The following is a 121896-nucleotide window of genomic DNA, read 5'->3' on the forward strand; positions in this document are numbered from 1 at the left end:
GCCACCTGCCCTGATTTCTTCTGAAAAGAGAGGGGCCTTCAGAAGAAAATGAGGAAACTTCTTGTTCAGTCCCACCAAATAAGAGGCCTGTGAGGGAATCTCTGTGGGCACCCAGGACAGGAGGCAGGTTGAGGGCCTTCCACCTAGGAACCACTGGCCCCATCCAGCTCTGCCTCCTCCATTCCCACTCATCCTCTGTGGGCTAACCTAGGGCCTAGCTTGACCAGGCTTCCCTGAGGACTCTTATCCACTGACTGTACCTCTCACTCAGCTGGCATGCCCTTGTGCCTTTGCAATTGATTCTCTCTTCATGGTTATGAATCCTTTGAGCTCCTACAAGTCACAGGTAGATCTCTTCTTCATCTTCCATGTCCCCCACTCCCGCCCATCAGCTGACTTCTTCCTGAATGAATGAATGAATGAGCTGAGGGATGTCTGTGAATTTGGCTTGAGTCTCTGCTGTTGAGGGTGACTGTGTGTGAGAACAGAGACTGCCACCAGAGTAAATGCCACTGTTTCCTTTGTGAAAGCCCTAACAACAAGTACACTCCTCCCAGCTGCCCTATATTTACACTCCCTGCTAAAGAAAGGGTAAGAGAGGTTGCATTACTTTCCCAAGGTCACAAACCTTGATGACTGTCAGACTCTAAGGCTGAGGATGCTAAATTCTTTGCCTACCTGCCAGGATGGTGCTGTGGTAGGGAAAAGTTACTTCCTGATAACCATACTACCCCACCCCACCTCTCCAGAGGGAATGGGCCTCTGATATCCTGTTCTGCCATCTATGTTATATCATCTCTGCCCAAGATCACTGTTTTCTTAATGTTCCTTTGGCCTCAAACACCTTTCCAGGAAGTGGAGACTACAGTCTTGGTTCTACCACTGACTAACAGTAGCTGGTGGCCTGGAGCAAATCACTAATTATTATACAAGTCCACTCTGGCCTCTATTTCCCCAAGTGTGCATGATTGGATGAAGCTGAAGTAGGTGATGTATGAATTTCTCTCTAGCATCAGGAATCTGGGCTCTCATCCCTGATGAGAGGAGGGCAGGAACAAGCCAGCACCTCACCCTACCCAGTCTACCCCCCAGGCTCCTCAGAGGGGTTCAGGTTCAAAGAGGGCTAAGAAATGCTGGGAATTAATTACCATCAGATCTCCGGTCATGTTCATCTCTGTAAACAAACATTTTAATATGCAGTAATTAATTACATCTGGCACAGCGACCCTCCTCTTGCTCATCCTTCTTCTGCTTTTCTTCTGCTCCCACTAGACCAACCCCCTCCTCCCAGTTGGGGCCTGAATACCAGGCAGGGGCTCCCTCTGTCCATCTTCCCAGTCTTCTCTCCCCATCATCAGATGCAGGTGGTCACATCTGCCATGCTACTCTGTAGCTTTTTGTTCCTTTTTCTGATTCTCTAATGCCTGTCTTTCTGACAGTCCTTTGTCTCTAGTTCTCTGCCTGAATTTCCCTCCCCTGATGCCAGGGATACATTCTAAGAGGGAGGGGGAAATAATGAAGCCAAAGGATCTATCCCAGGTGCCTGAGCACACTTTTCAACTCCTCAGTGGGCCAGGACCAAGCTCATTTACAGGGATTATCCAAAAGCCAGAATAGGTCCTGTTCCGAGAGTCCCCACCTCTACCCCAAGAGCTTCTAGGAGTCCTTCTGTCCGCCTTCCCTCTTCCTGTCCCACTGTCTTCCTCCATAGCAGCTCTGTGTGGAAAACAGAGGGGAAACAATTGCCCAGGTGAGCCCACCTGGCTATGCCACAATTACCTCTTACCACAGCCAGGAGTATCACAGTTGGATCCACCTTCTGTGCCTCAGCTCCCCCTGTCCTCCATACCCAGGTTAGCACGTGGGCATGAGGGTAGCACCCCCAGTTCACGCAATGGAACGTACCCCTTTTCTGGGGGAGGTTTGTTCCTTTCCTGCCTAGAGGCTGGGCAGGAGCTGGGAGGTGACCAACACCGAATCAAAGGCGGAAACTCCAGATAAGAACGAGTGAAGAGGGCCTGGAGCGAGCCGAGGGTTTGGAACCACAGAAAAGGTGGGAAGAGGACGGACCAGTGGCCCCAGGGGTCCTGGCCAGCCTGACGGCGCAGGGGGTGCCGGGAGCTGGGTGGGCGGGGTAGGGAGGGCGCCACCAGGCGTGGCGCAGGGAACCGAGCAGAATGAAATGCAGATGCAAAACGTGCTCATAAGAGTTTCCTCTCTCTCCCCATCTGCCAAAGCCGAGATTTTAATCTTTAATCCATGAGCAATCAGCGAGCAGCGGCGAATGGCACATTACAGATGTTTTACTGTCGCCGGCGCTCGCAGCTTCCACGCTCCGCACAGGCGCGCCCGGCGCCCCCGCTCCTCCCGCCCCCTCTGGTTCCCCTTCCTCTCCCATCCTCAGAGCCCACCTTAACAATGCCCCCCTCACCTGCATGCTCCTGGCCCAAAGCGGAGGTGGGGAGCAGGGCCTGGGACTCCGCTGGTGGGGGTATACTCAGAGACACTGGGGACGAGGGGGTCACGACACTCAGAATTTGCGCTGAGGCGGATTTTCGGATTTTCGGCCGGGTCTAGACCCGGGAGCACCAAAGACAGGGGTTTTGGGTGCCTGGATAGCTGAGCCTTCTCACTCTCCACACACTTCCAGGACCCCACGTCCAGGCTGCTGGAGACTTCTGCCATTAGCGCTCCAGATGTTCATCTGCGCTGGGGCTCCGCTTTCCAGATGTTGAACACCTCTTTCCCACGTGTGGGAATGCCATCCTCCCTGTGTGATGAGGGAGGAGAGTCCTGTACTGGTCAGCTTTGGGAGTCGCTTGGAAAATCTGATGCGACAGAGTCTTGAAAAGCAGCTGATAAAATTTCACTTCATTCGGGGAGTTCCACCCTCACTCTCAGGAGTCCCTCCCACTTCTTGGGAGCTTGAGCCTGGGGAGAAAGATGTGAAGCCGAGGAATGTGGTCCTGGAGCCCTTATCAGGCCCTGAGTCCAGTCTGCTCTTCTCAGCTCCTGTAGGATCCCTGAAAGCCCCAGGGATATATTCTTTCCCAACTCAGCAATCCTTAGCCATGATCCCAATTTGCAAAGATATATTGTGTGATTATTTGATTAATATTTGTTATCTCTACTAGTTCCTCAGTTCCATGAGGTCAAAAACTGTGTTTTCACTCATTACTTTCCTTGGATCTAGCACAGGACCTGCTAGATAGAGAATGTTCAATAAACACAAATGTTTGTTGACTGAATGAAGAAACTCATGCAACCTGCTGTAGTCTTGGCTGATATTTTCTTGCTACTACTATCAATGAAGACAGGCACTTCAACACAGCTCAAAAATATATGAACACAATCCGTCATCAAGATTCCTCCAAACTACCTCATCTCTCTAGGTAAGAGCCCATTTTCCAGTGGGTTCCCTCAACTCCATGGTCTTTCCCATTAGATAGAAGGGATCCCAGGGCAAGAGTGTGTCTGACACTAAACCAGGGCTCCTTAGGCTGGTAGCTTTCTCTCCCAAGGCTCCAAAAGCTGGGCCCCTCTGACTTAGCCTTCAATTACCCGACCTCTTGGAAGCCACCCCTCCCCCAGCTGACCTCTTCCCCTTGCATGGTCATAACCCTCTCTCATGTTCCTCTAACCTAGTGGTTACAAATGTAACTCAATCCCAGCCCAGCCCCAACAAGATCCAAAGCCCCATTTCACTAGCCAAGGTCCATCCCAGGACAGGGACTCCCCACCCCAAGTGGCTACAGGTTTTCTGAAAAGAAAAAAGAAAGGAAGGATGTAGAGAGGGGATGAGCATAAAAGGTGGGAAAGAGAAAAGGCTGAAAGGAAAGCTAGACAGAAAAAAAAAATGCACAACAGAGGCAGGAGCAGAGAAGGGTAGAGACAGGAGTGAAGGGAGTCTGGGAGAAAGAGGCAGATAAGAAGACAAGAGGGAGAAACAGTGATTGGCCGAGGCAGCAGCAAAGGGGCCCAGGCAGATGGACACAGGCAGAAAGAGGGGCAGGAGAGAGAAAGGGGAAGACGGTGGTGGCTGAAGTGTCGGTCCAAGGGAAGGGACTGGGATTCCAGGAGCAGAGGCTTCGGGGAGCAAGACCCCCGCGGGGCATAGGGGCCGCAGCCGCTCCTGCCCTAGCGCAGACCTCAGGCGCCTGCTATTGTCGCCCCAGGCCTAGGCCGCAGGGCCCACAGGCGGCCCTGAAAGGCGGAGGCGGCGGTGAGGGAAACCGGAGCGAGAGACAGCGGAGCCGCGTGTGTGTTTTTATTATTATTATTTCTGATTAAAGAGGAATTCATCTCGTATCTGCCTCCTGCCAGGGGCCGAGGCGCCGCCATTGGGGTTAACGGTGCGGAAGAATACAAAAAAATTTCATTGAGGAGGATTATAAAAGTTACTAGCTGGAACATTAACAGAAGAGTAACTTGTAAAAAATGCAATATTACAATATTCACAAGGACGGCAGAGCGTGGTAAAGCTATAAAATTCAACATTAAAATCTTCCACAGCCTAGATAACCTAGTTAACAAACATGGTATTGGAACTACTTTTCTGTTGAGGCTGAGGGATACGAGATGGGGGCTGATCACACCTCTGCAGCGGGCAGGGGGCGGGGCGGCCCTGGGATAGCCCCGCTCCTCCCCCGCCTCAGCCTCCTCTCCAGGAAAATGGGCATAACCTCACAGAGTGCTGGGGAATGCCTGAGCAAGAGCCTCAAAACTTCAGACAGGGGATAGGGCTGTACACTTGTCGGGTTTTTTTTATATTAAGTGCTGATTAAAGCAGAGAGTGCAGCGTGGATTTAGACTTGCAGAATAGAATACACGTGTCTATAAGTATTAAAGGATTGTGTGTCTATGCAAGATGTGTGTACCCAGGGTCAGGTATGTATGTACATAGTACTTGAGAACATATGCACTGTATGTAAACGTGTAGGGTATGCAGGGTATGCTGTTGTGAGCAGAAGGGTGTGTGTTTGTATTATGCATGTATATATGCTGAGTAAATCTCTATGTGGGTGGTATGTGTGTATGCACAGAATGTATGTGTGGGCAAGATATGTGTCTAGATAACACAGGCATTTGCTGAATGTATGTCTGTATATGGTGTATTCATGTAGAGAATATGTATGTCATTGCAGGCATATTATATATCTTTTGGCAAACTGTACTTATAAAAAAGGATATATTGGTTCGGCGCCTGTAGCTGAAGCAGTTAAGGTGCCAGCCACATACATCAGAGCTGGCGAGTTCCAATCCCGCCTGGCCTGCCAAACAACAATGACAACTACAGCCAAAAAATAGCCAGGCGTTGTGGTGGGCGCCTGTAGTCCCAGCTACTTGGGAGGCTGAGGCAAGAGAATCGCGTAAGCCCAGGAGTTGGAGGTTGCTGTGAGCTATGATGCCACAGCACTCTACCCAGGGTGACAGCTTAAGGTTCTGTCTGAAAAAAAAAAAAAAGGGATATATTTGGCTGGATGCCCATAGCTCAGTTGTTAAGGTGCCAGCCACATGCTCCAGGGCTGGTGGGTTCGAACCCCAACTGGGCATGCTAAACGGAAAAAAAAAAATAGCCAGGAGTTATGGCGGACACCTAGTCCCAGCTACTAGAGAGGCTGAAGCAAGAGAATCCCTTGAGCCCAAGGGTTTGAGGTTGCTGTGAGCTATGACACTACGGCACTCTACCGAGGTTGACAAAGTAAGACTCTATTTCAATAAAAAAAAAAAAAAAAGGATATGTTTGTGTGGTTCTGTATGTGTGTGCAAGGTGTTTATATTAGCATTTTGTGGTTGCGAACACAGGATATTTGTGGGTGCAAATGGTATCAAAAGTATATGTTGTACATATAGAATATATATTTATGTATAGGCTGTGTATGAGATAGTATGGATAAATGTGTATATGTGTGTGCAAGCCATTCATTACATGTGTGTAGCATGCATGTATGAGAACAGAGGGGATGTTTGTGGATATGTGTGTCCAGGCATTTTGTGTATATTCATGTATCTGTAGTGCATATGTATTTGAGCAGAATACACACATGTGAAAGTATGTGTATATGTATGAAAAATATATAGACATCAGGTGAGATTTCTGAGTATATGGTGGGGGAGTCTGAAAGAACAGTTACAGAGCATCTGTTTCTATCAGGCATTCAAATACTTATAGTGTGGTGGTAGAGACTCTGGAAACAGATTTCTTGGAACTGAATTGTAGCTTTGTCATGTACTAAGTATATGACCTTAGGCAAATGACTTAACCTTTGGCTGTCTTAGCTTCCCTATTTGCAAAATGGGAATAGTAATAGTGCCTACTTCACAGAGTTGTTTTTAAGGTTAGAAGAGTTAATACTTACTGTGTTAAAAAATAAAAAAATACTTACTGTGGTAGGCAGAATAATGGCTGACCCATCCCCCCAAAATATCCGCATCCTAATTAATCCCTGCAACCTATGATTATGTTACCTTTATGGTAAAGGGGATTTTGTAGTGTGATTTATCAAAGATCTTGAGAGGGGGAAACGATACTGGATTGTCCAGGTGGGCCCAATGGCATCACATAGATACTTATAAGAGGGTAATAGTTTCAGAGTCAAAGGGGATGTGAGAACAGAAGCAGAGGTTGAAGTGATGTGGCCATGAACTAAGGAATATGAGTAGCTTCTAGAAGCTGAAAGAAGGGTGGCGCCTGTGGCTCAGAGGGTAAGGCGCTGGCCCCATATACCAAGGGTGGCGGGTTCGAACGCAGCCCCAGCCAAACTGCAACAACAAAAAAAATAGCCAGGCGTTCTGGCAGGCACCTGTAGTCCCAGCTACTTGGGAGGCTAAGGCAAGAGAATCGCTTAAGCCCAGAAGTTGAAGGTTGCTGTGAGCTGTGACGCCACAGCACTCTACCAAGGGCGACAAAGTGAGATTCAGTCTCTAAAAGAATAAAAAATAGTAGCTGAAAGAAGCATGAAAACCCATTCTTCTCTAGAGCCTACAGGAGCAAAACTCTGCCTACCCATTTTAGACTTCTGAACTCAAGAAATGTGGAGTCAGACATGGTGGCTCACACCTGTAATCCTACCCTTTGAGAAGCCAAAGTGGGAGGATTGCTTAAGACCAGGAGTTTGAGATCAATGTGGGTAACAGGGAGATCCCCTCTCTACAAAATAGTTAATAATTAGCTAGGCGTGGTGGTGTGTGCCTGTAGTCCCAGCTACTAGGGAGGCTGAGGTAGCAGGATCTCTTGAGCCCAGGAGTTGTAGGCTGCGGTAAGCCACTCACTCTAGCCTGGGGCAGCAGAACAGCAGAATAAGACTCTGTCTCAAAAAAGAAAGGGTTGGGTACAGTGGCTCACATCTGTAATAGCATTCTAGGAGGCTGAGGTGGTTGGATTGCCTGAGCTCAAGAGTTCGAGACCAGCCTGAGCTACAGCAAGACCTGTCTCTTAAAAAAATAGCTGGGCATTGTTGTGGGCACCCGGAGTTCCAGCTACTTGGGAGGCAGATGCAAGAGGACCACTTGTGCTCAAGAATTTGAGGTTGCTGTGAGCTACGACGCCAGGGCACTCTATCAAGGGCAGCAAAGTGAGACTCTGTCTAGAAAAAAAAAAGGAAGGAGGGACACAAATGTGTTGTTTTAAGACACTAAGTTTTTTGGAATTTGTTACAGCAGCGACAGGAAAATAATACCACTTGTAAAATTCTTAGAACTCTTGCCAAAGTATCAATACATAGCATGTATTATAGCTGGTAAGTGTTTGTTAAATAAACTTTTTTTTTTTTTGAGACAGAGTCTCATTATGTCACCCTCGGTAGACTGCCATGGCATCACAGCTAACAGCAGCCTTCAACTCTTGGGCTCAAGCAATTCTGTTGCCTCAGCCTCCAGAGTAGCTAGGACTACAGGCGCCCACCACAATGCCCGGCTATTTTTTTGTTGCAGCTGCCATTTTGTTTAGCTAGCCCGGGCTGGGTTGGAACCTGCCAGCCTGAGTGTATGTGGTCGGGGCCCTACCCACTGAGCTACTGGTGCCGCCTGTTAAATAAACTTCCTGAAGGTAATGCTTGAGGCCTTAGGGTGACATAGGGGAGGTATCTCAGGCTGCCTCTAGCTGCTCCAGTCCCTATGAGATTCTGGACAGCTTGTGTTTTGCCAACATAAGCATGAACACATGTACTGAGGGGGAGGGGATGCTTCCTCAACATCTGCCCTTTGTTCTTCCTTACTCATGCATTGGGGTTGGAGGTGGCACCAAGGAGCAGAGGAGACTGGGGAGCAGGTCCAGAATCTTTGGGTCTTCCTGTATACTTGCTTTTGGCCAGACTTGGCAGAAGGACAAGGTTCTTAAGGGGTAAGGGAAATTTGTGCAGGAATTCGGTGCCTTGAGAGCCAGTGATGTCTACACACATCACCAGGCACAGAAAGCTACATCAGACATTTAGTCACACTCAACCATAATTTTAGCTATAGAACTCAAGCCACCAATGGGATGAGGTCTTCCTCAAAGGCCGTGGTTCTTCCTTTACTTCTCCATTTCTATTGTTGTCCCCCTCCATTTCCACCCTGGGGCCTCTATATAATGTTTCCCTCATGGTGCCTACATGGGCACAGGGAGTTGGAAGCACCACCATGAGATCATAGAACAATTGGGTTGATTTTTACCACAATGTATTTTTTTGTTCTAGTTTTACTCTTTTTTATTTTTGTAGTTGACATATAATTGTGCATATTTATGGCATACATGGTGATGTTTCAGTACATACAATGTATACTGATCAGATCAGGGTAATTATCACATCCATCATCTCAAACATTTATCATTTCTTTGTGTTGGCAACATTTGATATCCTCTCTTCTAGCTACTTAAAAATATGTTATTGTTAACTATAGTCATCCTGCCTTACTATAGAACACTAGAACTTAGACCTCCTATTTAGCTATAATTTTGAATCCTTTAACAATTCTCATTTTATCCCCTCCTCCATCCTTCCTAGTCTCTAGTAACCCCTCTATTCTACCTTTTTTTTTTTTGAGACAGGGTCTCACCCTGTTGTCCGGGACTATAAGTGCACACTACTGCACCCAGGCAATTTTTCTATTTTTTATAGAGATTGCAGGGGTCTCACTCTAGTTCAGGCTGGTCTTGAACTTTTGGCCTCAAGAAATCCTCCCACCTGAGCCTCCCAAAGTGCTAGGATTACAGATGTGAGCTGCCGTACCTGGCTCTGTTCTACTTTTCACTTCTATGAGACCAGTGTGTTTTAGCTTCCAAATATAAATGGGAATGCTTGGGGTTTAACTTTCTGTTCCTGGTTTATTTCACTTAACATGATATCCTTCAGTTTCACCCATGTTGCCTAGACACCAAATACTTTTTACAAGTATATTCATGTAGGTGTTTGCATTTGTGTGTAAAGTGTGAATCTCAGTTGCTTCTTCCACAAAAGTGAAAATGAATCCTGTCCTGCCTTCCTTTCAGGTTGTTAAAAAAATCAATAGAGAATTTGCAGTCGGGTGCAGTGGCTCATGCCTGTAATCCTAGCACTTTGGGAGGCCAAGGAGGGTGGAACACTTGAGCTCATGAGTTCAAGACCAGCCTGAGCACGAGTGAGACTCCAGGCTCGGCACCCGTAGCACAGTGGTTATGGCGCCACTGAAGGTGGCAGGTTCGAACCCTGCCCAGGCCAGCTAACCAACAATGACATCTGCAACAAAAAAGTAGCCGGGCATTGTGGCGGGCGCCTGTAGTCCCATCTACTTGGGAGGCTGAGGCAAGAGAATTGCTTAAGCACAAGAGTTTGAGGTTGCTGTGATCTGTGACGTCATAGCACTCTACCAAGGGTGACATAGTAAGACTCTGTCTCAAAAAAAAAAAAAAAAAAAGAGTGAGACTCCATCTCTACTAAAAAATGAAAAACTGAGGCAAAAGGATCCCTTGAATCCAGGAGTTGGAGGTTACTATGAGCTATAACGCCATAGTACTCTACCCAGGGCAACAAAGTGAGACTTTGTCTCAAAAAAAAAAGAGAGAGAGAGAATTTGCTCTATAATCATTGGTATTGTTAATGCCTGGGGCCCTGGAGCCAAGACTCACTTTTATTTGGAGGAAAGAAGCATCCCGGTGTTTTGAGGCATGGCACAATTCAATGTATAAGTAGGAATAGAGCTGGGCATGGTGACAATTCAATGTATAAGTAGCAATGGAGGACCATTGCTAGCAGCTAGATATCCATTTCTCCTCACTTCAGAAGGACACAGGAAATCTGCCCCCTAAGGGCATCTACTCTGGTGCTGCATGGGTTTGTTAGGGTAAATATATGTGTACATAAGCCCATATTAGGGAGATTAGGGTATACTCATGGCAGGCCCTAGAGAGGTATAATAGAGCATTTTAGGGACCAGCCCACAGTGGAGTACAAAAATAGAATACAGAGTTCTCCATGTGCATAGAAATGGTTAAGGACCAAACTTTGAAGTTAGAATACCCAGGTGAGACCCTCAGCTGTACCTCATCCTGGCCAGTGTAACTCTTAGCATCTTAAGTAACCTCTCTGCTTCAGCTTTCTCATCTGTAAAATGAAATAGTAATGATATCTGATTCATTAGGTTGTTGTGAGGATTAAATGTGACCTAAAATATTTATCACAATTCCTGGTAGGTAACAAGTTCTTAATAAATGTTGCTGATGATGACAATGATGTTATCATCATTTTGCTCTCTGGGAAGAGGCAGTGTGGTACTCTGACCTGTGAGTCAGCAGGACTTGGGTTAGAATTAAAGCTTTGCCATCAGCCATTTGTATAAACTTGAGCAGCTGCTCAACTCTAATCCAAGTGAGCTTCAGCTTCCTCATCTATATAATGGATTCAATAATACATACTTCAAAGGGACACCCAAGGCTAGGCACAGTGGCTCAGGCCTGTAATCCTAGCACTCTGGGAGACCAAGGCAGGTGGATCACTTGAGTTCAAGAGTTCAAGAGCAGCTTGTACAAGAGCAAGACCCAATCCTTACTAAAAACAAACAAACAAACATAAAACAAAGGGACACCCCATTAGGATCAGAGTTTATAAACAGGTGGCCCAAAAGCTATGGCTGGCCTTTAGTCATATTTGCTCAGCCTGTACTGTAAATAGCTCCAGGGCCCCAGGCATTAACAATAACAAGTGATAATAGAGCTGTACTATAAATAGGTAAATCATACAGTTAATGAAAAGTCAAAACATACCAAAGGATGTAACAGGAAATAGTTTTTATTCTACTTCCACCCCTTACCTTGAGGGAAGGCAACCACTGTTTCCAGTTTCTTGTGAACTAGTGCATGTGGGCACATGTGTACCTTCTCTTTTTCTGTCAAATGAATAGTACCTTACGCATTGTTTCATGCCTTCTTTTCTTCGCTTAATTTACCTTGTGGATCTCTCAATATCATTTCACTCTTGGTTAAGGCTGCCTATTATTCCACTGAATAGATGTGTTATAAGTCATTTAACAAGGCTCCTGTAATAGTGGACATTTAGATAACTTCTAATCTGCAAACAAAGCTGCAATGACCATCTTTGCACATCTGTCATTTAATCACCTGTCCAGGTAGGTTGTGTTTTGGGGGGTTTTTTTGAGAAAGAGTCTCAAGCTGTTGCCCTCAGTAGAGTGCTGTGGCATCACAGCTCACAGCAACCTCCAACTCCTGGTCTTAAGCGATTCTCTTGCCTCAGCCTCCCAAGTAGCTGGGACTACAGGCACCCGTCACAACACGCACCTATTTTATTGTTGCAGCTGTCATTGTTGTTTAGCTGTCCTGGGCCGGGCTTGAACCCTCCAGCTTCAGTGCATGTGGCTGGTGCCATAACCACTGTGCTATGGGCACAGAGCCAGGAGAATTTCTTAAGGCTAGGAGTTCAAAACTAGCCTGAGCAGAAGTAAGACTCCCAGCTCTACAAAGAATAGAAAAATTAGCTGGGCATGATGACACACTACTCTGGAAGCTGAGACAGGAGGGTTACTCAAACCCAGTATTTGAATAGTTTGAAGTTGCCATGAGGTATGATGATGCCACTGCACTCTAGCCAGGACCACAAAGCAAGACCCTGTCAAAAAAAAGAAAGAAAAAAGGAAAGAAAAAGAAAAAAAAGGTTAGACAACTTGGCATCACTAGTTCCCACTGCTGCGTGGCAAGTCTCCAAAGCTGAGAAACCATGTCCTTTAAAGAGGCCTTTCCTTTCCAGTTGTTCCAGAACCCTCCTACTTCAAGTCTTCCTAATTCTTCCTGCCTCTGCAGGCATCTGTGTGTGTGAGCTCCTGGCAGACTTATGACAGAGCATATGGAAATAGTGTCTGGAACCACATGAATACTCAATAAATGTTCTTATTACTTTTTCATGGGGAATCACTCATCTACAGTTTTTAGAATGAGGGTGTTTGAGGGACACAGGTTCTTGCATTCTATGGCACAGAGAAGGCACTCTAATATTTTTTGAATTAACAACTGAGGAATCAATTAACCAAACAGTGGCCCACAGGTGACACAGCTACAGGCTCTTCCACAGCAAGCCACTGAGGCAGCCCTTTGATGAAAAACTGAGGATGGACTAGATCAGAGGGGACCTCAGTGTCATCCTGGAGACTGGCTGCTCCCTGGGTGAAGGCAGCAGGGTCAGTCTCAGGACTGAGGCCTAGGAAGGAAGCAGTCACTTACAGATAGTTACCTGAGTCAGGAACCTACGTTCTGAACATTCTTCATCCCTTTCTATGAGGGTTTCCCTTCCTAAAGTCTGAATAAAAAAGTCCGTGCTGAAATGCCCCAGTCACTGTAGATATGACCTGGGGAAGACTCATTAGCATCTGGCGGTCAGCATAGAACAAGCAGGCTCTGCCAGGTGCTGGTGGGGCAGCTGAGGTCTTGCTGGGTACAGAACTCAAGCCAAAAAGTATTCCAGGGACTGTGATGCCTGACCTGTTCCCATCTGAGGGGTGTCTGTGTGCTGAGAGAAAGAGATGGGAAGGGGATGTGTGTGAAAATTTGGATGAGCAGACAGCATGTACACGTGCACCCCTATGTGTGGCATGCGTGTGTCTTCCTGCATGTGGTCTGTATTGGGGGCTATGTGTGCAGTAGGGAGCTGGGTTGAGGGCCTGTGTGTAGTAGGGAGTATGGTTAGGGGGCTGCAGGTATGTGTGTCCTGGGGCTGCACATGGTGGGGGCCATATGTATTAGGGGCTGTGTGCAGCATGTATGTAGTGGGGAGCTTTAAGTGTACTGAGGGCTGTGTGCAGATAGTGCAGGGACCGTGTGTATGTGCAGTGCGAGGGGTGTGTGTGTTGTGGGTAGGGAGCTGTAGTGTGTGATGGGCATGGACATGTCTCATGTGGCCCTGCTTTTCCTCAGACTCCTGAATGTGGGTCCAAGGTGACCCCTCCAATCAATCTGGTGAGCCCCACTTTGGAGCACCCCTCCCCCAAGTCCATGAGGGAAGTCTCAAGCTGTTCTTTCTCAAATGGCCCTTCTTGGTTTTAGGTTCTGCCAGATAAATAGGAAATGAGACCTGGGAGAGGGCAAAGACCCAGAGAAAGCAGCAGAAATGGAGACAGAAAGAAAGATGGGGAAGAAGGTAAGACCCAACCAGACCCTGGAGGCCAGGTTGGGAGACGGGGAGGACATAGGGGTGGGAAGGAAGGGCGGAGGGGAAGGCGGAACGCAGAGAGTAGATCAAAGGCCAGAGGGAGAGATGAGCGGGAGAGAAGAGAGCAGGAGAGAGATGGGAGAGACAGAGAGATTGATGGGAAGGGGGAGAAAAGAGAGAGAGGTGGGGGAAAGCAGAGATGGCGGATCAAAGGCCAGACAAGAGGCCCTGTAGGTGGGGGCTGCTAGTGTGGGGGGAAGGGGTGAGGGGAGGGGCTGGCGGGGGAAGTGCCGGGCGGGCGCTCGGGCGCTCCAAGCCGCGCGGCTCCCCGGGGAGACGCCAGACACTTTGCGGAGATGTTACTCCGGAGTTGGAGACGATGATAAATATGATAATTTGTATAAAATCTGAATGGGTCTTGTTTTCAGGGAGAATGCCTCGGATGATGAATGGGCCTGGCTCTCAGATAGATGGCTGATAAAAAGTGTATTGGATTGTTGAGAGCGATTTTAATTCTCATTCTTTACCTGCAGATGCCGCGGCCGCCGCACGCGGCCTCCTCCTCCCTCCTGCCCACCGCGCCAGGCGGCCGGCGGCCCGGCCGGCCTCGGCGGCTCAGGAGGCTTCTGAAATGACTCTAATTACAGAGTTATTAATTTTAAGAGGAGGGTGAGCGGGGGGTTTATGATTATTAATCGAGCGCCGGCTCCCTGCGGGCGGGGCGGGCGGCGAGCGAGAGGCGCTCCCAGCGCCGAGGATGCGCTGGACCCGGGGCAGCTCTAAGCCCGGAGGGCTGCGCGGCGGCGGTGGCCAGGCCGGCTTCTAACGTGGACTGCGGGCAGCAGAGTCCTCACCCACGCCCCCGCCCCCGACTCAGCTGTCCAACCTCCCAACCCTCCCCACCCCGCTTTGGCCCACGCACCTGCAGACCCCGGCGGATCTGCAGCTCCAGGCTTGGGCAGCTCTGCCCTGCAAAGGACCCCTCCCAGGTCCCAGATTCCAGCTCCCACCGGCGTGGGGAAGTGCCTGTGAACGTCGAACCTGTGACTGGTCCAGTCAGGGCTCCTGGAAAGGCATATGATTATAACAATTTATGGAGCCCCAGTCTTGTGCCAAGCACTGTGCTAGGAGTCTTAGGCCTTAATTAAGCCAAGCAGAAGGGATGAGGCAGTCCACTTCTCAGATGAGGAAACTATGACTTAAAGAAGCAACTTCCCTGTGGGAGGGAACATATTTACTTCTGGAATGTCACAGGCCCCACTCCCCATATACATTTTTCTTTGATAGGAAGAGTTAGAATGGGGGCAGCAAGATAGAAATCTCTCCTCTGATTTACATCCATCCCCAGTGCCTTCTCTGAATGATTTGGCCTCCTGCCTAAAACACCCTGTCCATCTTAGCAAGAGGTTCTCACAAGGCTAGGCTGCAGGCCAGATGCAGTGGTGCACGCCTGTAACCCTAAGCACATTGGGAGAACAAGGTGGGTGGATTGCCTGAGCTCACAAGTTTGAGACCAGCCTGAGCCAGAACAAGACCCCTGTCTCTACTAAAAATAGAAGAACTGGGGTGGCGCCTGTGGCTCAGTGAGCAGGGCGCGGGCCCCATATACCGAGGGTGGCGGGTTCAAACCCAGCCCCGGCCAAACTGCAACAAAAAAATAGCCGGGTGTTGTGGCGGGCGCCTGTAGTCCCAGCTACTCAGGAGGCTGAGGCAGGAGAATCGTCTAAGCCCAGGAGTTGGAGGTTGCTGTGAGCTGTGTGACGCCACGGCACTCTACCGAGGGCAATAAAGTGAAACTCTGTCTCTACAAAAAAAAAAAAAAAAAAAATAGAAGAACTGAGACAAGAGGATTGCTTGAGCCCGAGCTGGAGGTTACTGTGAGCTGTGATGCCATAGTATTCTACACAGGGCAACAGCTTGAGACTCTGTCTAAAACAAACAAACAAAAAAAGACTAGACTGCAAAGTAGACCCCTAAGAGCAGTCCATAAATGGATTTTTCTCTAGGGTACTTGGATTTGGGGAATAATGTTTACTCAGCTACAGTGATTATTTTAAAAAATTCAAAGATCAATTGGAAGAGGTTATTCAGTGTATTTGGTGGGGAAATAGTTAAATTTCAATTTAATAAAAATGAGACCCTCTAAAAACGTAGGCTTAGGCCCCACCTCCCCATACACACATATAGTCATTCTTGCTCATTCTGGTCTCCACAGACCTGGATCATTCCAGAACGTCAATTTCTATACTTTGGCAAAAACAACATCCGCCCACAGTAGAAGTGGGGGAAAAAACTCTGTGGGCCTAGAAAAGGGGAGACTCAGGCCAGCTCTAGGATATGGAGTAGTGGAATATCTCTGGCAGTAGTGAGGTCAACTCTGAGGATGAGGATAGCCACAATGCCTCTTGTGTGGACGTATGGGAGCCTGTAATGAGGACGGGGTAATGAATGGGGTCCTCTATGCTCCTCTGCAGTTCCCAGGCCAGTCTCATGGGGTGTCTGCTTGAGGCAACCCTTGTCAGGCCTATGTATGAGGTCTCAGGATCAAGCCAGAGAACTCTTGTTGGTGGCTGCTGTGGAGGTCTGATCAGACCCCAAGGTCAGAGGCTGAGACCCCCATGCTGAGGCTGTAGGCCTAGAAGCTGGAAAAGCCTAAGAGCACCTTGGAGTGGGACTAGGCCTGCCTAGAAAAATCAGCCTCCTAACACAGAGACCAGCTATTGGGCTGGGTGTTCTGACTTCCTGAAGGTCTAAGGGAGGGCCTTGACTAGCTTGGTTACAGAAACCAGCTTTGAATTCTCAGATTTAGAGGCCCTGGGCAAAGAAGATAGAAGAGCATGGAAGTGGTGAAAGGGGCATAGTGTGAGGATCTGGAAGGGAGAGAGGAGAAGGACTCCTGGGTTTCACCAAATGATGCCCTTGAAGAGTCCTCTCAGCCACAGCCAGAATGATTTCTTTCCTTCTGACTTTACTTTAGGGACTAGGAATATCTAATATAGCATAATATCTCAAAGATTATAGGTTATGGAGGCAGTATCCAGGAACAGATCCCATCTTTGCCACATTCTTACTGTGTGATTGTGGATAAATTACTAAAACTCTCTGTTCCTGAGTTTCCTCATTTGTAAAATGGAATGAATAGGTGAGAGTTAAATGAATTACTGTATATACAGTACTCAGAACAATGATTGACATGAAGTAAACTCTCAGACACTTTAGTTGTTATTTTTATTATCTTCATTAATCTTGCTCTGGTGGGGACACCAGGCCTTTCTCCTGGATTTGACAACTTCTCCAGAGTATCTCTATATTACTGCTTTTTGTATCTCTGAGACACCTTGTGCCTGCACAGATGACAGTGTTAATCAATGCATGAACAAGTCCAAGGCTGGGTAGAGATAGGAGATGAACAACATGGTCAAACATCTACATACCAGGGATATATATACTTATTTAAACACCCAACAATTCTGTAACTTGTCCCCATTTTACATATGTGATCACTTAGGCACTGTGAGTTCAAGGGATTTACTCAAAGTCACGTAGCTGGTATATTGGTATATTTCAGACCTGACAAAAGTGGCACCCACCTCAAGACTACTGGCTCTGTTTTCCACTCCTGGATGGTGCTTTCTCAGATGTCCTGGGATTAGTGAGAAGTTATCCTTGTTTATATACTTTGTATTGTTCTATGCGACTGCCTGGCGAAGGGTGCATGCAGCATGGGTTTCCACTTCGATAACTTCTACAGGAGAAAGTTTACCAGGAAAGAGGAGCAGAGGGTGAAAAGGAGGCATCAGAGTTGAGATTAACTAGACTCATGTGAGGTACAACACACAACACAATCTGTGACCATCTTGTTTCTCTCACTTCTAATTTCTCTATCTTCCTCAGACTTTCTTCATTTTGAAAACTGAACATCTCTTGCAGAGACCACTCAGTCTCTGCTGCCCTGTCCACTTCCAGTCCATTGTCCATATGGTCTTGCCCCTCCAAATCAGATCTTTTCACTCACCTGTTTTAAAATCCCTCAATGAAATTCATGATCTAAAAGAGAAAATCAAAACTCCTTAGCAAAAGTGCCCCTTTATCTAGCCCTGCCTACCTCTCAGCTTTACTTCCCTTGCCTCACACCTAACTCCCATATCGGCCTCACAGATTTCTTTCTGATTCCTCAACTAGGTGGACTGTTGCCCCCATGCCTTTATCCTGATGCACTTTCTCTCTGGGAGTATATCTCCTACTTATCCCCTGCATTTAGTGCGTATCTAATCTTGCAAGGCCTCTTCCTTTATGAAATGTTCTCTGACACCTCCAATGCCCTTTCCCTGTATCACAGTCACCTTTCCAGAACACTTTCAGAATTTCTTCATTTCTAGCTCTCTTTGCCACCAGGTAATTGTCCTTCAAAACGTAGCTAGTATAGTGTTGGACTTACCAGTCCCCAGCACAAAGCCAACCCAAGTTTACTGACTAAGATTACCCTCCTCTCTGAGTTTGGCAATCTCAGTGGCTGTCTCTTTACTTTCCCTGGCCCAGAGAATTCTGGTTTAGGCATCAGTTGCACCCTGTCTCCCTGTAGAAGTAGAAACTTACTGAGGTGCCCCTCTCCTTCCTGGAGGTTTGTTGGTTTTTTCCACTCTTCTAGTTGGGCTCTGTGGCTGACCCGTCTGGCCAACGCCAGAGGCAGGGAGGGGCAGGAGAAGGGAAGAGGAACCGAGTCGGTGGGACCACGTCCACCCAGAAGTCTCAAAAATTTCCGGGCGTTTGTCATCCCAGGGGCTGTCTTTACTGGCCTTGCTGGGGTCTCAACCTCCAGCCAGGCATCCCAGGGGCGCCAAAGCGCAGGGGCTCGCAATGGTGAGGCCAGAGAAGGAGGCTCTGCCACCTCAGTTCGCACAGACCTGGTCAGACAGGTGGGGAGGAGAGACTCTCCCTAACAGCCTCACGCCTTCCTTTCCCTAGGGCCCGAACTCCCATTCCTTTCTAGCCTCTCCCTTTTGCACCGCCCCACACTCCCCTGCTTCTTTCTTCTCTTCTTTCCTTTCCTACTCCCTACCCTTTGGCCAGGGGAGCTTAGTGTCCGGGAGCAGGCGGAGCCTGCCCCGCGGTCGCCAGGGGAAGGCGGCTTAGGAATTGCGCCCTCCGCTGGCGCCAGGTTGTGGTTCCGGCTGCGCTACTTTTTTCTCGTGTGGCCCGCCGCGCTGCCCTGGGCACTGGGGATCCGCGGGGGGTGGGGAGGGGAGTTTTCCCAGAGTTCTCCGAAGAGTTGGGGGGTCTGAGCATCAGGAATGCTGGGGATCTGCGCTCAGCAGTCGCAGCCCGCCCACCGTGGGTCCACGCCTCCCTTCGCCGCAGGGCAGAAAATCCCGGACGCTCAACGTGCTCCCAAGAAAGAGCTGTGATCCTTTTATATACCCATCCCCTCCCACGCCTCGGGCCCACACCCTTCCCACCCCTTACAAAGTCTTTCCGGGGCAGAATCTGCTCCTGTGCGCTGCGCTTCATGGAAATTCAACTTGCCGTCCAGTTGGGCGCCGAACCCCGCCTCCAGCGCAAGGGCACAGGCCGACGGCCTCCTAGGTCTTCTGCCACAGCTACAGGGTCTCCACCGCTGCGGGGCGAGCTTTCAGAGAGGCGGCTCGGGCAGGGAGTTTTGCTAGATAAACAAAAGCGTTTGCTCTTTGGTTTTCTTTTATTTTCTTTACTCTCTTATCCTCTCCTTAATCTCCTTCCTCGCTCCTTTTACTCTAACTTCTCTTTCCCCTAACTTCTCTTTCCCCTCATCATTTTCCTTTTCTTTTCGTTCGCTTTTCTTTCTCACTTTCTGGCTCCCTTCTGTCGGTCTCTTTATCTCTCTCTCCTATTTTGGCTTTTTCTGCCTCTGGGTCCTTCTCTTTCTTTGAGTCTCCCTTCCTGGGCCCCTCATTCTCCCTGGGCTAAGGTCGCACCAACTCCTGCATCCTTTTTCCTGACTCCACCTCCTTTCTCACTTTTTCATCTCTCTGTGGTCCCTGTCTGACGGGCTTGGGTCGGCTCCCCAGCCCAGCCACTGCAGTGATTTATTCGCCTCACCCGGCGGAATCAGATGCTGAACTGAGCCCTGGAACTAGGGGAACAGATTTCTCCCAGAAAGGGTTTTGTGAACTAAACGATGCTAATTACGGAGTGGGGGACGTACTGCCCGAGGAGGGGAGGTGCCAGGGCCCACTGCCAGCGGAGAAGGCTGGGCTGGGCCTCGGCTCTCCCAGGGAGCCTCCCCGGCCGCCTCCCCTGCTCCTCTGGTCCTGGCGGTCGCCTTTCCCTGGGAACTTTCCTGTCTAAGTTAACTATTAACCGCCTGAGAGAGGCAATTTTCTTCGGAATTTCAGCGATTTCCTTTTCGTGGTGAAGGCAGGTTAACATGCAAATGGCGAGATGCTCTGCTTGAGTCTGCGCGCAGGCGAGGATGCCTCTGCCCCTCCAAATATTGTCCTTCGCCACGGTGGAAAACTACAGCCCGTCCCCGCCCCCGGGCCTGCGCACGAAGCCGTGACCAAGCCAGTGCCCGCTGTTGCCCCGAGTGAAGGTGGAATAAGCCGAGCGCTGGTGCTGTGGGGGAGGGTTTCAGGGGGGGGCGCTTAACCCTGGGCAAGCCGGCAGGGGGGCGGGGGGCTTCTCAGACTCCCGGTACCGCCGCCCAAAGAGCCCTGGTCTATCCCTGCTTGATGCCTGTTCAGAGTCTCGCATGCAGGAACGCTCAAATGGCATCCCCCGCCTGCAGAATCCCCAGACTGTCCCTCACTTCCTCCGTCTTTGCCACTGTCAAGCACACACACACACACACACACACACACACACACACACACACACACACACACACACACACACACACGCTCTGTTCTGGCTTGTGACCACTGCAAACTTTATCAAACTTGAGCCGCTGAACACAAACTGAGCACAAACTCTTTTCCTCTTCCGCCTTTCCTCTCTTGCGTGGGCCCACTCTACCTGGAGCAGGGAAGGAGGAGGTTCTCGACCTCAGGCCCAGGAGAGGAACGAAGTTTCCCAAAGTCGGGGTCTCGCTTCGCTAGGACTTTTGCCCTTGCCCCAGTCCTCCCGCCAGGCTGACGGACACCAAATGCATTCCTCTCCTGAAGGTGCTTGATAGTTGCAGCAGAGAGGCTCGGCAGGGCCTCGGCCGACCGCCGCCGCCCTGGCCCGGTCTTCCCAGCGCGCCGGCTGGTCCCTGACTACGACGTCTTGAGACCGTGCTTAACTTGGAGCACTGGTTCAGGGCTCTCGGCCCCCAGCGCAGAGGTCCGTCTTTCTAGTTTATTTCTCCTCCTTTCTCGCAGCCCTTGCCCTGGGTTAGCTCTCTCCTCGCTCTCCCCCCGCCCGCCCCGCCGCCTTCTCTCTCTGGCGGGACTGCCTCTGTCTCTCGGTCTCTCGGTCTTTGTCTCTCTTGTTTGTTTCAACTCACGGACACTGATTGCGCCTTATGAAGTTCTAACTGGTTTTGTGTCAGGAAGATCTTTCTCGCTACTACCCAGCCTGGCGTGACGGATTAAACATCAACTAGTTAAATAAAAATTAATATCAACTGCCTTCTAACTTCTAATGTCATGTTGTTTATAACTAATGAACTGATTAGGGGATAAACACATCTCGAAGACATTCGGCTCTCCTGCCTCAGCTCCGAGCAGCAGCTCGGTGCCCACTCTCCGGCACAGCCTGCCGGCTGCCAGGCCAGAAGGAGGGCGGGGGCTGGGGGCGGGACGGTCTGCAGGCTTCAGAGCTCCCTGGGGCTTTCCTCCTGTGCCTGCCTTTATCTCTTTTCCTCCTTTCTTCCCTTCCTCTCTTTCTTTCCTCCCTGTCCTCTTCCTCTGTACATTTCCTTTTTCTGTCTCTCCTCTTTTCCTCTTCTCTCTTTATTTCTACTGTCTTCCCCCTTCTTTCCTTCCTTCCCTCCCTCCCTGTCCTTCTCTTGTCCTCTTGTCCTTCGCTTCCCTCTCTCTGCCAGCTTGGGCCCTGACCTCTTCCCTGTCTGGGTTTCTTCTCTATCTTACTGTATCAGAGCCTCTGCCTCTCTCTTCCCTCTTCTTTCCCCTCATTTGGATCACTGGACAGTGCAGAGTACTATTTTACCAGTGTCCTTGTGATGGGCCCTCTGCCCTGCTACAAAGCAGGGGACTGTGGCCCCTCCTTTAGCACCTTGCTGAAGACTGATACTCCCCACTCCCCCCACCCAGGTATTTGGGGGAGAAGGGAGGGAGCTAGAATAGTGGGGCTGTATTTTCTATTTCTTCTCTATTTGATCTGGAAGTGGAGTAAGGAAATAAAATGACTTTTAAAACTTTCACCTTTCCTTTTGTCCCAGAAACAATACAGGTTCAAATGCAAAATTTAATTTTCAGGAATAGAAAAACTGCCTTGATAGCTTTCCTCCAGGGGGTTCAGATCCCTCACCAACCAGCCCCAGACTAACCTGAGCAGCCTCCTACAGGGCCTTTTTCCTAAAGATACTTAAACCGAATCACAATTGTCATCATGACAACAATAAGGCAGAAAGGCGAGTAATCACAGACCCAACCCCAGTGATTATTTTTTTTTCCTTAGAAGCCACAACATTTAAACTTGGTTTGCCCTGGACCACAGGGTCTGACAAGACAATAACAACAGAAAAAGCTTTTAAAACAAATTTAGCACACGTGAAAATGTAATTCTAATGAAGAATCGATAGGCTGGTGGATCATTTTTCCTGGGACTCCTTGGAGAACCTGAGAGAGACTTTCAATCAATGGGGCAGGCAATGAGCAAAAGGGCCCAAGAGACTATGCGGGACGTGGAACAGGGTTGAGGCCAGAAGACAAAGAGAGGCAGAGCCTGAGGGAGGAAGCAGGAGGGAGGCTGGGGTACCAGACTGGGCTCTTTGACTGGCATCACTTTGCAGGCTTCCCAAGGAAAAGTGTCAGAGCCAAGAGCTAAGAAGTGTCCTTCCTCCTCATCACTTCTCTGGTATGCCACAGGCTGTTTAGCACAATGGCCTCAGCTGCCCTCCCCTGGGCCTAGGCCTCAGCCTTGGCACTGCCCCAACCCCGGGCCCTGTGTTCAGGTAACTGTGACAAACTGGCTCAGGAGCAGACAGGGGACACTGAGTTGAGTGCATGTCCCCAGTTCATAACACCTGGTCTCCAGAGGGTGCTTCCCTAGGTGTGTATCTGGGACGTTGAGTCTCAGTTCAAGTCCCTGATGATACAGGAGCAAGTGTACCTTAAGTATGTAAGGTCATAGTCACATTTCATAAATTGCTTGCACACACATTATCTCATGAGAAACCTGTGACAAGGGCAAGGATTATTATCACTACTTCATAGTAGAGGAAACAAAGGCACAAAGAGCTGTGCAGGGAAGGTGTGACTCAGCAGGTCATGGCCCCTGTGTGTGACTGGGTGTGGTTCTGAGTAGGTGACACTGAGAGACTAATTATGTGTGTGTAATGGAGGGACCACATGATACTGGGGGGGGAGTGTGTGTGACTAGGGTTTCTTTTATGCATATTGCCTTCCTATTCTTGTCCTTGGGAATGTTGCTCTGTGTAGAACAAAATGAAAGAAAATATTTTTGCTTTTAAGTTTTTGTGGGCTTGTATTGGAAAATCACTGATGAGAAAAAGAAAAAAAATACCACTAAGTTCTGATGTTTTAAATCACAAATACTGGTAAGATGATAATTTGGCCATGGCTTGCCTGAAAGGGCCAAATTACATTCCTGTAGGAAAATTTTTAAAATTTAAGTTAGAGAACCATGAAGTTTTGCCTTGAGGTTCTTGTGCCCCTCCACTTTGCTGTCCCTAGTTGCACAATCTTTCCAGATGAAGTACAGCTGAAGTGAATGGGAGTCCCAGTAGATGACTTCAGGTCCTGAGGGAAATGGACTCAGTGGACCTGCATCCTGACCCTTGCTTTGGTGCCTTTCTGCTTAAGCCTGGGGTGTGTGGGCCAGCCACAGGCCTCTCTGCCTGCACACTGGGGCTTACCTGGCCCTTTACCTGATAGCCTCTGTGTTCCTCCATGAATGTGAGGAAGGCTGTGTGAGTGGGAGGTCCAGGGCAATGGGTGGAGGTATTAAGTGGAGCAAATGAGAAAGGGAAGATGGGGAGAGCAGAAGTGGGAGCACTAGTGCTCAGGAGCCACATGTGTAAGAAGTAGGAGTCTAAGAGGGTGGATTTGAGAAAAGTGGGGTGTGAGCAGTTTAAGGGAGAAATTCCTGACCCAGGTATGAAAGGTGTAGATTACAGGTCAGGAGGGCATGATGTGGGACAAAGTTAAAGTTAAGTGATCAGGCCTTTGATCAGGAATGAAAATAGCTGTGTGCTCAGAGAGGAGTGAGTGTGAGTCAGAGGGTGCCAGAGGCTTAGGGTGAGGAGACCAGACTGCTGTGCAGGGGCATGGTTCCAGCAGTAGCCATGTGAGTGCAGCAGGAGCTTGGGAGGAATGGGGTCCTTCTTACTTTCCCCCTGGCCCTATGAGCAAAGAAGCCAGGACTTCTCCCTTTTATTCTAAGTTTAAAAAGAAAATCAGAATCCAGAGTAGGAGAGCCTGTAAGGGATTTAGTGATCCAGTTCACGATGTATATAGTGGTGGCAGGGGACCTCCAGGAATAACTATGTGTAGCCTGAAAAAGTTGGCATGTACCTGTGGAGATCTTGGAGATCGAGGCTGGAACCCAAGGGCATGGGCAGGCTGTGGGGCCTGATGGGCCAGAGGAGGAAGCAGGATAGGGCAAGGGCTGGGGAAGAGGAACCGCGCAAAGTTAGAGAGTAGATGAGAGTGAGCAAACCCCTGCATACCAGCTTTAAGACTGAAGGGGCGCCTGTGACAGTGAGGAAGAGGGGGTGCGGGATCTAGACTGGGGGTTAGGTCTGTAGGTGCCTGCAGCGGCGAGAAGTCGCTTGCCTGCGGCTGGCTGGGGGCCTCGGTGCGTGTGCGCGCGTGTGCGCGGGGCGGAGAGCCCAGGGCTCCTCGGCGTGTGGCTGTGCCTCGGCGCATCCGGGTGTGTGAGTGCGGGCGCTAGCGGAGCACACAGCGGAGGCGGCGGGCGGCCTGGGTTATCTGAGCCGCTCGGTCTTGGGTGGCTGCGTCCAGATCTGCGGGCGGCAGCGGCTAAAGCGAGACGCGTTGCTGGTAGGCAGAGAAGCCGGGAAGCTAGACTCAGGCCCAAGCAGCGGTGCTGGGGAGCAGAGTATGGAAGAGCGCCCGGGTCGGGCAGGTAAGAGCAGGAGAGATTGCTCAGCCCTGTAGGCAAAGGCGGGATAGTACCCCACAGAGATGCGGACAGCCAGGGCCTGGGCGGTCCCCACTCCTCTTTCTTTCCTGTGCTTAGAACCAGCGGGCTACCGTATGGGCTGGGAATTGAGGCTCTTGGGACTATTCTCACCACTGGGCGTCCTCCAAATCGTCTCCTAAAAACTCTACCCTCAGAAAATGTAAATTTTACAACTTCTCTTGGTCTCTTTGCAAAAGTTGTCTTCTCTTTGCTGTTGTGTTTAGGGCTTTCTTTCCACTTTCTCTTGACATGTAAATATTTAGCACAACCTATTCCAAGTTGGGAGGAGTGGGATAGCCTTAGTTTCCAGTGGGAAGGGAGTGTGGGCATAGGCAGCACCTCTGCCAGTGGGTGGGGAAATGCTGTGTGCACCTACGTGTGAGGGTCTTGTGTATTTGACTTTAAACACTAGTGTACATGTGCCTGGCCTGTGTGGGGAAAGGGCTCTGCTCAGAAAATTAAGAGAGGCTCAAAGGAGGCCTAGAGGTGAAGTGGCAGGCCCCTGGGAACCCAGGGGGAGAGGAATGTGAAACTACTCAAAGGGCTAAGGGATAAGGGTTGCTGGCTTTTTAATTCCTTCCTCCCTCTTCTTCCAGGTCTGTCAACTCAACTCTGACTGACCATTAGGTGCCCTGGTGTAGTGCTGGGGTGGAGAACTAAGCTATCAAGCTTAATTTTGGGTTGATGGAAGAGGATTGGATCAGGTTTCCAGTTTTCCAAATAATTCCATTGAAGTCAAGGTCTACCTCTGGGCTCTTTTTTTTTTTTTTTTACTCACTCCTCACCTTCCCCAAATGTCATTCCTTGCCCTTACCCCACCAGCTCAGGTTCCAATTGATTCAGCTAATTTAGTTCCCAGCCCCAGCACTACCCTTGCCCTAGCATTCTTGGCCCAATCCCTGGGCTGTCCCCATTCCCCTCCTGGGGTATTGTTCCCACTGGGGAACCTGGGCCCCAAGGACTGTCAACTGTGGCCTCCTGAATTTTTAGGGCTTTGGACAGACCCTCTGCACTAGAGGTTTAAGTAGGGAGATCAATAGCAAACAGTTGTAATGATCTAATTAATTATGGCAAAATTAAAACCGAGTACAAAATCAATCTCCGATGGTGTTGAAGATGGAATTCAATTGAGAGCCCATCTGTGCACCCCCTCGACCGTATAAATATGCAGCCCAAGGACAGATCTAATGTCTGGGTCTTCCTGGAAACCTCTCTCCCCATTTCCTCCTCTCAGGAACAGGGCTTCTCTCTTCACTTCCCTGAATCTGTTTTGCTTTCTGACTACTCCAGTCTCCACCCCTCCTTCCTTTCCTGTCCCGTTTGCTCAAACTCCTGATATTCCCATTTTCCCTCCAGGCAGGCGGCTGTCCCTGCCTTGCAGGCCTGAGGTGGGTGAACCAGGTTCCCAGTTCGGGCAAGACTCCCAGCAGAGGCATTCAGGCCTCCTCCCCAAAGCTTCTGGAAGGAGAAAGCAGAGCGATGGGGGCATCGCTGAGTGGCGGTCAAGGTCCTGATACCAGGTTTCCTGGAGCTCCGGCTACTCCAGAAGAGACCGGAGTGCTTCCCACTTACCCAGGGGCGCCTGCGCCCACCTGCGCCTGGCGGGTTAGAGTAGCGGCTCCCGGCGCGAGAGGCATAGCGGCTCCGCTGTACACCGCGCTCAGGTTCCCTTCCTTCCTTTCCCAGCATTGCCGGTGCGGGGCTTGCATTCCAGGCAGCTGCAGCTCGCAGCTCGCTGCTCTGGGTGGGGAGGAGGTGCGGAGCTGGGCAGGAGGCAGGGCTGCGTGCAAGAGAAGGAAACCGCCTTCGAGGCAGCCCCTTGGAACCCAGCCGCAGAGTCTTCCGCCCTCTCGGCTGCTTTCTCTCTTTCCTTTTCACTGGCCCCTGCCTCTTCCCTCCTCCCCGTCCTCATCCCTTCCACAGCCACGTTTGGCCTCGGTACAACTCCCCGGGGGCCCTGCGTCCCCCAGATGGCCCTGCGCCCTTTCTGGCCCCATCGGGCTAGTTCGAAATGACGATGACAGACGCGCGTGAGTGAGCGTGCTTGCTGGACTCCCCAGAGCAACTAGCGCAACCGCTACAGCCGGGTTTGCGAAGTATGCGGGTTTTATTTAGTCTCGTTGAGCCTGTTCCAGAGAGAATAGCGAAAACCCATCTGGGAAGGGCAAGGGGAAGGGAAAAGAGAATCAGCAACTAAGTCAATCGTGGTCTTCAACTATTGCCGCCTATACCCCCAGAACTATAAAAGTAAGCAGTTCGTTGGATGTCCTTCCTTTTTCTCCGCTGTCCTGTCCCAGCTGGCTCTCTGGCTTCCTGTCGCTAGTCCACTGCCTCTCCTTCCTGTGACCGTGGGCCCACTCCCAGGCCTATACTGAGTTCCCAGATTTCTTTCTCCCCGAAGAGACCCCTCTCTCCCTGGTCAGGCTGCCGGGTTTTGAGAGCCTGGGGGAGACACAGCCTGACGTCTCTCCTCCCTCTTTTGCCAGGCCTCCTCACCCTGTTATTAATTGCTGTGTTGACCTGCAGGATTGATTGGTTGCCCCGCTAGAAGAGGCTGCGGAGGCCTTGGCCTCGTAGCAGCCTCGGCTGAGGGCAGAGAAGGGGGAGGTACGGGATGTGGGTCCTGAGTTCCTCTTTCTGCCCCGCCTGGAACACAACTGTCTGCCTGGACACCCTTCCCCCCAACACACACACACACACTTTTTACACACCTTGACAACACTTCCACTCACAGATCGGCTTAACCTCCAAGGAGACAGAATTTCTCCATAATTGATTTAGAAATTGAAAAGGGCTTCCTCCCTCCATTAATTCATTTCTTCAATGTATTCTTATCCATGGGTCTAGACATGGCAGAACTAACTCCTGGGCCCTGGGCCCTTTTATAGTCCGAGATTTACCTTGAATCTTTTCTTTTCCAGGGAAAGTTACAGAAAGTTAAGAAATAATCCTGGATGCAAGTGACCCTTAAAGTCTCAAACCAAAGCACTTTTTTCCAGAAAAAGACCTTTCCCTGGCTCCTGAGGGATTCGGTTCAGCTCTTTTGTTTCAAGTTAGGGGAATAGAACACTCTGGACTGTGGAGGGCGGAGACTTGCAGTGGCTTCGGGCCGGGGTCTAACCCTGCAGCCCTCTCTGCCTCACCTTCTTCCGCCTGCCCAAGCCATCTCAGGCGCACGCACACCCGCGCACACACTCACGTGGCCCCGCAGACACACCAACTCCCTCTGCTCCGACCCGGGACCACCGGAACCAGGACCCGGGACGTCCCAGCTTCAGGTTGGACGTGGGCGGAGGAGACACAAATCTGGATCAGTTCCCAGACACCCCTTTTCCTTGGGCCTCTCCTCATCTCAGCTAACCCTTCTCGCCCTTGTCACCTCTCCCCTCCACTCCTGTCCTTTGTTTCTAAGCCCCTCTTAGCCCGTCCCTCACCTTGGTATACCAGCCCTTTGGCGTCCCTGTCTTGTTGGCCGGCGTCCCCCTGCCTTACCCGCTCCCGGCTGTGGCGCGCTCTCTGCCTGCTCCTCGCGTCCACACAGCTGCTGGGAGAGGAGGAAGGGAGCGCGGACGCGCTGCGGATGGATCCGAGAGGTGGCTTTGGAGCCTGCTCGCAACTCCGGGGAAACTCAGCCTCTCTCCAACTGTTCCTCAGCGCTGCGCCGCTCTTACCCGCGCTGGCCCCTTCCTTTCCCTGTATGTCGGCTATGGCTACAACGCTCCGGGCAGTCTCCCAGTATCTGGAGTTGCACTCCCCTTGCCCTGCACTCCATCCCTTTTCGGCTGCCGCCTGCCCCTCCCTCCGTAGCCCCTCCGCCTCTGTGGAGGTAGTGGGTAAAGCTGGGGAAGTCCCGGTCCGCCTGTCTCCCTCCACCACAGCCTGGTCAGGCCGCGGGCTACGGGCCGGCTCAGAAGAGGGTTAATCACTACTTGGACACCGCAGTTCAGCCTCACTCGGACTCCCTCGCCCTGGCTTGGGGAGGAGGGGAAGGGACAGCGGGCCCAGTGGGAACTTCGGCTCCCTCATACCAGGCCTTCCAGGGACAGGTGCTTTCTCAGTTCCCTTAGTGCTCCTTTCATGTCCCGTCTTCCCCTCCTCTCTCCCTCTTTCATGCCTCCCGTGTCAGTCCTCTCCCACCGTCTCTTCCCGGCTCTGGCTTTGGCAGATTGACTGCAGGTCCTGGGAGAACCAACTTTCTTTGTTTGGAACCGGACCGGACGGGATTTCCTTTCCAAGTCTCTGCCAATGGGCCAGCTCCTCTCCATGGTTTTGGCGGACTGGCTGAAGGGGACCGTGCCTGAGGCCACAATTAACCCGGCTATTGGGGGGCGGCGGGGGGGGGAGATTTAGCTGATCCTCTAGCAGCTGCGCTTGTGCAGTGGGGAGGAGGATGCAGGAAGTAGGAATGGAGGAGTGGCAGGAGGGATAGACAGAGGACTGAGAGATAAACCTGATCAGGGTGTGGTAGAGTCGATGGAAAGCGGGCGGGTGGGGTGGGGGTGGGAATCCTGAGAGGGAGAACGGAGGAAGGAGGTGCAGTGATGAATCCCAGTAACCTTTATAGAGGAAGGATGGAAAGAATCACCTCCCTGCCCTGCCTAAGGGCTCAGGTGTCTCCCTTACCTCTTTGTAGAAGGTTCAGACAGCTAACCATTTACTCCATAATCTACTATAGAAAATTTTTTTAATGCTTCTTGGTTAGCTCTGTAAAATAAACAATACTGGTGTACCACTTTACAGGTAAGAAAACTGTGTCTCAAAGAAGCAAAGGGACTATACATGTAGTGGCTGTTGCTTTTTCCTGTAGGCTGTGGGGTTAGTAGCCCCTTTAACTGTGAAGAGGTCCATGGTCCATGTCTGGGGCAGGGGTACAGTCTGTGCCCAGGTTGGAGCCAAGAGTACCAGGCCCTCACTGGGCTCCTTTCTCTTCTAGTTTGTTCTGTTGGACAGGGCCTTCCACTGCTGCCCTGTAGACCCGCTAGCCAGATTTTTTCCTGGGTTGATTTTTTCAGTCCCTGGATAGGGTGGCCCACGGGTGGCAGCCACCTGGCTGGCCCTTGCCACTAAAAGACAGCTTTGGTGGCCAAGTGGCTTGCATTGTCGTTGCCCCTCAAAGGAGCTGTGAAGGGCTGGGCAGGTCAAAAGGACCTCTGGTGAAGGGAAGCCGGGTTAAAGGGGGAGGGGCCTGGAGGATAAAGGCCCAGCACGTGCGTGCAGCCTCCGCAGGACCAACAGACTAAGCAGGCGGGGCCAGCCTAGAGTCAGAGCCCCTGGGCTTCAAGCGTAGAGCCCAAATATTGGGAACAAAAGCGGGAAAGAAGTGTGAGAGCAGGAGGGAGGGAGGGAGCAAGGGAGGGAATGAGGAAACAGAAATTAGGGGGTCTTAGATGGAAAAAAAAGAAAGTAGCTTTAGGGGGAATGTGCTGTGGAGTGTGAAATTGCAGCCCATGGTGCTCCATATTGTACCAGAAGCTCTTCCAAAAAAAAAAAAAAAAAAAACACCATCCTCCAACGTGACCAGAGGGCTAGGCAGGGGGAGGAGCTGAGAAAGAGTAGGGGGAAGGAGGGGTAAGGGCCAGGCTGGAGCTGGTCAGGCAGAGGGCCGATCTGGAGAGGGGGCCGGGGTGCATGTGCTGGCTGCAGGGGATCTGACTGCACAGTGTAGGTGCCCAGGGATGCTCCAGAACCCTGAGGGTGTGTTGATCATGGACATCTGCCCAGAGTTTGATTGTCAGAAGAACTTTTTCTTTTCTTTTTGGTTATAGTGGCGGTGACTTCCCAGACTGGGGATAATTCAGAAATGGAACTCAACTGTGGAGCTGCAGCTCTGCTCTACCCTCCTCTCTTCCCTCCTTCATTTCTGCTTCCCTTCCCTTTGGACTAGTTCCCCCCTTGATTCTAAACAGCTTCCCCCCCCCAACTTTAATGCATTTAATTTGGTCCGCGCTGTGGGGAGCATTTCCTGGGGAGATACATTTAATTTCGGAATTTCTAATCCCTTCCTTCAGAGCCAGGGCCCTAGCTCCCTTTTGCTGCTCCCCGGGAGGTGGAAGGAGGAAGGCAGGCCCAGACCATGGGGGAGGGGCAGGAATTGGCTGGGATGCCCCCTGAGCAGCCAGTGGCCCCTGCAGCCCAGCTGCCTTCCAAAACTGCCAGAGGCCAGGTGCCTGGGCCTGGGGTCTGGGCTCTGCGGGTGGAGAGGAGGCAGCCACACCTCTCCCTTTTTTTTGCCTTGGTAGAAAGTTCTGACCTAGAGAATGGGAAACCTGCTAAAGGACCAGAAGAATCAAGACAGAAGTGGGTGCCAGCGGGGTGAGAGAACAGGGTCTACACGGGCACTTCATTTTTGCACAATATGCCTAGAAAAGCATTTGGGAGCTTGGGAGTGTGAATTGCGCTGGGTTTTGGGTGCCCACGCATAGGTACACTTGTGGTGGAAGGTGCTTACTTGCCTCCCAGACACCTAAACCCAGACAGAGCCAGAAAGCCTGGCCGGGTGGAGGCAAGGGTGAGGGCTGCTAGGAGCTCCAGGAGCTTAGCAGGGAAGGAAGCAGAGAAGGTGAAGGAGCCGTGATCCACAAGGAAGATTTATTGGGCAGATCAGATGCACAGAGGCGGCTAATGAAGCAAATCCTGAGATGGGTATCAGAGCAACTCCCCAAAAGTTTATTTGCCTTTAAATTTCCGCAGGGAGGCGGGTGCCTTGTTTGAAGTGTAAATGCCCCTAGGTTGGGGGGTGGAAAAGCTGCTTTGAAAACACCAGAGAGAAAAGGTTCATTTAAAGGCAGACGGGAAAAGCAACCAACCCTGACAGGTCAGAGCCTGGGTTGTGTTTGGGGTTGGGTTGTTTTCTTTCTTTCTCTTTCTTTTTCCTTTTCCTCTTTCTTTTTCCCTTTTTTCATTTCTTGCTTTGTTTCCCCTCTACTAGACTCCACAGAAAAAGAACAAGAAAGGCAGAGTCAGAGGGACAGGCCAATGATTGGATGAAAGACAGCCTTTCATCCCGGAGCCCCAGGAGAAAGCAGACCCCTGGATAAGAGGGGTTCCTAATCACCAGAGAGCATTGCTCTTGGACTTTGTATACCGGGGAATGGGTTGGGTCTAGGGAGGAAACTGCCAGGGACTGGCTTGGCAGGAGGGTGAGTGTCCAGGCTTGTACAGTGCTGGGGAGTGGGTCCCAGGAGCAGGAGGATGCCTGTCAGGGGCTACCTGGGAATTGGACAACCACAGAAGGGTCTTCACTCCTCAGAGGGTGCGCGTGAAATATAGGTTGTGTGAGTACAACTTTCAGCACACTTTGTGCATTAAGTCCCCTTCTCTACAAAATGTGGAAACTCCTCTTGCCCAATCTGTGAAAATTCTTCGCTGTGTTCTATAAGTAACATAAAGATATTTCTAGCTGATCCTAGAAAAATCTGAACCTATATGTGGCAAGGGAGAGTTCTACCACAGTCTTGTTCCTTCAAAAGTTCATACTCCCTAAGACAACTTCCTGGATGAGACCAACATAGGGAGACCTAGGGCAAGGGTTACTTTAGTTCTGAGCACCTCTCTATAAGGACCTTTCCTCTTTGCTCCCACTCTCCCCAATTCTGATCTGATTACTTCCCCAAAGGACATTCAAGGCTGTACCGGCTAATTCCACCTGAGATCCTTTGCTCTCTGGTCTGAGAGCTGTTCCCTTCAGGCTGCAGGAACTGTTTTCCTTTTTCGCTTCCCACACGAAGTTAGTGCGTGTTCGTGGGGGTTGTGAGGCCAAAGCAAACCCGGGAGCGCCATCTGTAGGCCTCTAGAGGAAGAGACTGACCTTCCAGGCTGGACCCAGCTCCTTCAATCTCTACCCCAAGGGAACCTGCTCGGCTGTCCAAGGGAAGTGGGAGGATGGGGGGCGTTAAGAGGGGAATGGATTTTTCCTCCCAAACTTTACCCTGCAGGTGTATTAAGCTGATCGAGCTTGGGACGATCCAGGAGGGAGGGCAAATGCCAGGATTGCAGTGAACTCAGCCCAAGGAATGGGAGGATCAAACCCTGTTGGCTGAGCCTCGTCCGAGCCCTGCCCGCGGGTTACCGGCGCCCTGAAAACGCGGGTACGGATGCTCAGTAGTAGGCAGAGTCGAGCTGAGTCAGGAGGGTGCGTTAATCTATCTGCCGCTCAGGCTCTTCTGGCCAGAGGGACAGAGGCGTAAGTCCCTGCGGTTTCCCCGGAGCACCTGGGGCTGCGGACAGAGGCCGGAAGAACCTCGGGGCCAAGCGGCAGGAGAGCAGCGCAGCACCGGCTTAGCCGAGCCTCTCTTTTGCAGACCTATAGATGCAGGGGGAGGGAGCGAAGGAGGGAGAGTTAAAACATCAGCTGAAGTGCCAAGATGATTTATGAGACGAGGGAAAATATTTCATAAAGATCTCCCGGATATTCTGTACTTAACCAGTTAGGAGACAAAGGGCTTTTCCTGCCTGGTGCAGGAGAGCAGACCCAGCGAGCAAGGGAAGGGAGTGCCAGAGAGAACTGTGGAGGCTGGGCCATAGGCTCCAGGAGTGGGACCGCCCGGCGCACTGCGCCTCTTGAGCTCGCTCCGGATCCGCGGAGCTAGCAGCAGGCGCCACTCAGCCGCGTTCGCCGCCTCCTCTTCTCCCCAGCCGGGGAGAGCAAGCCTTGGTCTCCCGCATCTTCTGGCGCCAGCGAACTGACGCTGCGCACAGTCTTCCCTCCCCCGTCCCCAACCCTGGCCACCAGAGGGTCCAGGAACCTAGTCCCCGGGCTCTCCTGTCGTCCGTTGGGTCCGACCGAGGCAGGTGGGTCCTTGCCAGAAGTCTCCAGCTCAATTGTAAACCAAGCGCTCTGGACGGCCCAGACCGGGTGGGTAAGGAGACAAGGGAGGCTTTGCCCGTAGCTGCGCGTGGGGCCAGAGAAGAAAAACGCTGGGCACTTTAACCCCGAATGAGAATTGGGGGTTCTTGGGCGGGGAGATACCTCAGGAGGGAAAGGCGAAAGGGAAGAAAGAACTAGAGAGAGGAAAAGCGCAGAAGAAAGGGAAGGAAACTCAGCTGAGGGCAGTGGGATTAGGGCTACGAATGAGAACTGGGCTCGGTGCCGCACGGCCCATGAGGGCACTGGCCGGTGGATGGCAGGGCTGGGCGAGTTGGAACTGAGAGCCTGGCTTCTGAGCGTGGCGCGCTCCGCGGCCCTCTATCATTGCCTGAATATTCATTAGACTGGCCTCTCTTTATCCTTATCTAACGTTTATCTTATCGGCGAGTTTCGTTTCTCCCGTGTAGTTTTAATCCCGGGCTCCCATTCCTCCTCCCCCTCCCGCTCCCCTCCCTTCTCTCCCTCCCTCTTCTGCACCCGCTGTCCCCTCTCTCCCTCCCATTTCCCCCTCCCTTGCCCTCCCCTTGCCTGCACCGGAGTGACAGGCGCGGGCCCTCCTCGCCGAAGCTCGGGGCTCCGGAGCTGGCGAATCACAGAGTGGTGGAATCTATTGCCTTTGTCTGACAAGTCATCCATCTCCCGGCGCGGGGAGGAGGAGGGGGTCTGGAGGGGGCTTTGCAGCTTTTAGAGAGACACACACCGGGAGCGGAGGCTCCAGTCTCCGGCCGAGTCTTCTCGCAGCCGCAACCCACCTGGGGCCAGCTCAGCGCTGCCGGCGCCGCTCAGCTCCCTCCCACCATCCCGGCCCTTCGGCCGCGGCGGCGTGCGCCGGCCTTTTCCGGGGGCGGGGGCCAGGCCGGCGCGCTCCCCTCCCGCTGGCGCCCGCTCGGACATCCCGGAGATTGCTACTTCTCTGCCAACTTCGCCAACTCGCTGGCACTTGAAGTGGCTCCGCTCCCCTCCCGGCGCCCTTCGGCTGCCCCCGCCCCGCGCCCTCTCCGACGACCGCCTCTCCGAAGACCGGGTTCCAGGGGAGCTGAGAAAGCCGCCTCCCCCGCCCGGCTTCAGCTTTGGCCGCGGCTGCGGCACTAACGATGCGTCCTCAGTGTCCCCCGGCCTGGCCCGCCGCCCCGGGACCGCTCTGCTGATTACCCAGCCCCACGCCCCGACGCTGGGAAGTTGCGGCCGCTGCAGTGGCAAGCCCGGGCCAGCTCCGAGGAGCCGCCGGGAGCTCAGCGCGGCGCTCCCTGACCTCGCGCGCCCCGCAGCAGCCGAGCGCCCACTCACTCTCCCTCCCCCACCGTCCCTCCCTTTTCTCCTCAAGTCCTGAAGTTGAGTTTGCGAGGCGACACGGCGGCGGCGGCCGCGCTGCTCCCGCTCCTCTGCCTCCCCATGGATATGCACTGCAAAGCAGACCCCTTCTCCGCGATGCACCGTGAGTACCGGCGCCCAGCTCCTGTCCCGGTTCGGGGCTCTCAGTCCTAACCCTGTGCAGTTCCAGGTTGGCCCCGGCCCCTGTGCTCAGGTCTCCTCTTGGAGGCCACGGGTGTTTCTCCTGGTCCCTCCTTTCATTCTTCCTCTTTCCCTTGCCTGGTGTTTCTAACACCTCCAGCTTCTCTCCCTTCTGCCTTCTTTCGCTCATACTTATTCCTCTGCCTGCCTTCCTACCTTCCCTGGTGCCCAACACCTGCCTTTGCTCCTTCCACCTGCTCCTTCTTAGGTCATGAGATCCACTGCCTGGGGGCCCTCATTCCGCCACTCACTACACTAGTCAGCCTCTTGCCCTGGGCTGGGGGATTGATTGGTAGACAATTTTCAAGGTGTTGTGCTGTGTTGTGTTTTCTCTGTCTTTTCTGTTTGCCTCCCCCCTTCTCCCTCCTCTCATCTCTACCTTTTTCAAACTTAAGAGTCGTGGGTGTCCAGGAGACTCCAAGCTTGGGCGGCCTGGTGTCAGGACAATCGGGCAGAGACTGTGGGGGTGAGGTGCCCCCCTCTGACCCTCAGTTCTTTGCGTCTGCTGGCCTTTCCTGCTCAGCCAGGACTCTTCTTGTGAGATGGGTTAGGATATTTCCTTCTTCTTCCTTTCTTTCCCATCTCCCTCTCCTCTCCTTCCCTTTCCTTTCTCCTTGAGTTAGGAATTTAAGGTTGTCAGGACAGTGTCATCTTTCCTAGCCTTTGCCTGGGAGATGCTCTAAAAACAAAGAGGGGTTCTAAAAGAAACTGAAGTCAGGGAGAGAGCAGTAGTGCAGGCTTCCAAGTAGGCCCCTGGGCTGAGTACAGCTTTGCTCTCAGTTATAGAGTCTTCTGGTCTGTCTCCCACTCCCCATGCAGCCAGAAAGCTGGCCAGGGGGTCAGCAAAGAGAAAAAAAAATTATAAAAGGGAAAGAACAAAAGGAAGGCAAATGCCAAAGCTGGAGAGAAGGGAAAAGAGAAATCAAAATGAGAGACAGGAAAATTTTTAAAATGAAATGTTACAGAAAAACGAGGAGAAGGGGAGAAAAGAAACAGAAAAATAGGGGGAAAGATTACTTAATGAAATTCGAATTTATCTAATTTATGTCACGTCGTTAGCTTAGAAAACTATCCTGAGATTTTTTTTTGCAAGCTTTTTTCTAACATAAAATTCTAAATAAAAAACTCCTCCCCATTTGTAGATTAATAATTAAGGATAATTCGTAACTTTTCGCAAGGAAACTTTTTAGACCTGGCTTGGATCTACCCTTAGGACGAGAAAGCCAAGAAGGGAGAGCAGTGTTTTTCTGTAAGCATATATTTAGCGTTTCAGGGGCAGTTTTAAAAAACATATCCTAGGGTAAAGTATATTTCCTTAAATAATTTTCAAGTACAGGAAATTCGAGCCAAGGGCATCAGGCCGCCGCGGGTCTCCCGCAAGTCGAGCAGAAAAGCCTCGTTCCTTTTCGGAGGAAGTGGAACCAGGTCCACACGCCGCGGTCTTCGCCCAGCCCTCCAGCCTCGCTGCTGCCACAGCTCTCACTCTCCTCTCTTGCCTATTCCGCCCGGGATCGGCCGACTCCTGGCAGCCCACCGGGAGCCACTTTGAAGCCCCAAAGGGAGCAAAGCCTAACGGAAGGTGGCCGGAGGAGTGGAGACAGCCGCCGCGCGGGCAGGCGGGCCCTGGCGGCTGAGCAGCCGCAGCCGGAGTCTGTGCGGGAGGCAGTGGCGCATTCCAGACCCGACTCCGCGCCGGCTCGCGGCCGACCCTTAGCCCTGGACTCCCTCGGTGCCCCCTTGCCATCTCCACACCTTAGATTGGGGCCGAGGGGCCGGCCCCGAGCCCCGGGAGGCTGAATTATTCATCTTTAATCTGCCCGCAGCTGCCGCCTTTTCATACCGGTAACGCGAGTTCTCTCGGGGCCTAAATTATTGATGTTCGGGGGTTTGCAGGGGAGGGGATGAGTAGTGGGGCTAGAGATAGAAAGATTAAAGGGTGGGGGGATAAAATAAGAGATTCTAGTTTCCCTGGAAGCCCAATCAGAGGCCTTTTCCCAGAGGTTTCGCCCAAGCTTGCTCTAAGTACCCCCAGAAGGGGACTGGAGAAGGGGAGGCGCGCCTATGTCCCCGCTTTCTCCGAAACTTGCTTGAGGCTAACAGTGCAGAGGCTGCAGGTCGCCAGCCCAGTACAGCGCGACTCCGACACCAGAAGTCTCTGCGTTTGGATTGCTCAGTAACTGCAGGCGCTGGTTGATCGCTCTGGGTGCAGGATTTCTAGACTGCTGTAGGCCAGGGAGAATGGGGTACCGAGCAGCGCCTTCAGGCCTGGCACCGGAGGCCGCTTTGGTTCCGGGAATGGGAGCCCGTGCAGGGTCCGGGTTGGAAACACAGTGCCTTCCTCTTGTCCAGGCGAGCAAATGCTCTCGCCGCTCGGGTCCCTGCCGCTGCCTCGGTCTGCGGGATCAAAGGAATGTGGGCTGGCTTGGGTTGGCTGTACAGGGTACCCCGTGTGTCCTCAACTCGCTGGGGTGGCCGGTGAGATGGTGGGCCTCAGTCCTGGCGCGGCAGGCGAGCGAGCCCAAGCGCCCTGCCTTCTCTGCTGCTACGGGGAGCTCTTAGCGCAGCAGACCTGGACCTCTGCCTCTTCTGCCTTCCCACCTCCACTTTAGACACAAGGGACGTGAGGGGAAAATATGGCTGTACCCAAGATAGAAATCATAAAGAAAAACTCCCAATAAAAACCAAACCAAACAAAAACACAAGGACAGAAAAATTCTGATTAAAAATAAGTACAAGGAAAGAGAGCAAGAAGGTGTGCGTGTCAGAGATTTAGCACTTCTCTCTCTCTGGGTCCTGATGAAAAGTCAACTGGTCCGAATGCACCCCTATCACCAAAATCACCCTCCAAGGCCTCCCTGGTACTGGCAATTGCCCCCTTTGCCCACGGTACAGGGGGGATACAGCTGGGTACCAGCTCCATTCTATGCCAGGCCCTTCTCCTCACTTTCCTACATTCTCTCCCACTGGCATTAATTCTTCTTTGCTGTTTTTCTCCCTCTCCCTCCTCTTTTCTTTCAGTTTCTCCATCCCTTCCCTCACTTTCTACCTTGCGTCGTCGTCACACTGGTCAGAGTCCCATTCTTGCCCAGCCCTCAGCTCAGCAACTGTACTTCTGCGTCTCTACGGCTCCCTCGGGTTCCAATTCCCAATCCTCTGCGTTGCGGTGGGGGTCTGCCACCTGTCTCCTTGAGTTCAGAACTTGCCCTTCCTCTATGCCTGCTCCCTTCGCACATCCCGCACATCCCGGGTCATGGACCCTGACTAATGGCCGGTCCCTGCTGTGTGTGGGGTGTTGTTTTTTTTCTTGTCTCTCCCCAGCAGGGCACGGGGGTGTGAACCAGCTCGGGGGGGTGTTTGTGAACGGCCGGCCCCTACCCGACGTGGTGAGGCAGCGCATCGTGGAGCTGGCCCACCAGGGTGTGCGGCCCTGTGACATCTCCCGGCAGCTGCGGGTCAGCCACGGCTGTGTCAGCAAAATCCTGGGCAGGTGAGGGCCTCGGAGCTGTCCTGGGAGACGCCCTGCCTCCTTCCCCGGCCAGCCCTGGGTCTCCGCCCCAGGACTTGGCTAAATGTGGAGGACCCCAAGCGGGAGAGGGAGATCCCCAAAGGGACCTGGAGAGCTGCTCTTTTTGGAGTCAGTGCTCAGGTGGTGGCTTGGCCCCACAGGAAGGGTGGAGCAGACCAGCCAGTGCCTGCCCTGCTCCAGTGCCCCCTTGGGAAAGGAGCCTGCTCCCCTGCTTTCCCAGAAGGGCAGGCATGCCTTTTCTAACAAGTTAATATCATTGAGGATGAGGGGGTGGGAAGTGAAGGAATGGAGTGGGGAGTGGAAAGGGGTCCCCAAAAGGAGAAAAAGCAGTGCTTGGGAGGTGGAAGAAGGGTCCCGGTTCCCATGGGTTCTCAGCACTCAGTAGGAAAGGGCTCGAGATGGTGCCTCAGCCCTGGTCAGCCTGGAGACCTCATAGCTGCTGTTCCTTCTGCTCTTTCCAAATGAAATGGCGGGCTTTCACTCCCAGGGTGCCTATGCTGACTGGTGTGCACCCAGTCCCTGATGCGGCCGTCTCCCTGGAGGAAGCATCCCCCTTATCCTCCGCATCCTCCACAAGACACTGGGCCTTTTCCCTTTGCGCCGCTACCTGGGCGGGAGAGTGGCTCGGCAGCTCCGGAGCCTGCAGCCCCCCTGTCCCTGCCACGGCCCGCTTCTTGCTGACCCCGCCGGCCTTCCCGGGGCAGGTACTACGAGACTGGCAGCATCAAGCCTGGTGTGATCGGTGGCTCCAAGCCCAAAGTGGCAACGCCCAAAGTGGTAGACAAGATTGCTGAATACAAGAGACAGAACCCCACTATGTTTGCATGGGAGATCCGAGACCGGCTCCTGGCAGAGGGCATCTGCGACAACGACACAGTGCCCAGCGTCTCTTCCATCAACAGGTGAGTAAGGCACCCGGGCCAGCAGGGTGGGACTCAAGCTCCTGGTTTCCATCTGCAGGGGCGTCCCCCTGCACTTGGTCTCCGCTGTTTGTCCAGCTTTGCCCTTTCTCCTTACTCCTAGCTTGATGTCTTTTGGGCAGGGAGAGGGGACCTGGGAGGCAGAAAGATAAACAGACAAGGCTGCCTCCAGTTCAGGGCTATGTATTCCCTGCCAGGCTTCTCCCGCCGGTGTCCTGGAAATGAATCCAAGTGTTTGTGGTAATTAAGACTCCAAGATTATGTGCCTCGGGATCTAGAGACAATCACAGCCTGCAGCCCAAGCCTTTAAAATGACCAGTGTCTATTCATCGCCTCCAAACAGACTTCCCTTTCTAAAGGCATGCTTCCTTCCCCAGGGGAAGCTGCTGGTCCTGGCTCCCCTACCCTCCCTGCCAACTCCCACAAAGCTTGCTTCCCAGGAGCCCAGGTCTTGCTAGCCAACTCTACACAAATTTCCGTTCTGCAAACACTAGTGTCTAAGCCTGCAAAGCAAATATCAACCATTAGCCAGCAACTGGCAAGGAGTAAAAGAGCTGGGCAAAGATTGGGGTGCCAGGCAGTGAAGGAGAACTCCAGATCTTAAGACTAAACCTTGGAGGATGATCCCAATCACCTAGGGTGTCAGGGTAAAGTATTTGCACTGAAGACAAGTTCAGGCATGTGGGGACGCAGGCCAGAGTCAGCTAAACATATGGGATAGTTAGGTCTCCTAGTCTCTGAGCCACTCCACTGTGCTCTCTGGTAGAACACACACGCACACCCCATGTGTGTGCAGCCCAGCAAGTATGCCAATGTACCCATCTGTGGTAGCTACAGAACATACAGCAGCAGTTGGGCTCAGGAACCCAGGCTAGGGAAAGAGATCGCAGAACTACAACTTGATGATCATACACAGAGACCCCACATAAGTCACACATTAGGCAGAAGCAAGTCCCAGACAGCCTTGGCCCCCATTCTAAGATGCCCCCAAATGAAAGGAGGGCTAAGGGTTTCATGCCCTTGTTATTATTTCTACTCTTCATAGGCTCCTTATCAGGACAACTAATAATTCAGATGGTATCTTATTCTGAAACTGGCACCAAGTATCAAGGTTTTTTTTTAATATTTTGCAAATGATGTGGAATTATCCCAAATCATCCTAAAAACAGCAGGTAAAATTAGCTGGTAGAATGTACCTTGGCTAAAGAAGATTCCCTCTGCCACACTCATGCTGTAACGTACTGCGAGGCGACCCCAGAAATTATCCCAGTGTGTACCATCTGTATTAAAATGGTTATTCAGTTATGAACAGGGTAACATAATACTGATCAGCTAATTATACACCCTCCGAAAACCCTCCAGCTCCCTGGGCCTGGCTCAGCCAAGTATTGAAAGCATAGTGATTTGACATTCAGATACCTTCCAAAGGAGCTGGAGAAAGATGCAGGGTGGTTTAGAGAGGAATAAGTCCTTTGCTTTTAGGGAGGAGGCTGTAGTGACAGTAAGGGAGGGGAAGAGGACAAAGCATTGTTTTCTAAGCCATGTAGACACTCAGCCTCTTGGCTGACCGCTAGTCCTGGGAGTTGGAACTGAGATCTTTGGTAGAGAACAGCAGGGGCCAAGGATGGCCCTCCTGAGGAGCAGAGTTGCTGGGATTGGGTAGTCTTGTTCTGGAGAATGTTTAAAGAAATGTTTTGTTGTTAGCACTAACAAGCAATTGGAGGAACCCAAGACATATGTGGTTATAGGGTTTAGGTAATTTGTTTCTCTTTAATGGGGTAGAGGAGAGGATTGACAAGACAGGTGTGGTGACGGCCCTATCTCCCTCCCCCTCAACAAATACCCCTCACTGGCTGAGATGATTTTGGAAGCTGGCTGAAGCACACATTTGGGAATGCTTTTATCCTGAGAAACCCTGGAGCACAGGGGACAAGCGACTCCAGGATCAACCTCCAGAGGCTTTAGGTACACCCACCAGAACTCAGACAAAGTAGACAAGGTGGCCTCAAGCAAGATGAGGGTGGGAAGGAACCACCTCAGCTTAACGGCTCTGGGAGCCGAAGAATCTTGCCCAGCACAGAGCCCGGTCATCTGAGGGACACGGAGTCTTCCTTCAGATGTGGAGAAATAGGTACCTGTAGCAGGGTTCAGTGGAAATGGAACGATAGTGGGAGGAGAGGGACAGGGAAGCCACTAGCCTCATGGGCAGCCAGCCCTGGGTTCACAGTTGGGCTTCACAGCTTGCTTTGTCAAGGAGGAGCCGTTGGGCTATTTTCCCCTGTTTAGCTTTGGGCCAGCATCCTCCCATGGTTCAAATTCTGGAAAGAATTCTGGGAGCTGGGAGAATGTATCCGGGCACCACATCCTTAGCTTCATCCCTGTAGGTGCTTTGCTCTGAAGAGGAAAGGTTTATCTGAGATGTGTTGTTTTCACCCTAAAGCCTGATAAAGATGGGAAATTTCAGCTGGTGCTGGTTACATCAGGAATTTTGCCTTTTCTCTGGTTTGAGAATTTTCACTGACTATTGGAAGCCGGGAGATTATCCTCTGTGCAGAAAGAGTGGTACATCAGGGAATGAGTGGTTCTTGAGTTTAGAGCTTTATTGTTGGTGAGGTGCCCACTTGTGTTGGGTACTTTATAACAGTTACGAGTAAGGACATGGATGAGCTGGTGGTTGGCAAGGAAGGAAGTCCACACATGCTCACCCACCTGAGCCAAAAGTTTTTTATCTTCTCTTCCCCAAAACAGATGCTGTCGCCGCACTTCAAATATGCTATTATGGTTATGAACTAAATTGCTTTTCATGCTTTAAAAATGGTTTTGGCATTCTCTGATCCTGTCGCGATAAAGGCTTGGCTGTCCAGCCTGCATTCCCTATTAGCAAATACCCCTAGAAGTGCCTCTCTGAGCCAAACGACTGGGCCAGGAAAGCCGCCCTATCCCTGAGACCACTGTCAAAACTCCCAAAGGGATAGCTGGGTGTTATGATAGGAGCCTCTAGTCCCAGCTACTTAGGAGGCTGAGGCAAGACAATGACTTGAGCCCAAGAGTTTGAGGTCCCTTTGAGCTATGACCCACAGCACTGTACCTGGGGCACAGAGTGAGACTCTGTCTCAAAAAGTGTATATACCCAAAGGGTTGGCTGGCTGGCTTAGTATCTGGAATTTATCTGAATCTTTCTAAATATTGGGTAACTGATCACGGAGCATGGAGTTGCCAGCTCTTCAGTTTGTACACTGCAGTTGTAGAGAGTGGGTGTTTATAAACAGGTGACTTTAGATGGAAACTTGGTGTGGGAAATGGCCTGGAGGGGGAAGAGGTGGAGGGAGATCCATGCTACTGAAAGGGGAAAAAGTCACCTAGTTACACCACTGAGCAATTGACTAAGCAGGAAGGATTTTCCCGATATGCCAAAGTTCTTCGGTTTGGTTATTGCTCTGGGCAGGGAGTACAGCTCCATCAAAAGAACAGGCACCAACCCCAGATAGAGTCTAGGGTAACTGAAGATCCCCTGAGAGTGCTGTCTTGGGATGAGCTGACAATAAGGGCATCACCTTCTACTTTTTCAGTCTGCCTGACACTCTTTGGGGTCAGGGCACTCCCAGCCCTAGATCTTTGGAGTGGCTTCTGCCAGAGTCAGCTGCTCACTGATCACCCACTGTGCATACTCTCCCTTAGCTTGTTCGCCTCTAAGTGGGCACATTTGTTCCCCTAGCAATGACAATACTAGCTTCAAGTTTACAGCCCCAGAACTGTGTTTAAAAATTCCATTTTGTGCTATTTGAGTGTCCCCCTTGTGTCATTCTGGAGTCTTTGTCAGAAGTCTTTGTCAGGCAGTGGGGTGACCATGGTCTACCAGTTTTTCGTTCAAAGACCTATCCAAAAAATCTGGGAGATGCTCATTCTAGCCAAGGGAGTGTTGAAGACATGTTCAGGGCTAAGGTCTGTTTCCTCCTCTCTAAATCTCAGGTTGCAGAACATTGCATATTTGACCCTTGGAGGGGCAGCACTGTCAGCTACGTTTCCATATCCTTACAGCTGTTTGGTGCTCAGGGCTGTTGATCTCGTGGCAAAGAGCCAGGGAAAGTTGGAGACTAAAGAGAAAGACTTCTGCCCACAAAGGAATGAGAGAAATAAGAACGGAGAATTTGCCTTCTGTGGTCCTGAGCCTACAGTCACACTCACAAATGACAGTGGAAAAGCTGGTTTCCATCTGAGAAGCCTTGCTCACTTACCCCTTCCCAGAGAGTCCCCTACTGTAGAAGTTGCCCATCACTAAAATAAACATGGGAAATAGGCATGAGAGTGGATATTCTTATTCCTTAAAATGAGCTGGGGTTGTCTTCCTGAAAAGCTCGATTTTGTTCCCTCATCTACTTTAGATGGGTTTTCTGGGCCAGCAGTCCCATTGGTCTGACTATCTCCTTGTTGGCTGGTTCTGCAGGTGTTCAGGCCACAAATGGCTTTCAGGTGAGAGCAGTGGCTGGTTGCCCTGAGTTCTTACCTCATCTGGCAACTCTGGAGAGCAGACAGAGGGGCTGGTCCTAACAACAGCTCCAGGTGGGTTTTGGGGGATGATGCACTAAAGAAAAGATAAGGGAAAATCCTAAATAAATAAATAAATAAATTGTGTCCCAACTATTCTGAGAACTCAATAAAACAATCACATCAAATATGAAGAGGCATAAATCTTGTGTCTGCACAGGTAACCTACTCAATTGCTTTTATTATCGCTCAGGCTGCCTCCATTTATTACCGTCCACAGTCTGGGCAAAGGAGACTGCATGGAGGGTGGTCTCCAGTGCAATCCTACACCCAGAGAGGCAACAATCAGCCCATACAGCCAGGGATTTTGATGGGAGCCCAGGAAGGGCCCATCTGTCTGCATGAAAACCAATCAATAACTCTGTAACCAGAGCCCTTGTCACAGGGAAATGGACAACACAACAGTTCAATAGAGGGGCCACAGGGGGAATTAGCCAAGTGGAGATGGGGCCAGGCAGGAGCAGCCCCTTGAGAAGGGAAACAAGGGGTACCTAGAGAAGGGGAGACTGGGAAGGGAGAGGGGATGTGACAAGGGAGAACAGTAGCTTTGCTATTAGTACAAGGAGGAGGGTATTGTGCAAAACAGGCTCAAGGAATGAGAGGCAATATTGGAAGTTGGGGTGGCAGGGAACATATATTTTGGAGGGCATTTAGAGAACGGGCTTGTTCTGGTGCAAGGGAATAGAGTGACTTTTTTTTTTTTTGAGACAGAGTGTCACTATGTTGCCTTTGGTAGAGTACCATGGCGTCACAGCTCACAGCAACCTCAAACTCTTGAGCTTAAACGATTCTCTTGCTTCATCCTCCTGAGTAGCTGGGACTACAGGTGCCCGCCACAATGCCCGGCTATTTTTTTGGTTGCAGTTGTCATTGTTGTTTAGCAGGCCCAGGCCGGGCTTGAACCTGCCAGCCTCCGTGTATGTGGCCAGCACCCTACTCACTGAGCTATGGGCGCCGAGCTAATAGCGTGACTTTTTATGTGATAGTATGTGCTTTTGGACTAGAATACAATAGCTTCTAGAGAAAGAGGCAATGATGTGGAAGATTAATTGCACTCTCCCAAGCCTAAACTCTGAAAAGAGGGCTCTCTATGAGCCCACATGGGATGGGGTCCTGCTTTCCAATCTTCTAAGCAGGACTGAGGAAGGAACATCTTTTTTTTTTTTTTTTGGTTGTAGTTTGGCAAGGGTTGGGTTTGAACCCGCCACCTTTGGTATATGGGGCCAGTGCCCTGCTCACTGAGCCACAAGCGCTGCCGAGGAAGGAACATCTTAAACCAGGGGCCTGTCCTCCGCTCCCAGCTTCCTGGGTCTCCAACCCAAGCTGGTCTGCAACTTTGCCTCTTAATGCTCAGGACTGTCCTTAGACCCTCCTATTCTACCTGGTGTTGGAGTTTTTATATTAAGAGGAAAGTGTACACACAGATGATGCTCAAGTTATGGTGATTCAACTTGCAGTTTTTTGACTTTATAATGATGCATAAATGACACATGTTCAGTAGATTTGTTCTTCAAGTACTCATACAACCGTCCTGCTTTTCACTTTCAGTATAGTATTCAATAAATTGTGTGAGAAATTCAACACTATATTATAAAATAGGCTTTGTCTTAGATGACTTTGTCCAATTGTAAGCTAATGTGAGTGTTCTGAGCATGTTTAAGCAAGGCTAGGCTAAGCTATGATATTCTGTATTTAGACATACTAAGTGCATTTTCAACTTAGATATTTTCAATATATGATGGGTTTACCAGGACATAACTCTATCATAAGTTGAGGAGCATCTGTATACTGGAAATAATTTTTTTCTCACTTCCTGTCCTTTAAAAGAATACGGTATAAAGGGTGCGCATCTGACCTGCCAATTCTCCGAATCTCTGCTGTTTCTTCTCATTCGTCTCCCATCCCCCACCCCAAGCCAGGTGTCCAGAGCTCAGATTCTCACAGGGGAAGCAGCTACACTCAGGGCAGCTTCCCCAGCCACACAGGTCTAGAGAAGGGAGACGGGCTCCTGAAGCCTGAGGAGTAGGAAATAGTGTCTCTCCATCCATGCCCAAATAGCAAGTGACATATTAGACAGGTGAAAAGTTAAATCACCCTGGGTTTATCTATCTTCCACCAAACTGCTGGGTTGAGGTGGTTTTTCTCCTGTTGAACAGGTTGTTTTGGTGCTAGAAAGGTGCAGCTTGAATATATTCATGATGGTTTATAGGTGCAGAGGCTGACATTTTCTGTGTGGGACAATTTGTGTGTGTGTGTGTGTGTATGCATGCACGCGTACTTATATCTGCTTTTAGGTAAAAGAGCTTTGAGACCAAAGAAAGGAAGGAAGGCCTGCAAGATATGACCTCAAGCCGCAGACAAAGGCTGGACACCTTGTGCTTGGGCCATGACATCAATCATCAAGGCATTCACTGGGCCTTTGGGTGAGGCAGCAGCAAGAACGAGGGTGGGGCTGAAGATTTCTCTTTTCATAATTTAGGAAAATAAGAGCCAGATTTTCCTTTAGTTCTTTGCATAAACCCATTGTAACACCCTGTAGTTCAGTTAGCACCCCATTTGAGGGGCTTTGCTATAGCAATGCCACCTTTGTGATAGAGAGCTATGTGACCAGCTGTCTCTCCTTGCTTTGACACCTGAGTCCCAGCCCAGTTGGTGGGGCTACTTGGGACCAACTGCATAAGCAACCAAGAAGATGCCCTTCCCAGCCCAGCCCTTCCTCCAGATCTGTGGTCCAGTGACCCACAAACCAGGTCCACTAGGAAGAGGTACAGCTGTAGCTCTGGGACAGTGGTGGGAAGGGCTCTCCTCAGAGCCAGGCTCTAGGCCAGCTTTCAAGACCTTCTCCAATAATCCAGGTGACAGGGACATAAGGAAGAGTCTGACTGTATGAGAGAAATGCATAGGGGCCACTGGAGAAGGTCTAGAGTCCAGGTGAGACATGATGGCAGAGGAAGATGGCTGGGAACCTCCTGAGGAGGGCACAGGGAGCCACTGGGGATGCAGGAAGAAGCAAGGGAGAATGCCTGGCCCTGGAGGAGAAGTGGAGCTGCTTCTACAAGGAGCTCTCAGGTAAGAGAGGACACGGTGTTTGAGGGAAGAGAGGGGAGAAGCTATAGAGCCAGGCTCCTCTCATGGCACATCCTCAACAACCTCCAGAGCAAGTGGCCCTTTCTTTTGTTTACTGAGAGATAATGTGGTGGAAAGATATTTTGTTTCTTCATAACAGAGAGAGGGAGCGAGAGAGGAGAAGCTGGGAGTCGGGTCGCACCCGACTATGCTTCCTGACTATGAGACTCAGGTTCATTGTAGGGGTGTGGGAGAAAGGCAAGGAATGCCCCAAAGTCCAGCCTGGTGTTTGCCAAGGGCAGCAATGGAGACAACCCAGGGCTCCAGGGGTCCTGGCAGGGAGAGTACATGGAAGAGGCTACAGGAGATGAGACAAAAGGTGGCGAGAAGTGGGTAGAGCTGGAGCACACAGCGCTGGCCTACAGGCACTCGTGCAGGAAGACTGGATTTTTTAAAACTCTGCGCTGGCCAAATTAAACACAGCTATGGGCCTGATTCAATTCATGGCCAGCAGTCAGCAGCCCCTGGTCTACCTAAATGGACATTCTTATCTCTCTGCCTCAGATCAGAGTGGTAGCTTTGGTGCGAGTGCAAGGAAACAAGACATTTGTTTAGCCTCTTAGTCCAGGAGAGATAGTGACTCCCTATAGCTAGGGGAGGAGAAGAACAGAAAGTTAGGGTGAGGACTGGAAGAGTGAGGCAGGAGGCCAGGAAGCTGAGAGGTGGAAGGAGCCATCTGGGGTGTTGCTTGGATGGGCTTGTTTGGGACTGGAGCACACGGTTGAGTGAGGCATGTGGAACTATAGAGTTTAAGACGGGGGCTTGGGTTCACTCATCTGAGCCAGGGACCTGTGGTAGCCCTGCAAGTTCTCTGAGGTGGCTGGAGGGAGCCAGAGACCCAGGCAGCTGTTTGTCCAGGTTATCAGGAGTCTGAGGAACGGCCCAGAGGTGGTAAAGGAGAGAAGGGAGAATAGTAGACAGGTTTCTGAGAAAAAGATGGAGCAAAGGAAGCAGGATGGCAGGTATAGTGGTAGGGCCAGAGCTGTGTGGCCCTTTCTGAGAAGGATCCACTGGAGTGCCTGGCATGGGCGTAGCTACCCACCCCCTTGGTGTGCTGCAAGGCAGACTGGCTGTGGCTGTGAGGATACTGTGTGCAGTTGCTCCAGCCTAGTCCCTGGCAGAGTGGGAGAGAGGCCAAGCAGAAGGGAGGGAGGTCCTCTCCGGCAGGTTCCAGCTTAGAGACCACTCTGCCTGAAGCCCTTGGCCACTTCACTGTGGACTTCCTCAGCCCTCAGTCATGCCCAAACTGCAGTGATCTCCCTTTGCAGCAAGCCTGGGAACACAGCAAGCCAGAGGTCAGGACAGGCAGCTCCTGGCAGGGCCATGAAACAGGGCAGCAGGCAGGGAGGGGAACTGTGTTCACCCTGCAGGCTCAGCAGAGTCAAGAAATCAGGAGCCAAGTGGGGTGACACACACCTGTAGTCCCAGCTACTCAAGAAGCTGAAACAGAAGGTTTACTTGAACCCAGAAGTTCAATACCAGCCTGAGCAATACAGAGAGACTCCATCTCAAAAAAAAAAAAAAGAAGAAGAAGAAGAGAGAAAGAGAGAGGATGATTGGAGAGGCTGGAGAGAGAAGGGGTGGTGGTGGAAAGTGGCACCAAAGCCTGAGCAAATGGCAGTGAACACTGGGAGCAGTTTTCCCTAGCCTTGCTGCTCAGGCCTTTGCTGGGCCCAGCTCCTCGGCCTACACCTGGCAGGCAGGTAAAGGAAGCTGGAGGAGACTGAGAGCTGCCAACGGCATCCGGCCTGACAGACGTAGAGATGGTCAGGGAGGAGATCCTCATTTTGCCTCTTACCTGTGAGCTTTTGTCCTAAGGCTAGAGGGCAAGCAGTGGGGCCTGCTTTAGTGTGTTGTCCCAGAGAAGTTGATTATGTGTTGGGATTTTCTGTGTGGCTCTGCTGTGAAAAGAGTGTGTGTGCCGGTGGTATCTGGCTAAGCCCGGTGGCCATACCCCAGGAAGCTGCCTAAATGGTCTGGCATCTCCAGGAGCTCTCAAAAGGTGTCAGCCTTATCCTACTGGGAGCTGGGGGTTTGCTATTCAGAAGTCTTCCAGCAAAAGGGATTGTTGTTTGATCCTAGAATGAAAGTCCCCTCCATCACTGGGACGGCCTGTTTTGGTTGTTAGTGAATGTTCCTGGAGAGTGCAGGATTGAATGGATGTTCTGAGTCAACGAGTGGACATCCTGAAAGGTACACAGAGGGTCCTGACACACTTGGTCTGTGTGCATGTGCATGTCTGGGGCCGCAAACACTTGTGAGCACTGTGCATTTGCTCTCCGGGAGATGAGTGTCGAGTTGTTTGACTGGGTTTGTGGGTGTGTATAATGTTGCACCAGAAGAATGGACAGCAGGGGCCTTGTTTGTGTCTGCTGAAGTCTTTGGAGAGAGCATGTGTTTGAGCAGGGACAAAAGCCAAAATAGTTATCTCCTTTTATCATCTGCTGAGTGGGTGCCTCACCCGCTTCTCCCCAGTCCCTTACTCTTCCTCTTTCTCCTCCTCCTCATTACCGGGGCTAGGTGGTTTGGATTAGGAGGCCAATCTCAGTAGACTCTATTTGAAGATTGAAGAGACTCTGATAAGATAAGGAAGGCCATCCCTCCTCCAGGGCCCAATAGAGGTTTCATATTCCTGACTCCCTCACCCCCTCTTTGCTCTCACAGGAGCTGACAGTAGGGCCGGCAGCCTTCCGACTATGACTGTTGTTGGGAGAGCCAGAGGGAAGGCAGCATGCCCAGAATTGGGACTTAGGTTCCCAAACCCATAACTATGGTCCTGTAGGGATAGGTTAACAGAGTCCATGTGAGAGATGAAAACGGTTAGTGGAGAGATAGCAGAAGACAGGAAGAGAGAAACGGGAGCTGGATGGGAGTGACGCTGGCCAGCTCAGCTAAGGCCTGGTTTTTGGCTACAGAAATGGACTGTGTTGGGTCAGGGTTATCTTTTTTTTTTTTTTTTTTGGCCAGGGTTGGGTTTGAACCCGCCACCTCCAGCATATGGGACCGGCGCCCTACTCCTTGAGCCACAGGCGCCGCCCAGGGGTTATCTTTTTTAATTAAGAAAGCTTTCTGCAGAGGGTACAACCCTGATTGGGGTCCAGCTCCTCTTGAAAACAGTGCTACCCTCATTCTCAATGCCCTCACACCCAGCATGTGCACATTTGCCTCTCCCCCACCCTCTCTTCCCTGAACTTGGCTCTGAGGACCAGGGAACTCCAGGCCCCAAGGAGACAGCCTGTAAGGCCATGTAGACTCCTTAGCAGTGACCTCCCAAGATGGGTACAAAAAAGTTGAGAGAAATTCATTTCATGGCCAGTGGCTGCTCAGAAAAGGCGATCCCAGCTTATGAATGTGATAAATGTTAACTGAGCATTAATCGCATTAAAGAGGGCCCTATAAACTTTTCATTTCTAATTAAATTCGTCCAGTGATGCTGCCCAAGCGAGTACTCTGGGCCTTTGTTTATGTGGAAAATTAAAATGCAAATACAATGGGATTTATTTCTAGGAGTGGATTGATGGGCTGGTCCCTCTGGCTACCTGTCTCCAGCCCTGTCAGGCCAGGTAACTGCTTCTTTGAGGGTACTCGCCCCTTTGTGACAGATTCTTATGTGAAGAGAGAGCCAGAGTTCAAGGTCAAATACAGTTAGCAATGGGGAAGTATGGAAAGAATTAAAGAGGAGAAAAAGGCAATAGATAGGAATACAGGGAGGCATTGTCCTGGTTCCCCTTGCTTCCTTTTCACCAACTCACACCTCTAGACCCCCAAAACCTTTCTTGTGAATAAGGTCACTCTGAGCCTCCTCTGCAATTCTGAGATAAAGGTGGGGGGGGGCTTGAGGGGGTAGAATTTTGGAGGAAGTGGCCCTGCCTGGCATATGTGGGTCTGCTCCTGAAACAACTAAGTAGCCATCAGCAGGAAAGGCCCAGAGCTGGGATTTATCTCTAGTAATTTGAGGGTCAGCTACTGTTCATGTCACGGTTTCACAGGGCTCACTCTTCCTGCCAGTGCCAAGCTGCATTGACGTGGGGCAGCAGAGCACAGACCGAGGAGGACATTGTGCATGCACGCCTGCACGCACACAGCCTTCTTCACAGAGGGAGAGCAGGTTGCTCATAAGAATAAACAAATGTCCCTAGCAAGGAGGCCTTTAGTGCCATGATCCCTTTGATAAAAGTAGTAGCCCTAAATGCTATTAAATAGAATGATCTAAAGTTCCTGTTTACGCAAACGTAAATTAAGTTGAGGGGAGAAAAAGGCTGGGTAAGAAAAATCATTTGGGTATATCACTTAGAGACACTGAAAGATAGCTGTGCTGCTCTATGGGTAAGGAAGTTGTAAATAGCATTAAAAAGTAGAGCGGGAAAGGAAATGGAGGTAGGAGGGATGATAAAAGGCAGAGCACTAAATCACAAATAGGGGTACACATACAAAGTCACAGCCAGCTTTACACCAAGCTCTGCAAAATCTACGGCTTAAACTGGCGATACGTGGAGATACTAATGCACAGGCCCACGGACATCGGCGGGTGTCAGTATGCAGAGGGAGGTGGGCAAGCTGCTGTCTGTGCTGGACTCTGGGATTGACTCAACAGCTCTGCTGTGCAGAGATTGGATTGGTACAGTTCTGTAGACAATCAAGGATACAGCTGTATGAGGTTTTTAAAGGTCGGTAAGCGCATGAGTCTCTTGCGAGCTGGATCCACGTTCTAATGGATCTCCAAGGTAGCAACCCATTCCCGGAACGCCATCTGCTTGACTGGTTTTGTCGAATGGCTGCTACCCCTGTCCTCTTTCATCTGTATCATTCTGGGTTATTCTTTTCCTCTTTAGTGTTCACTTATGTCTCTTGTAAATGCATGAGCACTTGCTGACAAACAGGTTAATGACTGTAGCATCTCCCAAACGTCTGGGTAAAAACCAAAAACTTTAGTCAATTATCTATAAACATTGTCAATATGGTGCCAAAGATCTGGTGGTTTGGAAATGTCTACATAATTGATTGAATTTCTCAGTTCTTATCCAGGCACAGAATCAACAAATTGGGAAACACCTGTTTTCAGAGAAAAATATTCCAGAAAACACAGTGTCATGGTTAAAAGTATCTTCGATACATTTGAGTCTGATTTCTGGTTTGAAGGAAGGCTGGGCTGGGCCCTAAGTCAGAGCTGATGGGTTACAGCAGTTAGTATTGGAATGGGCATGGCTGGTGAGCACTTTCCTCCTCCCTTGAAAGTTGGTCAGGAGGACAGATCAGTCCGCTCAAATAAGCTTACGTTGTTTGTTAGTCCTGGCTTCTGTAACGGTGACCACTTTGCCATCTTAAGGGTGAATATCAGCTCCTTAATAGATATGCTCTCTTTTTTTTTTGTAGAGACAGAGTCTCACTGTACTGCCCTCGGGTAGAGTGCCCTGGCGTCACACGGCTCACAGCAACCTCTAACTGTTTTTGGGCTTACGCGATTCTCTTGCCTCAGCCTCCCGAGCAGCTGGGACTACAGGTGCCCGCCACAACACCCGGCTATTTTTTGTTGTTGTTGTTGCAGTTTGGCCGGGGCTGGGTTTGAACCCGCCACCCTCAGCATATGGGGCCGGGGCCCTACTCACTGAGCCACAGGCGCCGCCCTAGATATGCTCTTTTATTCATTTATTTTCTCATTAATTTACTCAGGAATCCTTTGCTAAATATCCACCATGTGCTAGGCAGTTCATGCAAAGCTATTTGGCGTGGTGCAAGGGCTCTGTGGAGACACTGCAAACATTTGAAGCTAGCTTCCCTACTCATTGCTATGGGGTTATTATGGGTCAATTTTGTATCCTCTCTGAGCCTCAGTGTCCTCACTCATATAGTATGGAGATAATCATGTAGAACCCTCACCATTGTGGTGAGGGTGAAATAAACCAAACCACATAAACCTGCCTAGAATTCCACCTGGCAAATATTAAGTGCTCAATAAACACTAGCTGTTATTGCAACAGTAACATCAAGTGCCCATTTCTTGTCCTGTGTCTATGTCAGTGTGTGTGCCTTCTGGTTTGGGTATGTACAAACGCTGAGATCTTTTGTAATAAAAAGCTTGAGGAGCATCAAAGGAGATTCTGTGAACAGGATTGTGTATCATGAATGCCAGTGAGAGTTATGGTCCCTTATAAGCCCAACTCATTTTAGGAAGAGGGCCTGCTCATGGTATTTCCAGGGGAAAAAAAACCTATTTGCCTCAGTTATCTGACCATTCAACAGAACTAGATAATTGTACCCTTTTTCCACTTTGAGAGCCTAGCCTCTGTGGCTTCGTGTGTGCATGCGTACGTGTGTGTGTCTACTTCATATAACTGTATACGTCTTTGGGATGAGCCTGCTATTGCTTGAGGAGTTGAAGGTTGGCATTTTCTGGGCTTCACGGCATTTTCGTGGGTTGTGGTGCTTTGCATTTTTGTTGTTTTTTTTTTTTTTTTAAAAGAAAAACTGAGATGGTAGGGGAAAAAAATCCTTATTCGATCCGTGTGAAGGGGTCCTGATTCTTAAATGTCATGGAAGGGAGAAGAAAGTAAGGTAAACAGGAAGAGGAGGGGAAGAGAGAGAGAAAATGGAGATAAGACAAAAGACGAAGAAAGGGAAGAGGGAGAAGTGAACAAATACTTTGCAAATTCAAACCAAATCTGTTTGCTATTGTCTGGTGTATGTGGATGTTCCAGGGAAGCATAGGAGTTTGACAATCATTGAAATTATTTCCATTTTGGGCGGCGCCTGTGGCTCAGTGAGTAGGGCGCCGGCCCCATATGCCGAGGGTGGCGGGTTCAAACCCAGCCCCGGCCAAACTGCAACAAAAAAAAAAAAAAAATAGCCGGGCGTTGTGGCGGGCGCCTGTAGTCTCAGCTGCTCCGGAGGCTGAGGCAAGAGAATCACGTAAGCCCAAGAGTTAGAGGTTGCTGTGAGCCGTGTGACGCCACGGCACTCTACCAGAGGGCGGTACAGTGAGACTCTGTCTCTACAAAAAAAAAAAAAAAAAAAAAGAAATTATTTCCATTTTGCTAAGAGATAAAAGTTTTTTTTTTTTTAATTCAGGAAAAATATTTACTTTGGGCTTTATCTATTGGTGCAATGGTTCAAAGTAACTGGACAGCTACACAGCAAAGATGAAAACCAAGATTTCTCGAACTTCCCTCACCATGATGAATGATGTTTCCTAGATTTATGGGAAATCCTAAGGAATGAGGCTGAGATGCAATCCCATTCTTGCCTCAAATTCTTCCTGCCCCTTTGGCTTACTTAGTTGGGTAACCAAGTCCAGCTCAGCGGCTTCCTAAAATCCACATACACATGCTTTCATAGTCACTTCTCTCCTCCCTTGCATGCGCTTTTCTTAGTTCTCAAATTTAAAACCTCACTTCTACTATTCCTCATTTATACCTATTAGCTAGTGAAGGTCCTGATTTTTTAAATTAGAAAGCTAATTTTTTAAATGAGCTAAATTTGAATCTTGAGGGTTCAATCATCCTTAAATTTTTTAGTAAGTATAAAACATGTTGAGGGCTGCCATCTTCCTTCCTGCCTATTCATCACTGCAAGGCCGGATGCTGCCCTCTGTGTGGAGTGGGCTGTGGGGAACTCTATCAGCTCCAGCTTCTGCCACTGCCCAAATGGGCCAGAAGGCCAAGGAGAGATCTACTCTCTGCCCCTGCACCACCTGACTGCAGTTTTTGCTCATTGCTTCTTAAAACACACACACACAGATACACACAAGCACACGCCCTTTGATTTATCTTAGGGTTTTATACACATTTATGTAACAAGTGTGTACACATGCACAGGCCAGCTTCATGGCTGCTTTCCTTCTTAGTAAGCCCTTATAGTCATCATCATAATAATAGCTAACAAGTGTTTGCTACAGTAGGACTATTAGGTGCATGTTACATGTATTAATTGATTTAAGCATCATAAACAACCCCACAGGGCTTTTCAGGATTGTTTATAGATGAGGTACCTGGAGTACACAAAAGTTAAATTACTTTCTCAGAGTCACAGGCTAAGTAGCGTAACTAGGATTTGAACCTATGCAGCACTGGCTCTAAAACCATGTGACTATCCACTGTGCTATATGCTTCATACCTACTTTTATCAAAGGAAGTGCAGTGTGGGCAATCTCTTGGGGAACTCTATATTTTGCAGTCTCATGCCCAGCTATATATTCACACATTTAGTTGCAAGCTCAGAACAAGGATCCCCATGGATGGTCATGCCTGGTACATGTCCCTGTACTTTTCCATGCTGTGTGTCCCTCAGTGCAGCCCACTGCTGAGCCACATCGTCTGGGGATACTGGGAAGGAAGAAGATGCTGATAGCCAGGGCCACAGAGCAGAATGGGGATTCTTGGAACTAGAGTTTCAGTTGTTATTCTCACTGCGACTGGGAAGGTTACTCCCAGCCATCCTCCTCAGCCACAGCAAGGATCTAGTTAAGCCCCTAAGCATAGGGTTTGGCCTCAGAGCCAATCAGGCAGATGCACTAGGGCCTGTTCCAGTCTGGCAAAGTCAGAACTCTTCAGTGGAGCAGGAGCAATTTTCTTCCAAAAAGAATAGAACTGTATATTTAAAAAGAAAAGAGATTTGTCCTAACATCTGTAGAATCTTCCTTCCGAAAAATGACCAGGCCAGTGTAAGCTTAAAAAGCTGAAAGATGGTCCCTCTCACTCACAACCGCACCGAGAAGGCAATTAAAGCAATTACCGAATCATACACCACCACCCAGATCCAACATCATTACTCAACCCACATCACCAAGGAGACACCCATTAACCTAATCTCTGAGACATACATCAGGGGAAAAAAGATGCTGATATGATCAATGAACACAGTAATTCAAAGCAGAGACACAGACACTGCCACCAAACAATACGCAAATTCCTCTAACTCAGTGTTACACAAAGTGCGCTCACCTCAATACAATACCACAAAACACCAAGTAACAAACCTTAAGCCAGCGGCTGGGAAGCGTGGACACAATGCCATACATGGTAACACACAGCACAATCTAAACTCTCCACCCCACAGGCACACTCTTACACAAAGGCTGAAATCGTGTGACTGCTTGAGTGATAGTAAACATTGGTCAGGCACACACAGGGGTAGAGCCAGCAGTGCAACATCAACCCTTCTGCACACCCAGCAGAAAATGGTCACAGCTGCGGTCCTCCCAAGTACAGTGCAGCCTGCCAGAAAGCAGCAGCACCATCCCATTTCTCCAGTAGGTGGATGTGTCCAGACCATCACCTCCAATAAGGCCTCAGGGCTCTCGTTGCTAGTAAGAGAGTAAACTGTCCCCTGAGCCTGCTTTCTGAGACAGGACGATTCAGTCTCATCCTGGTTGGGGTTTAATAAGACTCAGCTGTTTCTGAAAATGACAGAGCACCAGGGATGGAGGGAAAGGCCGAGGTGGGGAGCTCTCCAAGCTGGGTGCAGGAATTCCCTTTCCCCTGCTGCGCCCTGCCTTCTGTGGCCATTCCAGACCGGAGCCTTCTTGCTGGGTATTCACTGAGTATCGATTCAGTCTGCAAGCAATTTTAATATTTCTTCAGGGACTTTCCAGCAACAGCACAAGTCATTAATTCACCCTCCCAAATTGCTTATTCAATAGCAGGAACATGGCTCCTGAATAAAGTCCCAGAATTTATGTGACTCGCACGAGTCAGGAGGTCAAACAACTGTTATGGAGTGAAGTTAAAAATCCAAATAAAATATTGACACTTTTTTGGGGAGGGGGAAGGAGGGAAGCAAAGGTATTTAAAATAGGTTTTTGTTGCAATGCCCCCAGGATAAAGAATGGAAGGAGACTGAAGACAAGTTGGAGTTTATAAAATCAATGGGATTTATTGCATATCTACTTGGCATTTAATAATTCTCTCATTTCCACATCTCCCTACCCCCACCCCATCCCAGCCACAGACAGAGAGATACACGGGTATACAAATGCACATTTATGCCCGTCAATACTGGTGCATGGACCAATATAAAAACACAATTGTGATTTGAGAATCTCAAACACCCTGGGAAGGGAACAATGATGCTTGTGGAGTCTCATTGTGGCTTATATATTTGACTGAAAGAGACATAACTTGGCAGATGTTCACAGTGTAGGTTTTAATAAATACACCCAGTATTATAAATCTTGGATTAATACATTGGGGCAGACATAAATATAAAGATACACAAATCTGAGGAACAGTTTCTCAAAATACAGAAGCTGAGAAACATATATATGTAGTATCACCGTGCAATCATGTACATGATTTGGAAATTAGGTAGATGAAAAGAATTTAGAAAATCTGTTCCCCTAAACCTACCAGTGCATATAAAACACACTGAAACCTATAGCCACTAAACCTAAAATTGTAGTTGCTCATAACACAGACCTAATGCTTATAAAATACAACTATGGCACATGCATGGGGAAGGGTAAGCATGTTTAGAGTCACAGCCACGTGAGAGCTCTGTTAATTGTCTACATAGCATTTGCTCAATTGTCCAAATCATGGATATGAAAAGACTGAAGGAAAAACTTTGTTCACAGCCAGGCATGGTGGTTCGCCCTATAATTCTGGCACTCTATGAGGCTGAGGGGGAAGATTGCTTGAGCTCAGGAGTTCGAGACCAGCCTGAGCAAGAGTGAGACCCCATCTCTATTAAAAATAGAACAACTAGCTAGGTGTTATGGTGCACATCTGTAGTCTCATTTACTCGGGAGGCTGAGGCAAAATGATCTCTTGAGCTCAAGAGTTTGGGTTGCTTTGAGCTATGATGATTCCACAGCACTCTACCCAGAACAATGGAGTAAGACTCTGCCTCAAAAGAAAAACAAACCAAAAAAACCCCCAAAAAACAAAAAAAAGAAAAACTAGTTCATGTCTAAATAGTTAATAAACACACAAAAATATTAATATAGAAATTTCCAGAAGATGTTGTATGGTTCAGCCTACAGACATTGAAGTTACAGGCTGGATCCACAGTCTGGCTCCAATGATATTAAATTTGTGACTTGAGCAAGTTGTTTAGCCTCTGTGTTGTCTCTTACGTAAAATATAGAAGATGACTATTTAATAGAATTACACTTAGAATTGGAATGAGAAAATGCATACATGACAATGCCTATTGTATAGTAAATATGAAATGAATGATAGTTACTGCTTTTACTCCTCTGTTCAGACCTAGACTCTCACTAGATTCTACCAGCTGATCTTGATATGATTGACTTATTCTACCCAGTGGTTAGCAGCATGAGTTCTGGAGTAGATATCAGGTTTAAATTCTGGCTCAGTTACTTAATAGCTGTGTGACTTTGAGCAAGTTACCTAACCTCTCTGAGTCTCACCTTCCTTATCTGTAGAACAGGGGTAATAATCTTCATAGGTAGTTGTGAGAATTAAATGATCCATGTGAAGTGAGTTGTACAGTGCCTGGTTCATAGTAGGTATATGTTGGCCCGCTATGTCCTTTAAGATTAAGTTATCAATAACGATAATAATAATATTCATGTTATTCAACAAATAGTTGTTAAGTACTTACATTATGCTGGACACTGTTGCTAGGTGCTAGAAAGACAGTGGTGAGAAAAATAGGCATGGCATCTGCCCTTGGAGAGTTCAGAGTTCAGGGAAGGACTCAATGTGAATTGAGTAAGCAAGAAAACAAGATTTCAGCTCTGTGCTAGACCCTGAGGGGAAGAGGGGGAACAGAGAGAGATAGATTAGAAAGCTAGGGTAGAACCAGACTGGGGGAGATTTTGAAGGCCAGGTTGAGGAATTCTGCATTTATCCTATAGGTGTTAGGAAGCAATTATAAGATTTAGCCACATCACATTCTTTGAAGAGACAGAGAGAGACTGATGGATTGTTCTTAAATTCTGGAGTATGTAGGTAAGAGGAGGGAGGGCTACAGGCAGGAAGGCCAGGCAGTTACTAGAAGGCCTCATGTCTGCGGCTGCTGAGTTGCAGTCCCCTCCCAGATTCCTTCTGCTTGCAGAGGGGGGCAGGCCTGCCTATGGTGGACAGGGAGAACGGACAGTGCAGAGTCTAGCACTGAATTTATAGAATCTTCCTGTTGACCCTCACACCAGGCAGTCTTTGAGCCCCTGGAGCTCCCCAAGCAGGCCTATGGGGTGGACAGCTGGTAGACCCAGCTCAAGCCAGAAGCTCTGATAGATGAGGGCAGGGCCAGTGGCGAGAAGTGCTAGTCTGGTCACGCTCTGGGCTTGGCATGCGCCACAGACCAGTTTCCAAATGGTTAGTTAAACACATTGCCCCTTAATTTTTAAACCTATGCATATCTTGAAGTTAAATCAATCCATATGCTTACTATTCATCATATAAACCATCACTATTGCCCCCTTGGGCCAGCCCCATGGCCCATCTAGCCTGGTAAATTGTCTCTGGCCTGGGCTCTCAGGGACACATGGTAAAAGGGTTATTGCCCTCAGTGCCAGGCTTCAAAGGCTAAGTCGATACAGAAAATATGCCTGGAATCTAAGGAACCTGCTGGGAATCTATTATCCAGAAATGTACCAAAACTATTTTGAAATTATTTTTATTTTATTATTTATTTATTTTTTAGACATAGTCTCATTATGTCGCCCTCAGTAGAGTGCTGTGGCGTCAAACACAGCCTCAAACTCTTGAGTTCAAGAGAATTTCTTGCCTCAGCCTCTCAAGTAGCTGAGACTATAGGTGCCTGCCACAATGCCTGGCTATTTTTTGTTGCATTTGTCATTGTTCACCTGGCCCAGGCCAGGTTTGAACCTGCCAGCCTTGGTGTATGTGCCCGGCGCCATAACCACTGTGCTATGGACGCCAATTCAATTTTTATTTTATTTTTAACCTGTAGTTTAGTTTCCAGGCAGAAATAAGAAGCTTCTTGAATTTTGGTGACTATGTCAGAGTCAGGATTAACAGACGAAGAGAACTGTGGATTGTTAGAGAATGAGAAAGAAACTTTCTTAATTCACTAAGCCTCCCTCCCACCTCTCTCAAGCATCCTCTGTCTAACCAGAGTTGGTTTCCACACCCTCTGGCTTACACTAGTTTTCACAAATATTAGAGAGTTTAGAAATTCTAATTCAGGAGGTCTGAGGAGAGACCTAGGGATTTACATTTTAGCAGGTTCCCTCTGCCTTTTTGGTAGGGCTTTTATTTCTTAGAGCTCAATTATGACTTCTGAGAGGCAACAAAAGAGGCAGAAGAAGCTCTTGTCTTATTTGGAAGGAGCCCTGGAAACCTGGAGCCCGTGTACTCCAGCCACATCCTGCTAGAGCCCAGAATGGCAGGTCCTGCCCACAGCTGTGAAGAATGGCCTGATCTCATCAGCGGTCATTCTCACGCACAGAACCTTGCCTGACATATGGTCAGTTGTCCAAACCGGAGCCTGCAGGACATGTGAGTGAGCATGAGCAAACAGCTCCAAGCTCTGCCCAATCTGCAGCCAGGGGCCGCAGAAGCTGAGCGTGCACGACCCACTTCAGGTCTGCCATAGCTGCACCACGTGCAGGGTAAAGGCTGTTTCCTTTGGGTTTCTATGGGGAGGGGGAAATAGACCACAATTTTTCAGCTCCTGAGATATACAGAGGGGAGATTCTAGTTCCTTAGAGTTCTCAGGAGTAGGAACCGTTTTCAGGAGAGGTAAAAATCTCCTGAGTAATCTATGCTATCTCCCTGGAGGTTCTGCTATGAAAAGTCTCCAGCTGTTTTGAGGCTGACTTGCCTCAGGGCCAAGCCAGGAGTACGTGCCTGATATAGGCAGCTCTCAAAGACTTAACTTGAAGCAATAACTTGCATTAGTTGAGAAAAATATCATTTGCTGAAACATTTTTTGTCCTCTAGAATGATTCAGCTTATAATACCCAGGCAGCCCGAGGTCTCTGGCAGAGGCCCCACTCACAGTTGTGTGGCTTAGTGGGCCAGCTACTCTGAAACATTCTCTACTCTGGAATTCCTTTTATTTACCAGTCAAGAAAAACCTTCTCCATAGCAGGGATTAAGTATTTTCTGCCAAGACTCTAAAAAGTGGGTATGTACCCCAGGACTACTTGTGTGATTTATACTCTCATATAACACATGTATGCAGATCCTTGATATCTTGCTCCTAAGAGCAGCCTGCTCCAAACATGGCCATAGCACTGGTTTGTTCAGACTCCTGTAGGAAGTAATTCTGTTCCTCTAAGGAGTAATTCCAAAGTTGGGAAGGAAGTCTTGTTCTAGGCAGCTGAACAGGATTTTATGTGTGTACTTGGAGATGCCATGTATACTTATTGTCAGCACCTGGGTCCAACAGGTGTTATTATTCCATTTTGTAGTGAGGAATTTAACCAACAAGGCAGTGACCTCACCACCTGCCTCCCCTGAGGTTCAGGGAAGCCCATTACCCTGCATTTTCAGAACACAATAGAACAAGGAACAAGAAATGGAATCCCCCAGTTTGAATTTCGGGCTTTTGAGTGCCTTTCCCCTGGAGGCAGTACAACTTAATGGTTAAGGGCATGGACCCTGTGATCATCTTACCTAGATTCAGATCACAGATTTGCCATTTATTAAATCAGTGATCTTAGGCGAGTTATAATCGTCCTTATCTGTAAAATGGGTTGTTGTGAGGATTAAGTGAACTATTTGTTTGAAGCACTTAGAACATCGCCTAGCACATGGTGAACTCTCAATAGACAGTAGTTTTTTGTTTTTCTTATTGTTTATTATTGTTGTTTTTCACTGGAGTCTTCAATGAAGAAGCATTGCTCCCAGAAATCCTAACCAGCCTTGTCCTGAAAATGATGCCACCTCATTCCTTTCAAGGTGAACTATCTGAGGTCACCTCAATGCTAATAGGACCTCTTCTTGTCTCCACCTCAGGGGGAGTTTTTGCACACCATTTATTATCATATAATATAATGCAATATAATATCATACATAACATAACATAATATGATGGGTAGGTTAACTTGGAAACCCTGAGGCGGACCGTGGATGGATGGATAGATGAATAGATACATTTGTACTAAGTATACATACATTATATCATTCTATTGATTTGTAAAAAGTTCCCGGTCTGCCTGGCTGTAATGAGATTTTTGAACTTTGCGTGGCGATCAATGAGAGGAATATTATTGGCCTGGAGAATTGATATACCTGCTCTCAGTGGCTTGTTCTGCTCCCAGGCTGCCCCGGCCCCCCAGGTGTACGATTCCAGCAGACACTTAACCTTTTTTACAGTGTCATCAGGCTAAAAGGAATCTAATAGTGACACAGGACTTGTGCTCAGCACTCTGCCACTATTGCTTTCCTGTCACAAATAATTTATAGCCTTCTATTTCTATCCCTGTGCCTGCACCCCAGCCCTGCCTCCCGCTTTCCCCCAGCTCCCAGGAATCAATAAACTCACATAGCCACAGTGGGACTTCAGGGTGCAAGGAGACAGACAGACAGACAAAGAGAGGGGAGATGGAGAGAGGAGCAGAGAAAGAAATAGACGGGAGAGAGACACAGAACGAAACACAGAGGAAGGACCGAGAGAGGAGGGCTAGAGAGGAGGGCTAGAGAGGAGTCAGAGACCCTAGTGCTTTCCTAGAAAGTAGAGTGTCTCTTCCTAAGTCTAACAGACTGTTAGGAGAAGGCACACTCAGGGCTTTCATTCTAACTCACGGAGCCCATGAAACCGTTTACAGCTCCATGTTGCTAGGAAGTGAAGGCCTCCTGGGAATTTAACCAACCAGGGACCTCGCCACCTTCCTCATCATGCTTTGCTTAAAAGCCCTACCACACATCCTGGTGTCTTTGGGGTCCTTTGTGGATTCTTCCTAGTGCCTCAGGCAGGCTTTGGTTCAGCCCCCAGTCTGTCTTCCTGAGAGTCTGATGCAACCGCTTTTTGGGTCCGATTATGACCCTGCTGCTGCTGTTTCCTGTTTTCTCAGTGCTTTTCCCAGGGTCTGGGTAGCACCTGCATTGACCAGCAGGGGCATATTGGGCAGGGAGGCCTCCTGCTTACACCTGGCTCTAAATTGAAAGCAGCTAGGCCATGACATCACCCACAGGAATAATAATACTAGCAGTTACCATTATTATTATTGAGCCAACCATCATACTAATCACTTCACATGGATTATCCTATTTAATCCTCACTACAGTCCTATGAAGTGCATGGTAGTATTATCTTGTTTTACAGATGAGGGAATAAGAAACTGCCAAGGGTTTCACAGGTAATAAGTAACAGAGCTAAGATTCTGACTAAAGCAGGCTGAGCCCAAAGCCCTCACCTTCCTTCCCTTTGCCTGACTCACTTCCCTGCGAGTGTGAGAGACTTGAAGTGCCTGGAAGTCCCTATGCTGGGCCCAGGCCAAAGCCTTAAAGGTCCCCAGGAAAGAGTGAGCTCTCATCTGACATGGTGGAGGCAGAGCAGTGATTTTCCATCACTCACAGCCTCAGCTATACCTGCCCCAGGGGTCAGAGGCTCTGGGTGACAAAGACAGAAACTCCTCAACACCATCCAGTTATCTGTCTCACCAGCCCCAGCCCTACAGTTCCGTTAGTCCAGAGCCCTTCAGCCCTCAAGCCAGAGTCACCCATGGGCCCCGTAGGATTTCAGAAGTTTTTGCTGCAGTGAAATAGTAATAGCTTCTCTGAGCTGCTCATCATCTTTCCAGACTATTCTTGTAGACAAATCTATACTGTCCTCAGCTACTATCAAGTCTTTTCCATGTGATCTTTCTCCAAATTTTCCCCCCAACTCTTTTTTTTTTTTTTTTTTGAGACAGTGTCTCACCCTGTTGCCTTGAGTAGAGTGCTGTGCCATCATCATAGCTCAAAACAACCGCAATCTCTTGGGCTCAGGCAATTCTCTTGCCTCAGCCTCCCAAGTAGCTGTGACTACATGCACCCACCACAACACCGGGCTATTTTTAAAGACAGGGTCTTGCTCTTGCTTAGGCTGGTCTCGAACTCCTGAGCTCAAGCAATCCACCCACCTTGGCTTCCCAGAGTTCTGGGATTATAGGTGTGAGCTACCCAGCCTGGCCTTTACCCAACTCTTGAGAGATGAACTTACCTTCTACTTTGCTGAGAGATAAGAGTCATTTAAAAAGCACCTTTTTGGAGCTTTTCACCACCTGAAAATACAGCACCTGGGGCTAACAGCACCCCTCTACCCTCCACACTATTCTTTTCTTGTTCTGCCTTGCTCTTTTACTCATTCCTGCTGTCCCACCTGACATCAGTCTCTCCTACACTCGTTCCTCCTCCTCCTTTTTTTTTTTGAGACAGAGTCTCACTATGTCACCTTCAGTAGAGTGCTGTGGCATCACAGCTCACAGCAGCCTCATAGTCTTGGGCTCAAGTGATTCTCTTGCCTCAGCCTCCCAAGTAGCTGGGACTACAGGCGCCCACCACAATGCCCGGCTATTTTTTTTTTTATTGTTGGGGATTCATTGAGGGTACAATAAACCAGGTTACCCTGATTGCATTTGTTAGGCAAAATCCCTCTTACAAACGTGTCTTGCCCCCAAAAGGTGTGGCACACACCAAGCCGGCTATTTTTTTTTTTATTGCAGTTGTCATTGTTGTTTAGCAGGGCCCGGCCAGGTTCAAACCTGCCAGCCTCTGTGTATGTGGTCGGCGCCCTAATCACTTAGCTTCCTCTTCATCTACAAACTTACCCAGGTCTTTCTTACCCTAGAAAGCCTTCCCTCCGCTCAGCTATCTTCTCTCCCTGCAACTTTCACACTTTTCTCTCCTTTCCTTTTCTACACACTTCTGGAGGTGACAGTCTGTCTGCTCTCACCGTGCCTTGCTTCTCTTTCCTCCCTATTCAATCCCTAACCTTATCCTGTCTAGCTCCTGCTCCAGTCATTTTGCTGAGACTGCTCTCCCCAGTGTCACCAGAGGCCACCAAAATCCCAAATCTTTGCCTCTTCTATTCCCAATCCTCTCAGTCTCCATGTCACTGTTGGCACTGTGGGTTACGTTTTTCTTGAAATATTCTTATCCATTGACTTAGTTAAAACCACCCCATCCTGGTCCTGCCATTTCCCGTATGACCAATTCTCTGGCATCTTTCCCCAGTCTCTGCAGTATATGTTCCCCAGTGTGCACTCTTGATGTCTCTTGTCCCTTCCAGCAATGCTCTCCTTACCAGTCTGCTGTGGCAGCTGATGCATGGGCATGTCCACCTGGACACTGCCCGGCCACCTCAAATGCCGCATAGCCAGGACCCATACTAGCACTTCCCTCCCAACCAGCCACTTCCCTGCAAGTGTATTCCTGGCAATAAGGCACAGCTTCCAATTTCACAAAACTGGGGTTTTGGAGCCATAGTTGACACAAGTTAGTTGCCAGGTCCTGGCCGTTCTGCCTTCACAACATCTGACTCCATGTCGCCTCATGCCCAGTGTTGCTCTACTAGGATCAGTCTGTACATGTCCTGTCCAGTGTAGACATTGCTTGTGGCTTGGGACCCTCTAAAACTGGTTCCTACTTGTTGGGAGAAGAATGACAAAGTAACAAAAGGCATAGATTTTGGAGACTGAATTCTGACTCTGCCCCAGCTGGCAGTATGATGTTGAGTGAGCTACTTAACTTCTACCAGCTTTGGTTGTCAGCCTGTGAAGTGAGGATAATAGTACGTACAGTGGAGGTGGTTGTGAAAATTCACAGTAGTGTATATGTATGCACCGTAAGTTGTGTGTAACCTTGGCACGGAGTAGATGTTCAGTAAGTGGAGAGTGGTGATTATTATCATCACATCCGAGCCTGCAGCCTCATTTCCTCCTACACGCTTGTAGGCCTCCCCTATTGCTGGCTGATTGTTCCAGGCACCAACCCTAGAGACATCCGGCTCACTGGGCTTCCACCCCACTCTGGCACCTGCTTGTGGTGCTCTCCCCTGCACTGTTTTGTTCATCTTGGGGTCATGTTATTTTTTTACTGGGTTGACAGAGACCCTGGAGATCCTGTAGTGCAGCCCCTTTATAGCCGAAAAAGCTGAGGCCCAGAAAAGTTGAGAGGTGAGCCTGAGGCTGTGTGACCCCTTAACGGCAAGGTCAGAACAGGGACTTAGGGCCCCTGTTATGTAGCTCAGTGCCCTTTCCTCTTCCCTTCCTGCCTCTGACTTCAACCCTTCTTTGCTTTAAAGGTCTACGTCAAGTCCCACACTTCACAATTCCTTCCCAATTTTCCTGCCTGCAAGGGAGATATTTCCTCCTCTGAATCCTTCTGGCACTAACCACCTGATCCCCTCAGGTGATTTGCTTCTCTGGGTATAAGTCCTCCCTCCTCTGCAAAGTAAGGGCTGTGTCCCTGTTGCCAGCAGGTGCTCAGTGAACAGTGGCTGGAGCTGAGTGGGCTCATGGCTTGTCACTCATCTGGCTGCCTAAGGTGAACTTGGCTCACATAGCCCTCTGTGGGGAGGAACAAGGCTGTCGGAAAAGTTATTTCTAAAGGCTTCTTGTTTGACCAGTGAGTGGAGGGAGCTTTCCTTAGTCCTGGCCTCAGAGTTGGCCTTTTAAGTCATAGAGCGCTGAGTTTTTCAGATCACTGAAAAGCAGGCTTATCCCAGCCCTGTTGTATTTTATTTGGCCCTCTCCTTTCCAGGGTACCTAGAGAGGACACCAGATTTTTCAATTAGTCCAGCAAAGACACTGCAATCTAAATAAGACCCTCAGAAAAGACGACAAGCCAGCTGGATGGGGACAGGGCCTTGACTTGTCTGAGGGCAGTAAATGTGCTCAAGAAGAGTTTGCTCATGGCTTGGTGCCTGTGGCTCAAGTGGCTAAGGCGCCAGCCACATACACCTGAGCTGGCAGGTTCAAATCCAGACCGGGTCCACCAAATGACAATGACGGCTGCAACCAAAAAATAGCCGGGTGTAGTGGCAGGCGCCTGTAGTCCCAGCTACTTGGGAGGAGGAGGCAGGAGAATCGCTTGAGCCCAGGAGTTGGAGGTTGCTGTGAGCTATGATGCCACAGTACTCAACAGCTTAAGGCTCTGTCTCAAAAAAAAAAAAAAAAAGAAGAGATCGCTCAGGGCCTGACATCTGGCAAAGGGACCCTGTGCTATGTTGGCATCCTAGGGACAAAGGGTTACCTGTGACCTAGCCCTTCCTTGGTTATTTCTCGTAAGTTCAGGATATGAGGACCTCTCTCTCTCTCTCTCATACACACACCTGACTCTGGAAGACGATGATATGGTCCTAGTAGGAAAGCCAGGTTCAAAATGGTCTCAAAACCCAGGGGGTCCCAGTACCAGGAGGAGATATATGTGTGGTTGAGAAAGGCAGGTGGACAACAAGCCACCAGCCCAGTTCCCACTCCCAGAAAGAGAAAGAATGCCAGGCTCCACTGGGTCCTCTGCACTAATCCTCACTACCAAAAATCAAGCTGCATATTGGATGGTTCTCACAGCAGAACTGAACACAGACTGCCTCCCTCTGCCCGCCCAGGGCTGCGCTAGTTTGGATTTGCAGAGTCAACAGAAGGGAAGCCTTGCGTCCTGCAGCAGTTGATGAGGGCAGGGTGCAGGGAGCAGGTGGCTGAGGAAAGCACTGAGGAGCTTGGGAGCGACTCCTCAGCAGGACCAGGCTGGAATTGGCCAGAGCAGGAGGGGGACGTGACGTGTGATGCTGTTGTGATGCTGTTGCAGAATCATCCGGACCAAAGTTCAGCAGCCTTTCCATCCAACACCAGATGGGGCTGGGACAGGAGTGACTGCCCCTGGCCACACCATCGGTAAGAGGGCTCAGGGAAGGGGGTGGGGAAGCCCCATGCCACCTAGGAAAAGCCAGGAAACACAGCTCCACCCTGGGACCTGCCTGCCCTAAGGAGGCCTGAGCCCCACCCAGTTTCCCATTCCCTCTCTCCCTGAGCTCCTGCCAGGGTGTCCCTGAGGAAGACTAGCTCACTAGGCTTTCTCTGCCTCCCACCCCTGTGTCACTTCACCTTTGCCATGCTTTAGTCAGCCTCTCCCCTCCAACCTCTCTCCCCCTTCCCTCTCCCAATCAATATGTTTCCTTTAGCATTTCTTCTTTTTCTTCTCCATCCCTTCTTCCTCCTTCCCCATCATCCTTTGCTTTATCTGATTCCCTCTCTCTCTGTGCACCCTCTTTATTTCATATTGGCTTTCTTACTCCATCTTTAATTTTTAAAATTGTCCTGGTCTCTCTCTCTTCCTCTCCTCCACTTCCTCTCTGCCTTTCCCTTTCTCTCCTCTCCATCCGTGTGGCTCCGGATCTGTCTCTCTGTGTCTCTCCTTCCCTCCTCCTGGCCTCTGATCTCTCGGCCTGTCTCTGTTGATCTCTCTGTCTGTCTCATCCTCTTTGTTGCTCTCTGCCCCTCACCACCCTTCTTCTTCACTGACTCGTGCTCAGGGCCTCTCACAGACATGACACAGGCCTATGAGAACTCCTGCTGACACTCTCTCCTGTGGCCCCAACACACACAGCCTTCCTTTGGCTCATGGGAAAACTTGGTGCTGCTCTAGCCATAGATGCAGACTGGGGGGTGAGTAGCCTCCAGGATGTGGTTAAATTTTTCCTGCTGCCCCTCTTGGCAGCTGTACCCTTCTCTCTGGACCAGCAGGAAGTAGAAATGACTGGCCCCAACCCTCCTGGAGTTGGCAGGAGTTGTTGTTTACTGGGCTTGTGTTACAGTGTGTGCTGGGAGGGAGGGTTGGGCCGGACTGTACCTGAGTTGATCACCCTGGAGTGAATGGGTTCACTAGTCTGTGTCCTAAGGGGAAAATTAGGAACTTCTCAAGTGATTTCCAGACAAGAAGCAACTGGGAGGGAGAACTGCACACTCCTGGGAACATCAGAACCAGCCAGTGTCTCCTACAGAACCAGGACAGATCTCAGAAAGCCATAGACTGACTCCAAATCAGGATTGGCAAAGTCTCAGCCCAGGAGACTGAGAAACAATGAGCTAGGGTTTGATTAGAAGGATTTGTCCACTCTCAGGGATTGCTTGGGCTGTGTAAGAACGTCATCCCGGGAGCTGTGCTTACCAGAGAACCACCAAGGTGCTTTCTAGATGGAGAATTAGCTCTGGTGTTTCCTGGGCCTATACTCAGCCTGTCTTAAGGGAATAAGATCAAGGGGCCCACTGAAATCCAGGGGTCTGCAGAGAAGGCCTAGGGTCAACTGACCACCACTTACTCCAAGGCTGGGCAGAAGGAAATAATAGCCTGAACTGTATGTGGCCACGTGTTCCCTGCTAAAGCCTCAGAGGAAAAAGAGGATATGGTCTCCTCACCCCTCTTATGTCCTCTGCTTCTTTCCGAGCCCAGCCTTGGGGCTTCGGCCTATGGTCATCACTGCTATCCTGACGGCATTTCCTCCTCACTCTTGTCCAGTTCCCAGCACGGCCTCCCCTCCTGTCTCCAGCGCCTCCAATGACCCAGTGGGATCCTACTCCATTAATGGGATCCTGGGGATTCCTCGCTCCAATGGTGAGAAGAGGAAACGTGATGAAGGTAGGGAGGAGGGAAGAGATCTGGCTTCCCCTTTGCATGCTTTGTCCTCGGACTCAGAGCTCCGGTTTCGGCCTGGCCTCGCAGCTGCTCTGCCATGAGATCAGTTTTAGCAGCAAACCCCGGTCCCCCCACTGCCTGCTGGCTCCTGGAGAGAGGGAGGAAGGCTGCTGGTGGGGCCATCAGCCTCACCATCTGCTCAGTCCCCTGCTGCCTCACCTTCCCTGGGACTTACCCTGTCCCTCCCTGTGCCATGCCAGGAGGAAAACCGTGGGCTGCTTACCTGGGGAAGGTTTTGGGGCTGGGGACAGCTGGTCTCTGACCTCAGGACAAAAGGCCAACCTACATTGTCCTCACCTGATCCCAACCCATCAGGAGGTGGGAGAGTGATGTCATGTGCAGCTGGCCCTGGCATCCTCTCTCTGTAACACACAGACACTGCCCCATTCAAAGCCTACAGGGAGTGGGACATGGGGCTTCTCTCTCTTCTTCTTCATGAGTGGAACTGCCCCAGAAGCTCCCTGGCTCTCTCCGTACTCCCTGGAACACCTCAGTTTGCAGCCAGGCTGTCAGGCCAGGAGTTGAAGGGAATGGGACATGAAGAGAATGAGGAGAGAAGAAAGGAAATAAGGGGGGAGAATGGTAGAAATCAGCTTGGGACAAGGTGACTTTAGGGGTCCCTTGGTGGCCCTCTGGTTCTCTTCTGATGCAAAAGGCCAGAGCTGGCACACTCAGAACAACAGATACCAGTGTCTCAGACCTGCTTCCCGTATCAATTCTCTCATGGACCCAGAAGTGGTAGCCTCTTTCCTTTGGAGGGGGTAGGACTTTAAAGGTATCGTCCATGAAACAGAATCCTCAAACAATGAGCGTGAGGCGTGCCCAGGTCAGTCCATATTTATGCCTGTTGTCACTGCATCTTGGCCAGTCAGCATCTCCTTTTTCTCTCAAAAGTGTCCTGTTTGGACAATAAATTACATGGTCATACCAAGTATAGACAAACCCTCAGTAAGGGAAGCTTAGTGGAGTAAGAACAGAGAAAAGAGACAAGGCTGAGATTCTCCAGGCCCAGGCAGGGAGAAGAGAACATGAGAGTCCCGACCTGCAGCGGAAGGGACAGTGGAGAAGAGGCCTGGGCCTAGCGAGACAGTGATGACCTGGTGCTGGCCTCCTTCCAGAAGCCCTAATGGCCTCGTTTCACAGGGAAACAGCTTGTCTGGCTCTATTTCTCCTTTTTCCAAAATATCCAAACCCATTTGGCTGCCACGGCCTTTGCCACTCACTAAATTTCATTGTGGTTGTTTTGGCCGCGGCCCCTGATGGGCAGGGGGAGGCTGTGGGAAAGGCCCTAAGTCCCAGTTCTCCCTGGGGCTTCACATGCTCAGGCCTCAGCCAAGCTCCCTGCCGCCCTGAGTGCTTTGGTAAAATCTGCCTAAAACACAAAAGGTTTCACATTTAACCAGCAGCACCTGTTTTGTTTAGAGTGTGAGCCGTCCAGGGAGCTGAGGTCTCCCCTGTTGGTCTGAGGTTGTTGCTAGAGCATGCCCTCTGATGCCTGGGGTCCTGTGGGGCATGGAAGGGGCCAGGGGCCAAGGAGGCACTGGCATGAAGCTGCAACTGCCCAGGGCTAGGCCCAGCTGTCCCAGAACACAGTGCTCTCCTCTCTGAGCAGCTGATCGCATTCATTGTTTCAAGTCAATTCAGTTCAGTGAACCTTCCTGCACAGCAGTTACAAGAAAGGAGTGGTGCCACAGGATCACAAAGCAGAACAAGATAAGATTCTTGTCCTTAAGGAGCTTATACTCTAGTGGGGCGTGCAGAGCACGTGAGTCCCAAGAGCAGAAAGGCCCCTCAGACAGGGCACTGTGATGGAGTCTGGGCTGCAGGCCACCAAGTGGGAGGGAACACACCCAGGAAGAGCTGCTCTTTGAGGAGGGGCCTGAGGGATGAAGGAGGGGAATGTTCAAAGACAATGGTAGCCTGAAATTCTATCTGATAGCCTGAGACCTGTGACCAGAGGGACCTTTGGCCAGCAGCTGCGGGGCAGCTTTGGCAGGAAAGTGGTGGCAGGTGAGGGTCACAGGATAGAGGCCAGGAGCAGATCATATAGGAGTCTGGACATTTTTCTGCTAAGGCAGGAGCAGCCATTGACGGTATTTGAGCAAGAAGGTCAGAGCAGGGCTGGATTGGGGAGACTCATCCTCCAGCAGTGACAGTGATGGCAGCAGGGCCACATTGCAAGAAGCAGATAAAGTCTTCAAAATGAGGAATAATGGGGGCCTCTAAGTGTCCTCTGAAATGTTTATCTGCATGGCTAGCCAGGTGGCAGGAACAACTTGGAGGGTTCTCTTGCAATGTTCTCCTCTCCTCTTGGCCAGCCCAGGCCTTTCTCTGGTAGAGTCCAGGCCTATGAGGGAGACCAGTTATCTCTAGCCCCCTCCCCAGTATGATCTATGAGTCCCAGGTGGGAGGGGAGAGGAGTGAGCAAAGGTGGATCTGTAGCGGCTCCTCCCCCTCTCCCACTCTGGATGCTGCTGAGCAGCCAGGCCCAGTTTGCATTAGGGAGCAGCTCAGATGATTAAGAATAGGGGAGATAATTATGTGTCAAGATGATGTAGCCCAACTCTGCAGTCAGGCCAAGGTAGCAAAGCAACTGGCAGGCCAGTCACAGAAGGCAGCGTCGGGCACGGGCCTTAGAGACACCCAGGTGTGTCCTTCAGCTATGGGTCAGAACTGCAGGCAAAAGAGAAAGTTGACCTGGGGGACTGAGGAGTGTTGGGATGGGACCAAGGGTCATGTCAGGACTAGACCATAAAGGGAGTAGAGGGGCACGCCTCCCTCCAGGAGGACCCTTGATGCCCCTGCCAGGTGTACCCTCATTTGGCCCCAACCACTGTGGCATCTTCCTAGAAGTGTCACATCCGAGGGCAAGTGGGGAGCCTTGCTGTCCTCCAAGAAGCTGCTCCTGCTCCTTCCTCTGGGTACAGTGTGGCCTATTCTTCAGTTCTAACAATGTCACGGTGGTGGGCATTAGTGAGGACAATCACTGCAGTGTGTGCTGGCATTATTGGAGACAATCTCAGCAGTAGTTATTGGTGTTCACAGTGATAATACCCAGAACATTATTGGCATTGGCACTCAGAATATGGAGAACGTTATTAGTATCTGCAGCAATCATATCTGTGGGGATATTAGTAAAGGGCCAGTCAGCTGTGACTCTGGGGAAAAACTAGCAGTGACTATGAGTCTGTTTAAGATTCCTTCCCATGCCATGGCCTCTGGGAGTGTGGAAAAAAAACAGACTTTTGTCTGAGAAAAGTGCTGGTCAAGAAAGAAGCTTTAACCCTCCTCCCAAGTGTCCAGGAGCTCCCAGAATGAGACTGGTAGACAGGCAAGACAGATGAAGTTATATGATGAGTACCCAAAAGACAGACTCCCCATTGGTCTGAGAAGGTAGAATCTCCATTTAGTAGCCCGCTAAAATCTTTACTTCTTCTAAGCTGCAATTGGGGGGGGGGGCATATTAAGGCTGAATTCCCTGGCCTCTTTGAGGGGACACTGATTCCCTGAATGTTGTGTACCCTGGCTCATATGGATGGAGGCGAGAGACATTGGTTTTGCCCGATCTGTAATTAGGCTGAAAGCCAGAAGTTCTTTGCCTTCACCCAGTTGCTTCTAGGCCCAAAGCATCACTGTCCAGCAGAGGTATTGCTGAAGCATAGAAGGGTTACATAACGTCCGCAAATCCAAATGAAGTCATATGGTGAGCGTGGTGATCTGTGTGAGGGAGGTGTGTTGGTATCATCCTTTGAGGTGTGGGATTGCAGGGGGCCATGATTTTGCATTCCATTAATTAGGTACACATGAATTGTGCAGTCGAGTGATGCCAAGCCAGTGAAGTTGTACGTTTGCAGACAGGGCAGGTTGCATGGCTGCAAATGGCCGAGTTCTATCACTGCCTTTAATCGCTCCCTTCTGCTTTGGATGAAGCCGTAACTGGAAGAAGCAGTTTATTTCCTTAGTTAGTTTACTTCCTAGAAGTCCCCAAGAGTGTTGCTCAGGTTGGACTTGGAGCAAATGAGGGGATTAAGCTGTGAAAATGAGCAGCACCTGCCCTTGTCTGGGAGCCCTGCTTTGAGGCAAGGGAAGACTGCAGAGACTCCTCGGGGAAGGAGGGTGTGGGATCAGGGCCCGCGTGTGCTCTCTGGGGCCGGGCATGGAGGGGCAGTGTGGCTCCAAGGGGGATGAGTGTGGGCTCTGGACTCCTAGTGCCACTCTTTAGTCTTAGTCACTTACCCCTCAGCAGCTCAGTTTTCTCCTCTGTAAGATGGAATTGCTTTCAGCTCTTACTTCTCGGGACCTGAAAAGGTGATTATGTGAGACCATGGGCATACAGTGTTCGACCTCTAGCCTCTTGGAAGATGGGTTGTTGTGAATCTGGGAAAGAAAGTCTAATTCACAGGTTTATGTTTCAAGGGGAAATGAAGTTGTCACAGAAAGGCATTTATTTGGGCACAGGCCCCCTTACTTTGGTGCAGCTCCATTTAACTAAGGCAAACTTTAGCCAATGCCAAGAAAAGCTTAAGCTGGATGGGACCAGCTCAGTGGAGGAAAGACGTTGGCTTTACACATGTGATTGGGAGAACTTTTGTCCATTTCTACCTACTCATTTGCTCTGTGGTTACCTTCTGGGCCACATGTCATCTTTCAGCCACACAGGCATTTTAGATGTATTTAAGTAAATATAAGAGCCCCTTCTTTTTCTAACAGGGGGCATCTCTCCCTCTATCCACCTGTGTACATTTCTGCTTCCATTTCTGTACTTGCAAGTTTATTCGTTTACCTTGGAAAATGTATATTTGTTTTATGGACCCTCATGTAATTTTTTTTTTTTTGTACAGATAGAGTCTCACTTTATGGCCCTAGGTAGAGTGCCATGGCATCATATAACTCACAGCAACCTCCAACTCTTGGGCTTGAGCGATTCTCTTGCCTCAGCCTCCCAAGTAGCTGGGACTACAGGAGCCGGCCACAACACCCAGCTATTTTGTTTTTGTTTTTGTTTTTGCAGTTCTGCCGGGGCCGGGTTTGAACCCGCCACCCTCGGTATATGGGGCCAGCACCCTACCTACTGAGCCACAGGTGCCACCCCCACATGTAATTTTTTACGTAGTCTATGCAAGTGTGACTGTGTGTGTGTTCCACCACTGAGATGTCTGAGTGTTATGGGTGTGGAATGTCATGTGTTGAGAAGGCAGGCAGTTTCCTAGGTACTATATGTGCTTAGAGAGAGTGGGAGGTGTGACTGTCTGCTTGTCCACCAGCACCAGTAAGCTGGAATTGTCAGGTGTCCACACTCAGGAGTACCTATAGAGTCTGGCCCAAAGGGCTCCATAGGCATCACTTTACATTTTGTTGGCAAATGAATGGGCTATTCTGAGCCAGCCTCCAGGGTGGCCTAGGGCCCAAGGGTAGGGAGGCTGAGGCAGGAACCCTTATGCCCTCAGGCCATGTGGGAATTATAGCTCAGAACCCTGTAGCCTTTTGAAGAGGAGCCTCGTCTCCCAATCTTGGGGTCTTGTCCCCAATCTTCTACCTGCCTATCTTTCGGGATCTCTCAGTGTTTGTCTGTCTCTCATTTGCTCTAGTCGAGGTATACACTGATCCTGCCCACATTAGAGGAGGTGGAGGTTTGCATCTGGTCTGGACTTTAAGAGGTATGAGGGCCAGAGGGGACATGGTGTGGGGGTCAAGGGAAACAGCCTGGGGGTGGTGGTAGAGAACATTCAGAGAGTGGGTTCCTAAGAACCAGAGAGTGAAAACGGAGGAGGTGGCTCAGGCTTCCACTGGAAACGAAGAGGCTAATAGAGTCTCAGAGCCCAGATCACTTCCGCCATGGGACGCTGATGGGACTTGAGGGCTAAGGCCCTGGGGGCTTGGAGGGTCAGGTACTCAGTGGATGGGGGACACTCTTTCCAGCCCTTGGAAAAACAAAGAGCAGATCAGGTAGTAAAACAAAAGCAAAGGAGACCTGGAAGCACCTGACAGCCCTAATTCATCACAACCCAAGTTTTTTCCTGTGTTCCCATTATATTTGTTTGTAAAAGTGGAAATCAATTTTGAAGGTAATTTTCTGGAAAGAATGGAAGGGAGGTGGGAGGGCCGGATAAGGCAGAGATGGTAAAAGGAAAAATTTAGGCCAGGCACAGCCCAGGGGCAGCTCTTGGCAAGGTGAAAGAAAATTGCATATTCAATCTCCATCCATGAATCTCCCTCACTGCTGCCCACCTCCTGCTTGAAAACAATGAAGGCTTTTTCCCAGCGCTGGGCAGGGCCTTGGTATCAGCCTCACTTTAACTTCAGGGTCATTAATTCCCTGATTATTGAAGGAGAAGAGAGGGTTGCAGCATCGTCAATTCCAAAGGCACCCCCCATAGGATCAGGCACTGGCTGGGGTGGGGTTGGGGGCAAGCTGGGCAAGGTGAGGTGTTGTTTGAGAAGGGGGTGGAGAGAGAGGAAATGGGGAGCCACTGGACTAGGGGGGAAGGAAGCCAGGAGGAGGGTGGAAGAAGGCAGTCATTACTGCATACCTCTGTTGTGTTGTTATTGCAAATTAAAAGTAGCATGTTCCACTCCACAGCTATCTTTGAGGAGGGAGGGGCACCGAGGGAGGTGGGGGATCTTATCATTGCTTCTTCAGCAGACCAGCCGTGGTGTCACCGTGTGAGGTGACATTTGAATTTACAATTCCGCTGAGAAAAGCCATTAATTCACAAATTAACATTTCTCCCTCTCCCTCTCTCTTTAACACTCTCTCCCTCTCTCACATGGATGTGCAAGCAATTGAAAAGACAAAGGAAATAGCCTTAAGGAAGAGACTTTACTGCTAGTCTGTCTGTGCTGAGATTGCTCCCCCTGCTTCCAGATAGATAAACCAATTACCTGAGCAGCTCTGCTCCTGGCTGCCCGAGATCGCCTCCTTTTGTAGGCTGCTTCCTTGGCCGGATTACACTTGGTATAGCTCATTAATGCAAACTAGGCATGCCCTGATCACCACACTCCCTTCCTGGTTCTCCTTCTGGAGGGGTAGTGGGAGGAGTGCTGGGTCAGTAAAGGTGGAAGCAGGGCGGAGGAAAAGCAGAGACTACCATGCCCAGTTGCCCAGGTCCTAGGTGCTCAGACACAGCCTGCTGTCTTGGAGGAGGCTGGGGCAGCATCAGTAGGAAAAGTCTACAGGTGAGCACTCCCTGGGAGGCCTGCTTCAAACCTGGTGGGGGCTGAGCATGGCACGTGTTGGGAGGCAGAGGCCCTAGCTGGAACCTGATTCTCTCAGTAGCCTTTTGGTTCAGCTGCAGGGACTGGCAGAACCTGAGAGGAATCTGAGTCTCCCTGCATGGGAAGGGCTTTGGGAAGTTTTGCTGAGTGTGCACTATTTTAGTGGGACAGGATTTGGCCTGAAGGAGCAAGGAGAGATGCTAAGGAGAGCCCAGAAGACATTATGAGGTTGTACCATATTGGGTAAACAAAATGAGGCTGCACGGATTCCTTAATCTAAACCCAGCTCTTGGCACAGCTGTCTGTTTACCACCTAATCCTTACACACCAGGCACGCACGCACATCAGCCATCCAATTCCCTTCTTAGAGTGTGGGCCTGGGGCCCTGAGGGTGCTCTCAGAGTTCAGAAGTAAGCTTACATCTGGGCAGGGAGTTGCAGGGCCTCTTCCTGCTCTTCCTCTCTCCCAGGCTCTTGCTCGGCACTGTAAGGAGACATGTTGGGAAGCCAAGCAGAGCCTGTGTTTTTCTAAGGAGAGGTGCTCCGTGGGTTTTGCACACACTGTACTATCTAGCATGTGTTACAGTCTCTGCCCGCCAGGAGACAGGTCCTATGAAAGTCCGGAAACCAAATCTACATGCATATGAAGGGAACCATTCGTCTAGACAAGTGCCTGGGTTAATTGCATTTACAAAGCTCAACCTGTGTTCAATTTCCAACTTATATTGCAAACCTGGCTAATATCCACTCTAGTATAAGAAAGAGCTTGGGTTCAAAGGTCAACATTCAGTTAGACTCTAAAAACAAAACAACAACAAAAAAAAAACACACTTATGAACACACATTCATTGCTATGATTGTATCTTCCCAGTAGCCAGGGAAATTAGATTGCTCATACCTGAGGGAGGAATCTTTCTACCTTAGTTGGATCACATATTTTAACCAAACTCTCTGGATAATGCTGGCCATGAACCTGTTGGACACTGACCATGTCATTGTCCAGAGGTAGGTATAGGTTATGTCGAAATTTTATCAAGATCCTCACCTTAGGCCCTGTGTATGCCTGACTTAGATTTTTCTGTGGAAAGTACTGGGGTTTAGCCCTGGCTCTGAGAAGCCAAATTTGAATTCATGGGTGTATGAATTTGTACATGAATCCCTGAGTTTATACCAGAGATGGCAGCTAGACCACTAACCACCTTCATTTCTCAATTAGTCCATGCTGTTGTGGATAAGGAGTTACATTGGGTTGTTTAGGAAAGTATTTTGGAGTTTAGCACAAAAGAGTATTTTTTTTTTCATAAAGTGTCAGAAAGTCAGAATAGATAGGTTGGCCCCACCCCACAGGAGAGAATTATGGACTTGCTGTGGGGGGCTGTGTGTACCCCTCCACCCCTGGATTAGGGGTGGGTGTAGTAGAGACATATGACTTCCTCAACCAGGCTTCAGGGACCTTCCCACATCCACACTTGAACCCTGGTGGATAAGCACCCATCTTGTCAGAATATGCTTCAATTCCTTGCCTTCCACTTGGCAACTGCCTCCCTGCCCTGCAGGTAGGCATCATTCTCCTTCCCCCACCCGCAAGGGCACCGGCAAGAAATCCGCTGCCTCAGCTCTGCCCTTCTCCCCCAAGTGCGGGCAGGCTCTGGACACGGGAATGAGGAACAGGCACAGACGCTGCCCCAGGCCCTGATGCTTGTGGGCTGGCTCCTGAGGAAACCTCCTCCACAGACAAGGGGCAGCTGAGAAAGGCAGGCAGCTGGCCTGGGTGACCCCTCTGAAAAAGGATGTGGAGAGAATGTAGGCCGGGGAGACCCCATACCTCTGCCTGCCAGAGAAATAGATCCTGGCAGCCTCCTCAGCTGTGTCTGTCTGCCCTAGAGCCCAAGGAAGGACCCCTCTCTGCCCTGCCTTCCTCCGGGCTGTGGTGAGCCTAGGGCTCTCTGGGACCCTCCCCATTATGCCCCATGGAGGTAGAAAGGTAAAGAGGGTCGGGGGAGGGTTGGGCCTGATGCAAGGGCTGGGAGACGATCACGAGCTGGATTGCAGCAGAGCCAGTAATTCAAACCATCCTGACCCTTCGGTGAACCTGAACCTGCTGACCTTGACAGCACTAGACAAGAGAGGCCTCGCAAACCTCAACCTGCTTGGAGGCTTTGCCTTCTCTCCCTCCCTTTCTTGGAGCCCTGTGGCCCAGCCTCCAGGTGGCTCCTAATATGGCCACCCCCATGAAATGTCAGCATCTCCTCCCTCCCCAGGCACTGGCTGGCCACTTCAAAGCACCCTTTGTGCTCATCTCCACTGGAGACCAGCGTGTGGGCATCTCCTGGGGCCCTTCCCAGGCTGAGACTGAAGCTTTCTCCTGGAAGCAGAGTTTCTGCCCTTTTCCCTTACCCCTCTGCCCTAGGCTTCATATTTTCCAAGATGCACTGACTGTAGTATGTGTGTGTGTGGTCTGGGTACACACAGAGGCAGAGATAAAATGTGATTGAGACAGCGGACAAGGGGAGGAAAGAAAAGCCTGAGGAAAGCAGCCCCAGGAACCTGCATTAAAGTAAATGCAGTTTATGAAGTTTATGCTTCCTCCTGGGGAGAGCTGGATTCCATCCAACAGCCTCTCAGAGCCTGCCAGACAGCTCCTGAAGCAGAGAGTGCAAGCAGGAAAGTGAGCAAGCCAGTGACAGAGGGAGAGATGCACACGTATCACATGTGCACGTGCACCTGCTCACACAGATCAGCCTGGGCAGCTTGGGATGGAGGGATGCAGACAGCATTTTTGAAAGAGTAGCTCTGGGTGCTGCCCCTCCTATGGTCCCCACCCCCGCCAACTCCATCTCCTTAGGCAGAGTGGTCAGCCAGGCACTTGGGCAGTGTGGACACCTGGGTGGACTTAGGGGTGTGGTAGGCTGAGGGCAATGTGGATCCCCTTCCCCGACACCTGGGGCAATTGGTTTGTGGAAGCTGCTCTAAGTGAGGGACACAGTGTGTGGCTGGTCTTGGGGCAGTGAATATGAGGTCTGGGCAGTGAAAGTAACCAGAATGTGGTACTATTGGTTCCCCAGGAACTTGTCTTTTCTTCTGATGCTGGGGGTCCATTTTTCTCTGGCACTTTGGTCTACTTAGACAAAGTGAGTACCTTACAGGTCCTGAAGGTAGCTGTTGAAGTCTTCTAAGTAGCAACAGAAACAATTAGAAAGCATATTTGTCCCTGGTAATTCAAATTACCAGGCAAATAAGGAAATAAGAGGTTGACAAAGTTGGAATATGTGAGCTCTCAGAGGGACTTATGAGCAAGCTGGAGTATCTGCCCTGCTCGGCTCTTCTTCAGGTGCACATGGGCCCATGTGTGGGTACACTAATACTATGTCAGTGGGCCAGGAGCCTTGACTTTAGAGGAAAGGGAATGTGGAGGAGAAAGATACATGAGAGGGAAATACACAGCAGAGGCCTTGGCTCTGGCCTGCGCACTTGGCAGCATCACACTGCCTGCCCCTGTGTCTTCTGCAATAGGCCTCAGCTGGGGACAGATGGTAAGAAGTCTCTCTACTCCCTCTTTCTGGGAACTTCATGTCTCTATTTGGGTTATGCCAGGAGCTGGGACGGAGGAGGGTGACAGAGTAGAGTCATCCAAAGATAGGAAATGGGGAAGTAGAGGGTAGGAGGGCAGGTGAATGATGGTCGGAAATTGCTGATGTTGGAGGATACTCCGTGAAGGCCAGAGACGTGGGCCACAGGGGGTGGAAGCTGGCCGAGGATGGCTTTGGCCCTTTCTCCTCCTGCTCTCCTTTTCCCTCCCGCCCCTCATCCCTCCACACATCTTTATTGGTTCTGGTAATAGCGTTGATTTGCATGTCAGGCAAGGCCTTGCTACACACACAAAAAGAAAACCCCAGCCGAGGCGGTGTGGCAGTGTCAGCTCTCGCTGTTGTTCGACAGTGTAAAATTAAATTAATAAAGCCCCCAACACAGGAAAACATAACAGGAAATTAATGGCCTTTACTGTCGCTCTGATGCAGTCATTTGCAACCCTGCTTTCCGCACCAAAGACTTCATAAATGCAAGCAGTTTCTCTAAACAAGCATACTTAGGGCGGCCTGGTATGTAATTTTTCGCCTTGCTTGTGTCCTTTGAGCTAACAAAGCCCCCTTCTCTACTGGCTCCAGAGATTTCTAACTGGTTCTGGCCTTGGCTGGAGCCCAGTGGGGCCCTCCCCTGGCAGACAGTCTTACCTGCTCCCTGAGAGCCTAGAGGGGGCTGAAGGAGGGCTGGGTCCCAACAGATAGGCACTCAGTGGGCCCTTCTACCCCACCAGCCTTTCTGGCAGGCCAGCAGCACTGTACAGCAGAGCTCCCAGAGTGAGACTTTATCCCCTAGGGAACTCCCCCAAGTCCACCCAAGGCTCACCCCTTCCATTCCTCCCACGCGTCTGTCTTCTCTCTCCCAATAGCTACATGCTCCCTTCCCAATGCCTCTAGCTTTGCCTCCCTCCTTCCATTCAAACCCACTCTCCCTCCTTCCACCTCTTCACTCGTGGGCCACACACATCCAGGCTGGCTGTGCCTTGGCAGTGGGTACCACACCCTTCTTTTCTATGGTAACTGGGGGTCCTTTCTGGGCAGGGCATACAAAACAGGGGAAGCAACTGTGCTGGTACAATTCCCTGGGGTTCTAGGTCTCTTCCATGTCTCTCTATAGGTTGGTTAGGAAACAAAAGGTCCTTGAAAGATTGTTGCACATCCTCTGTCTTCAGGCAGTTTTCAGAGAGACTAGGGTCTGTAACTGCTTCCGAGTGTGAATAGGAGGGATAGTGAAGAAACTTATGCTTTCCTCTCTGGGCATCTTCGAATCAGTGTGTGCTCACTGTGTTGAGATATATGAGAGGATCAGAAAACCAGGACATGGCTCACAGGAGTTTAAAATCTCTTGGCTGTCACCCCTCAGACAACTGGCTGTTAATGAAATGGTGAACTACATAGCTGTGTGTTCGTTCAGTAGGGAGGGGGCTAGAAGAGCAAGCGGGAAACAGGGCTTGAGCCCAGGAGCAACTAAGACTTAGGGAGTCTTTCTCCACATGGAGGGCAGCCAGTGGCTGGGCTGGGAGTGGTGACAAGGCAGAGTCACATCTGTAAGGTGTGACTCTTAAAGGTCACACCTTACAGGTCATCTAGTCCTATCTGTAATTTGCCATAGAACTCTCCTCTCCAGTAATGAGGGGAAAGGCCTGCCAGGCTACAGCCCCTGCCTGGACACAGGTCACAGATGGACAGTTGCCCTTGTTTGCAGCACTGCCTTCGTACTGAGCCAGTGTATCTTTAAAATAGAGGTAATGACCACATGGAGAGGTGGGCGGTGGTAAGGATCTCCATTTGACAACCTCACTTCTCTCCCTCTGCACCTTCCTCCCATTCATTCCACCTATTTACTGAGCACTTAGCAAACACTGCCAGGCTGGGTCCTGGGTAGACTTCAGATTTTCACATGATGTCTCTGCTCTTGAAGGAATTTCCTCACCATCGTGGTTACCCATCTCTGAACTCATTCTTGAAGGTTAAAGGGAACTCTGAACTCCACAGACACTAGCCAATGCCAAACACAGTAGAACCATTGCCATTCTCCCATCTGGAGACTCTACATCCATAATGTAGCTTAAGATTACATTCGATTTTTTAGCAGCCATGTCAGACTCAAGCTCATATTGAGTTCGTGGTCAACTAAAACCTCGAGATCTTTTTCACATCAATTGCTATCAAGCCAGGTCTACCCCATGCTGCACTTGTGTAATTGATTTTTTTTTTAACCCAAACATAGGGCATTCCATTTATCCCTGTTGAATTTCATCTTGTTGGTTTGGGTTCTTAATTCCACCTGATTAAGGTCATGGAGATGTCTTCTATATAATCAGCCAAGCAGTTTTTTTTTTAAAGAGTTATTTTCCTTTAAAATACAGGAAGGCCACACAACCCACCAGTGGAGACTTCCCTCCTATTTGCCATAAGTGAATGCTTTAGTGATGAGCCCAAGAGCCATCAACTGTTTTTCTTTCCTTCATCTTGCCCTTAAAGCCAGGAAGGCCATTCTTTGCCAAATATTAACAGTCACAACATCCACTGAATTTCCTAAAAAATCAATTTTTTAAAAATCCAGTTTAAGTTGATGAGTAAATTGAGTGCCTGCTGTACACAGGGCATGGCAGGACTGATTTATAAAGGCAAATAAGACACATTCCTTGACCTCAAGAAGCTTATAATCTCGTAAGGAGATAGATTACACATCATTATACATGCAGAATGTGATGAATGCCATGATCAAGGCATGAAGTGCTATGACAAATTTTTCAAAAAAGGAGCAGTTGCTGCCAGGGCAACAGGGGATGTCTTTGTGGGAGTATATTCGATCTAAGCATTGATACCAAGTTAATGTGCCACGACTTATTCTTAGTGAGTATGTGCAAGCTCTGGAGTATCACTATGTTCTTTTTCAGGGCCCACAAATTAACTATATTATAATTTCTTCTAAAAGATTTCCAAAGCCTGGTACTGAATTTATTGGAGAGTTATTTGCATAAGTGTACCTTTCCCCCATTTCTGCAAGGTAGGATGGCACTGGGCTTTCTTACCCTTTCCTGCCTTGCCTTTTCTTTGTAATCTCAAGGATTATCAACTGGAGTTTTAGGGTCCCATGTGGATTTAGGAAAGTTAACAATTGAGATAGCTAAGGGTTACCTGCCCAGCCCCTCCCTGACCAGGAAATAGTGCCCTCCTGCTGGTCCCATTTTGAAGATTCTTTCCTTTGGTGAAGACAAAGGCAAGCTGGGGGTTGAGAAGTTCTGTCTTCTCTCTCATCTCTCTCGGTGTTACATCCTCTCCCAAGGACTGAGCTTAAACCTGCCTTCCTTTTTGTTCTTTCTCCAAACATAGCGACCAAGGCCCTTTTTTGTTGTCTCAGCTTGTTCCAAGCTTTTGTCTTCCTGACAGGCTCATGCTACTCTCATATCCATCCTTGGTCATGGTCTCCTCCCTCCATCTGTTCTGTGTCCTTTATAAGAAGGAAAAAGAAAAATAACTTTTGTCTGATCAGAAGTGCAACATTGTGAAATATCTGGAAGAGACAGTAAATTTTTTTTTTTTTGAGACAGTAAATTTTTTAAAAATCACCCATAATATTATCAAGAGATAGCCACTGTTGAAATTTGTGGCTTTTTCTTTTTGTGCATATATAATTTTATATATAATTTTCTATCAGAATTGGAATGATACCATATACACAGCTTTGTGTCTTGCTATTTTCACTTAACATTATATAGGACCATTTTCACATATCATTAAATATTCTTTGGAAACATGATTTTTTAATGGCTGCATAATCTTCCACTGTTCGGTGTACATGTCCTTTTAAAATCTAGGCTCATCATATTTTAAAGCTTATCTGTGTGCAACAACAGTGATTTTCCTCAAATGTCCTTCTTTTTCCACCCCTCCTCCGCTCTCTTTACTTTGTCAAGCTGATTATTTAAGCTTACAGAGGCAGAATTTCATTTTTGGAGCATGCTGTACTCACGGAATTATATTTTTATAATCTCTTGCCATGGGGATCCCATGCTGATTCTTTCCCTCTGCTCTGTCACCTCTAGACATGGTTGCTTTCTCCCCACATCCCCATTTCCTTTTTATCAGGTTTTCTTTCCTGGTGAGAATTCAGTGGGCTGCAACAGAGGAAAGGGCTCTGGGCTAGGAACCTCAGTTCTCCTTCTACGATAACTAGCTTGTGACACAGGAAAATTACCTAACTTGAGCCTGGTTTTTGGTTTTCAATTATTTTAACATTTTAAATCTCTAAGACAGAATCAAATTAAATTCTCTTCGTATTATACTTTCCAGCTGTAAAATGTGAATGACATTGAATCCAGAGTAACAATTCCTTTGTTGCTGCTTTTTCTTTTTCTTTTCTTTTCTTTTTTTTGAGACAAAATCTCACTATGTCAATCTTGGTAGAGAGCTGTGGCATCACAGCTCACAGCAACCTCAATCTCTTGGGCTTAAGTGATTATCTTGCCTTGCCTCAGCCTCCCAAGTAGCTGGGACTACAGGCACCCACCACAACGCCAGGCAAATTTTTGTTGCAGTTGTCATTGTTGTTTAGCAGGCCTGGTCCAGGTTCAAACCCACCAGCCTTGGTGTATGTGGCCAGCACGGTAACCACTATACATGGGTGCCAAGCCAGTTGCTGCTTTTTCTTCCTCAAAGGAAAGGGTTGAACAAGGCCAAGTAAGAATTGATCAGTCTTTGCTTTTAGAATTTTATTTTTTATTTTACCTTATGTTTTTTTTTCTTTTTTGAGACAGAGTCTCACTTTGTTACCCTCACAGCTCACAGCAACCTCAAACTCTTGGGCTCAAGTGATTCTCTTGCCTCAACCTCCCAAGTAGCTGGGACGACAGGTACCCGCCACATTGCTCGGCTATTTTTAAAAATGGGGTCTTGTTCTTGCTCAGGCTGGTCTTGAACCTCTGAGCTCAGGCAATCCACTGGCCTCAGCCTCCCAGAGTGCTAGGATTACAGGCATGCTTTTGGAATTTTAGTCAACAAATCAGTCAACATTTGTGATCACCTACAGTGGGTCAGGCCCTAAGCTAAGGTTACAAAAGATGAAAACTATGGAGTCCCTGACTTCAATATTTGCAGTTCAGAGGAGAAAACAAACACTAAAAAATAACTATGGGGGCGGCGCCTGTGGTTCAGTGAGTAGGGCGTCGGCCCCATATGTCAAGGGTGGCAGGTTCAAACCCAGCCCCGGCCAAACTACAACAAAAAAAATAGCCAGGCGTTGTGGCAGGCGCCTGTAGTCCCAGCTACTCGGGAGGTTGAGGCAAGAGAATTGCCTAAGCCCAAGAGATGGAGGTTATTGTGAGCTGTGAAGCCACGGCACTCTACCAAGGGTGATAAAGTGAGACGCTGTCTCTAAAAAAAAGGAAGAAGAAAGAAAAATAACTATGACACACACAGATTCTAAATTTGGCTCCTCTATTTAATGGCTGTCGCAAGTCACTTACCGCAAGTTGACTAAGCTCTCCAGCCCTCAGTTTCCCAGGCTGTGAACTGAGCTGCTAGAGGCACATTACCCGGGTTTGTTTCTGGCTCCTTTCATCATTTGCAAGGTGTATATAAGCTTAGGAAAGCTCCTTAATCTCTGCATTTCCATTTTCTTATCTACAAAATGGGGATAATAATGAAAGCTTCCTGCTCAAGTTCTTATGAAAATTAAATAAGTTAATATATGTAAGTTTGTTAAACGAGTGCCTGACATATTAGACACTTAATACATGTTAGTTGCTGTTATTGTAAGGATTAAATCAGTGCATGTATATTAAGCATAGTGTCTGGTACCATAATAGGAACTGGATCCATTTTAGTTATTATTAGTATTGTTTCTACAATAGAGGTTTGGATAGATGGCTATTGGAACATAAAGAAAGGAAAAATTAATATTGCTGAGGGATGAGCTAACTGCCCCCTTGTGTATATCTGAATAAGTTCAATCTAAAAAATCTCATGGGGCTCGGTGCCTGTGGCTCAAGCAGCTAAGGTGCCAGCCACATACACCTGAGCTGGCAGGTTCAAATCCAGCCCGGACCTGCCAAAAAACAATGATGGCTGCAACCAAAAATATCTGGGCGTTGTGATGGGCGCCTGTAGTTATAGCTACTTGGGAGGTGGAGACAAGAGAATCGCTTGAGCCCAGGAGTTGGAGGTTGCTGTGAGCTATGATGTCATAGCACTCTACCCAGGGCGACAGCTTGAGGCTCTTTCTCTCTCAAAAATAAATAAATAAATAAATAAATAAATAAATAAATAAATAAATAAATAAATCTCATGGGACTTATGTAAGGTCTTATAGCACCGAGTGACAAACTAGGATTTCAACCCAGGAGATGTTACTTTTAGTCCAGCATTTTGTTAGTGTCACTATCCCAGTTAGTGTCCTTAGAGCAAGCATAGCTTGACTGAGGTCAGGCAGGCCAGGCAGGCCAGGCAGCCACCCCTGCCTCCCCCACTCACGAACTCATTGAGGGGTCAGAAGCTAGGCTTGGTCAAGTATAGCAGGTGATTTGCCAAGGCTATGAGGCTGGCAGAACCTGGTCTCGCCCAGAGCCAAATCTTTGGGTCACATTTCCAGGGGCTTCTTCATGCCTACCTCTTGAGCTAGGGTTGGGGCTCATGGCCAGGCCAGACTCACAGACTGACCAGTTTAAGGATGGGAGGCAATGCATCATTCCACCTCCCTGGACAAGCAATGCTGCTGCAGCTCTCTGCAGCCTGGCCCTCTGGAGCCCCTTCCTGCACACCTCTCCTTTGCCAGTCTATTTCTCCCTCCTCTTGCCCCTTCAACCTCTCTTCCTCCCTCTTCCCTTCTTTCCCTTTCTCATCTCCCTTTCTCCTTCCTTCCTTCCCCCTCTCTTGTCCTCCACCACCTCCACACCCCTCCTTGCCCCTCTCCTCCCCATTCCATCAATTCTTTCTCCCCTCCTAGTCTGGAAAGCAACCACCTTCTGGGGAGCAACCACATTCCTCAGCATCTCAAACCTCTCTCCCTGTTCCCAACCAGATGGGAGGACCAGCGACAGCTCAGACTTCCTCTGTCCTGCCATCCTGCCGCCATGGGGGTGGGGCTGGGGCTGCACAGGCGGGCTGCCCTGAATGACAAGTGGGGATATTGATCGTATTCTGAACTCAGCCCAGCCGATAGAAGGTAATTAATGACTACATTTGCCTCACTACTGAGGAGAACAATTGAGTTTGAAACTGCAACAACTGGCAGCTGGGGAGACTGGGGGGCAGCTTGGGGGTGAAACCCTCAGAGGCAGAAGGTGCTGTGTGGAGGGGCTCAGGCAGAGAGAGAGGTAGGCCTGCCCCCAGCCATAGTGCCCAGCCCGCCTCCTCCGTCACTGTTCCCACTTCCTGCCTTTTTCCCCCATCACATTTTTAGGTCATTTTCTGCCTGCAGATAAAGACTCACTTTACCCAAGATTGCTTCTTGCCAGCTATGTGATCTTGCACACATTTTGAACTATCCCAGAGCTTGCTGACTTATTTGTTAAATTGAACTAATGGCATCTCTTTTGCAAGTGTTCTGTGATGACTAAAGATAATGTGTGTAAAGTACCTTGAGCCTGCCCTGAACATAGTAAGTGCTCAATAAATAATGGTGACAATGATGACCTTTGACAAAGGTGGCAAATTTGGTGGAAAGGGATTTGGAGTCAAAGATTCCTGAGTTCAGACCTGGGCTTTGCTACTTTTAACAATGTGGTGCTAGGCAAATAGTTTTGCCTCTCTAAGACTTTCCTCTTCTGAAAAATGAAAATAATACTAAGTAGCTTGTAAAGTTGAAGAGATTTAATGAGTGTAGGTGAAAGCCTGAACATCATTAGTTTCTCCATAGACAGGTTGATATTTGTATTTGGGCTTAGAAAATTGAAGTTAGCATGGTTCTTTACTAAAAAGAAAAAAATCTTTCTCAAATGCCTACTCCTACTTCCTGGAATTTGGTGGGCAGCCCCTGTTAATCCCATCCTGATTTTGTAGATTTGATGAGCCTTGGTGCTTTCTGATCAAGGAAACAGCATTATTTTATTCTTTTGTGACTGCCTACCTCTTGTCCTTTGGAATAACCACCTTGGGAATAAAGGTAAAATGCAAACACAAAAAGGAAGGATGCGCCTGTCCTTGTCCCTCTCCATATCCCCAAGCTATAGTGTCAGTGACCACTCCCCTTCCTATGCTGCTGAGACCTCACTGGCCAGTGCCAGGGTTCTGGCCTGGGGTAAGAAGTGTGAGTAAGGCGCTGACCTAGGGCCACCCAGGAATCCATGGAGAGTATGTGATGGCACTAAGTGAATGAGGACAGCAGATCTTTGGCTAAGAAATAAAGACATTTTTTTATAATGATTCTAGAAGTAGTACATACTGCACAAAGCTGGGACAATATGGAAAAAAATTAGACAAGAAGAAAATACAAATTTTTTATGGTCGGAAAATAGCTACTGTTGCCATGTCAGTGGTTCTCCTTCCAGTCAAGATGACCTTTGGTTTAGTAGTTCTCTTGGCTCCGCTGGGAGCCCCTAGCTCTGAATATCGGCTGGGCAGAAAGCCACTGTTGTCCATTGGTTCAGTCCACAGTTGTGGACTTCCCTGTGCCAGGCTTCCTAGTGGGTGTTGCCTTGAGCTGGCCACTTACCCTCACTTAGTTGGCGCCTCGTTACTCTGAGCCTCAGTTTTCTCACCAGCAAAATGGGATCATAATCCTTACGTACCTTGGATAGTGAGGAGGCCCATATAATCTAGTCTATGAGGACTTTCTGTTAAATGCTAAACCAGTATGAAGCAATCAGAGAAGACAATATGAACTTTGTTCCCCTTGAGAGAATAATACATGTCAAAGCTTTAACTCAGCAGTTTCTTTAATTATTTATATCCTATCTGTGTTCCAAAAAGGACTTGTGGCAGATAGCTCACTCTCCTTGACAGTACTCAGGCTATAGTGGACAGAGCACCTGGAATGGGCAGCAGTCCTCGCCAGTTGCGTGACCTTGGACAAGTCATCTACCCACCTTACCACCCACCCCAGCTAGTTTTCCTTATTGCAGCATGAAGAATTTGGACCAGATGTCCCCTAATCATCTGTGCAGTCTGCACTCAGCCAACACACGTACCGCAAGCTGTAGCCTCAGTACAAGGAGGCTGCTGGACAGAGAACTGGGGATGCTGATTGGGAGGCTTTGCCCCAGCTGGGGTCCAGTGGCCCTCAGCTGGCTCTCCTGGTTTGGGCACTCTGGCAGCAGAGTGAAATGATTTAGAGGGCAGGCTCTGGAGTCTGGCAGACCTGTATTCAAATCTGGCCATCATTTACTAGCAGCATGGTCTTTGACAAGGTATATAACTTCTCTTTGCCTCAGTTTCCCTGCTTTAAAATGAATATCACAGTACTTATCTCATGGGATTGTTGGAAGGATTAAGTGAACTCTGTAAAGTACAACATGGCATGTAATAAGTTCTTGGTACTTGTGATCTGCTACAGAATGGTGGCTAGGCATGGGACAGAAGGAGAACAGGGTTAAATCCTCCCTATATGGAGACTGTTTGACTAGCACATGGTCCTTTCTGTGTGCTACGTGGTCTTATTAAACCTATAGCAACTATGTTTTCTTTACTTTTTTTTTTTTTTCCGGCCGGGGCTAGGTTTGAACCTGCCACCTCCGGCATATGGGACCAGCGCCCTACTCCTTGAGCCACAGGCGCCGCCCTAGCAACTATGTTTTCTAACCTTAATCTAAAAATGTGGTCTGATAGTGGGAAAGAATATTGGACATCAGAATTGCTCCTTAAAGCCCAAGACCATCTGGCCACCTCTCTCTAGCCCTCTGGTACAGAGTGTTTCTGGGCTCTGTTCTCAAGGAGCTTCTGCCACCTGCTTTTGGTGGCAATTCGGCATCTCTGAGGTTAAGATCTGTTCTTCACTGGGAACACAGTGTTCATTCTCTGGCTGTTGGGTAGATGCCCCCTATGTACAGGGGCAGGATGGTGTTGCTGAGAGGGGGAAGGGCCTCTTGTGGACCAGAGTTGATGTTAGAGGCTAATCAGTGGGGGTGAGCAAGGAAGGGGCATAAGTTTATCCAAGGGCTTTCTATAGCCACTGATAGCCAGGGATGTATGGGAATCACATGACAAGTGTGGGTGTCCTAGGGTGCCAGGCCAGTCAAGTGGCCAGCCCCCACCTTCTGGCAGATGTGTGGTGTGAATGTCACCCAGGAGAAATGTATTTGCTCATTCGATCACTATTGAGCATTGTGTGCCATGCCTGGTACTGGAGCTGCAGGAAGACATCCGCGGTGGTCCTGCCCACAGGAGACTGTTGAGCACAGGGTGGTTGTTGGCAGGGAATCTTCTTTGGAGCAGGCAGTATCTAATCACTCCTACACTTTCCTTCCCTTCTCAGTCAGACACCTGGATAGAGTCATGCTTCTGCCTCCACCTCTATTTTAGCCCAGTTTTGCCAGGGAGCCCCTCAACATCTGGGCCTCACTGTGATCTCTTCCTCTGCTTTGCTGTTCCCCCTGATACTCTGCCCATGGAAAGTACCACCCTGAGCTTGCTCTGCACTGACCAACACTGACCACTGTTTAATTTTCCCTCCCTCTTCCAGTCTTCCTTGCTTTCATTTCTGCTCCTCCTCCTTTACTCTCTTCTCCTTTCCTTTTCCTCTCTTTACCCTCCAAAGCCACCCCCATCCAGGCCCCCAGCTGCCCTCCACAGCTGGACACCAGGCTTCAGAAAAGCAGAGCCAGCTAGTTTTATCCCCACAGCTAGTGCTTCCTGGCTCGGTGTGGGAGGCTTCCTCCCTTTTTCCTCTCCCTCCTTCCACCTTTCCCAAGCCTCTGGGCTTCCTCCTTCCCTGACCTCCTCCTCCTCAGACCTGCTGGCCAGGCCTTCTCCCAGCCTCCTGTCCTCACTCCAGCCTTGTTGTCATACCGCCCTTCCTTGCCCAGCCAACGGAAGGACACCACTTCTCCTCTGGAGAGAGCTCACGAGAGTCTGTGGGACCTGTGGTGGATTTAGAGGGCTGCCTCCCTGTCTACCACCAGTGTGCCACTGCCCTCCCCCTTTCCCTACAGCCCCCTCGTACTCCCCATAACTGGCTTTGTGCTCCTTCACCCTACCTTGTGACTGCTGCCTGCCTTCTCCTTCGAGGGGAGTTTCCTCCCACCTCTGGGGGTGGTTCTCTGAGTGCTTTCATCACACCACTTAATTTTCCTTCTCCTCCAGCACCTTCTCCCCCCACTACCTTCATTCTCTTCTTCCCTTCTCCCCACCTCTGCTGCCACCTCTTCCAGTAGGCTCCCTTTGCCTTCCCCCCACCTACCCTCCCCTATCCCTCCGTGGCTGCCTCTGTAACCTGTCTTACCACCAGGGCCTGAGAATACCAAAAAATAAATAAATAAAAAGGTCAGTGAGTGGAGGGAGCTGCAATAACCCCTAAAACAGTACTATCAGTGGAACATGATTGATCAATTGAATTCCATAGCGGCTGAAAAATGTGGGATTAAGTAGTGTATTATACGCACAATGAGTTGAGGCATGATGTTCATTTCAAGTTCATTTCGCCGGCCTCTGCCACCAGATCAGGCAATCAATAGGGGCAGCAGATATCATATATCACCTCTCTGCGGGCTGGGGAGAGAGCACCATAATCTCTCGCAAATTTAGAGTGACAGATTTGTCAAGATCTGAAGGGCCCCTGAATAAATGAAGGCAAAGAGACTCCTCCAGCCAGTGACCTGAGGACAAAGCTTCAGTTCTGCTCCTGCACACACACACACACACACACACACACACACAGGCATGGGGTGAGCAAAGCCACATATAGGCATATACACAAATCTACACAGAGGCATGATGTGAGTCCTGCCACACAAATGTGTGAACACACTCTCACAGATGCACACTGTATGCCCCAGGACAGATTTGGTGACACTGCAATAATTGTACACAAAGACACTTGATCCCTCCTTCAGTCCTGGCAGGAGGGCTTCCCCAAAAGGTAGGAGGGCTCCAGGAAGAGAGAATTAGACACAACGGAATATGCTATGGGGAGTGAAATTAGGATAGTGGCGTATTGGGGTGGCGCCTGTGGCTCAAAGGAGTAGGGTGCTGGCCCCATATGCTGAAGGTGGCAGGTTCAAACCCAGCCCCAGCCATAAACTGCAAAAAAAAAAAAAAAAAAAACAAAGGATAGTGGCACATACTGGAAAAAGAGGCAGGCACAGGAGAAAAGGGGGACATGGGCTCACAACTCCCCAGGCAATGTCTCTTTCCCTCTCACTCTCACACACACCCAGACACACACATACACATACACGCTCTTGCAGAGAGGCTGTTATTCTGCTCTTTAAACACACACAGACCCTTATTTATCTGGGTGTTTATATGTGTTCAAATGCATATACACAAAAAAGCACACACAAAAAGGAAAAATAAATTTATCTTATCTCAACTCACCTGTGGGGATGCTTACAACCTCTAAGACTGAAAACTATTTCAGAGCCTTACATAGAAAAAGTCACAACCACCAAGTTTTGTGTCATAGGAATATAGGTATAGCTGCCTCTGTCTGCCTGCCTCAGACTTAGTCTTCATCTTGACCTCTCTCTGTCTCTCTTTCTGTCTCTTACACACACACACACACCACATGAGCACACACTTTCTTTGCTTTCCCTCCCCCTGTGAAATAGCGCATGGAGACAAGATGGGAGGTCCTGTTAGGAAAGCAGACCCTATTCTCCATTTGGGAGGCCAGCAAAGGAGGGTGGCTGCAGGTTGAGTTAATCAATATGTAATATTTTCTATGGTCTCCTGACTGATACTGTATGGCGTTACTGTATATAATGCAATATTGATTATATCATATCATATAATCACCTATAAACTGATATATATAACAGTCCCAGAGGAAAACCCTGGGGCCTCAGAACGGGCTGGCCCCAGGCCCAAGGCTCCCCAGCTGTTTTTGGACTGAAGGAGGCCAAGGAGTGGCCAAGCTGGGGCTGGAGTCCCACCTTCAGACCAGGGGAGTTGCAGGTTAAGCATTCAGGGAGAGGCAGCAGAGCAGGCACGTTGCCCACTGGACACTGTGAAAACTCCAAGGGACCAGATGCCAGAGGCAGGGATAGAGAGTGGTGAGAACACCTGGGTGGAGCATGACATGGACACAGGCCCGGCCTGCAGCCCCAGGGGAGCAGGCGCTAGTGTAGTACTACCGTGGCCTTCCCTCTGTGGAGCAGTCTCAGCTCCCCATAGAGACTGCAGGAGGAACATCCTGAGCCAGCATCCAGGGCAGAGACAGGCTGAGAGTGTGGCCGGGGCACACCAGCACCCACAAAGGCCTTTTGTAGCCTCTGCCCAAGTAGATGCCTTGCTGTTCGAGTGACTCCTCTTTCCTCCTGCTTGGACAGTCCTGATCCATCCTGAGCAGAATGCCTCAGCCTTGCTCTCAGAGCACCTCCACCCTCAGCGGTGAAGTTAATTACTTCACCCAGTCACCATGTTACACTCGGCCTCGGAGATTTGGTGATTTTCAACCCTTGCAATCAGTGGAACTGAAATTCATCTCAGAGCAAGTTCAATTCTCCACAGGCTCAGTAATGCCAGCCCTGAGACACCCAGCTCCTCCCCAGGGCTGACACTGGCTGTAGGCTGGACTTGTCCTGGGGAAATGACCCTGGGAATGCCTCTGGTTCCACCTTTGCCTAGTTCTTCTCGACCCCCACACTGTGACCACCTCCCCTTCTCTTCCCAGGTCCTTCAGGGGCTCTGGCTTCTTTGGCCAGATCTCTGAGGCAGGAACTAGGGGTAAAGGGTCCCGGTGGAGTGCAGAGCCCTAAGAGTCAGAGCCAGGTACCCACTGTGTTTGGCCACTGCACTGTTCCTGTACCTCTGCCAGGCTGCTGCTAATGCCCCAAGTGTCCATGTGTCCTCTAGACGTGTCTGAGGGCTCAGTCCCCAATGGAGACTCCCAGAGTGGCGTGGACAGTTTGCGGAAGCACTTGAGAGCTGACACCTTCACCCAGCAACAGCTGGAAGCTTTGGATCGGGTGTTTGAGCGTCCTTCTTACCCTGACGTCTTCCAGGCATCAGAGCACATCAAATCAGAACAGGTGAGGAAGGAGCTTTCTGCTTTCAGAACTGGAAAGAAACTTGGAAGAGCAAGGCCTCTTGACAACTTGTATACTAAATGTGCACACCCAGCACTGCATGTGTCATGTGTTACATATGTGTGCAGTGTGAACATGCTTGCAAAGTCTAGTTAATGCTGGTCTAGTTAAGAAAAATCATTATGGTATGTGTATGGTAATTAGAAATGAAGAGCTCTGAGTGCAAGAGTATGGCCTTGTATAAATCTTATCACCTTTCAGAGCCTCAGTTTCCCTATCCATATACTAAGGGCTCAAAGCTATGGTCATCAAGCCCCTTCCAGCTCTACCATTCAAATACACAGGAATGTCTTCTGGCCATGTCCCTTGCCCAACCCCTTCAGGGTCCTACAGAAAGTCTATGCAGTTCTGTGGAGCTCTTGCCCGGAGTCATGGCTAGCCCTTTCAGACCCATGGAGCCAGTAGGTGTCCAGCCCTCAAGTCCCCAGCTTGGCACACCTCCAGCACATGCCTCCCCCATCAACATATCCCCCAGCACACTTGCTCACAAGTAACTCCCATCCCTCCCACACATGTGGCCCAGGCCAAGCACAAGCCACAACACAACACAGCATGTTGTGCTTGCATGGGCACACACGTGCACGCACACAAATGCACGCAAGCACCAGTGCAGCCCCGCAAGCGCCACCTGGCACAGTTCCCGCCAAGACTCCAATGGCTCCCAGCCACTTGCCTTTCTCCCCGCCTGTCCTTTTATCCCATAAGCTGTTTGTCTTCATAAAACAAAAATCAAAAGTCTTTTTAAGGTGCCCTGAGCCATAAACCAACAAAGGAGGAGCCGGCCAAGGCGGGCGGCTCAGTGCACCCTCCCTGAGTCCCCGGCTGTATTACAATGAATAACCTTTATTTACTTTCATTAGACTATTAAACACCAGCACAGTCATTTTTCCCCCTGAAACTCGGAGCAGGGCCCATAAAGCAAATCCGAAGCCTAATTGAGTTCATTTTAATTTCTCTCCGATCACAGCGAATTATTCTGGTGATAAATCAGGGGGCAGCTTCACCCCCAGTAGAAGGCCTAATTTGCAGCTAATTACAAAACTGATTTCTACAGGAAGATCAATACGAGAAGGAATTGGAAATGACGAGGCAATCCCGTCCAGCCAGGGAGGGGAGGGGTCCTCTGGGGGGGCCAGGAAGCGGAAGGGGAAAAAAACGGACCCGAAAGAGCAGAAAATCAGTTTTAATTTAACGTAATATTAATCAGAGCAACTTTTCCTGCTTTGTGCAGGCTCCTGGTCTGCCCAGCTCTGGGGTCTGGCTTGGCGGTGGCTGCAATAAAAAGGCAATTACCCGAGTGTTTCGGGCAGGACACCCTTTCAGAGTCAATGACTGGCCCCCTCCCACCCTTCTGTTAGCCATGTGGACTCTCTCCCTCCCCAATTTCATACCCCAGTGCACAGGCAGAGAGCGAGGGGCCTGTGGGGCCGTCTTTGTTTGTTTTTTAAAAAGGGGGCACCCGCACCCAATCAGCCAGCCCAGCAGTGCCAGGCTGGAGACCCCACTAGGCTCTTCCCACAACTACTTCTTTTTCCATTATGTCTTGGTTTGCCCCTCCTCCCTGAGCCTCCTCACCCCAGGGGGACCTTAATACCCCATGCCTGTCAGCCAGGGGATCCCTACTGCTACATCCGCCCTTGGGGGTTCTTAGGCAGGAGATGCTACAGGGAAGGTAAAGCCTGCTGGGATAATCACCACAGTGCACAGGCTGCACCTCCAGCTTCTCCATGTCTGGTCAACCCCGATCTACACAAAACTCTGCATTATACACCAAACCTGCCCTGCCTGCTCTCCCCCCCTCTGCCCCACCATCTCCTTTTACCCATCTGGGAGGGCTCCCCTGTTCCTCCTCCCCATCTGCACACCCAGCCCTTTCTGTGTGTGCACATCAATAGAGAGCTGTCGCTTTTCTCTCTCTTCCTAGGGGAATGAGTACTCCCTCCCAGCCCTGACCCCTGGGCTTGATGAAGTCAAGTCGAGTCTATCTGCATCCACCAACCCCGAGCTGGGCAGCAACGTTTCAGGCACGCAGACATACCCCGTTGTGACTGGTAAGGGGGCTTCTAGGCGGGTGAGGATTCTGCTTTCAGTGGAGGGGGGTTGCCTTGGCCCATGCCGTCTGGGGCCCAGTGTGTCAAGTGGGCCCTCCCGCCATGATATCTGCAGAGAGAGCAAGCCTCCAAAACCCGGGTGCTTCCTGAACAGATGTTTGCAGATAAGGGGAGAAAAACTGTGGTCAAGGTGTCTGTGGGCTTCAGCCTGGAAAGGCCAATACAGGGAGGGGCTGTTGTGGTTCTTTCTGCCTAGGCTTTGCCTTTTTTTCTTGCTTCCACCAAGGTGCCCAGAATCCTAAGCCTCTTATTAGGTAGGACATGTGCAAAAGAATGCAGAGGGCATATAGGCCAAGCTGGCGACAGCGGAGCATGGGTCCCTAGTATCCAGCCTCCTCATGCTGTGTCCCCAAGGTTCCTGGGGAACCTGCTCCCCTCCCCCTCTAGATGGCATGGGAGGCTGTGGCTTTGGGCTTAAGGGCATGGTGCTCACCTTGGTGAGATTACAAATAAATGCAATTATTCCACTCTTTCTCTTGCTTCCCAGAGAAGTTACTAAGACCAAGTCTTGATTTCAAAGCCAGATGGGGTCAGGTCTGACCCACAGCAAAATGCAGAGGGAGGAGACACCGTGACCAGGAGCCCCCATGGAGTGGCAGCTGTAGAGGTAGCCAGTGAAGAAGGCCAGGTGGGGTCCAGGGAAGGCCAGAGAATGAAGCTCCAGGCTGCAGAAGGCACCTGGCACTGCAGAAGGGTTTCCAGGCCAGGAGAGTGCCCAAGTGGGAGAGACACACATTGAGGTGTTATTAAAATTCACCTAATTATTCTGGAGACACTAAAGCCAATGTGCCGTTTGTTCCTTGGGAGACAGGATGATCGAGAAGGGTCTCAATGGGAATTAAGAGACACTGAGGCGTTACCTGCCGAGCCAGGCAAGCAGAGGCAGCCTGGGGACCTGGCAACGGGGCTGCAAGCAGCCAGCATCACTGCTAGTGGCAAAGACAGGGAGCAGGCACAGTCTCTACTTTGGGGCAGGACCCCGGTTCTGATGGGAGCTGATCTGAATGTGGTGTGGCTGTGCTTGAGCCTGAGCTGGGCTGTGAGTGGCCACCCAGACTCTTCTTGGGGACTTGGGAGAACACTGCTGTCAGCTATCCCAACGTCTCCTTTAGGGCGTGTCCTGGTACAACTGTTCTAGACTAGATGGAGGGGAGCTCTGTGGCTAGGAAGTCAGAGGTTGAATTCTGGCAGTGTTGGAGAAATGGACTGGGCTGGATCCTTAGCTGTGTTGGCTGAGTGAGGACATAGCCTATGACCAAATGGCCCTCAGCATGAGCCACCTTAGCCCAACTTGGAAGCTCTCTGATCTGCTGGGTGTTCTGACCAAGGCAAAGAGATGGCCCAAGCCAGGCTGCCTTTCTCCTGATCTGCTGGCAGGTGCAGCGGTCACTTACCAAAGCTGGCCACCCCAGACAACTGGCAGAAGAACCCAAGAGACTTCTCTAACCCCAGCTGTGTTTTTCTGTGCTCAGGGCCACAGTCCAGGAAGGCAGGGACTTCCTAGGTTTGGGGATATGGATCTTCAGGGCAGGGCTCCTGCTGTAGGAGCCACAGGGGCTGGTGCAGAAAAGTATCTCCACCTTGAGCAGCCCCTGCCGCCTCCCCCACAATGGCCCTGGAACGGTCCCAGCTCAGCCTGGGAACATCTCCGGCTGATGCATCTGGATCCAAGTGTGAGAAAAGTTCATTTTAGACCCAGCTTGACATTCCCAGGTGGCAAGTTAGCACTAACATCTCAATCTGTATGCGACATTTCAATCAAGCGAGGAGTAACAAAAGCAGAACCATTAACATTCGGAGCTGTTCACCAGTGGTAATGACAGGGAAACTCACTCAGAAACTGGAAATTACCAAAAACAGAGAAGTGTGTGGAGGGGTGGGGGTGGGGAGATGGGAGTGGGGATAGAGAATGATTTTTCCACACTTAGGCCAAGATCCAATGTTTGGATTAATAATGCTATTACTCGAGAAAGGGCTGCAGATTATCCTCATTCTTAAAATGTTTTTGCTGGCAATTAAACTGCTACAGTTATTGATCTTTGTTGATTTTATGTCCTCCTAATTTGCATAATCTATTAAAGATGAATGATTCATGATGTGTTAATTATGGGGACAAACAGAATTTGCTGGAGGTACTGTCAAGGTGAGCAATGGGGCATTGCCCAGAGACGTCATGGGCCATCTCAGGAGTGGGTCCAGCATGTTAGCCTTCAGGCCAGGACTTTGTGGATAGCAATGAGCAGTGATGCAAGGAGAACAAACACAGAGGAGGTGAACTTGGGTACGTGAGTTCTTCTTGAAAGATGTTGGCATCTGTGAGGACCTGGCTCTAAGCAGGGCTGGAGTATGGGAGAAACTCTTGATATATTTGTAGAATCTCCACAAAGAGTCTTAAAAAGCTTATTTGGTTAGAGAACATTAAAGACTTTGGTGAAGGAAGGCGAAGGGAGGCTCTTGCAAGTAGGCAGGTGATTCTGGGCAGCTGTGTGCTAAAAAGGTGAGGAAGCAGTGAGGCCATTCTATACCCATAGCCTGGTTTGGGAGTGCCAAGGACCTCGGCATTCCCCCCATCTCAGCCCCCCCTCCTCTTCCCCAGGACAGGCAGCTGAGGCTGCAAACCTTAGGGGATAAGTGCTAAGGAAATCGGCCCAGGAATGCCCTCACCCAACCTGAAGAGCCAGACCTTATTGATATTCCCACCACCTCCTGGCCCAGGAGGCTGATTTCAAACTTCACCAGCCACTTGATGCAGCTGTTCCACAAGGTCAGGACTGAGAGGGAAAAGGAGCCTGGACTATTGTGTGGAGGGGAGACTGGAGCCCAGTGGGCCAGGACACAGCTAATCACATTGCAAGGAAGGGTGGTTGCCAGGGGCTAGGGCTCAGCCTCACAGCCTCCCCTCCCCACCTTCCATCATGGAAGCAAGCAGAGAGACTGATTTTTCTGGGTGGTGTTTGTAAGTTCTGCCGAGATTTTAATTTCACTGCATCACAACTCAGCAAGCTGCCAAGTCAAGCTGGTTATTTAAATTTATCACCCACTTTCCCTTCCACCGCCGGGCTGCTCTAGCTCAGCAGCATCTCTTTCTCCAGCCCACTACTCTAGGCTGCTGGTCTGGAACAGAGCCGAGTCTCTTCTAAGTGATAAAGAAAAAGGGACCAGCTACATGAGAGAATGGGTCAGAGGTACCCTGGCCCCAGGCATCCTTGGGCTGGTTGGCTGTGGCTGGTACCTTCCCTCATTTTTTTACCCCTCCAAAGGACCCACAGGGGACCACCATCCACTTCTCAGTTATCCTAGAAACTTCCAGGTCAGGGCACCTACAGTGAGGACTCTGGCCCCAACTGCATGCTGGAGCTTCAGTCCTTAAAGTCTCCTGTCACTAGTAGAAAAGGTAGCCTCTCTTCTCCACATTCCTCACCTTGACCCTCCCTCCTGTGCCTGGGTCGGGCAGGCTACAGTGACAGAGGAGCCCACACAGATACTGGCAGTGCTGTTGATGTGGGAGTTGAAGATGAAACCTAGGTCAGGAGATGAATGAAGATGCTTCTGAGCAGTAGAGTCCCTTGAACTCCACTCTAAAGGAGAGAGCAAACTCCCCACCCCAGAGCCCAAAAGGAAACGATGGTGCTGGAGGAAGTCAGTGATTGTGCAGCTCCCCAGAACTGCTGCACCCAGCGGGCTTTACAGGCCTCTAGTGTACCAGTTCTCATGATCTCAATTTAGTCACAGAGAGATAATGGAGAAGTGAGATTGATGTCTGAGAACCAAGCAGGATAAACTTACCAAAATATAGTTAGATAAAACATAACAATAAAAAGAGTTAATACACACCAAACCTCACTCTGCATTGCCAGAAATAGTGGGAAACTCAGAGCCAAACTCAGTGGGAAACTCACACAAATTCTGTGTGAGAGACTGCTGGTATCACACTGGAGGTAGAGCCTCAGAGGGGAGACCGTGGGGTTGTGACACACCAGTCAGGAGACATGACTTTGGGTCCAGGAGAATCAGGAAGCTAGATCTGAGTATTACCCTACATAAAGGTAGGAAGAGAGTAAGGACAATACTGTCCATGAAAGGGAAACATGTGGACTCATTCCAACAGTCCAGGGAAGCAAATGGGGGAGGTGGATATAACCATGAGAAATGGAGACCCAAGCATGACCCTGGATCATAGTCCAAATTTATATGGTGAATATAGTCGCATAACCTACATAAAAATTTATCCAGGATAGTAACTAACTCAGCAACCCCAGCAGGAATAGTGGAAAACCTTTCTAGAAACATACCATAATCCTGGCCACAAAGGACTCCCACAGGAAAAAAATCCACCACTAATGATGAGTTTAGTAGGGGGCCGTTGTGGCAGGCACCTGTAGTCCCAGCTACTCAGAAGGTTTGTAGCAAGGGAATTGTTTGAGCCCAAGAGTTTGAGGTTGCAGTAATCTATGACACCACAACACTCTACCCTGGGGCAACAAAGTGAGACTCTGTCTCAAAAACACAAAAAAAAAAAAAGATAAGAGATGAGTTCACTGTAAATAATTACACACCTGTGTGAATACAAACTATCATGAGGGAGAATTAGGAGAAGCAATAAATAGGACAATTAACCCCCGCCCCAATCACTGGATATAATAAAATAATCTAAAGCACCATACTAAGCATGTTTAATATTCCAAAAAAGATCAAAAAGAACTATCAGTTGTGTCTTTATCACAGATCCCCCCCAGTCCCCTTCCTCACCAGTGCTCAACACACTGTCAGATAATAGAGATCAAAAAGGGACGAAAATGAAGACTTTGCTGATGGCTTATTGCCTTGGGGTCTAGGAGGCATGAAAAGAGCTGAGCCTCAGGGTCTGTTCCCAGTTTATCCAAGCTCTCAGACTGCTGAGTCTCAGCAAAGAGTCTTACCTTTGCTTTGAAAAAATGTCTGAAATATTAGAAAACTAGGGACAAGGACAATATTTTACTCCCCAGTGATGGGGAGAAAAAACCTCCTTAGCTTTCCCATCCTGGCAAGGAGAAGGTAGTTTTATTCCAGAGCTTGGGAGAAACTTCTCTCAAGGTCTAGAGACTACAGCTTGGAAGGAAGCTATAAACTAAGATCCAGGAGGAGATGTGGATGCTTCCCAAGAGGAAAGTGCCCAAGTCAGGGAGAGGCAGCAGCTTCTCTGGAAAGCTGGCTGATTTGAACAGAGGTGGGGGAGGCCACTGAGGCAAGGTTCACATCTGAAAAGCAGGGGCTGGCCCCAGGGTCCTGGGACCAGTGAGAGCAGAGTGGGCATAGCTTCTGAGGATTGCCAATTCTTAGAAGGTCAGATCATTGCCCACATCTAAGATGGTCGGCCAAGTAGACTTTTAGCAGATAGAGGTGTGGACCCTGGGAAACCTCCTCCTACGGTTCAGGGAGTCCTGAGAACCCCAGGAACTGCTGCTTTCCTGTAGTTAACAACCCCCTTCCAATGCAACTGCATTTCCCTCCATAAAACAAATAGCTTAGCTCTTGGCCAGCCCCCTGAGGGAGGAGAGGGCAATAAAGACAAGAAATGTTTCTGAAGGAAGCTGAGAGTCTCCTAGTCCTATCTGTCTGCTCAAAGCCCCTGATTAGCTAGAGGAATTTAGGGCATAGACATCAGAGTTCCTCTCCAACCTTGAAAGGAGAGGACTAAGACAACTTCAGACTGTGGCAAGTCAGAAAGCCCTTTACTCTGGAGGCCAAACCAAGACCCATAGGTCTTAAGACCCCTCATTGAGTCCAAGAAGGCCCAAAGAAAAGAATTAGCCTCCTTCAAACACCCCTGAGGCCTCTAGCCACATCCCCAAGGACCTCCAGCCCGACCTCAGCTCTGATTTAATTACAGGGTATTTCCATAGCAATGAGACATTGACAGATCTGCTATGCCCTGGGCCAGCAGCCTAAGGGAGTCATTGGATCTGGGCGCCTTCCCTTCCTCCTTTATCCAATCCACTTCTAGAGGTAAAGTATGTTGAAAAGAAGAAGCACTCATCAACTCTAGGGTTTAAAAGAGTCAGGCCAAATTTGAGCAGAATGAAAACTGTACCACCCCAACCTTCAGTTCTAAGCCCACATCCTGTGACGCCAGGCTGCTCTCCCCAGGAAGGTGCCATGGTGGAAACACATAGGCCAAGAATGGGGCTGTAGAGGGGAGGAGTGTCATGGGGAGGGTTTCTGGGCAACTTAGCAAAAGCATAGGCCTGTTGTGTTCTAAGCTGAGCTCAAATTTGGCCCATTACCATAGGCCTTCCTTCTCACCTCCTCCCTTTACCTCTTCTCTCCATCCATCAGGCCCAAAAGGTTGAACACACCAAATAGACTGCTTTTGTTTCCCCATGGTATGGTCTCACTAATACGGAGAGAGGCCAGTCTGAACTTGAATTTAAAATATTTTTAAGAAATCAATGATCTGGCGGCGCCTGTGGCTCAGTCGGTAAGGCGCCGGCCCCATATACCGAGGGTGGTGGGTTCAAACCCAGCCCCTGCTGAACTGCAACCAAAAAATAGCCGGGCGTTGTGGCGGGCTGTAGTCCCAGCTACTCGGGAGGCTGAGGCAAGAGAATCGCTTCAGCCCAGGAGTTGGAGGTTGCTGTGAGCTGTGTGAGGCCACGGCACTCTACCGAGGGCGATAAAGTGAGACTCTGTCTCTACAAAAAAAAAAAAAGAAAGAAAGAAATCAATGATTTTTCTATCAAGTGCTCATAGTAGCCAACTCAGGCTAACAAAGGGTTGCCTAATTGAGAACACTGGACATTGCTTTCACCATTAGCTACTACAGGGTGTTGTTTAGAGAAGCTTGAGGTGTCCCAAAGGAGAGTTCTCCAAAAGGGGGAATCGTTAGCACTAGGTTTGTTTACTTCATTATTTGTCACTTTCTAGGAACAAAAGATCAGCTAAGTCAGTCAACCCAACATTTTCTAATTGACCAAAAATAGTGTCAATGTATTGGGATGAAGTGCTCAGAAATGTCCTGGTGGCCTCAAAGCCACCTATGCAAGACCTGAAAACCTGTTTCCCCAGAGGGCTAGCCACTCCTAATGTGACAAGAAGACCCCACACTCCTTCCTCAAGGGTGATCACAAGCCTTTCTTCCGCCACTACTAGCTGTAGCCTCAGGACATACAGCCCAGTGCTTTTTTTTTAACCCTGAGCTTTGAGAGGCAAGCTCTGCCACTGTTGTCACTTCTGAGAGGGCTTTGGTGTCTTCAGCCTGAATCCTCCCCTCTCCTCTGGTGGCTGTGACGGCTGCATTGACCGGCAGGGAGGGAGGAAATCCTGCTCTGGGCTCCGAGAGCAGCCTGATGCTCCAGCGGCTTAAGTGGCCGTTTTCCTTGGGATTAGGGTTTCACTTACACAGACCGCCTGAGAAACACTGCACTTTCGGAAGGATTAGAGCTGACAATTCAGTGCTCTCAGAGAGCAAAATAAAGCCAGAGAGGAACTGGGAGACCTGGCGTATCAGGAGACTGTGCAAACAGGCTTAACCTCTGCCCACCCAGCACGAGGGTCTCTCATGTTCTCAGCCCATCTGCGAGCCTGGGCCCAGCCTCCTGAGCACCAGAAGCTGCCCGACTCCAATCTTCATTTGTGGTTCACTACTAGAGCCAAAGAAGTGAACTGAGGAAAAGGCTGGAGATGTCTTCCCCTCTCCCTGAGCCTCAGTTTCCTCCTCTGTAAAATGAGGGAGTTGAACTAGAAAACAGCCAAATTCCCTTTCAGCCCTTTGAAAATGTGATTCTCCCCAACACTCCTTAGTCTCATCCCAAGATGCGGAAGCCACAACTCTACCCCAGAGCCAGCAGGCTACCCAGCCCAGACGAAGGCAGTGTACTGGGAGAAAAGGGACATGACTGATTGTGTCCACCTGGCTGCCTATCAAGGTGCAGACCTCACTGAGCCCACGTGCATCCGGGCAGCATTCCTGCCTAGGACACAGCAGGGATTAAAGGGGCAGCTGTCAGTGGAGCCCATAGGCAGGAGGAGCAGCCACCCCGATGTGTGGGCACAGCCCCCTCTGCTGGAACCTGGGGCAGGCAATCCTCAGGTGGAGTGTGGGGCTAAGACAGTGTCTGGGGCGAAGGACTCTCACACACTCCCCTGTGCCCCAGAGGACAAGGCCTGGGGGAGGGGGAGGGATTTAGAAAAAACTGGGAAATAAGAAACAAGATGAAATAAGTAGAAAACTCTTTCTCTCCTTGTAAAACATCTTGGACAGATTTAAAGTTTATTACTTTAGTGTATTATGTATAACTAGGATTGGTCATAAAGTAATCATAACTGGTATAGTAAATGTAAAGGTACAGTATACTTCAGCAGTAATTAAACATGTAATAACTGTGTATGCTTGTACGTTTTATAAATGTGTGTGTCAAATGCAGGCACAGACTGCCAACCTTGAAGAAATCTAATGTCTCCATTTTCACTACCTTATGAGAAGCAGACAAAACTTGAGGATAGGGTAGTAAAACAAGAGTTATGTTTTCTGGCCTTAGGGTCCTCCATAGTGTCAAGTGGGTAGCAAAAGTACTCATTTTCTGAGAAAGATGCATCTCTGAACTCACTGTAGATAACTTTTGCTGTATAAATCTATGTCTAATAAGTCTTGTCTGAGCCATCACTAGCAGCAGTTTCTGCTTCTTTGGTGACTTCCTTTTTATTTCCTCGATCTTCTGAATGCTGACATTCTCCTTGACTTGAGATAAGCCTCTCAAGTGGCTTGAGAGTGCTACTGCACATGTTATTTTGCTGTTCCTTGTGTGATCTTGTTTATTGGTACAATTTAAGAAGTTGCAAATAAATCAGTGTCTTCTACCAAAGAACAGAGGTTCTTTGTATTTTTTTTTATAAACAGTGCTGATTAATCTTTGAGCCATGAATATTTTTAAGAAGATGATAAGAGCCCTTACCATCTATCTAGAAAGGTATACATATATATCTATAACATTTAATAGATCACTTTATATTGAACCCCTGAAGTGCATCTGTGGGGTTCTACAGGATCAGTTAATCCCAATTTAAAATCCTCACTATAGAAAATGGGAGAAACTGAAACACACAAGAAACAAGAAGTGACAAGATGTTCTGTTGGAGGTGGTTAGCTTATCATGACCCCCTGGCTATTTTCCTGCACCAAATAACTATTTTCTGGGTCTGCAATATTTAAGACTTTCATTCCATAATCAATTCCCAAGTGTACTGCTGGTCCTGTAGTCCAGGTCCTGCCATCCAGCTATGAAATCTTTGGCATAATATTTAGTCCCTGAGTTTCAGTTTCTCATCCAGAGAATGGGAATTAAAAACTACCAGCATCATGGGGTTGATGTGGGGGTTAAGTGAGATAATACATAAAAAATATGAAGGACAGGGCCCAACATACAGTAGATGCTCAATGAATGCTAACTAGTCCAGATGCAAATAGAAAGACAACTGTGCCCTGACTCTTAGACCTGATAATTAAAGTAGCAAAAATTATCTGATGATTAAAATTATTCAATTTCTTAATAAAGCCCTTCACTTTGCTTTTCTGTATTTGTTAAGAGGAGCCGCACTTAGATTCTCCAAAACAGTTGATTTGATCTGGCCCATTTGGTAAGGAATGTCTGCCAAACGTGCACTGTCTGATTCAGACGTAGTGATTGCTGCAGAAATTGGCTTTAGAATCTTTAGGGACTTCTGCAGTTGAACTGAGAAGACATCCTCATCAAGTACAGTCCTTCTAACACTTCTGGGTACTTTAAGATTCTCCACTACTACTTTTTCTTGAAGAGCCTTTGTTTTTTGCAAAACTCTCAAAGGAGATTCATGCTTTACCCCATGGAGTTTTACTACAGACTTTTGGTGGTTTTTATTCTTTGTGCTCCCTTTTCTTTGCCTAATCTTAATGATAGTCATGATGATAAGAAATTTTTTCAGATGACTTCTTGTCCTTTTCTTTGGCCCTTTTGAGGGAGTATCTGGCTTCATGTTATCATTAAGAGGCAGTGACCTAGATGTGGCTTCAAACATTGACTCAGTCATTTCTAGCTGTCATTATCCCTCTCTGTGCCTTTGTTTCCTCATCTTTAAAACAAGGTAGTTAGACTGATTATCTGGAAGGCTCTTCCATCTTTAAAAACTTTGTAAGCTGGCCTGGACATGGTGGCTCACGCCTACAATCTCAGCACTTTGGGAGGCTAAGGTGGGAGGATCACTTGTGTGAGTTCAAGCCCAGCCTGGGTAACACAGTGAGATTCCATGTGTATAAAAAATTTATTTTAGTTAGCAGGGCATAGTGGCATGGGCCAATAGTCTAGCTACTCCAGAGGCTGAAGGAGGAGGATCATTTGAGCCCAAGAGTTCGAAGTTACAGTGAACTACAATAACACCACTACACCAGCCTGGGCAACAGAGTGAGACCCTGTTTCTAGGAGGGAAAAAAACCCTTTGGAACCTTAGAAAACAAGTATCCAACATGAAATGTCCATCCTCTTGTAATAATATGTAGGTTTTTAATCCATTTGTGATTCTGGCACTGTTTTCGTGTGACTGACACTATCACTTTCCTGCTTTCTCTTGGAGGGCACATATTTTATAACTGCTGTATTCTACCATATAACTGTTTTCTCCTTCTTCTATGCATATGCTTGTCTGTATAAAGGAGGTGGTGGTGCTGCCTTACAGTTTTAGAGTCTGTCTGTACTCCCTGTTTGTCTGTTAGTCTGTCTATCCGTCTATAATCTGTAGTCCTACAAAGCCCAGTGCTCTGTTAATTCTTCCTTGCACAGATTCCCTTACCCATTCATATTCTTTCACTGGAAGAGGCTTGCTCAAAGAATGCTGCTGGGCAAATGGTATGACAGTCTTAGTAATTTGAAAACTTCCTGCAATATGTGTTTTCCATTATTGACAATGGTGTTCCAGAAGAATATATGGCTCTGGAAAGAGTTTGGTCAATTTTTTCTGCTCCTCAGGTGTCACCTGTGTACTAATGAAGCCATTGAGAGTGCTTTGTATGCAGTGGCTAACACCTTTGTTGGCTTAGGGGTCCTGACAGGCACTTCTCCCTGGTGATACTAAGGTTACAGCCACAGGAGCACAGCTGTACACAGAACATCATTTTGTGCGTGCTTTTTCCTCGTTGTGCTTTTTCTCTCTCATTTTAAAAATTTCTGCATGACATTTCTCATCTTCAATTTTAAATTTTTATTTTATTTTATTTTATTTTCTAGCTTCAATTTTTAAAACAGGATTTGGAAATGTGCCTTTCAACCAGCAGTTCAATGGGTGACTGTCAGCATGCAAAACTTTGTACATACTGGAAGTAGCCTTACTATTTTGCAAGAGAGAAAGTCAGTAGAAATGAACTTTGCCATAGCACTGCCCCAAGTTAGCTGGAAACTCCTTTCTAGTCATTCAACCCTTCTTCCTTTCTCCTCAAGCTAGGAGATTTTGTGACAAAGCCTTAGATTACAAGGAATTCATGTGTGACAGGTTTTGGGAATCATGCAGCTACAAATCAAATTGAGATGCATTTAAATTCCTGTTTATTAAGGAAGAGGCACTCTCCTTTTCCTGGCTGCTTTGTAGACTTTAAGATTACAGGGCAGGAGAAATTATGTTTCTGTATCTGTCTAGCTTTAAAACCTCTACATCCTCCCTAACTCCCTCCTGTCTTAGGCCTTTTTTGACCAATAAGTGCCACATCATTCATCTCTCTCTGTCACTGTCCACTTTAGGTCCACTCCACTGACATGGTCAGAAGGAGTACACCTTTTATTGATAATAGAAGCCAGTAAAAGAAAACTCACAACAAAGCAAACGAAATCTTTCTTCTATCTCTCTAGGGGTCAAAAGTGATCTCTTGCTTGGCAGTTCTACTCTGGTTGGTCTTGAGTTTTCGGAAATGTAAGATATTAATTATACTAGATATGCATAAACGAAAATCATTTTATTGCATGATAAAGCTGAGTCACAGTATATGAGTCCCTCACTGTAAATCTCTCATTATTCTATAAAGATTTATAATCTATTATTTAAACTATTTTTCAAGAAAAAGCATATTCCAACATTTACATTTTGTCTCAGTCCTTATCTCTTTAAAGGAGTCCAACAAATATAAAACAATTAGAAGAAAATGCCAGGAAGGCTATGTTAACCAGTTTGATGAAAATATTTCAACTTATATATAAAACCAGCTCAGGGTGCCCCATGATTGCATTAATGTACACAGCTATGATTTAATAAAAAAATTCAAAGAAAATTAATAACCCATCAAGAATTGGTTATAACGGTTGTGTGCAATGGCTCACGCCTGTAATCCTAGCACTCTGGGAGGCCGAGATGGGCACATTGCTTAAACTCAGGAATTTGAGACCTGCCTGAGCCAGAGTGAGACCCTGTCTCTACTAAAACTAAAAAAATTATGCCAAGCACTGGTGGCTCACGCCTGTAATCCTACCACTCTGGGAAACCCAGACTGGTGGATTGCCTGAGCTCACAAATTCTAGACCAGCCTGACCAAGAGCAAGATCCCATCTCTAAAAATAGCCAGGCCTTGTGGCGGGCACCTGTAGCCCCAGTTGAGCCAACAGAATTGCTTGGGCCCAAGAGTGTGAGGTTGCTGTAAGCTATGACACCAAGGCACTCAACCCCAAGGTGACTGAGTGAGACTCTGTCTCAAAATAATAATAATAATAGAATAAAAAGAAAAAAAGAATTGACTATAAGTACAATATGATAATCAAGGATTAATCAAGTATTTATTGGACATCTACCATGTTATCAACTATTCAGGGTAATGCAAAAGACAGGGCTCTGCCTCAGGTTGCTCGTGACCTGTCTGAAGAATCAAGCCATGTTATGAAAGAATAGGCTGATACATTATGAAATATAAAGGCATAGTAAACCATGGAATGCAGATGATACAGAAGTTTGGAAGAGAGAAACTTTTTTGATGGGTAGAATGGTCAGGTTTTAAGGCTTTCGCTGGAAGGAGAGGAAAGCTACAAAGAAGAAGAAAAGATCATGACAAAAAGCACGGGGGTTCATAGCGCATAAGGCAGTTAAAATAGTCAAAGCAGGAAGGGTGAGAATTAGCTGAGAAAGTTGGTTGGAGAGAGTACCTGGGAGGCTTTGAAAGCTATAGCATTTTGATTCAAACTATAGACTACAGGGAATCAATGGTGCTTTTTACAAGGAAGGTAGTGTCACGAAAACATTGTTTTATGAGGACTAACCAAGTGGCCACATTTGGATAAACAGGAGGAAGAATGTGGAGGCCGGGAATACATACCAAAAAACTGTTGTGGCCAATCAAGGGCAGGTGCTTAGAAGTTGAGCTGTGAAGATAGTGGAGGAAGTAGACATCTGTGACAGACATTACTAAGCAGAATAGATAACACTTGGTGACAGACTTCATCTAGAGTGAGAGAAATACAGCTATGCCAAGAAGGACTCCAAGGTTTTTGGTCTTAAGGTCTTCAAGGGGGTCAGTAGAACTGATTGGGAAGAAGACAACTCTGCTTTTTATACTGGTTAGGTTTGAGGTGACAAAGGGACAGCTAATGAAAATGTTCAGCAGGCTGCTGGAAATGCAGAAAACTAAGCCATAGCTATGCATTCCTAGGGAAGGATGACTCACTCTGATGTGTCTAGCTGGGAGTGAGGAAACCCATCCATCTCAGGAGTGTAGAAAGTGAAGTCATCTTCAAAGGGAGAGTGGCAAAGAAAGCTGCTTTGCAATAGCCACCAGGAGGATGATGACTGGGGATCAACTGATGAAAAGAAAGTGAACTGGGACAGCTATCCTTGGTTCTATGACTCTTCCCAGGGTTTGACAGAGGCATTAGAGTGGTAGAGTGGTACCAGCTGGCGAGGAGGACGAGGGGGACTCTGGAGAGGATAAACAGGACCCAAGAGAACAAGGAGAAGATAAAGGGAATATGAGAGAAAGGAGAGACCAAATATATTGTTATTAGAGATTGGAGCATGCTAAATTGCAAAGGGAGATGGAGACCCCTTCATACCAATGCAGAGGACAGGCAAGTTGTGTTCCAGAAGACAAGTATGGGGACCAGGGATATCTCCCTCATATTGACTTGCTTTGCCTCCATCCCAGAACACTTCTAAGAAAGCCTCCCATCCTCCAGGCTCTAGCTAATAAAGGCCTCCAGGGACAGAAGTCCAACAGCTGGTGGGGGCAGCAGATTTTGCTATTGGAACTTGATCCCATCCACTTGCACTGTTGGCTCAAAGCTGATGATTCACTTCAGGGATGGTTTTCTATCATTTAAATGCCATAAACACTAACAGCACAATAGCCCCCTGGCTGGCCCCTTGCTCACCACACCTGCCAGGCCCAGCACCTTCAGCTACACTTGGAGAGGACAAGGATGGGTGTCCTTTAAGCCTGAAGGAAAGATGGGGTGCTAGGGAGTGGAGAGGTAAATAAGATGATAGCAGTCCATTTTGGCTACTGGGGAGACCACAGCTGAATATCTTGCTGAGAAGGAATAAAACCAGGTCATCTCTCTCCCATCTCCATCTGGGTTTGGAATGCAAAGAGACAGAGGCAAAGGCAGACACAAATACACAAAGAGACACAAAGAGCTACACAGTGCAGAGGTGCACACACAACTGATTGCAGACAGAAGTTTAGCTAATGAGGCACACGTGGACCTGCTCATTTGGGGGCAGAGCTGCACACATATATATGCAGGGCTCATTCCTCTTTCCATTGAGTACCCCTGATGTGAGTAGAGGCAGGCCCCTCTCTTCCAGGCCTCATCCCTTCCCCTTTGTGTTTTTCCAGGTCGGGACATGGCGAGCACCACTCTGCCTGGTTATCCCCCTCACGTGCCCCCTACTGGCCAGGGAAGCTACCCCACCTCCACCCTGGCAGGAATGGTGCCTGGTAGGTGACAATACTGCAGCTGCCTAATCTGGGTGGGGGTAACTAAATTGTGGGTAAGCTGCTGAGTGGTCTGTAGTCCAAGGCTGGGGTGGGGGGAGACACAACTTCCTGCCCTGCAAACCACTGCTATCTGTCCCTCTCTCTCTCTAGAGGCTGCAGTTGGTCCCTCATCCTCCCTCGTGAGCAATCCAGGGAGAAAGCTTACAGAAGTGCCCCCTTGTGTGCAACCCACTGTATGTCATGGCCCCTCCACAGCGCCCACCTAAGGCTGTGCCCTAGGAGCACTCAGCCTCAGTTCTGCCCTCAGTGCCCCAGCCAACCCCCAGCCAGCTGACACTGCTTAGAAGAGCCTGCCCTGGTTTCCATGGAAACTTGGAGCCAAGAACCATTTCCAGGGACATGTCAGTCACTCAGACAAAGCCACCCAGGTCCATACCAAGCCACAGGGGAAGACCAATGTTGAGAACCAACCCCAACCCAGAGAAAGGAGGCAGCTAGTCCCTAAGAAGAACAGAGGACAGGCTATGGCAGGAACTAGAGAGACTGTGGCTTCAGACAGACAAGCTAGAACACCCTACATCTCCTCAGAGGAACCCAGGCCCTCCCTCTCCTCCAGGGCTCTGACCCACCCCGTCTGAAAGATGGGTTTGGGCTGTGTGGATCAGAGAGGCAATGGCTGTATTTGTGGGTATGGAGGCTACAGCTGGAGGTGGTGCTACCCCCAAACCCTGCACCCCAGATTGGGAGGGGCGGGGCTTAAAGCCAAAGACAGATGAATTTCCTATGTGCATAATCACCAAAACACTCTTGTCTTAAAGAGGGTTAAGACTCATTCAGCCTGCAACCCACCCTTTCTGGCCACCCCCTGAGTGGCCTTTTCTTGAAGTTTGACTCTCACTGGTGGGGGGAAGGAGGAAGATAGAAGAGGGTGATTGGCCCCATCCATCCAGGGACCTTCAGGGACAGCCCTGGGTAAGCAGAGCTTGGGGCTTCAGTGATGGCAAAGATGACGTTTGCTGCAGGGTGTTACAGAACAGGGGCTGAGGGGAGTTGGACGTGTGCGTGAAGGGACTCTTGCCCAGATTTAGGGGAGGGAAAGTAGAAGCCTTCTAGGGGAGCAAGGAGATTCTGGGGAGAAAATCCCAGCAGTCGGCAGATGGAGGCTGGAGGAGGTCTCAGCAAAGTAGGGGTGAGGGAGGAGTGGCGAGGTGGGGGTGGGGAGTCTGCAGGGAGGTGGGGATGAGGGGAGTCGCAGAGAGCTCATGGTGGCAAGGGGGGAGTCGTTAAACAGAATCTAGTGCTGATGAGGAAATTACACTTGTTTCATTAGCGATGGGGAAGGAGATAGCTCAGTTCCTCTTGGTCACAGTTGAGCTCAGAAGCTCATTATCCTGCTGCACGCATGCTTTCCCTCCTCGTCAATAAACAGGCTTTCCAGTGGCTGCATCCCCCACCCCCACCCCAGCTCCCTCTCAGAGAGGGGCCCCTTCTCCTCTACTTAACCCGCGGTTAGGGATCACTGTAAACAGTCTGGGGTCATCACACAGGAGAAAGGGCGAGGGGGAAACCTGGAAGCCTGGCCTTTCTCCCGCGGAGGGAGGGAGGCAGCTTCCGACGGCTCTCAGCCCACGAGCCCTCCGCTCGCCGCTCTCGCACCAGCGGGCAGTCCACCTGCCTCCCGCTGCCTCCATCCCCTGCTGTACCGCCAGCTTACAGAACCACTCGAGGGAAAGGGGGGGGGTCCCAGTAGAGCCCCACACCTTGTATTGCCACCGCACTGTGATGCCACTCTGAGGACTTTCCGGGACAGTGTCATCAGACCAACCCCCCTGCTTCCATCCCGTGGAGCTGTGACTCCTAGAAGCAGAGTGTTCACTGTAAAGGCCCTTGGTCCCCAACGCAGCGGGATGGGCGCTCCTGGACAAACCCTTCCGGGTGGCACCGGCTCACAGGTCTAAGATGTGTTAGGCGCGGGGGTGCTTCCCACTTCCGCCCCCGACTGTTGCCACGCAGACTGCGGGACTGCCCCGCCTCCGCGCGGCCAGCACTCTCGCAAAAGCCATTACCCTGCCCGCGACACCTGCACCTCAGACCCGGAGCGGGGCGGAGAATCGTCCGGAGGGGCTCGTGGTGTCCACTCCGGTGTGCGTGTGTCTGATCCCCATTCCCCCACCCTCCCGCAGGGAGCGAGTTCTCCGGCAACCCGTACAGCCACCCTCAGTACACCGCCTACAACGAGGCTTGGAGATTCAGCAACCCCGCCTTACTAAGTGAGTACGCCACCTGGCTGGCCGGCGGCTCAGCGCGTCCGCCCGCCTGCCCGCAGTCCCTTCCTCCCTCCCTCACTCCAGCCCTCCAGCTCCGCGGTGGAGCTTTCGGAGGCGAGTCCCACTCCCGCGACCCAACCTCTGGGTGCCCAGCCGGGACAGAGAACATGCTAGTTAGTGCAGCACTGAGACTCAGGGACCCCTTGAGGACACTCTCGTCTCCTCCCTTCTCCTCCCTTCCCTTCCTTCTTTTTCCCCTCTCCTCCGCCCGGTAGCTAGAGTCTCCGCTCCACTTTCACTGTTGAACCCCCCCCCTCCCACCAGGGCGCGCGGCCCGGCATCATTGATCCGGTCCCTGTCCCGCCGCGTGAACGCAGCTCTTCTCTGGGCAACTGGCCCCACGGCCCAGCCATGGTGTCCCCACCCGGATCCCGCTGGACCCCAGCCCGGGGAGGTCTTTGCTTTGCTTTTCTTTCCTTTTTTGTTCTCCTGTTTGTCCTCTCACCCAGCCCATTCTTCTCCTGTGTTAACTTCCAGGTTCCCCTTATTATTATAGTGCCGCCCCCCGGGGCTCCGCCCCTGCCGCTGCTGCCGCTGCCTATGACCGCCACTAGTTACCGCGGGGACCACATCAAGCTTCAGGCCGACAGCTTCGGCCTCCACATCGTCCCCGTCTGACCGCCCACCCCGGAGGGAGGGAGGACCGACGCGACGCGATGCCTCCTGGCCACCACCCAACCCCACCCATGTCCCAGGACCCCCACAACCCTTCACATCACCCCGTCAAAGGCCGGACAGGACGGGTGGAGCCGCGGGCGGGAGCCTCAGGCCCGGGCCCGCAGCCCCCAACCCCGCCCACCGCCCCTCCCCGCCTGCCTGGACTGTGCGGCGAGACTCGGCCTCCCTCGACTGGCCCCGGAGCCGGCCAGCCACCCAGCAGACTCGGGCCGGGCCCGCGTGGGCGCGCGCCCCTAACATTTCTGTGACACACAATCAGAGCGGACTGCAGAGCAGCCCAGCCCGGGAGCAAGCCAGCCTCAGCCGCTAGGGCGCCAGGAGCTTCGCCGGAAGGGCAGGCAAAAGAAATTAAGAACAAAACGACTTTTTACAGGAGGAAGAGCCCCTTGTCGAACCCTTTGGCAAAATGCCCTATCCCCTGCAGCCAGCCGTTCTGCCCCCGCCTTCTGGGTGTGCCCTGCCTAAGAAGACCAAATGAGCGGACACGGGTCGGGCTCTAGGAACCGGCTTTGAGGACGACAGGCCTTTCCAAAGTTGGGACTCAAGAAGAGCCGGCCCCAGCAGCCCGCACCTGCGGAACCCGACATCTGGCTCTTACCTGCTCCGCCTCGACTGCCTAGTTCCCCAGGGCCCAGCCACCTCCTACCATCTGACCCGACTCTCAGTCCTGCCTTGCCCTTACCTCAGGCCTCCCTCTGTCCCACCTGCTGGCCTTCCAGATTCCCCTCTTGCCCGTCCTTTGCCCATCCCACGACGCCCTGCACTTCTCCTCCCTAACCCGCCGCCCCATCGGACGCTCTCCCGGGCCGCCGCAGGATCAGTTTCCGTAGGCCGGGGACACTGGTCTTCCCCAACCAGTTACTTGATGCCCCCTCCCCCGACACAGACTCTCTCGATCTGCCAGTGGTGGGAGCCGCTTCTGAGCTGGCGTTGAGCTGTCGCAGGTTGGAAATGGGAGGCTGCCCACTCCTCACCACTACCTCCCAACCTCCTCCTCTGGCAGGAACTGAACAGAACCACAGAAAGTCTACATTTATTTAATATGATGGTCTTTGCAAAAAGAAACAAAACAACACAAAAATCCCACAGGCTGCTGCTTTGTAGAAAGACGGTGTGTGTCGTGTGAAGGCGAACCCCAGTGTATATAACCCCTCCCCCTCCGCCCGGTCCCGCCCCGCTCTATAGAGTCCCGGTAGCCCGCCAACCCTGCCTGTAGATACGCCCCGCTGTCTGTGCTGTAAGAGTCGCCGCTCGCTGGGGAGGGAGGGAGGGACACAGCTACACGCCCACTAAAGCACAGCACGTCCTGGGGGAGGGGGGCATTTTTTATGTTACTAAAAAATTACGAAAGAAATCTCTATGCAAAATGACAAACATGGTCCTGTGGACTCCTCTCGCCTGTTTTGTTGGCTAATTCTCTGTAATTCCGCGTTTTCGCTTTTTCCTCCTGGCATCTCTCCACTCTCTCCATCTCTCCCGTCTGCTTCTCTCTCCCTCTGTCTCTGTCTTTCTCCGTCTCTCTTTTGTCTTTCTGTCTCTGCTCCTCCCTTGGCCTCTCTCCCCAGCCCTGCCTCGGCCGCCCTGTGGGCAGCCCTGTCCTCGCAGGCTACATCGGAGGCAGCAGCTCCAGCCCCCTGGGCTCGAGGCCGTGCCCCGCGCCTGCTGGGCGGCCGGGCCGCCCTGTCCCGCCCCGTAGTTGCTCTCTCGGTAGCGGCGATGCGCCCTGCATGTCTCCTCACCCCTGGATCGTGACGACTCGAAATAGCAGAAACAAAGTCAATAAAAGTGAAAATAAATAAATAAAAATCCTTGAACAAATCCGAAAAGGCTTGGAGTCCTCGCCCAGATCTCTCTCCCCTTTGAGCCTTTTTATTTAAAAAGGAAAAGGAGAAAAGAGAATAGTTTAAGGGAACTGCCAGCGCTCAGCCAGGCTCCAGTGGCCCGAGCTGGGCTGCCAGGGCACCGAGGTCTGAACTCCGAGGCCGGCCCATCCTGGCCCTGTGGGGCTGGCCGGGTAGAGGCCCTGGACTCAGACCCAAGCCTAACCTTCGAAAGGTCTCCTGACGGTTCTGGTCTCCTCGGCCACTTTCAGCGCGTCAGTTCGTTTTGATTCTTTTTCTTTTTCTTTTTGTGCACATAATAAATAAATAAATAATAATGATAAATAAGAATAAATAAATAAAATTTTGTATGTCACTCCCCACGGCTCCAGGTTTGTCTCTCCCTGTCTCTGGGTGGGCCTCCTTCACACTGGTCATCCCAATAACCCCCTCGATGATCCTCTCAACTACACTCCCACTGTGACCCCCTCCAACCCGGTTGCCCAGACACACTTGGCCGCTGAAAGCAAAGGCAGAGACTGGCCTATCCATCAGTAGCCTCTTTTCCCCTAGGTACTCCTGCCCTCAGGGTAAGCAGTTCTCACTTTCTGAATTTCAGAATTAACTCTGAAATTAACTCCAATAATTCATCTATACCAGGCCAACTCTGCTGTCCTGGCACTCTACCTGCACCCACATTTAGGGTGCAGCAGGCTCTCAGACCTGGATGTCCCATGCTCTCCCCACCTGCGGGGGGTTGGGAGGGGTGGGAGCATAGAGGTCGCTGTCCTATCAGCTCCCTTGGCTCACTTGTGCCCCAACTTTATCCCCAGAGTATGCAATGAGACCACGGAGACCTGAAGATGCTTCCACAAATTACTTCTGGGCCTGAGAGTGCCAGACCCGAGGAAACTCAGGGAGCCAGCTCATGATACTTTGCCCACCCCCTGTGTCTTGTGGACTCTCAGGCCTTGGCGAACAGCAGCTGGGACTGGTGGCCTCAGTACTGTGATCTAACAGTCCCTCAGATGGTCGGCTGACTCCATGAGAATGGATTTCTGTTTGTCTTTGTGGGTCTATATGTCGCTGGGTGTGTCTGAGAGTGAGATAATAGAACTGTCTTTTTTAGACATCTTTCTTCTTATGCCCAGGAGTTCAGCAAAGGATCTGTGGGTCTGTCCCTATGTCTCTGTTCCAGTTGGAGGAGGGATGTGGTGACTGTCTAGGATTGTCCTGTTGCATCAGAGATACTTGGGAGGGTTGGGAGGGTTAGGAGGGAGATGGGAGGGGGAGAATCCCCACAACCCTCCCCTTCAGCAACCTCCTAGCTCTAACCCTCCCACTCTTGCCATCGCCAAGGCCCTGGCTTCCACTTGGACTCACTCTGGGAGACTTTTCTTCTACACCCATGGGAAACCTTCCCAGCTCTGCTTCCACCTGCGCCTTCTCCCATTTGAAAGGCTCTTGAAACTCTAAGCCAGAAATAACTGGTGTGTGGGGGAGGGGTGTGCTTGGTTCAAGCAAGGCTGTGGGCAGACTAAGGAATGACCTTCCCCCTTGGCTGGCTGGGGCAGTGTTTATCCTTCCTATCAGGATCCAGAGACCTTTCCTTTCCCAAGGCAGTTTGTCTATACATATATCATGGCACCTAAAGGGTATATGAAGGACCCCCCAAAATCAGCAATCCCCCCCACAATCAAGTCCACTTCTTTCCATCTCCCTCCTCTTCTCCTCTTTATTTCTCAACAAACAGCAGCAGTCCCACTTTCTACCCTGTCAGAAATCTACCAATCTCCTAAAAGAGTGGTCTTCAAATTTCTTTGTTCATGCACCTTATTGGCAAAAAGAATTCTGAACATGTACTCCCAATATAAGTGTATTTACTTATTTACAAATTCCATAAATATACTACTAGACTGGTTAAATCTTATAAAATATAAATGAGAAAAGGGATGAGATTGGAATTAGATAGAAATAGAATTTCTGATTTTTTCTTCTCATACCCAAATGGATTCTCTTGAATCCCCTGGAAAATATGAACCCTAGTTTGAAAATCCTGCTTAAACCCATGAAAATCCAGTATGGCAGAACTCTTAAGTATTGCCTAATGCCCAGTAAGTGAGTTTGTGGACGTTACCGAGGCACTGGGTTTACTGCCCTCATCATATGTAGCAGGTACCTGACCACTCGTGCCTGGCTTTGCCTCCAGGTTCCCCAGACAGGAAGCCCTACTCTGCCCAATCCATCAATTTGGGAACCAGGGCCTCTTATGTGGATCTCACCAGAAACTGTTGTCTTTTGTTTCTGGTCTCTTTCATACCGAATTGGACAGCAAGGACCCCACTGTTTATCATTTCTGCCCAGATGCTTTCATGCTGTTACTCCTGGGGTGCTGATTTTGGTTTGGAATCACCCTGAGAGTTCCAAACATGCTCTCTAGTCCTTAGCCAGTTGCCTGTTCTAACTACAATCTCATTACCCACCCCCAGTACAAAAAGGGTCTATTCTCCAGCTTCAGCTTATTTTCCCCAAAACTCCTTTTGACTTTGCTAGTTCTGTCCCCACCAACCCCAACAGAGTTCTGGGCTGAGGTACACAATGTATGACAGTTGAAACAAATGAGAAACAACAGTAGCGGAGCCATGAAGGCATAGAAGTATACCAGATAAACTGTGGCTATAGTATTGTACCTAGGCAGAAATGGAGGGGGCAGGAGAAGGTGGCAGGACATGAAACTTAATATTAGTTGGTCACTAGGACACTTCATGGGATATCAAAATGGTACCTATTTCACAAACACACACACACACTGCCACTTTAAGGAAGCCACCCCAGCCACAGCCCCCTCCCGACCATGCAGACAACATATTTGTATGAGCAACTCTCTTACTGGTACAGAATTGGACTTGTACACAAATCCACACTGAACCAATCAATCCTCATCTCTGAGGAAACAAGAAAGTATAGAGAGAATGAGACCATCATTCTTGAGTAGCAAAGCCTGATGGAGGCCCTAAGGGATTCCCTAGTCTTCCTCGTTGCAGTAAAGGTAGCTTCATTCTACCAGTCACTCAAGCCCCAAACCTAAATCTTCCCTGACTCCTCCTATCTTTTGCATCCCACATCTGATCCATCCGCCAAACCAGAGAGTTCTGCTTTTAAAATAGATCCAGAACATGTTCACTTCCAGTTACCCATACTGTACCATCCTGGTCCAACCCAGCATGATCCCTCACCTGGACATGCAAACAACAAACAAAAAGTTTTTATTGGCCAGGCACGATGGCTCACACGTGTAATCCTAGCACTCTGGGAGGCCAAGGTGGGTGGTTTGCTTGAGCTCACCAGTTCGAGACCAACCTGAGCAAAAGGGAGACCCCGTCTCTACTAAAAATAGAAAAACTGAGGCAAGAGGATTGCTTGAGAATGAGTTGAGCTATGGTGCCACAGCACTCTACTCAGGGCAACAGCTTGAGACTCTGTGTCAAAAAAAAAAAGTTGTTATTGGTATTTCTGCTTCTATCTTCACCTACCTCCAGCAGCCGCAGTGATTGTCTAAAATGTTCAGCAATTCGTGTCCTTCCTCAGCTCAGAACCCTTCAGTGGCTCCCCATCTCTCTCAAAGTCAAAATCCTAAAACTAAAACATCCTAAAACTGACCTCTAAGGTTCTACATTCCATCCTTCACTCATCCCCAAGACCACCATAAATCGCTTCCTATCACTTCCTCCAGCTCACTGTGTGCTCTGAGCCTGCTGGCCTCTGGGTGATGTGCTTCTATCACAAAGAAACATTTGCACTTGATGTGCCTTTTGCCTGCAAATTCTCACCCAGACACCACCATGACTGACTCCCTCACTTCCTTAAGGTCTCAACTCTAAAGTTAACCTAATGGGCAAGACCTTCCCTGACCACCTTAAATCAAACAGCATGCCCCCTACCATCACTCTGTTCCTTTCCCCTGCTTCCCCACATTGTTTACCACCACTTGACAGATTACATGTTTTATTTTGTATGTCCCTCCTCTCCCATTAGAATGTGAGTTTCATGAAGACAGACTTTTGTCTCCTCTCTTTACTACTATTTCCCCAGTGTTTGGGACTGTGCTCAGCACTCAGGAGGTATTCAACAAATAAATAAATGGAGTGATAACGAAGAAGAAATCATGAGTAAGCAAGAGGTTTGAGGTAAGGGAGAGATCACAGAGTAGAGGGCCAGAGATGATAGGAGCCCTCAATCACAAACAGGGGGAGGATGACCCTAGATAGCAACTGAGTTGCTAATGAGGAGGTTGGAGAGGACAGATGCTATTCTTGCTTCTGCTGCAACCCAGAGGTTTGATTTGGGTTTGTTTTGTTTTTTGGGGTTTTGTTTTCTTTTGAGACAGAGTCTCACTCTGTGCCCAGGGTTGAGTGTAGTGGCATCATAGTTCACAGCATCCTCAAACTCTTGGGCGCAAGTGATCCTCATGCCTCAGCCTCCCAGGTGGCTGGGACTACACATGCCTACCACAACACCCAGCTAACTTTTCTATTTTCAGTAGAGATGGGGGTCTTGCTCTTCCTCAGGCTGGTCTTGAACTCCTGAGCTCAAGCAATCCACCTGCCTCAGCCTACCAAAATACTAGGATTAGAGACGTAAGCCACCACACATGGCCTGCAACCCAGAGATTTGAGACTCATGAGCACCGAACTCCTCCAATAACTCCCAGCATGACCTGGGCCTGCGGGTTAATCTCTGGTCTTTGTGATACAAATAGTTCTACAGTTCCCATGGTACTCTGTCAGGGATGGCACCAAAGTTGCATCTCTCCTTCCACTGGGAAACTTACCCCGCCCCCATCCTATATAGTTCTGTCAATCAGAGTGCCCCATCAGCTCCTGACTACAGATTTGGGCCTGTGATCTCTATCTGGTCAAGGAGGACCCCATGTCCCTGGGCACAGCACATAGACCTCAAGTTAGAAACAATAGGAGTTCTCCCCTATTATTACTGTACACAGGCTATTATTGAGTATGGGAAGAGGCAGGGTGTCTTCTTTTGGACTGTGAGCTGCAATGATGAGGGCTTAGGACCCCTTAGGACTCCCCTCCACCATGTGGAGGATTC

The 121896-nt window shown here is 49.6% G+C and overlaps 1 protein-coding gene across 8 annotated transcripts; it reads left to right on the top strand.

The window, feature by feature from the left end:
- Positions 1-33790: 33790 nt before the first annotated feature.
- Positions 33791-116793, top strand: PAX2 (paired box 2). Of its 8 annotated transcripts, none has more exons than XM_053583926.1 (11): positions 33791-35218; positions 38614-38782; positions 39526-39723; positions 68073-68158; positions 69780-69899; positions 75545-75613; positions 94705-94880; positions 96862-96988; positions 111861-111962; positions 114146-114232; positions 114767-116793. In XM_053583926.1, exons 1-11 carry the CDS (start codon positions 35176-35178, stop codon positions 114841-114843), a joined length of 1254 nt encoding a protein of 417 aa, XP_053439901.1. In that variant the 5' UTR covers positions 33791-35175; the 3' UTR covers positions 114844-116793. The 8 variants fall into 8 exon arrangements, with proteins under 8 accessions (XP_053439901.1, XP_053439900.1, XP_053439903.1 ...); XM_053583925.1 differs by having other exon boundaries at positions 114786-116793; XM_053583928.1 differs by lacking the exon at positions 75545-75613 and having other exon boundaries at positions 114786-116793.
- Positions 116794-121896: the final 5103 nt, after the last annotated feature.

The sequence above is a fragment of the Nycticebus coucang genome, chromosome 3, assembly GCF_027406575.1.
Source record: "Nycticebus coucang isolate mNycCou1 chromosome 3, mNycCou1.pri, whole genome shotgun sequence".
In the NCBI taxonomy this organism is placed as follows: domain Eukaryota; kingdom Metazoa; phylum Chordata; class Mammalia; order Primates; family Lorisidae; genus Nycticebus; species Nycticebus coucang.

Bases quoted from the DNA above. Each gene is read 5' to 3' on its own strand.
- PAX2 (XM_053583923.1), top strand. From the start codon at position 38,508: ATGCCTGCTCCCTTCGCACATCCCGCACATCCCGGGTCATGGACCCTG. The intron at 39,724-68,072 runs GTGAGTAAGGCA...ATGCTGTTGCAG, and splicing joins AGCGTCTCTTCCATCAACAG to AATCATCCGGACCAAAGTTC. The intron at 68,159-69,779 runs GTAAGAGGGCTC...ACTCTTGTCCAG, and splicing joins TGCCCCTGGCCACACCATCG to TTCCCAGCACGGCCTCCCCT.